This window comes from Eleginops maclovinus, chromosome 6, assembly GCF_036324505.1.
Source record: "Eleginops maclovinus isolate JMC-PN-2008 ecotype Puerto Natales chromosome 6, JC_Emac_rtc_rv5, whole genome shotgun sequence".
NCBI lineage: Eukaryota > Metazoa > Chordata > Actinopteri > Perciformes > Eleginopidae > Eleginops > Eleginops maclovinus.
In genome coordinates this window covers 11,642,534-11,755,496 of record NC_086354.1, presented here as the reverse complement: position 1 = coordinate 11,755,496, position 112,963 = coordinate 11,642,534, and the positions used below count along the sequence as shown (strand labels likewise).

The window sequence follows — 112,963 nt, the reverse complement described above, 5'->3', positions numbered from 1 at the left end:
AATAAGCCCAATTTGCAAATAAATTTAGTAAATTAAAGTTGAACATGTTCAAACAAATCATATTTCCCTCTACTACTGTATAACGTGAGGCTTCTGTTTTAAGGGTGAGCTGCAACACTGTTTGTAACTAAATAACTGAATCCCTACGGAGAGCTGTGATGTTTCTTAGAGATTATTCAAGAATAATTTACCTACATCTGATTGATTTTGCTAACTTCACTTATAAGGCAATATACCTCTCCTCTAGTGAGGGGCCCAGACCTTCCTATGTTTTTTGTATGTGGCCCTCAGGGAAAAAAGTTTGGACCCCCCTGCCATAGAGCTCCAGCATGTAAACCTAGGAGGGAGTGTCAGCAAGCAATGAAGTCACCCTTCATTGCTTGAATGTCTCATTACCTTAACCTGGGCATTTGTGTGTTGTGTTATATGCTCAGTCTATGGTTGTGCTTTAATGAATTTTGATGAAGTCAATTGTTTTTACTTCATTTTATGACACAATTGTCTAATTTTAAGGAACACATAGGTTTTAAAGCTAACCTGCCTCAAAGTCAAAATCCTGGGTTGGCCTCAGTGGCCTCCCACATGTAGTTTCAGCATATCTCAGGCTCTCACACAGTTTGACCAGGAAAAAGCGACCTACATAGGCAACAACTTTCAGTCAGTGTTGATACTGAGAAATAGCCTATATCATTATCTATAAAATAACTTTATGAATATAACAAATTTTGCAAGTATCTGATTACCCTGTGACTTTTATTTCTAGCTGAAATGTAGCAGGCAGAGTTCATTCATTTAAAAGTTCAGGGTTTTGTCATATATAAAACTAGCTTATATTTTGGTAAGCTCACATTGTCATAACAAAGATACTCACCAGGTATTTTTAAAACATATATCAGGATACATTTGACCAATAAGATACAGTATCCAAAACATTTTTGAAATAAAATAACTAAGTTACGAAAGACTGAAAACTTTCACTCTTGGATCTTTTAGCTGGCTAACTAGCATCCATAGTGAACAGTTTTCTTGTACTGATTGTGTTTCTATTTGGTAGTGCCCTCTGTTGGACATTTAGGAGAACAGCAAGCCTTCCAGATGCTATTCCTTGTCAATTGAATAGAGGGAACAACATTTACCAATGTGGAAATATTAAGAGTGGTAAGTCTACAGTGAAGGTCTTCCTTACATCCATTTTAATCATGATAAGGGCTGTTAATGAGGATAGGCTAAGCTAAGAGTTATTTTTCGTTATTTGAATAACACCTGCTTTTTTATTCTGAGGTTTTAATCACTCATCTTGGTTTAGTGATTAATGTTGGCCTATTTATTAGCACGCAAATATTAACATCTTATATTGATAAACTGTTTGTCTCGAAAGACTGAACAGTACAATAGTATAAGCAGTCATGAATACACTAACTTAAAACATGTAGGTTTCAGTGGAAAGGATAAAGAGAGTTTTCTCTTCCTGCATGCACTGTGGTGGCAGAAATGAGTAGTACAAAAAAACACACACACCTCAAAAACCTCACAGTAAGGAGTGACTATACCAATAACCCATGAACTTGGCAGTGACATAAAAGGTTTCCTCTTACCTATATGTCATGTTCTATTGAGCCCAGTATGTTATTATTGGATTATTATTATCATTATTATTACAAAAACTGGCAAAAAAAAATCTACGCAAAGTGAAAAGCTATATCTAAAATGTGTGTGTATAGCTTTGTAGCTATAAATGAACTTCGATCCTTTTAAAATGATAGTGAAGCAGGAAAGTGTGTCAATCACTTCATCATTTTAACTGACTCTAATGAATTATTTACCAATTGAATTTTAAATATTATGTGCATACCCTTTCTAATAGTGTTTAAGTTGTTGGTCTCTATGTTCACTTTTGATGTAACAATGTGGGTATACATCAATGTTGGGTGGATAAAGGTATTCTGAATCTGATCGTAATTTATGACCTGGTATCATAGGTACTAGTGTAACATTTACTTTCCATATAACATTTAGAATTTTGAATACTGTAAAATACATGCAAATATCACACCTTCCTGCAGTGGAACATTTCTTGACACCCTCAGACCACCAGGGATGAGTAGACGGACGAAAAACCACACCAGTTAGCTGTTAGAGGAAATAAGTACTTTTCTTTCCAGCCGTGTGTGTAGCAGTGGGTGCAGCATGCTTTACTTGCAATTGACACATATATGTAGACTGGGTTGATGGGTTTAAAAGGGCTGGCAGCAGAGACACAGACATCATACTATTTTTAGCCAGAGACGCAAGATGAGGAGTCTCTTCTTTGTTTCGCTTCTTCTTGTCACTATCTTGGTGTCTTCAGCCTCAGCTCAGGGTAAGAACATATGTGTTTGTGCATTTTGTCAATTTATATAATATTTTTTGAGAACAATCTAGTGTAATATTTCATGATTATAGAAAATAAGTTGCTGATAATAATCCGATTTTGTGTCTCTATTCAAAGGTGGGATAGCCAGTTGTTGTCGAGAACTTACAAACACTCAAATCCACCGAGAAAAGCTGAGGAGTTACTACAAACAAAATACATCGGCATGCCCTATCAACGCAGTGGTGTAAGTTGAATTTCTGTGCTTATTTTCTCATAACATTTCCTAAGATATATTGATAGCACCAGTTTTGTCAATTAAAATTTGATTCATTGAGATGAAATAGTTTGATTTATTTCGTTTTGATCATCTGCTCATACAACATACGACATTTTACTGAAAGTGCATTTTTCTGTGTTTTGATTTTCAATAGATTTACCACGCTCAGAAACAAGAGGATCTGCTCTGACCCAAAGGAATTGTGGACATTGACCAGCATGGCGTACTTAGACGGAAAGAACTGGAAACTCCAACGTTTAACCTGACACAAACACCGTCACTGACACCAAAGTTGAAATGCTATAACTTCCTATTTCTTCTGTTTGAGTTCCAGAGACCTTTCAACATTTTGATATTTTATTTAAAGTCCTTCCTCATTGTAGTCTACGATATTTGCCATTCTCGTGTTTAACTGTAATGACAATGTTCATTGGATGACTGTATATATGTAAATAATACTTTCATTGTACAATACTAATAAAATATGGTCACAAATGAGCAGCTTAAGTTTGGTGATTGTGAATTGCAGATCAGATTACTAAGTGCGTTGTGGTTCATAGAGCTACAATCGGTATCTCAGCACCTAAGGCCACCTTCTCTCTGAGCTTCTTATCTTAACAAATAAACCTGAAAAGACAAAGATTCACCATAGTAACATACAGTTAGTTGAGTTTGTTGGTAGTGGGACTCTTCGTAGGGTGACAGATGGTAGAGATTCTTCAGTCAGAGAGGGTTCAAGAAGAAGTATTTAGCATAACATATTTAAAAATACTTATATAACTATTCAACTCTTTAAACACTATAAACAATATTTACTTTAAAGTGCTTATTGCAGAACATGTGAGTGTTACACTATCACATCTTACAATAATAGTACACTTATGATGATGTGTTTATGTGTAATTAGCATGTTACTTAGGTGGAGCTAATATTAACTGTTTAATTTTCTGTAGGTAAGTTAATCTATAACATTGCATCACATGTTATAGGTATATCATGTGTGTTTAATTGTGTAAATTAAGAAGTACTTGAGCTTTTCGGAAAATGTTGTTCAGAAAAAAGTATTTTCATTCAAAATAAAGTTAAGTGAAGTATAAACCCGAATACAAATACAAAAGTATTCAAGAACCTTATAATTGTCATTGAGGACAGTATTAAGTGTTATATTCCATTAACAACAGACCAACATTTTTTTAGGGGTCGGGATTTTTACTGATGCTCTTTACATACATTTCAGCATTTACGTTTTTTGGAGTTTAGATGATGGACATGTCTTGGCTCTACATCTCTAAAGTAGTTATCTCTTCATTTTAGAAGTGATGAGATAACTCCATTACAGTCCAAATGTTAATTCAATTTCCCTCTTTGTGATGGACGTCTGGTTGCACCTCTGTGTGACGTGCTGGGTTTTGGATGGACCTTCTGGAAGAGTGAGGGGCTTTCAGTTAACATGTTTCCATCATTTGGTGGTGCTACCACTATGACAATATGTGTAAAACAAACCGTTGCTACTATCTGTGGGCTGCGGAGAAAGTACAGCTCTGTCTCAATGTGCTAAAGCCGGGGGGAGATATGAGGGGTTGAGAGTGGAGAGAGTTTGTGGTAAATGCAAACTTGCTCGAACCACTGTGCAATGGGTTTTCCCCGACCCTCGTCTCATTATTGGCCCACCATTTTTGCCACCATGACTGAGATGTTGAGTGTGTATGCTTAGGTGTAAAAATAAGTGTTGATGTTGTGTGATACAAACCTGTTGGTAAATCTTTATAGGTGTTTTCAAGACTTCTATTTCAGAATTGTTCTATCATTTTGTCATTGAAATATACAGCTCTGTAATAATCATATATTAATCAGGCACAGCTCTGTCTTGAGCTTGGAATGATGTTGAAGCTGTAATTTCTGTTTGAGCAGTGTTTGTAAATGAGTGTCGGTTTTCTACAGCTCTGCTTTGAGCTGTGTATTTGCAGCCTTCAAGCACTTTGCATGGCTGCTGTGTGTGTGTGTGTGTGTGTGTGTGTGTGTGTGTGTGTGTGTGTGTGTGTGTGTGTGTGTGTGTGTGTGTGTGTGTGTGTGTGTGTGTGTGTGTGTGTGTGTGTGTGTGTGTGTGTTGTGTGTCACCAAGAAAAAGCATTTTTAGTTGCACTTTCCTTCTGACCGTAACCACAAAACACCTACCGGATGCAAACATATGTACAGCACACACAAACACACAGTTGCTTGCATTTCATGTCACAAAGTCGACCATCTGTATTAAACGACTGCTTTTGGCCTCAACTCCATAAAGGACTCTGCATAGTAGGATGTATAGGCAGGGGCTTGGCCTGTGGTTAACATATCCAAAAATAAATCCAATACCTTAAGGGCTATTTTGACTGACAATTACCCCCCTATCTATTAATTTTGCAAAACTCTATATTCTACAGCTGGGTAAACCTGTATCCATTGTTTTGTTGAGCAACAAGCTGTAAAATTGTTATAAATGTAACATGCCATTAGGTAAGCAAAGATGTGTTAATAACAACTAATTTTCATAAATGTTAACCCTAACCCTAAACTATTTTTTACCCAAACCACTATCTTTACTGAACCTGACAAAGTATGTTTTTTTGTTTGTGTTCAACATCAGATTTCATTATGTGCTTTATATACGTTTTATTGCTCACATTTTAAATTGATGACATGGAGTAACCTTAGCATTCATTTCAAGTCTGCTTCTGACAATCTGATAAATGTAGGTCCAATATATTCCCTTGTTTAAGTCTCTTGAGAAGAAACCTAGCTTCGTAGTTGTTAAACGCTGCACAGTGTTTATCAGCTGGTTACCATCTTTGTCTGTCTTCTTTCAATGTACAGAGTGGTATTTTTCAACGTTTTATTGCTGAAACTGTGAAGATGAGAGCGTTGAAATTGAACCAGACATTGTAGTTGCTGTAAAACCAAAAGTGTTTCTACCAACTGTGAAAGTGTGGTCATACATGTCCAGTTAAGCAGGACTTTCATATAGAGTTTAATCGTGTTTATTTTTCTTAGAACAGAGGAAACGGTCTCGATATTCAGTTTCTGCTGAATTAGGTTACAGAGAACATGCGCTTACATAGAGACACACTCGCCTGAGTATTCAGGATGTGGTAGTTGTGGTGGCATGGGACCCCACAGTTTCAAATAAAACCAAACACAACCTTTAAAAGGCATTGACATTGAAAGGAAATATTACCACTTTAAGATGCCAGGGACAAATATTGCAGCTTTACTCATTTGCAACTTTAGACAGTTTGTTCTTTTGGTCAAAATAGAGAGAACAAAAGTTGATTAAAGACAAAAGTGATGTGGACATTACTTGTAGGTTAAGACCAGGCTAGGAATTTCATCATTTTAGGGGCAAAGCCATTTGGCCTTTTGTGTCACAATTTTTTTTAGGGCACAAAGGCCACATGCCAGGGCACAAAGGCCATTTAGGGAAAAATTAGGATTTGGAGTTTACAAATAAACAACTTAACTTTCTGATAATAAAAACACATGAACGACATGGAAAACAAATAACTTTTTTACTACACTGCGCATTGAATAGAGTAGTTTTTCATTCAATGTGTGCGGCAAAAAATAAATCACAAGTGGAGCAAAGCGCTCGCTGCCCCACTGAAACATCATCTCATAAGTCAGAGCTGATTGACTGTAAGTGTGTGTGCGAAAAGTGTAGTTATGAAGAGGAGACGAGAGGGCTTAGACTACATCACCAGCGGTAAATAATACAAACAGAAAATGAAAGAAGTTGACCATCGACTGGAGCTTTGGTGAGCGAAAGTATAGTTTATGTATCGATGGATCGATTGCTATTGTAACCATGGTGACGAGTGTCTGTGTTTTCCTACAGTCTGGTGTTTTCATGCTGAGGCATCACGGTTGTTGTTATTGTTAAGTTTTGCTTTGTGATAGAGCTCTTTACTCCATGTATTAAGGTACAAAAAGCCCTTATATATCTAAGTTGTTCGTGCCCCACCAGTTTTGTACATATAAAAACGCCACTGGGTGAGGAGAAGGGAGGTTCCTAGAAAGAGAGAGAGAGAGACGAGGGAATGCTATGGGAGAGCTAACGGTATGTGTGTGCGAGTGATAATTAACATACTTCTTTGTTGTTTTGGCGTGGTTCCGGACGACAGTCACCTGTCTCAGAACTGAATAAACCCACGGACAAAAAGAGACACGAGGCCTCCTTGTATTCTTATAGCGAGACGCTACAATGATGATTGAATGATGCGATGATGACACGTGAGGTGCGCGTAACCAATCCAAGCTACAAGGACTAATGCAGTTCAGAGCCCAGACCACCGCTCTGACACTTTTAAAGCAACTTCGAGATTTTAACAGTAACAGGGCACAACGGCCATGGTGACTATACGACGTACAATTATTTTCGGGGCATCACGGCCAGACCAAGGGGCAATGAAGGCCTTGGCCGTCATGGCCGCCGTGAAATTCCCACCCTGGTTAAGACACTGTTAGAGGATGGGTAGAAAGTAAGTGGTCAAACATATTGCAGTACTTTTTTCATTTCTATTAGCACAGTTTTTTTTTGACTGTCAAATTCAGTTATGTATGGTGTCTTTGGTACCTTGTGTGGGTCACACACAGAACAGGTATTGTTAGTTTAAAAGCAACTATAAGTACCATTTCTTTCACATTATATTCTATCTGTTCACAAAAACACACAATTTGCTCAAGAAAACTTTATTTGCAACTGACAGGAAAAAGGTACGATATAGAGATATTTAAATATACAATGCATATTTTATCATGAATCAAACATATATTAAAATCCGTTTCAGGTTCACTAAGTATGCAGTATAGCAGGGCAACAAGGAAAGAGTAATGATTGCTGACTGTGGTATCTTTGATTTGTCTTGTTATTCCTCAAGTACGTTTTCTCTGCCCCTTCTTCCCTCCCTTGGTCTTCTTCCCCTGGCGCCTTTTTCCATTTCTGCATTTCTTCTGTGGTGCCTTTTTTGATGTAGCGGACACTGCTGGTGTGATGCTGCTTGTTGATCCTTGTTTTTGTTTTTTCTTGTCCACAATCTTAATCATTCTTTTTGCCCAGCCATTGTTAGGGTCAGAACAAATCCTGCTTCCATCTTTTGTCTGAAACCTGTAATGAATTTTCATTTTTTAAAATGGTATCATAATGCTTTTTCAACATGTTTTAAATTTATTTCTGAAAAATATTCTTTTGATGCCAAATTTCATCCAAACTAAATGATCTGCATGGAGACGGTAAGCAATGAAATTAGATTAGCTGTTGTGTTTTTTTGTAATTCTAACACATATAGGAATATATTGTAATTTATGTGTGACTGCATGTGGATATTTGTTTAAATAATGATACATCTATGCAGTGTGAATTTGCAAGGACACTTACGCTATGGCTGTGATTGGACAGATGCCTTCTGACTGAATGGTGTAATCCTGAATGGATTGCCTATGGATTTTCGTATCAGTCACCCTGCGACAACAGCTGGAAACTGGTCCATAGGCTTAAAAAAACAGACAATAAAAAAAAAAAATTAGTACCGATAACTAATGAACAATCAGATCACACATTCCATCAAAAATCCTGAACATCTTTTCAAACACTCACTTGCATGGACCGTGCTCATCCATGTGGTGAAGCAGAGAAGAGCGGTTATCACCAGGCTGAATGTCATCTTCTGGCTTTGTCTATTGTCGAGTGAAGTATCTCTCAACACAAAACCAAACAATTGAATTACTGAAATAACGTAATCTTGCCGCTTGCTTGAGAAGCATTCGAAGAAAATAACTCTAAACAGTCTTGCTCACACAGCTGGTATGTACATTCAAATTACCTAACTTCGTTCTGTCTTTCTGATCATTCAAGTTTTGTTGTGGCATTTATAAAACACAAGCCCCTTCCGCCTGAGCCCCATCCTCACGCCCTTAATCGTCACAAGGGAGCATCATAGCCGCACAGTGGGGAGAGGAAAGAATGAGTTCACTTTTGTCAAGTCAAAGATTAGACACAGTCCATTACCACAGGCCTGCCCACAGAGTAGACGACTGTTGCTTCATCACTTTCCTTTACACTCTCTGAAAGCCACAAGCTGCCTCTTTGAGTCACTAGATGTATACAAGTTTGGTTGGCTGAAAAGAGAATCTTTTTATATTGTTATCTTTTAAATTATTTTTATAAAATAGGTGGTGAGGTCTGGGGAAATTTATGCGAGTAATCAGTCAGGCTACCATGCCCAGCTCTGTCTAGCTTTCTAATCAAATCCTCAGATAAAAAGGATGGTAGTTTTGAATGGCAACAAGAGGAACAACAAAGAGGAATGGGTTCAAAATACATGAAATAAAAAAATCCAAATTAGTATTGAAAAGCACATTGACAGTAGTTGTATTAGTTACAGTAGGGGACACATAGAGGAAAGCAGGGGCATGAATACAGGAGGCATTTGTCTTCATGTTTTACAAACTGACAACAAATAAACTTGATTTAAAGCCATTTAAAAATAAGAATAAAAAGAAAGGATGAATTGACTGATACACTGTAAATAGAGTGAAAGTGAAACAAAGTTTGGGTAATAATGTACAAACAGGCGAGAGATAAACATCACCACAAAAATAATCATTTGAAATCCATTTAAGAAAGAATTCAAGGGAAACAACTAGAGTGAATCACAGTAAAAACAGGGGAAAAAATAGAGGTTAGCCCGAAGCCAACTGTAGAACTCAGCCAGCACATCATTATACCATTTTAACAACAAATGCAACAAGAAGCACCTGATTGGCAGTCCAGTTGCTGTCAGGATGGTAAGCTAAAGATAGCCTCATGCCTTTGAGTTCGTCAGTCAACAACAACAGCAAATACCAAGGCACGCGTACGCCTGTCATCCCAAATGACCTGTCATTAAAATCAATGAAAACTTGGCTGGTGTGATGCTGCCACTGAGCACAAAACACACACACAAACACACACTTGAGATCATAGTACATACACAAGGCCACACTCAAGCATGCACATGCATAATGACCTGCCTGCACGGATGTCCTCCACAAAACATCAACACACACACACACACACACACACACACACACACACACACACACACACACACACACACACACACACACACACACACACACACACACACACACACACACACACACACACACACACACACACACACACACTCACACACACACACACACACACACACACACACACAAACAACTATCTCATCTTCAGCCTTTTTGATCCCCCTGGCAACCTGTTTGTTAAAGGAGAAATGCCTCAAAGGATTATTTGCTCCCCTTTTTATCAGCTGTTCTCCGCCAAAGCTGTTGGTTAGCTGACATTGAAGCTGATAGGTATTAGTTTCCTGATAGAGAGTCAGAGAGTGGAACGTAGCATCGCAGGAAATTACAATCAATACTGACTCTCATATCCTCATCCGATATCGACTGCAAATTGGAATGAGAAGCACATTGTCGACCCCCAATACTCGAACACCGGGCCTGCTTAAGAGCATATTTATATATTCATGCATGTTGACACATACAAACACGCACATATTAAACAGCTACATTCAATCTGGGTATTGTTTTACAGAACCACACAATAAACTATGCATACAGTAGAGGTGTGTGAAAACGGGATAAGGAAACTAAACTCCTCTGCGTTAAACCACAACTCTCTGTTCACTGTGCCTGCTTTGACACGCTCTCGTGTATGATTCACACACTTAACCTGGTCCTGACCCCTGAGTTTTATCCCATGCAAGTTTAGTATCGTAGGTATTTGCAGGACCAGATAAGATATTAAACACAAACACTGGTTGGTGTGCTTCTCAAGCAAATACATTCACCCGCAGACAAAGAAACAATGTGAGTGGCATGTCGCAATAAGATTGTTAATTAAACAAGTGTATCATCTGATGGATTTATTCTGCTCTCTCTTTTTTTTATAAAAGTCAGCTCCCAACAAATCAGGGTTTCATTTGATCCTTTATCCAACACTGAGGAATCTTATTATTTCAATTTTTGGATGATAAAGTTATGTGTTTTTCACTTCTTCTTATTGGAATTATAATAATCAGAAAATCTGATTAACTCCCTGCCTCTCTTACCTTGCCGTGTACACACACTGATAAGTTCATCTCAAATAAGATAAGCAGGCAGAAAACTTCTTGGAAAGGCCAGGTATGCTGTAACAAAGAACTATGTGTCTGGAAGATGCTGGTGCCTCAATGGATGGCTGTCTGGGGAAGGGCTGCTTTAAAGAGCACTGTACTGCAGGTCATCTTTAGAGAAAGAGAAGCCTTGAGAAGAGCAGAGATGCTTTTGATACGTAACAGTGGAGCCATACACGCTGATCAATATGTCAACCTTTCTCAGACTGATTGCATGATGTTCTGCTTTGCCCCCAGCACTAGCACCCACCAGAGGTCTATCAACCATCAAGCATTGTTATTCTCTGTTTCAGCGGGTCAGCTATGGCCAGGTCTCTTTTGATGCCTTGCGTTTTTATTTTACCTCTGGAATTTTATCGTCTTGTGCTCTTTTCATTTTTATAACGGTCTCTGTCTTCTTTTTACAGTCCAAAACACACCCACCCACCCACCCACCCACCCACCCACCCACACACACACACACACACACACACACACACACACACACACACACACACACACACACACACACACACACACACACACACACACACACACACACACACACACACACACACACACACACACACACACACACACACACACGTTGCCTCTCCAAACATATAAAGAAAGATATAAATGTCTAAATGAAACCAATGAGTGGTTGATCCCCAACAAATGACTGTCTGTGAACCGTTCCCCAGGGGCTCTATCGTTGGAGCTTTTATATTTATGCCCAGTACCAGGGGAAGAACAGAAATCCCTACTGGATATGAGAAATGTCATTTACTTTCAAATTAATATTTCAATTAACAAAGTCATTCCCAATTCATTTCCTGAAACCTGAGTCGAAATGAGACTGACCTCCTGCCCCGGTATCAATCTCTTTGCCATTGACCCCTGTTCACAAAGCTTCAATTGAAGATCAACCATCCATTTAGGGAACTCGCCAATAATCGACTAAAACCAGTGGTGGCATTACCATAGACATTAGCATAGTAACAGTGAGTGACCTGCCCCGTGCCTCCGGCTCATGGTCCAGGACGCAGGAGCGCGTAGAGTCTAATCAATAAGAGCTTTAATTATAGGCCTGCAGCTTTTCACGGTTGGGAGAAGCGCAATGCCACAGCTGATCCAGCACCATCATTTCAGATGAAGTGGGTATTCACCGCCTCAGTAACTTGTCTCTTTTGGCCAGTGCTATTATAGACAGCAAATTGTCAACTCCCTCTCCTTAGATTTGCTAAAATGGGTCGATTAGCAGGGAGGTGGTGGTGGTTTTTCTATCGTGTTACTGCTCTGTGCTGTTACTGCAGAATGGGCTGATACTTTCTTTTGTAACAAGTACCACAGTGCTTACTCTGAAAAGATGTTTGCTGCAGTTAATTTGATTCATTTAAGTATTTAAACATGGTGGAATAGAGGAGATTAAAGTGCCAATGGCAGAATAACAGCACTGAACACAAATATTTATGATACTATAACATTTGAAGTATGCAATCCAAACCAGTTAAAGAAATGTGGGCAACAAGGAGATATCATGGGCTTCTTCCACTTCTGCAAGCTTGTGGATTATTCTTTACAGGCAGTCAGAGGGAGAAGCTTCAGGAATTGTTAAGTTGTTTCCCAGTCTGAAGGATCACTTTTCATGACTGGAAAAACGGATTAATTCTTTACAACACTTAGCAGATACATATATATATATATATAACAACACTGACTATAACTCCCCCCCCCCCCCCCCCCCTTGTTGTGTTAATAACTCTGTGGGACGAATAAAGGTATTCTGATTCTGAGATATTCTTGACTGGCAAAATTAATGTTTAAGTATTATATTCACACATGTATTATTCTGTTTGAATTGTGTTTATATAAGACATGCATGTGGGTGGTGCATACAATCACTGGGATTCTAATAAACATTAAGCATGTATTACCTTTGGTTACCAAACATAACTGACATTTATTTTTTTCCTTGGTTCACAACTTAAGAAAAAATAAAATTAAAAAGCACAGAGGGCTTCTTCATCCCCTGGTATTGAGCATTCAGATGTAGACGTTCCAACATCGTCCAGACCTGGTGCAGTCAGTCACAATATCAATATTACCGTGTAAGGTTTTTAAGTCTAATGTTTAAATGCATAATCTTCGAGCCTAAGGTCATCAAAGAGGCAAAAGGGGGAGAGAAATAGCAGCTGTATGTAATCTAGGGCTGTTTTCGACTAAGGATTTTCATAGTCGAATCTGATTCGTCAGATTTTGCCGTAGTCGACTGATAGTCGAACCTTTTTTTTTTCAGATAGCAGCTAGATCTTTATATTTTTCCGTTTCAAACAAAAGAGCTCAAAAAACATGGTAGGTGTGAAACAAATACCTTTATTTATTTAAAGCCAGATGAACGAAACTGGGCATATTAAACATCACAACAGTTCACATAAAATCGGAACAAAATGGCTTCAAAAACAACAACGTGCCAAAACATGCCTTTATCGCTCAGTTAAGAACCTATTTCTTGGCTTTTAATTCACAGTTTACACTCGGGAATCGGGATAAAATAAATAAATAATTAAACTTATCGCAACAGCCTGGAACTAGCGCAAAATGACATAAATGTTTTAAGAAATACAATCCTGCCTGCCTGAAGAAATAAAAACAATTATACAACAACGAAAAAATAAACATAATAAAAGTCAGAATCGAATGGGCTTCAGAAAGTGCACATGCAGCAAAAAGAGAGAGAGAGAGAGAGAGAGAGACGCTCCCCACGCAGCCTCCAGCTCTTGCACCTGTGATTGTCTGATTTTTCTGAGGTTGTGTGCCAGGAAAACCAGCTTGTTCACGTTGGTCGGGAAAAGTGCGCTCCTTGATTTGTTGGCAATGAAACCTGCTTTGGAAAATATCGTCTCTGAGGGCGTGGAGGTGGAGGGGATGCTGTGAAATCTCCTAGCAGCTCTTGACAACTTTGGATATCTATCCTCCTTTTTCTTCCACCATTCCAGGGGGCCTCCAGTGCATTTAGTGAAGTCCTTCAAATAAGCCTTCATCTCGCTTGTCTCATCATGTTCCTCCTCATCTTCATCACTGGCCAGCAGCATAGCCATCACAGTGTCCTGTTTTGCAGTCGGCCCAGGGTCCACCGTGTCACTTTCCTCCTGGCAAGACCTGTCAGTTAGACTCTCAGCTAGTTCTGCCACCACTGAATACGCCTAATCTCTTTGTTCGTCGGAGAGAAAGGAGAGCTTCTTGAAGCGTGGGTCAAGCACCGCCGCACTGATGTAGACACTTCTTTCCAGCCCTGGCCCTTTAAGCTCCCATCGCCTGTCCATCTCCTCGGACAGCGTAGTCTTGATGATCTTTGTGGTTCGACTGTCGTCCGCATGCACCACCAAATATCTTTTTTTTTTATATTCATAAGCAAGGGGACAGTGGCAGACAGGGATGCATTATTTTCTTGGGACAAAAGCTCTGTCAGAGTGATCATTGGTTTAACAACAGCGACAATGTCCTCTGCTGTGCGCCACTGTGATATAGCTCCAGGTCACGATCAGGACCGTTTGCTCACACTGTCATCTGTGAGCACGGCTGAAACTGGCCTCTTCTGTTCGATCAAGCGATCGAGCATCAAATAAACAGAGTTCCAACGGGTGACAACTAGGGCTGACCTCCAATATTCGACTATTCGACGATTCGATTCGGAGAGGTCTGATTGGACTATGAACCTCGTAGTCGAATCTTCGTAAAATTTTGTTATACAACAAAGACCATACCATTCTGACTATATGGGGTGCCCGCGGCTGCCGAGCATTAATTGTTAGCCTACATAGAATCAGTGGCGGCTGGCCAATAGAGGGTGCTAGGGCGCCGCCCCACCACTCACCTCTCACCACATTTCCTTGAATAAGACATTAAAAAAATGAAATCAAAATGAAATAATAAAATAAAAATATTTCGAAATATATGTATATATTTTTTAGATGTGCAAGATAAATATTTCATAGTTAATGATGAGTAAAGTTGTTTCGTTATTTCCGCCCTGGGGCGCAGGAATCTTTGCCCATACACCGATTCGGTGAGCGATTTGTGTATGTCGCCATCTAGCGACGGGGCCATTGCTGCGGTGTGCGTGCTCAATCATTACACTCATTATCCATTCAACAGTCATTGATGCTATCAATAATAGCAAGATAACCATAACCCCAAATGAATAAAGTTACTTGGTTGGACGATGTCAGACAGTGGCCTCCAGTTACTGATGAAGGTATCTGAAATTACTGATATTAATTCATGAATTAATATAATTAAATATTAGTAAACGGAAAGTAGAAGGAGATGTAAACACAGCTAGCTTCCGTTGAATTGACTTACTGACCTTAGCATGCTAACTAGCATTTAATCTTTAAGGACAGCCCACGTGATTAAAAAATAATGTAATTATTAATGTTGGAATTAAATACTTGTTTCAGCAATAAGTATGACATATTAAAATAGGATACAGCAAGAAAATAGACTGTCAACACACATCGCTATGTGTTGACGTTTGTTGTAGCTAACATGCTAACGCAAGCTTACATGACATTTCATTAACATGATATGGCTGCGACGTGATCAAAAACAAAAACACTTTTTTGCTTCGTTTTAGATATTCAGGAGTATTTTATTCTTCGGCTGGCAAGTGATGACCAACAAAACAAAAACTACAGGTCACTGATAGAAGGTCAAAACTACCTGAGCTCTGGATGGGTCGGGCAAATACTACATTGCTTTTTGGACGACCATGTCATACTGAAAGGACCGCACACCGCATCAATGGCGGCCGCTCTACTTCCGGTCACTTCGCCCCGAATCGGTGTATAGACTCTCGTTAAAAGTTGTACATGCGCAGTAGCTCCTCTTCAATACAAGAGATAGGACGATTTTGGGGCGCACCTCTCCTGCGCCCCGAGCTGAATGCAGCTGGATTTGGCGGCGGGGCTGACGTCACAGCCTTCTGTCATAAAGTATGTGTATTGTCCATGTTATATATGATATATATTATTTAAATATATAGATATAGAGATATATCTAGATATAGATAGAGAGATAGATATTTATTATATATGTATATTGGCCATCTGTATAGTAATATAGCACATCTGTATATTTGTTCATACTACATCTGTTTATACCATGCCAATTATTCCCACCTCTTTATACTGCCCTTATCTTTACATAATCACTCTTAACTGCATATACTGTACATACTCTATATATCGTACTTGTTTCTCTTTGCGCTTCTATCTATCTATCTATAATGTTGTTTTTGTTGTTTTCATTTACAGTGGGGCAAAAAAGTATTTAGTCAGCCACCAATTGTGCAAGTTCTCCCATTTAAAAAGATGAGAGAGGCCTGTAATTTTTATCATAGGTACACTTCAACTATGAGAGACAGAATGAGAAAAAAACATCCAGAAAATCACATTGTAGGATTTTTAATGAATTAATTGGTAAATTCCTCGGTAAAATAAGTATTTGGTCACCTACAAACAAGCAAGATTTCTGGCTCTCACAGACCTGTAACTTCTTCTTTAAGAGGCTCCTCTGTCCTCCACTCGTTACCTGTATCAATGGCACCTTTTTGAACTCGTTATCAGTATAAAAGACACCTGTCCGCAACCTCAAACAGTCATACTCCAAACTCCACTATGGCCAAGACCAAAGAGCTGTCAAAGGAGACCAGAGACTAAATTGTAGACTTGCACCAGGCTGGGAAAACTGAATCTGCAATAGGTAAGCAGCTTGGTGTGAAGAAATCAACTGTGGGAGCAATTATTAGAAAATGGAAGACATACAAGACCACTGCTAATCTCCCTCCATCTGGGGCTCCACGCAAGATCTCACCCCGTGGGGTCAAAATGATCACAAGAACGGTGAGCAAAAATCCCAGAACCACACGGGGGGACCTAGTGAATGACCTGCAGAGAGCTGGGACCAAAGTAACAGAGGCTACCATCAGTAACACACTACGCCGCCAGGGACTTAAATCCTGCAGTTCCAGACGTGTCCCCCTGCTTAAGCCAGTACATGTCCAGGCCCGTCTGAAGTTTGCTAGAGGGCATTTGGATGATCCGGAAGAGGATTGGGAGAATGTCATATGGTCAGATGAAACCAAAATAGAACTTTTTGGTAAAAACTCAACTCGTCGTGTTTGGAGGAGAAAGAATGCAGAGTTGCATCCAAAGAACACCATACCTACTGTGAAGCATGGGGGTGGAAACATCATGCTTTGGGGCTGTTTTTCTGCAAAGGGACCAGGACGACTGATCCGTGTAAAGGAAAGAATGAATGGGGCCATGTATCGTGAGATTTTGAGTGAAAACCTCCTTCCATCAGCAAGGGCACTGAAGATGAAGCGTGGCTGGGTCTTTCAGCATGACAATGATCCCAAACACACCGCCAGGGCAACGAAGGAGTGGCTTCGTAAGAAGCATTTCAAGGTCCTGGAGTGGCCTAGCCAGTCTCCAGATCTCAACCCCATAGAAAATCTTTGGAGGGAGTTGAAAGTCCGTGTTGCCCAGCGACAGCCCCAAAACATCACTGCTTTAGAGGAGATCTGCATGGAGGAATGGGCCAAAATACCAGCAACAGTGTGTGAAAACCTTGTGAAGACTTACAGAAAACGTTTGACCTCTGTCATTGCCAACAAAGGGTATATAACAAAGTATTGAGATTAACTTTTGTTATTGACCAAATACTTATTTTCCACAATCATTTGAAAATGAATTCATTAAAAATCCTACAATGTGATTTCCTGGATTTTGTTTTCTCATTCTGTCTCTCATAGTTGAAGTATACCTATGATAAAAATTACAGGCCTCTCTCATCTTTTTAAATGGGAGAATTTGCACAATTGGTGGCTGACTAAATACTTTTTTGCCCCACTGTATGTAAATACACTCGTTTGATACCTTAGTACATGTATGCATGCTTTTAAAAAATATATATATATATTTTGGAGTTATAGCCCCCCCTGGAGAAAACTCCACCAACCGCCACTGCAATAGAATGTCTTTTTTGTTATATAAAAGCCTATTTTAATGCAAAATCTGTCTATTTTATGTTAATAAAGAGTTCCAATGATTTGTTCGTTTAAATGGTAGTCTTAGCTTATTACGGTATTAATAAATCACACCCACTGCAGTTGCGCAATCCAAATGAGCGCAGGTGAGCAGCACACAGGACCGTTAGTGTTTACGGATTTATTGGCTCACAATGGCTACTAAAAAGATATCAAAAGTGTGGAACTATTTTGAAAAGGTTAAAGATGACCCGAAGAAAGTGAAGTGTAAATTGTGTGAGCAGGTTCTTGCATATCACACGACGACAACCAACATGGCATATAATTTGAAGCGGGTAAGGCTTGTTAACTTTACAAACAAACAAACAGTTCTACCACTCTTTTATCAATACAGGCATTAAAATATTATTGTTATATTATTCTATCATTTATAGTTACGCCCGCAGTGTCATGACGACAACTCAGCCGGCACGTCTGCATCAGCGGCGGCCCCGAGATTAACGCAAAAAAAACTTGATTTGAGACCACCACTTTCAAAGAAGAGAAAAAGGGAAATTACTGAAAAGATTGCAGAGTTTGTGGCACTTGATATGAGGCCTGTGCGCATTGTTGAGGGTGGGGGATTTAAAGAACTTTTGCGCACACTTGAGCCAGGCTACACCGTCCCTACAAGAGCTACGGTGATGGATATCGTGCACACAAAAATATCTATCGACACGGTCAGAGATATACAGGGCAATACAGGACTGTGAAGCTGTCAGTTTCACAACTGATATCTGGACTTCCCTTCAGATGGAGGCTTATCTCACAGTCACATCACATTTTATCACTGGAGACTGGCGACTGGAGAGTTTTGTTTTAGAAACAAAAAAAATGGAGGACAGTCACACAGCCGATCACATTGCACGAGAATTGACGGAGATTATTTGCGAGTGGGACATTCCAAGTACCAAGATCGTGTCTGTGGTGCATGACAACGCAGCAAACATGGTTGCGTGCACCAACCAGTTGGTCCAGCAGCCCTCCTGGGGAAATATGAAAGGGGTGCGCTGCGCAGGCCACACATTACAACTCTGCATAAACAGCGCTCTGAAGCAGGACCCCATTTGCCGCACTGTTGCTGCTGCAAGGCGCTTGGTTTCTCATTTCAAAAAAAGCGCAAAGGCCACCACAGCACTTCAACATAAACAGAAACAACAGAATGTTCCTCAGCATAAACTGATGCAGGATGTTGTAATCCATCACATTTATATCAAAAAGTAAAGGCTAAAGAACAGAAACAACTACCAGTATAATGAAATATAATTCAAACAAACAACATCCTCCAAAATGATAATACAAATAAATCCTCACTTCACTTAAAGGAATACTCCGGAGTAGATTCACCCTAGGTTAATTTGAACCTTGACATCCAGCCAAGTAGCGCACCCGAAGTTTTTCCAATCTTGTCCGAACATCAGCCGAGTTACGGAGTTCTCCCGAATAGTTTAGTACACGCGCTAACGGAACCTCGACCTATCTCCAAAATTACCACACTACAATCACCTGTTATGACACCAAACTTCTGCAGTAGTATAAATGTGGTCTGTACTCACAAAACGATGCATTTCGAAGTTTGTACATAGTCCAGGAGTGTATTAGTATCAACACAAACCGAATAGCTTCTAATCTGCTAAAACTGCGTCGACGTCACTGGGCTATTCCCAGATCAAGGAAGTGACGTCGACGCAGTTTTAGCAGATTAGAAGCTATTCGGTTTGTGTTGATACTAATACACTCCTGGACTATGTACAAACTTCGAAATGCATCGTTTTGTGAGTACAGACCACATTTATACTACTGCAGAAGTTTGGTGTCATAACAGGTGATTGTAGTGTGGTAATTTTGGAGATAGGTCGAGGTTCCGTTAGCGCGTGTACTAAACTATTCGGGAGAACTCCGTAACTCGGCTGATGTTCGGACAAGATTGGAAAAACTTCGGGTGCGCTACTTGGCTGGATGTCACGGTTCAAATTAACCTAGGGTGAATCTACTCCGGAGTATTCCTTTTTAAACTGAAAACTATGTTCTTCATGAAGGTAGGATCAATTGCAGGACTGCTGCATGAGTCTGAATAAGTTTTAGATAGGTGTGTCTGATAAATTTACTTAATACATCTCAATCTTGTTTTTCTCTGAACAATTCTTGACAGCGCTTAATCCATTTTAAAATGTTCAACCCTGCCCAATATTAGAAACAAATTTATATATTTTGTATTTTCATTTACAGAAATGTTATAAGCTGCTCTACTGAATTTGTATGAGTTACGATGGTGCTGGGTGGAGTCCACACTAATAACATTGCATATTTTAGCAAAGCATCCCTCCTCACAATGATCGTACTCCTCTGTATTTTCAGTTTCTTTGTGAGCCTTCAAACTGGTGCACTAGATGGCGCTGTTTCCCTGCAGTGAGTGAATGTGGCATGTGAGCCTGACAGCCTCTGAGAGAGTCATCCAAATTTAGCCCGGTAGTGTAGAGTGGCAAAAACACAACCACTGCAACCCCAAGGCTATAGCTGACATTATTCTGCTCTTCATGGCAATACAGTTAGTTGTGAGGCTGTAGAGATACAATGTCCGCTGGCCTTGAATAATTTAGACTTCCCATTCTAGACAGTACAGTGTCTTAATAAAGGATACAAGTTTGCTATTGTACCAACAAAAAAAAAGGTCATAGACCAGATATGTATCTTTTCACAGGCAGATGATAAATCCACCGATCGATTTTTGTGTCTCCTCATTAGTCATTTGTTTCTCTTTGGTGGTGGCATTTCAGTTCAGGCTGCACTTTAAACATATTATAAGAGGAGGATCAAAGTGCATGTGTGCCTTTTAGACCACAAGGCTCATTCATGCCTCAACAGCAGCAAGGTCTCCCTGGCACTTCATCTCTCTCTTGTTATTCGTCTGCTTTGATCATTACAGTCCTTTCAGTTCATATCTCGCCCTCATGCTTCTTGTTACTGTTTTTTAGAGGGCATGCACTAGCTTTCTGTTTGTCAAGCACATGTCCAATGATTGCCCTTTTCATCCACAGCAGCACCATGTTTTTGTCCTTTCGCCCACATAGACCCCCCACCCTTAGAAACTTTTTGCCTAAAGCCCTCTGTTTCCCCAGTGACACCACCAATTGTTACTGTGTTGGGTTAAGCAGGGTCATATCAAAGCCTTAATGCCTAAATGCGTGTTTTTGTGTGTGTGTGTGTGTGAGAGAGAGAGAGAGAGAGAGAGAGAGAGAGAGAGAGAGAGAGAGAGAGAGAGAGAGAGAGAAAGAGAGAGAGAGAGACAGCAATGTCCCTCCTGCTTGAGCCAGATTATTCTAAATTCCTGACCTCTGGGTGGTGAAAGGGGCCCATGTTTGGAAACACAGGCACTTGTCTTTGTTTCCGGAGCCCAGCGGGGCAGCTCGGCCAGGGGCCTCTACTGTGACGACCATGGACGTGCTCGGCCTGTCCTGGGGCTGCCAGTCTGTCCTCTGATCCTCACCACCATCTTAATATTAATATGCCGTGAATAGGCAGACAGCTGGTTGGGCAGGGAAACAATCCCAAAGCTCACACACCCTCACACTGACATTACAACAACAAGATGAGTTTGGCTTGCAAGCAAAAACATTGATCCTGAGTCCCCTCGCTGTGAGTCAATCTGGCCCCAATAGCCAGTCAAGTGTATCTGCTTGATCTGAGGTTTCCCGATAAGAGAGATTCCTCCCAGGCTGTGTGTACGTGTGTGAGGGGGTGTGTTTGTGAGAGATATTGATTGTTGAGTGACATGGCACTATAGATCCCCAGCAGCTGCTAAGAGTTTAAATGAGGCCTGCAGCATATCATTAAATCCCTTTGATAATGTCAAAGGAAACTCTGTTAAGTGTTTTCCCTTTTTTCGTCCTCTAAAGTGTGAGCCTGCGTTGCATTGAAGGTTGCCTTCTCTGCTCAGCTCTCATACTGTATAAACTTCCACACAGAGGTCAGAGGTTGGGAGGCCAGAGGTAAGGAAGCTTTCTAAATGTGAACCATTGCATCAATCACCCTCAGTCTGTTTGGAGTACAGTGGCCTCAACCTCCTAGATGAAAAGGCCTAGCCCACTTTGAACTCCAGCTCAATGTCTCTCCTACATTCAACCAAAGAGTAACACACATACTGTATAGAAGAAAACCAGCTTCAGAATCTTCCGTCGGTGCTCTCAGAGGCTTTGTGTTGATCAGTTAGAGTTTCTCATTGCAAAACATCAATATGGACTTCTACTGATTTACTCTTTGCATCTGAAGTTTCAGCATCAAACATTTTTGAGAGTAGATTCCACAGATTTTAGATGAAGGCTAGACAGAGTGATATTATAAACTGTGACTGGTTGCATTCGGGGAAATGGAGGATCCAGATCTCATATACTATAGCTTGAGCTATACTTTAAAAAACATTTTTGGGAGAACCATATTTTCTAGCATAGAATTGTTGATTTGTTGTTCAGCCCGTCTCACCATAACCAAGTTCTCCCACACTACACAGGTTCTTCCATCCTATGATGGCTACCAGTGGATTAAATCTGATTCAAAGCAATACCCATGCACATCAGAACATGGTCAAACCACATACCCAGCCTGTGTATTAGACTCTGCTACTGCATATCAGCTTTCTACTGTCCCTTACTACTTAGGGTGTCTAGCTATCACTAAACAAAATCCCAACTGTAGCAGATCCAGCACCCCTTGAAATCAGGACAGCAGAAACTCCTCACATCTTAGGTTGCAGATGGACAAATTGTTTAATTCACTTGTGTAATATAATTTAATTAAAACATGTTATGTAATTTGATATTTAGTTATAAAGAAAACTGAAATGTTGATTTGATGTCACTAGATGAAGAGTAAAGGGATCATCAAAGTTACTAAAAACAATTCCAAATGAGAAACCAAGGTTTCAGCAACCAATGATTGTTAACATATTTTGTGATAGAGCAACATTTCTCTCCATGGAGAAGGTATAGGTTAGGTGAGATAGCAACTTAGAACTGTCATTGTAAATATACGGTTTTAGTCCATGGCTTTTATGCCCAATGATTTAGTTTGAACATTTATAGTCTTTATTAGATGAAGAAAAGTGGAGGAAAAAAGTGAAAGGAGACCTGACACCTTGCCTACACTCCTGAATTTAACAGCTTTAACTGTAAAGTTTTTACAAAACAAAATGATTTCTTTCAGGTTTAAAGAGTATTGACAATAATAATAATAATAATAATAATAATAATAATAATTCATACAGTATGAACTCTATGCAACCGTGTTGAACATTGCAATTTGACTGGGTGGCCTGATGATTTCTCTTTATTGGCACATTATGCCAACATTAAAAAGCATCCAACCTCCAACAATTAAAGATGAAACCTTGAAGGCCAACATAGTGCCACTTTCACTTTGTTTTGCTCCTGTGTTCATTTGTTTGACTGTGAAGGGCTCATTTGAAACACATTTGTAGAGAGGAACTTATGCACACACACACACACACACACACACACACACACACACACACACACACGCACACAAACTTCCAGATGGCGTAGATGCTGTGGTTATGAGCAACGTTACCACAGGTAATGTGATCATGGCACAGAAGGAATGATGTGTTTATATCATCAAGGGTGAGACAGGATGGAGGGCGGATGGGGAGCAGCAGAGCGGGAGGGGAGGACAAACATGACGTTAAGAAGGGGATTGAAAGGGGGTGAATGAGAAGGTGTAAGAGGGAACAGCGGAATGTACACAGCGGGAGGGAGACATAATAAAGTATGAAAATGGATGACAAACGATGAGGAAGCGAGGATAAGACAGAGAAGAGGAGGGAGTCTGCTTGTCAATCAGATTATGAACCAATCATTTCACAGAGGATTGCTTTGACCTGAAACCTGCCGGATCACATTCGCTCCTCCACACATACACACATTCGCAGATGCACTCAGTATCGTTTCCACACAGTTGCATGGAGATAAATGCGTCTCACACGCATCCAGTCTGGTGTTAAGTGCACGTATTAGGGCGTATCAGCATTCATGTATGTGCTCTGTGCGTCTGTATGTGTGTGTCTGAGTGTGTAAGTAAGTGAATGAGTAATGAGTGAGTGATGGATGGACGATAATGCACATTTACCCTCTCTCACGAGGGCTCAAAGCGCTTAGATGTCTAGCCTGGCTCACACATACACACTCAAACACACAGAGACGTCTTCCCTTTTATTCATTGTATGCATAAATCTACTTCCTGCTCCTCTTCTTTTTTATGTTTACCTCTCACAACATTTATCTCTCCCTCTATGTCCCTTATCTTAGACCTTTTCTTTCCTCTCTCTCTATATCTGTCTCTCTCACTCTAGCTGTCTGTCTCTTCGTAATGGAGCTAATTTGTTTAGCACACAAAGAGTGTCCGTCCATTAGCGCGAGCCTGGCCGTGCCAAGAGAGATGGTGACAAATCACACAAACACGTGTATCTGCTGTGTGTACATAATTGTGTTTGTGTGTGTGTGTGTGTGTGAAGGGAAGGGGAAAGAAGAAGCTGGGGAAAGTGTTTAATTTACAATTGAGGATACATTTTGGATTTTAACTTTGAATCAAATGTGACAATGTGAAAGGGTCTCTGCAGCTTTCAGCCACTTTGGTTTGCCAGACTCAAACTGTTATTTGCCAAGAGACAGACTTTCTCCACCATACCAGCACTTCACTTTATTAAATTATGTGAGGACAGCAGGGAATTCAGTTGCCTTTGTGCTACCTGCAAATGCAGTTATTTTCTGTGGCCCACTACTCATGCTACTTTCTGTCCTTTATCAAAAAAAGTGACTTTTTTTGCAAACATTTAGTCTAATTCCTTCTCTCAGGCCAAATGTTGTGTCATTGAATGTGTCCAAAATATGTTCCTCTTCCACTAATTCACTACTCCCTATAGACACCATTAGGCCTAGTTAGTAGTAAATTGACGGGTCGTACACTCGTGAACCATAAGTCATAACTCAGGTTAAGAGCACTACATTGGTACTAAATGCAAAGATCGATCAAATGCAAATTGCCTTGAGAGAAAATGGTGTACATGCCGTGGAATCAATTTCACACTGAAAATCTAAACACTCAAACAACATTCAGAGTGTTTACAACAAAATAAATACATGCACAGTGATCCCTTGAGGAAAGTAGACCCCACTTTTTGACCTTTTAAAGCAGCAAAGAATGGATGATGCTAACAACATTAACTGTGGCTCTGTTCAATTCAAATGTCTGAGTAAGTTATTATAGTGTGACAGTGAGCCAGCATTAATAATACTAGGTCCCTGAAACTGATGCAGCTATGGAATCAAGCCACCATTATTTTTTTATTATTAACACCTCTGCTTTTCCCATGAGCTATATCGTAATGTAATCTTTGATGGTTTGTATAATGTTTCTAATAAAAGGAAATAATGATTGAATAATTTAAGGTGAGTTTTCTCACAGCAGCTTTCTCACTTATTCATGTCCTGCATATTTGTACTTTGACATCATAGTACCAAATAGAACAAGTGTTAGTAATGAGTTAGTTAGTTAGTCTGAGTGATCCATATGTGTGACCGAAAGACTAAATCCCTATTCATACTCAACTTGATCCCAGCCAGTCTATGGATAGAAGGCACTAAGCGAGCAGGAAATGATTGAGCTCTGAGTTGGGCATCTGTCTCTCCTCTCTCTGCCAACAGACTGCCACTGTTTGGGCAAACTCCAATTCCTCATGATGACTCCATCCTTCCTTTAATCCATCCATCCCTTTTTCTTTTAACGCCTTTGATATGATGTGACACTGGCTGAAGCAAATTAAATCCATGTACCGATGCTCTGCCATTTGTATTTTTATTATACTCAGAATAATTTTTCCAGGGACATAAAAGTACATATTTTTACTATAAAAAAGAACATTGTTTGGCCAATTACCTTAAATTGTTGCTTACCTCACCTCCCTCTGCTGAATCTGTATGTTTTCTCATAGTGATTCAGCTCTAGCAGGAAAGTGATACAGGAAGGCAACGTCAGTTTTCATTGACTGTTAAACCATTCCTCTGTTAGAGAAGGAGGACACGATTGAGATGGTAAGACACTGACTGCTCTCTCCCAGCAGACTTACAGCAAACATCCTTCTTTGGGCTCAGCTATTCGCCAGACAATGCTCACTTTGCATTGGAGTCAGCGGTTCTTCTCTGTGTGTGTGTGTGTGTGTGTGTGTGTGTGTGTGTGTGTGTGTGTGTGTGTGTGTGTGTGTGTGTGTGTGTGTGTGTGTGTGTGTGTGTGTGTGTGTGTGTGTGCCCAACATATTTGGTCTCGAGTAACTAGAGAAAACCCTGCGCAATGAGCCTAGATGAAAAGACAGTTGGAACAGTTTGAATATCTTCCTCTCTTAGCCTTTTTATCTGTTTGTTTGCTTCTCTGTCTGTGGCTGGTATCTATCTCAAGGAGATCCTCCCACTCATTTTTGCTCTCTTTTTGTGGGTACAGCTGGCAGAGACTGGTAGAATTTTCTCCCTGAATAGAAGTTTTTTTTTTTTTATCTGTCTCCCTCCCTCTATCTCTGGCTGAATGGCTGTTGGGACTGAGCTAAAGGGTTTTCTTGAGCTCCAGAGACCTGATGTTGAGATTTTTTTCGCACTAACTATGAGCTCATGCAGTTTAAGATTGGTGGCCACAGTTAAAATTTCAAGCTTGCTGCTGATGGGATGGGGGGCCTTGAGGACTTGAGGGTGGGGGATGCTGAGGGGGCTCTCGGCCTGCGTATGTATTTGAGACAGGGAGACAGACGGGGGCAGGGAGGGCTTTGTGCATCAGCCCTTTCCCACACTCCCTTTCACCTTTTATTGTATGGCAGCACTAGGGTTCTCTGACATGACGAATCGCTCTGCCTGCTTAACTGAGACGGTTAGGAAAGTAAGAGTAGAGTGAAGTGGAATTATGTGAGTGTGTAGACTCGTCCTTTAATCTTCCTGCCTGAAACTTTCTCTGCTTTCCATCTTCAGAGCTGCCCCTCTGCTCGGTCTGGAGCCAAGATTTCAGTGTTTTTTATCTCTAGATGTTCAGATTCCACAGCGGATGAGCCAGACACAAGCACACACACAATCGCGCTCATGCTCATATACTCACTAATTCCTCTGCCCAAATGCCAGCACCAAGCTGTTGCCCATTGAGCGTTCAGGCTGTCACAATAGAGACATTACCACATGAGTGAGTGGCTTTCAATAGGGCCAAGGGTGTGTGTGTTATAGAGTGTGGTGACTATGGGGGGAGTTACTGGCAAGGCAGACGACCCTGTCATCACCTCTGCCCCTTTTCAAACAAGCAATCACCCTCAATGGCACATGCATGCAGCAGACACTCATGCACACACTCCTACTATGCTGCAGTATCCAATAATCATTTCTACTTTGTTACACTCCTTTTTTCTTTTTAAAGGAGATAAATCATTCATGGGAGAAAAAGAGATGAGTAGGGTGGCTGGTTAACTGACCAAGAAAGATAAAGTGAATGGCTGATCCTTCCAGGGCTGAGCAGGGTGAAGGGTGAGAATCCAGAGGTCGAAAAACGTATGAAAGAAAAGTATTTTTAAATGAATGAAAGAGCTACGAAAAGATCAGTGCTTCCTTGTGGAAATAAACTCTGTAAGCTGAGGTGAAAAGAGTGAGCTGTGCAAGATGCGGATAGAGCTAAGTGTGTGTAAGAGAGTAAGGAAACACATTTTTCAAATGTTTGTTAGAGGCTACTGTCGCTCAGCTCTGACAGTGAATTGTCACTGCTTGTGTTTGTGGGCGAGTGTGCAGCCTTGAAATGTCATTGTGCAAAAGCAGAGCGAGATCATGCTTCCAGGAGGCATGCAGGATGTGCGTGTTTGGGTGCATGCATGTGTCAGTGTGCGGTAGAGGCAGCGACAAGGGTTTAAGGGGCCACGTCAAGTTGTCACTGCTGGAATGCATGACAGCTACGTTTTGTCAGCGTGTGGATGAATGCAGAGTCATGGCAGCAGAAGAAGAAGAAGGAAGAGGAGAAGAAGAAAGAAAAAAGGAGGAAGGAGTAAGTAGATGGGAGAGAAGAAAGGACTTGTATTTTTTTCTTTCTTCTCCCCACACTCAATGAGGAAATTAGGTCATCCAAGTAAAGCCATTGCGGGGAACAAATCATCATCATAATTGGACCCTTAACAAATCTGTGGAGGTGGCTGCTTCACACACACACAGGGAAAAAAAACACAAAAGCCGACACACACTTCCACAGCAACGCATATGGCCAGGAGGGGGTAAAACAGAATTTCAGCATAAATCAGGGTATGTTTGACAGTTTTATAGCTCTTTCAGGAGCCTCATTTGGGACAGGAGCGTGATAGAAGAACGTTACTCGTGGTAAATATAATTGTGGTCATGATCCTTCCATAAATCTCAGTGGGGTTACATCACATTTGCTTGCAAGCTGCAGGGAAAACATTCCACCTATTAGGTAACCTATGGGATCTCTTTACCTCATTCTTTTAGCTGTGCTCAGCATTCACAGCAAAGAGAAATGCAAAATTTGATATGGAAATAGGTTCTAATTTCACCCAATTTAAAGTCAAAACCACACACTGAAATGCACGCAGCCACAAAATAGTCTAGCAAAAAATAATAATTTAACATAGATAAATAAAATACACAACATGTTAAATAGAGAGCTTTAGATGTACTGGTAGGCATGTTTAATTACTTGTGGACTGAGCCATAGCTGTGGGTTTTTAGCAACCCTTTTCCCGATGAACTGTTGCTTCAATGGCTATCAATCATTTTGGGTGGACCTCAACTTACATGTGAAAGAATTGGTTAAAGCAGGTGGAGAAGCTGAAACAGGAGGGGTGAAAAAACAACACCATGTATGGACAAACACATGCACACACTGGAGCGGTTAAGCAGGAGAGGTAACATGTCCCTTTTATAGGCGTCTCCTCGTGTCAGAGACAGGGGTTTCACTACATGATCTCCGCCAGTAGGAAGTATTAAAGAAGATGAAGATTGAAAGCTTGACCTTGCACACTCTCAGCTCTTCCTCGCACATTTCATACGACAGGCAGCACAGTTTATTTATTCATGTTTAAAGACAGTCTGCTTGATACCAACAGCAGGATTCACAGACATTCCTGACGCCTACACTGCAGTCAAACATGTAATGTAGGCAGAATAAATCTCCATAAAGAGTTTGATTGGAAGCTGTTGTGCATGTCAGGGTTGTCTACTGCTGGTAGCATCTGCAGGAACCATATCAACAACTGGGCAAAGACAGAGAGAGGCAAGCCTGAGCTGACACTAATCCAGTAATTGCCATGTGACCATGTCGCTTATCAAAATAATTGACAGTATTTCTAAAATGAGATGGGAGTGTTTATTCTGGTGCTGCCCAGAAAATTATATAGAACCAAAAAACTTGGCAACAGTAATGAGATGTTTATTTTTCTAAATATGTGGTTAAATCCCTTAAACCTCACTTTACAACATGGGCGTTTAAAATGCCTATCTCTACTAAGCCCAGTTTTGGGTATTGGACATGAATAAAAAACAAGTCAACAACATTTTATTGATAAAAGTGATTTTTTTCCCTTTTCTAACATGACTATGTACAGTACAGACCATGACTAAATGTACTTCAAATTCTCAGTGATAATCCCTTTTATTGGTGCTGAAAGGGGGGATGGGATGCACAGCTGTCTTTATTTGATCTACAAGGGTTGAACACAGAATACAGCTGTGCAAAAAAGGATGAAATACTTTACCTTTAAGCATCTCCTTAAAATAATAACAAATACCAGGACAATGATATTTAAAAAAATATTGTACATAATTGTAACGATCTGATCCCTATAAATGCTTTGGTTTTGCTGTGACATTTACAGGGTTTTGTTACTTTTGAAGCACACTGGTACATGATTTTCAGTTTAGGATAGCCTTGAAGAGATACAAAAAATGTTGATTATGTCCTTGAATCTTCATCGTGTTTGGTAAGGAGCTAAATTTAATACATATTAAAACTGAAAAGCAGGCTAAATCATCAGCTCAGATGGATTATTTTATACAGTGTATCCTAGTGCGAGCAGTCTCCAAAGGCCTCCATACAACCCTAGAGCCAGGCAACTGATTGACAGGACTCGGCTGGCTATAGACCCTCCTTCCCAGCGTCTCCTCCTCTCTCTCTCCCCCCTCCTGCCCTCTCCCCTGCTCTCTCTCTCTCTCTCTCTCACTGTCTCCTCAATCGCAAGGCTGCGCTCACCGACTCGACACCGCTAACAGGGATGCAGCGAGGGCGCAGCGCAGCCTGAAAAATGGCACCAGCACGCGTCCTGTGGATCTATCCATCCCTTCCCCTCCTGTCCTCCCTGCTTCTTATTTTTCAGGCGTTGTCGCCGTGCCAAGCCTTAAGGAATTACCCGGAGAATGAAGGTGAGTGATTGTGAAGCTTCTGTGCAGTGAGTGAGGGAGTTGACACGGGTTGTGCGCTGCGTATGTTGGCGGATGGGTAGCCCCTTCCCGCGGTTCCACTTGCGGTGGGAGAGCGGCGGAGACTCCGGTTAAGTGCTCGGCTTGGTTATGAATCATGCATAAAGAAAAGCGAGAGGCAGAGAGATAGAGGTGGAAAACTGTTCGTCACGTTTTTCTTTTCCGAGCATACTGACATTAAATTTGTATGATATATACACACAGGCAACCCTGCCATGCCGAAGATAGAGAGGGCTGATGAAGACATTTCACTTTCTGACATCTGGAAAGCTTCTTCACATTTTTATCAATCTCTGGAACTATGTGTCTTGCAATAAAGTAGACTAACTTATACAAATTACGCCAAAACAACATTGACATCTCTGCCAAAATCCCTCTTAGTTATAGATATCTTCATTATAAAGCACTGATAAATGTTCTTTTTTTCCTCCTGCTGTAGCCCTCAGTCTGCAAATGAGGAGCAGCAATTACATTAAATTTGTCACACGCTCCTGCTGAGCCTCTCTCAGTTATTGTATTAACATCGATGCTTGGCCTGAAATTAGCCAATGCATTTACTCACTAACTACTCTTGACTGCTTGCTGGGCTGAAACATGGTAGCTGGCTTGTTTAATGGGAAGTTGCACTAAATGGAGAACAGAACAGAGAGGGTTTCACAAGTTGTTTTTACAATAATGGGTTTATAAAAGCAGATGGTAGGTTGTTTGGACAAAATCAGAAGTGTGTGTGTGTGTGTGTGTGTGTTGTTTTCGCTGGCTAGCTTTCAGACAGTGTGACTGGGTATGATACAGCTGTGAGATGATTTTCATTCTGTGAATCATTTCATTCAATATTCCCAAAAGCTTCAGTCATTCCTGCTCTTTTGCTCAACAAAGCTCTAGCTTCTCTGTTTTATTCCTACTCACACACACACACACACACACACACACACACACACACACACACACACACACACACACACACACACACACACACACACACACACACACACACACAGGTTAAACACTCAAATGATTTGCCTTGCATTCATGCACACAATGGCAGGCTGAGGTTTGATGGGATCTCCTGTGTGTGTCTGACTTTAACAGTAGGAGCTGCGTGTACATGCTGCTGAATGTATGTCACAGCCCCGTGGAGTTCACACAGAACAAAGGCTCTGGAGGATACAGGGAGAGAGAGTGGAGATGTGTTTTAACAGCATGACACAATGCACATGAAGGAGACTAACTGTTGAAATATTCATTGAAATGAGCATGAATGATGAAACCAATTGGAATTAAGAGGAAACTCCTGTTGATATAGAGAAACAGCTATGTGTGTGCATGTGTGTGTCCTACCTGAGAATTGTTAAAGTTAGTGATCAGTCAGATTGTTCAGATAAACACTTTTCAAATAATCAGCCAGTCCACATCTGTTTGTGATTACCTGCCTCTGGTCCTGCTGTTTCAGACGCTTGTCCTAAAGGGTATAAGCCTATTGCCCGCTTGTGTGCGTATGTAGAGGATGTGTGCATACATGTGACCAGATGGGAACGTAATCTTATAAAGCCATTTTTGTCCGCCTTTCTGTGCCTTTGTTTACCTTTTCGGCCTGCCGGTTATCCTGCAACTGCATGGGGATTGCTCTTCCTTTTTCCTCTGTATGTATAGATGTGTGTGCACACCTTTCGTTTGTCTACGACTGTGCATATTCTCGACCCACGTATCTCGGTATAGTCTTGTTATTCCAGGAAATCTTCAATCTGAGTCTGTCGAGTAGAAGCAAGGCTGTCATAAAAGAAGACACCGACCTCTCAAGGCTCAATTAGGAACACAGTCCCTTAGATAGGGCAAATAGTGTTAAGCTGTCAACAAGCTAAGTTTACTACCAGAGCTACTGATGCTATAAAATTGTTGGCATTTCCCAGAAACCCCATTCTGAGGATGGACCGGCGCTGCCAGAATTGATAGAACTGCTTGAACCTGCTCCAGTTCAGGCTGGGATGTAGTGGACAAGTGTTCATTCAGAAGTTGTTTTGTAGGTCTTTGTTACCACCAGAAAGAGGAGAAAGAGGAGTGGATGAGTTTTTGTGCACCAGCAGAGGGAGCCCAACACACCCTCTGTCTGAACCCTGAGGGCATACTGATGTAACTGCAGGCTGGATGCTCAGCGGCCCCTTGGTTTGTTTAGGTCCTGCTGTCCTCATCCCGTCTCTACTTCCTTTCTGTATCCCTTATAACACAGAGTGTTTTCTCCCCTTTTTTGCACCCTCCTCCTTTTGCAGATTCTTGGAGGAAGGGGAGCAGACTATTTCTATTTTTGTATCGCCCCTCTCTTTCTCTAAATATACCCCCTCGATCCTAGAAAACATCGGAGCATGACTTGGAGCCCTGTGCCTCCTTCCACTGCGTAATAGAGTATGCTAATGTTGGTAGATGAGTGATTTAACTCCAAATACTCCCGGAAAACAGCATGCAAGTGGAGATATTATTGAATTAATAATAAAGAAAGCAGAAAAGGGAAAGGAAAAACAACTGAACATGATCATCTGTGGTTTTATGTTATAGTCTTGGGGTTTGATGTAATCTGTAATTGGTCTCGGAACTACAGTACAATTGAAGCTTTTTATTGGATTAGCTTCAGGGTGCTGGGAGGGTGGGGGAAGCTGTATTGCTTTGTAAGGTTAACATGAGGGTGAGCCGTTAGTGCAGAGGCAAGCATATGTAAAGCATGCCCTCTTCTTACGCACACATCGTATGATTCACACAAGATCCTGACTGTGGTATAATGTTGGGTCAAAGGTCTCCTCTGGTTTAATTGCTTTAATCTATAATGGTTGCTTGTAGTTATCGGCAGAGCCATAATTTCACTCTGTGTGTGTGTGTGTGTGTGTGTGTGTGTGTGTGGGTCTGTGAGATTGCCATGGTCCCATGTAACAACCATGACCTTGGACGGAAGAGGATATAGATCTCTGCTCTCATCGGAGAGCACCAGAAATAGACAGCAAGCACGAGCAGCGAGCACCCTCATGATTTTCCCGTCCACCTCCTCTTCCATCGTTAATCCCCCTCTTTCATATGTTCCCTTCTCTCCGTGGCCTCCATCTCTTCTTCTTTTTCTTATTCTACTTCTTCTTTTCCACTTCCTTCTTTTTGGTCTCAAGTAGAGGTGTAAACGGTTGGAGAGCCACTGTACCTTTGTATTCTGTAATGGGGTGGAGCTCCTTTATCTGCTCAACACAGGCCCATACACCGTGGCTGTATGTATGTGCACATGCACGACCAAATACACGCATCCTATCGTAATGTATGGCTGGGGGGCAGTTTGGTGTTCTTGGTCCAGAGAATAGTGTCATGAATTCCTGGGGCTGGGTGATGGATGGGGTTATAAATACAGCTCAGTGACACAGAAGGATTCTGCTGTGAGGGCTTCACCTCATGGATTCAGTTTTTTTGTGTGTGTTTGTGTGTGTGTGTGTGTGTGTGTGTGTGTTTGAGGGAGAGCTAAAGAGAGTGAGACTGAAATTACACAGACAAATCCACAGGAGAGAATCTGCGTGATAAAACAAAAGTTTTAATAACAATAAGGACAAAAAAAGAAAAAAGGAAAAGGTGTAGTTCTTCAAAAAGCTAAATAACCCACACATGTATCCTATTGATCACTCGCAGAGCCTTTGTGTGTGTGTTTCTGTGTAGCCAGTGGTTTCTGGATACGTTTTTTAGTAAGATTATTCTGTTTTAAAGGATGAACAATTGAACATTTTTATGTTAGTGTTGCGGTTTGACATCAGGTGTAATAACTTTCCTACAGAGTAGATCAACTACTACGTCACGTCTGTAAACATGAAGCTGCAGTCAGCAGCTGGCAGGCTTAGCTTAACGTAAAAGTGTGAAAATAGATTTGCCTACAAGAACCTTAAAATCTTACAAAGGTTGTATCTCTTTAATATGTGTACTGACCGGAGACTAAAACAAGCATTTGCAGTTTTATGGGGGTTTACAGGAAGTCACTGCCCCCTATAAAGCCACAAATAATCACTTTTTACAGCTTGGCTTTTGCTCACATTAAACAAGGAGATGAAATGCAGAATGTGCCTGTTTAAAAATAATAGAAAAAGCCTCTGGACTATTTTTATTGGCATGTATAATAATACATTTATTTTTTCTTCTATGATGTGAACACATATAAACAGAACTTTAGCTAATGAACTTCAGTACAACCATAGAATAAATATGTTTCTGACCTTTTATTGCTTTTTTTTTTTTTTTTTTACTGTTTTGCATGCTTTATTGAGTGAACTCATCACATATAACTCTATGTTGCATCAGTGTGTATATCATTCAATTTAGACAAGTTGATCAAGAGAACAGCAACACATTCTTTCAGTTCTCATCAGTAAGGTCCCGAACATGTGTCTGCCTTTAACAGCTAGTCCTGAAGTTGAACAATTTTTAAGCTTGAATGATTCCAGTCGGATGCACAGTTCATTAATGTCAAGGGAAGCCTTCCCCCAGTGTGTGATGTCTGATGGCTGTAGTCAAGTTTGGGAATAAGTGGGCCCCCGCCACATCTGGTGACCCCCCCCCCCTCTGAACAAGCCCTTAACTGCTGCTCAAATCACTGATCACTGGGCCTTGACCACTTTCTATCTGCCACTTGAAAAAACACACACACACACACACACACACACACACACACACACACACACACACACACACACACACACACACACACACACACACACACACACACACACACACACACACACACACACACACACACACACACACACACACACACACACACACACACTTTCTGTTCTCCTCCCACTCCCACCTCCTATCCCAGCATGTTCTGACCTTTAATTTGTCAAAATTGAATTTGGTTGTTTCCGTACCTCTCCCTCTCTTTCTGTTTTTCGCTTCTTGTTTGCTCTGCAGGCTTGGCTCGTGCCGGGGCTGTGAAAGGCTGCATTAGCCAGTTTTGCAAACAAACAGCCGAGGATTTGGGTCAGCCGTAGCTATAGTGTGTTTGCTGACCAGCGCTTCAACCTTTTCCTCTGCTGATGAACAGCTGTGTTTTATGAGAGAAAAATACCTGAGGACTTTAACTGCCAGAAAATATCTGTGTAGATTGTTCTTGATTTTACCTTACAGATCACATTAATATGAAAAATTAGTATAGATTTTTTATCAGCACATTTTTGAAATTGTTCAATGTATGTACATCCTTCAGTGTTCAAGATTTGAAATAACCTTAGTGGACAAAGGTAGCATTTCTTTAGCTTCTTGCAAGTCACAAATGCTTATCTCTTTGCTTATCTTTTTGTCAACCCTGATTGCTGATTTGTAGAACCTCTGTTGTGGAAATTTGTCTTGAGACACTAAAAGAGCTTAAGCTTTTGATGCATTGATATTGTCAAACAGGGTCAAGCTTAAAACATGTTTCTCTGTTGGTTAGGGATGTTTTTCTGGAATAATTCCCTTCTGAATTTCCCTGCAGCACATCCGCCACTTATCTTCTTTAGCTTCAGTGTTTGGCTAGTTATGCTTGCTCTGTCTTGTTGTTTACTGCTTGATGTCCAAGAAGGGGCAAATTGGCTTAACTTCGAGTTGACGGAGGCAGCAGGGAAAACAGACAAGTTGCCAGACAGACAATTACTGCAGGGGTGTGTGCAGATGGCATATGGGTGTCCAAAAACAGTAGCAACCTGTATAAGCACACATTTATATGGTAACATTTCCTAACTCCACTCTCCACTGCTGTGGCTCACTCGTGTGATTCTGAGCCAATTTACCCGCATGTGACCAATGACTGGGTGACAGGTGTGTGTGTATGTGTGTGTCTGTGTGTGTGTGTGTGTGTGTGTGTGTGTGTGTGTGTGTGTGTGCGTGCATGTGTTCTTGTCATATCAGGAGGGCTGTCATAGGACTAACAGAGCCCCAAAAAGGTCAAGAAAAAGACAAAAAGGGAGAAACACGTGAACATTTAGAGAGAAAGACAGAATTATTGTTATTACTCTGTGTGAAAAGCTTTATGTATTACCGCTCATACATTCTGCACAAGCTGATTTCATTTAGTTTTTTAAATGAATGATGGGATGCGTCACAGTTTGAGCTGTGGAGGCGTATGTGTCCGTGGTTTGTTCTGCAAGCTACGGATTCTTCAAGGTCTTTGGTTTGTGTGTGCCCATGTGTGCGCACACTTATGGGTGTATGTTTGTGTGGATGTTTTGTTGCTCTTTGCCCTTGATGAGGTGTTCGCATATTCGTGGAAGAAGATTATTAAAAAAAACAAGTGTCTGGATCTGACTGGGTGTCACAGTTCAACACTGTAAGCGTTCAACCAGCATGCACAGAGAAACTCACACACACACACACACACACACACACACACACACACACACACACACACACACACACACACACACACACACACACACACACACACACACACACACACACACACACACACACACACACACACACACACACACACTGTAGAGCCTCTTCAAGCGACAAACTAGGGCGGTGCTCCTGTCATAGTCTGTCAGAATGGCATCTTTTCTGTTATGCTAGTGCTGCCAGTGGACGTGAAATAGCAGAGTAGGCTAATGTACTTTCTGCCATAGCGGAAGGGGGAGGGAGATCCAAAAATGCAATCTCAACGAGGTACAGTTCATCCCATACATGAATATTAACAAACATTTTTAGCTTTGCGCGCCATCTGCCTTTTTGGGTTGCCAGGCTTTTTTTTCCATATTCAAGGCTTTGGAGGAGGTTTTCAATAAACCATGTGCATTCCTTTTAGAAATCACTTCAGTAAAGCAGCCGCCTTGAAAAAGAGCTTCTTAACAGCCCGTTTATTCCCATCTGTGTGACTGCAGTGTAGGAGGAATCTCCAGTTGTTATCCTGATTTATCTTACCTGAAGTTGGGTTAGCTGTGTTTGATTTTTGCTGGTTTATAAAATCCAACCTCACAGTTTAAACACACAGAGCTTTTGATAAATAGTTTTGTTTTGCTCATAAAATAAGATTCCTCTTTGTATGAATTTGAAAAGGATAATGTTTTAATAAAAAGGAAGCATGTCATCCCCTCTTCCTGTCTATCTGTGGCTTTACTACACTATCTGATGAAAAAAAGGAAAAACATCGGTCTATATTTACTTCTTTAACACTATAGACACTCATATAGATGTGATATTGGTACGGTTGAATTATTAAGATTTTGATTAAATCAAGCTCATTTAAAAAATAGATTTATGTTGAAGCAAATTATTATCAAGATCAAATAATCAATCCAGTCAAACGCTCATCAGTTTTTCGATGCAATTTAAAGATAAATGATTATTATTGTTACTTTGATTATGCTTTGATTCACTTTTCAATTAACTCATTATTACACAACCATCCACTATTTAGCCGTGCATGTAAAAGCTAATTGAATTTTATTGCTGTTTCCCAGAATCACTTTTTACCTTCAGTGATCTGCTCCTGACTATCACTCATTGGAAAAGCTATAGGCTACTGTGTAATTATCTGTTCAACCCAATTTAATTCTGTGTTTGTCGAAGTGTGGAGGATCAACATTACATTTTTCTGAGCAGAACGGGAAGTCAGAAAGCAAGGGCAATTGAACTGAATCAAAGAAGAATTAGGATTAGAATTTAATTTAAATCCCTTGAATTATTCATAGACACATTCAGTTTGCAGAAAGCTATCATACTCAAATAAGAATAACATTTTCTCTCCTAAACCGTGCTAGATCCCATCATCCTGCCAAAATCACTCATTGAAATAAGGAAATGACATTGGGATGAGCCCACTTTAGGGAAAACACACAAATTAAAGTGTGAATACAATTCATAGCAGATTCGCTTTAAAATCAATCAGTTTTAATGGCAATGTGGTGCATTCTCATAAAAATAACGGCACAGAAAACCCATAAAAAGGAGCTCAAAATAAAGGATTGTTGACCTCAACTAATTGTTAAACTGCATGTAGGCCTAAAATAGCTCATCAGCTAGAAAACACATTTATATGTTGAGTAATTCAATATGGTCAATTATGAGTAAAACATACCTGAGATGATATGTTAAAACACATTTGACAAAGACGATGTAAAATAAACCTATTCAAATGTAAACTGAATTTTGTCAAATCCCATCTTGAATGTCCCCTCATAAAATACTGCCCATTTATAGGCTTAAACATACATGCCAGGTATAAGATAGTTAACCTGACGTCATGCATTGATGTATGTCTTCAATAGTTCAAGGATAGAAATGATATAGAGTAACACACAGCTTCAATGAAATACCATGAAGGATGAGTGCACAGAAGGAGAGAGAAAAACTAAGAGAAAGAGGACTGATTGAGTGCCTCTGGTGGTTTGTGGATGAGTGGAGAGATGACTGATGAAAAGACAGCCAGAGAGAGGAGTGGCAGTCTAGCTGCGATGCCAGTTGGTTCCTAAAGTTCAGAGCTCAACTCTTCCCACTCCTTCATCCTGCTCTCAGGCGGAGAACTGCACTCTCAGTGGAGTGGAAGCAGAGGAAGGTGTGTGTGTGTGGTGGCACCAATACTGAGATATTGGGTGCATCAGTGTGTGTATTTGTGTGGAGTTGTATAACTGTTTTATTTATTGCATCTGGGTGTATTTGAGTACAGTAAGTTATCTCGGTATATAGAGCAAGCTGGAAAGCCTTTATGTACTAGAGAATGTATTTGAGTTTATACGCTACTGTTTATTTTATTTTCCGTTTCATTGACAGTTAAACAATAGATTTTAATTTGAGCAATAATATATTTCCCCTTAAAAATATTTAAGTTGTTTTATTTGTTTAACATTTCGGAAAACTGAGGGTGAGATTAGAAACTGGTGAGATTAAGCGTAAAAACAGCAGGTGAAACAACTAGTCTGGCTCGTTCAAAATCTTCCAATTTGTTTAATTAGCATAAAAGAGGGCAAAGCCAGGCTAGCTGCTTCTTCCTGTTTCCAGTTTGTATGCTATGCAAAGCTAAGCAGCTGTGGCCAATTGTCTAATATTTAGTGAACAGACACGAGTAGTATAGATCAACTCATCCAACTCTAAGGTGTATTTCCAAATTATTAGTATAGTCAGATTTAACATGAATAAGAAGAACCTATAATTACGTAATACCAAAATGTATACATGTATATATCATAACCTTTGCAATACAGTATATATTTCAGAGTTATTTTCTATTTAACAGAAGGGATCAGCATCTCATTTGCTTATTCTCTCACTTTTTCTCTTCTCTTTCTATTACCAGAAGATTTTCTGCCACAGGAGCACCTTGATTGCTTTGAACTGTACATGTCAGCATTTTCTTACTGCAGGAAAACAACTTTTGGGATGTGTGGGGACATTAAACCTGGGTGAAAAGTGCTTTAAGCTGATCAACAGCAAACAATGAGGCTTATACACGTAGCATCAGCATGTGGAATGTCGTGTCAGCAATCCCCCCGTTCCCCCTTCGTTAAATATAACATCTACCAATGTAATATCCTTTTTACTGAGCTGAAAAGATCTTATGAACTCATTATGTAGTCACATATTGTACTCTATATTAAGTCTGCGTGGTGGTCTTATTGAGCAGTCTTTCTCTTTGTGCCACTGGCACCCTCCTAATGTGTGTGACTCAGTGTGTGAGTGAGTGTGTGTGTATAAGCATCCTGGTGTCTTTGTGCTCCAGTCTGGCTGTTGGCAGCTCCGTTGGATTCTTGGCAGGTGGATCACAGCTTCTTGCAGCCCAGCTGAAGAAGTGGAGACAGACCAGAGAGAGAGAGGCAGAGAGACATTAACAAGCAGGGGTGGAGAAAGAAGAGAAGGGGGAGAAAGAGATTGAGAGGGAGAGAGAATCCCAAATGGGAGGAAACATCAGTGAAAGGAGAAATAAAGAGACACTGAAGGAGACAAAGACAGCGCGATAGAGTTTGGGGTTTCTGCACACGATTCCGAGTACTCATTTCTTTACGGCATTTGTAGAGGAATTTACAAACGTCTACCCTACCGACTCATCCTCTTTCACTCCCAGAATGTAAACCTCACAGTTTGGTGCCGAAAATCAATAAGACAGCATGTCTCTGTGCAATCGAACAACTCTTACAGTAATCAGGACACATGTGCATTCGTATGGATCTGTGCATTTATGCCCCGCGATGAAAGCCTAGGAAGAATTAGATATGAATGTGTGTGTGTGTGTGTGTGTGTGTGTGTGTGTGTGTGTGTGTGTGTGTGTGTGTGTGTGTGCGTGCGCTTGAGTGAAAAAAGAAAATCTGAAAAATATCTTTGGTTTTAATTATTTTTATGGCGCACTTAAGGGAATATCAATAAAAACTAATGTTGGTTTATTCATTTTAAGAATGGCTTTAATATGTTTTTGCAAATGAATTCCTCTTAGGTTTTGTGGAGGGTTTTTCTTGCATGGAAAGGCTGAGTAAAGATGTGATAGTAGAAATATTTTTGTTTTCGTGTTGTCACAGAGTGCTCAAATTTAGAAGGTGCTCCACTGTGGGTATGATATGACATGTTTATCAGCTCTTCAGCCGGGAGTGTGTGTGTGTGTGTGTGTGTGTGTGTGTGTGTGTGTGTGTGTGTGTGTGTGTGTGTGTGTGTGTGTGTGTGTGTGTGTGTGTGTGTGTGTGTGTGTTTTTTAGAAAGAGAAAAAGAGATACTGGTCATAAAATCCAACATTAGCCTGGCCTGAATGAGTGACTGATGAGCTTAGTGTTTTTATTCTGAGCCAAAGCAGGCCTGGACCAGGCTTAGATTTCACACACACACAATTTAGCCAGTTCCCCTGAGAAAGGAAAGAGAGAGAGGCAGATGGATGGGGAGTGTTTAGAGATGCATAGACAGATAGATAAGAGGTGTGGCTTTGTTTTTGTTTGGGAGAAGAACACTACACATCTTCATAATTCCTCTGTTTTCCCCTCATCCTCGACACACAAACAAACACAGTTTCACACACGCAAATACATTGACTAAATGTAGTGTATACTGGCCATGTCAGCAGACAGGAAGCTATAGCTAATACATAAATGATGAGTCCATTCATTGATTACTAGTGATAAGTGGTATTGACAGGAGGTGTGAGCAGATGAGAAAAAGTGTTGATGTGTAGGTTTATGTACGTGAGTGTTTTCCCAGTGGGCTGCAAAATGGTTTTAGAATATGTAATGGCTTCTATAACACACTAGCTGACTAGATCTTAAGGAACGTTTCTACATGATGAGTGACTCCAGACACACAAAGTGTCTTGAAGGGTAACATTTGTTTTTCTAGCAGTTACTTTTTGTTTTACTTTCCTAGTGTTAAAGACGTCTCAGAGAGTTCTACCTGGGAAATACTCGTATCTGCTTTCGCACCAAGTTAGGTGAGAAGGTCGATACCACTGTATAAATTGTGGAATTAATGCCTGCAGATTATGCTAGCAAAAAGATAACCTAAACCTAAAGACACCTAAACACATTATTACCTATTGCCAAGACTCAAAGTGATACGTTTGAATGATTCTTAATGGTGAACTCAGTTTTGCATATCTGTCCCTTATATCTGACCTCATGACAAACACACATGAAAGCGAGGATACCCGGTCCGGAGGAAGCCCGGGGTCCCCTTCTGGAGCCAGGCCCAGAAGGAGGACTCGTCTGCGAGCGTCTGGTGGTCGGGCTTGCCACGGAGCCTGGCCGGGCACAGCCTGAAAAAGCAACGTGGGCAACACCTCCGCTTCTCCATCCTGCGGGCCCACCACCTACGGGAAACAGCGATGGGGTCGGGTGCGCTGCCAGAAGGGTGGGAGTGAAAGCAGAGGGTCTCGACGGACCAGACCCGGGCGGCAGAAGTTGGCTTTGGGGAAGTGGAACAACACCTCTCTGGGGGGGAAGGAGCTTGTGCGGGAGGTGGAGCGTTGGATCTGGTGGGGCTCACCTCTACGCACAGTGTCGGCTGTGGAACCTTACTTCTTGATAGGGGTTGGACTCTATTCTTCTCCGGAGTTGCCCAAGGTGTGAGGCGCCGGGCAGTGGAAGGAGCACTTTGAGGAACTCCTGAACTCGACAACTCCGTCCTCTATGTTAGAGGCGGAGCTGGAGTATGAAGGGAGATCAACTCCAATCTCACGGATGGAAGTCACTGAGGTACTTAAACAACTCCACAGTGGCAAAGCCCTGGGGGTGGATGAGATCCACCCAGAAATGCTGAAGGCTCTGGATGGAGGGACTGTCATGGTTGACACGTCTCATCAACATTCGAAGGAGTGGCAGACCGGGGTGGTGGTTTCCCCTTTTTAAAAGGGGGATCAGAGGGTGTGTGCCAATTACAGAGGTATCACACTACTCAGGCTCCCCGGGAAAGTTTACTCTAAGGTGCTGGAAAGGAGGGTCCGGCCGATTGTCGAACCTCAGATTGAGGAGGAACAATGCGGTTTTCGTCCTGGTCGTGGAACGACAGACCAGCTTTTTACTCTCGCAAGGATCCTGGAGGGGGCCTGGGAGTACGCTCATCCGGTCTACAAGTGCTTGGGATTTGGAGAAGGCGTATGACCGGATTCCCAGGGAGATACTGTGGGAGGTGTTGCGGGAGTATGGGGTGAGGGGATCTCTACTCAGGGTCATCCAATCTCTGTACTCCCAAAGCGAGAGCTGTGTCCGTGTTCTCAGTAGCATGTCGGACCGATTTCCGGTGAGGGTTGGCCCCCGCCAGGGCTGCGCGAGGCGTAGTCGTGGGGGAAGGGGTCTGCAGTTTGGTGGGCTAAGGATTGCATCACTGCTTTTTGCAGATGATGTGGTCCTAATGGCTTCATCGGTCTGTGACCTTCAGCACTCACTGGATCGGTTCGCGGCCAAGTGTGAAGCGGCTGGGATGAGGATCAGCACTTCCAAAACTGAGGCCATGGTTCTCTGCAGGAAACTGATGGACTGTCCCTCCAGGTAGAGAATGAGGCCTTACCCCAAGTGAAGGAGTTCTAGTATCTCGGGGTCTTGTTCTCGAGTGAGGGAACAATGGAGCGTGACATGGGCTGGAGAATCGGAGCGGAACTGCAGTCGCTTTACCGCACCGTTGTTACGAAAAGAGAGCTGAGCCATATGGCAAAGTTCTCTGTCTACCGGGCCATTTTCGTTCGTACCCTCACCTATGGTCATGAAGGATGGGTCATGACCGAAAGAACGAGATCGCGGATACAAGCGGCCGAAATGGGATTTCTCCGCAGGGTGGCTGGCATCTCCCTTAGGGATAAGGTGAGAAGTTCAGTCATCTGGGAGGGACTCGGAGTAGAACCGCTGCTCCTTCGCGTTGAAAGGAGCCAGTTGATGTGGTTCGGGCACCTAGTGAGGATGCCACCTGGGCGCCTCCCTAGGGAGGTGTTCCAGGCACGTCCAGCTGGGAGACCTAGGACCAGGTGGAGGGATTATATCTCTTCACTGGCCTGGGAGCGCCTTGGAATGCCCCAGTCAGATCTGGTTAATGTGGCCAGGGAAAGGAAAGTTTGGGGCTCTCTGCTGGAGCTGTTACCTCCGCGACCCTGACGGAGAAGCGGGAGAAGATGGATGGATATCAACTATTCCATGATTTAACACAATCATATTAGTGTTGGCTAACTACGAATCTCTTAAATCAAAAACTATCTTTCAGAACATAAACTGAAGCATTGGAGTTGGAAAAACTGATTAATTCCCATGATTTATTCAACAAAAAATCTGATAAAAAGAGGGAAAGGAAACATACTAGAGGAAAACAACAGAGAAAACTTGAGTTCTTTGTGAAAACTGGTTCCATACGTAGGTAGCTAGCTAACAGCCACTGTCAAGCCAAGTCTGAACAGTAACTTGGCAGATGTGAGAGAATAAAAGCTGTTTCAGAGCAAACACAAAATTGAAAATGTACATCTTTGCTCCATGAGATATTAAACAAACTATTTTTATTTTAATTGGGAGAAACTAGTTCCAAGTTTCCATAACCAGCAAATAGTTGCTGATACTGTATTTAAATGGATTTTTTTCAGTGATTTAAGCAAAGGGAGAAAATATATTTTTGTAACTTAAGTGAACCAACACTTTAACAATGTTCCACTTTCCTCGTTATTTTTGTATGGGAAATGCAGGAGAATGTATTGTAGTAAGTGAGTCAGGGAGAATAATTGGTATGACTGACAGTATGTGTGTAAATTCAACAATCCCTGTTGATAGTAGCTTTCATCTCTGAGTGTGTCTGAGTGAGAATGTGTGTGAGCCTCTCCTTTGGATCCTGAAACCACATATTATTATCCTATTATGTCTAATTCTAGTATGCCACTCAAATGACCATAAACTGAGGAAAGCAGTGCAAACGATCTTTAGTCTCAGTCTGAATACACACATGGGCTGGAGGCTGCCTCTGACCTTTATCTGCTCAGCACCTCCCCTAGTATCTCCCTCACTCCCTCTCATTTAATCTGTCTCACTCTCTCTCTCACCTGCGCTACACTGCGCAGCCTCTCTGTTTCATTATACTGCATGCACAATTATTTCTGTACCTGTTTTCTCACGCAAACACCGGTGTGTGTGTGTGTGGCACGCACGCACGCACGCACGCACGCACGCACGCACGCACGCACGCACGCACGCACGCACGCACACACACACACACACACACACACACACACACACACACACACACACACACACACACACACACACACACACACACACACACACACACACACACACACACACACACACACACTAATAGAGCATGACATGCCTCCCTGCTGTCACGGTGTGCTGAGCTGAAGGGAATGACTGGGATTCAGTGAGGGCTGATAAACAGCATGGGTGCGAGAGGAAGAGAAAGAGGGGAAAAGATAGGAAAAGAGGAGGTTGCACCAATTTTACAGTGCCTTTGTTATACCTACAGGCAGTATGGATACACAGAGGGGCTTCTAAACGGGCACTTTCAAACCTCTTCACTTCAGTGATTAGGCTCTTTTGCATTCAGCAGGGCATACTCTGTTTTCTTTTTACTTTGAAATAGTTTTTTTCCAGGTCAATGCTTTTAAGAATTGGAGGGAATACAGAATTGCGCTGCTTTAAAGTGATGCAGTCAGTTTAAATTGCGTCAGGTCAGCGATTCACCCGTCTGATCTTGGATCTGTGGATTGAAAGCATAGGTTCAAAGATTTCAATGGAGGGAAGTTAACCTGAAAGAGCCACAATGAGAGAGAAGAAAGAGAGAAGCAGCAGTCTCTGCAGATGGAAGCTGATTAAATATTAATGGTCAGCGGTGATGAACGCTTGATTAGGACCTCACTGTGCCAAGCCTTAAAAACTGCACACACACACTAACAAGTGACACACAAACACAGGTGGAGAACCGTGCTCCAGTATCTGAGCAGGTTTTCATTATGCCTCCCGCTGCTCAACCTGCCACCTTCCCCTCTTCACTTTTTCTATCACCCCTCGCATCCTCCCTCCACTTCCTCCTGTCACACAGAGATCACATCCACAGAACAAAATGTGGAAATGTACTACTGAGGAACTTTGTCCTTGATGACACTGATACTCCCACAACATTATGAAAGTTGAACCACTAAATCCTTGTTTGTTACTGCAGTTTCAGCTTCATGGACTGAGTTTTTGAGATAACCATATTCAGAAACAATGTCTGGGTAATCCACAGTTTTTGATAGGGACTTTCTTCGATAGTATGAGCAGCGTTCACAGACAGGTCTGTGGATTTACCAGGAATGAGTTTTCATTCTTTGGCTGCATGGAGTGTGGAGTTAAGAACTATTGCAAACTGAGTCATAGGTTGTGGTCTTATCTGTATTCCATTAGGAGAGTAGAATTTGTTTCCCAGTTTGAACATGTTGTTTTTCAGATGGATAGGTCAAGCACAGTGCATCAATACAAATGTGGTATCAACAGTGGTGTTGTTTAAGAGAAAGAAAGAGGGTAAGTGATTGGTATGAGAATCAGCAGATACTTAACGTACCGATATCACACATTGTTACTAAAACAGAATTCACCTCTATTGTATTTGGGTTGTCAGCATCTCAGCAATGTTTAACATGTGATGAAAGGCAATTTGATGTATAACAGGAATTGTGATGAGGTTGCGGTTTAGGCTTACACACTGGATTTCAATAATTACATTTCTTTTAACAGTGAAATATTTAATGTTTCAATGAAGTCAATCTTCCACACAATCTATTGAGACAACTGGACCGCAGCATGTTCCCTCCATTAAATACACTCACCCTGATATACGGCCATTTCGCAAGCCTACAAGGCGACTGTTTCAATATTCAAAAGAGAGCTTTTTTGTGGCATATCACTAAAATATCCAAAATGTAAATGCAACTTTAAAATATACTCTTGCCTCTTTGTCTAGATGCTGTTACACTGACTGACTTTGTGTCCCCTTGAACCATAACAGCTGCAGTACAACCACAGTAATCTTCAAATTGAAATTATAGGTTTACCACTGCTTGTGATTCCACTGCTGTTGTACTCAAAACAAAAGGAACCCTTGTATAAACCATGAAAAAACTGATGATTTTTTTATATAGAAGGTTTTGATGTTATGTGATGCTTTCAAGACTTCTTTAAATTGTATGCTGATAAAAACATTGTTGGAACAAAGTAGGGATTTAGCAATGAAATGCATCTGCAGTATGAGTGTGTTTATGCTTTGTGTTCTCTCTCTGTTCTTGCAGTTACGTTGCTGGACTCTATGTCAGCCTTGGCCGACCTGGGCTGGGAGGCTTACCCAAATGAGGGAGTGAGTATATGTGCGCACGCCCGCCCGCACACACACACACACACACACACACACACACACACACACACACACACACACACACACACACACACACACACACACACACACACACACACACACACACAGTCATCCTCTGTTCTTGTCACAACAATTTGTCACAAGTATAAATCAGATCACAACTAGCGGGTTGTGTTGGGATGTTTTATTTTTCAGTGAAGGCGCAAGACTCAAAGCTAGCAGCTGCAGCAGTAGCACTGGAGTGTGTGTTTTAGGGAGCATTGGGTTCTTCAGCGCTCTTGCTAAATCGGGAGTCTGCAGGGGGAATTTACAAATTATTTCCGCTGCGCTGAAAACGCTGTGGCACTGAACCCTCCATTTGTTACGGTTTGCAATTTTTTAGGATGGAGTTAAGAGACGGGGTGGAGGGGTAAATATTCTTACGTAAAAGGCGATGTCGTGTCCATGTCGGTGTTATCGGCATGTGTGTATGAGGGCTTACATAACTAGCCTTTTGCAGGTATAGGGACCAAGGGAGTCTGAAGTGCAGCCACCATGCATCAGGAAATGACAGGAGAGAAATCAGAGGAGAGGAAGAACGACGGAAGTTTATTGAATAAAGAAATAAGAGTGAGTTCTGTATGTCACTCTAGTGCAAGAGATGTTGAATAGCGCTGAATTAGTTATATTTCCCCTTGAGCTGCACTTCCTTTCCACTATTCAGCGTCAGTGTGTTAAATTGCAGGGTGCCACACGCAGTTTCATGGTTGTGCGCAGCAGAGAGGCAGCTAAAGCTTTCTCAAGCAATCAAGGGTTTCAAATTCACTTTATTGAACTGCTCTCATTGTGTGGCCATATTGTGGTTGTTTGTGGATGTCACTCTTTTTTTCACGAGGTTCTTATAGCAGGAGTGAATGCATGCCATCTGTGAAAAGAGTACACAAGTTACTTTTATTGAAAATATGGTTCAGTTTGGGGTGGCTTAATCATGGCCCCTGAAAAGCACATGTGTTGTTAGTTTACCCTCAAAGAAATGTGTTGGCTGGAAAGTATAAAATATAAATAATAACCTCCGTCTTGTATATCTTTTTTCATGAGCTGTCAACGTGGTGGGGGATCTGGCATCTTCCCCCTGAATGTTTACAGAAACTAAGAGGAAACAGGCTTTATGGGCATACACACAACTCTGCTGTCAAATAAATATGACAAATAGATCAGAGATAACACTGCATGGACTGAGGCATTGTAAAAACAAGTGTTTCTTTACTTTGGGGTCAGGCACAAGCAATATCAGCTGCCAAAGAAATTTGTAAATTGGTTAAAGCTGGTAACGTCTTTGCTTTCATGGTTGTTTTTATTCTGCCTCGCGGCTCATGAATGCAACGTTATCTTCCTCTCAGATAAACATAATCCTCCTTTTTTTTGGCATGTCATTGTTGGTGAAAAATACAAACTTTAATTAGCACAATGCTTCTGCTTCCCAAAATAGCACCCTAGTTTTTTCTTCATGTAGCTATGTCTTTACCATAAAAAAAGAATGTATTTGCCAGGTAAAGAGCTGTAAGGAAAACAGGAGTAAAGCTAGACAAAGCAAGTACATCTGAAGCTGCAAAAACAAACAAGAAACGATTAAATAAAAAAGAAAACAAATTCTGCCAAACAAGTTTTATTATTATTTCTTGTTGGTGAGGCTATTAAGGCCTAGAATAGGCTTCCAATACTGCTGGCAAAGGTAATGTTGATAAATGTTATTATTGTGTAAAGGACAAGAGAATGGCGAAGGTGATAGGAGGGTGATTTACTGAGAAAAGAAAAAAGTGCCAGGGCTGTGAGTAGTCTTATGTTTCATAACAGGAGGATTATCTAGTTGACCTTTGACCTTTAAACCTGAAGATTGGTCTCGAAGAGAAGCAATTCCCACCAATCTGCGACCACTGTCTACCTGAATTACTGCAAAACCACACTTGACCCCTGTAGGTCACGCTTAATCCAAGCCGTGCAGGGCAGGATGTGCCTGAGACTGCGTGGGGCAACCCACTTCTGTCACCAGGCAGGGGAGTTCCTCGTGAGGGACACAAAACAGATACATCTTAATGATGTTTGAAAATGGAGGGGCCCCACTGCATCTCTACTCCCCCAGACTCTCCTGAGCCCTCATTTCCCCCATCCCCTTCTTATTTATTCATGTTCCATCTATGTTCCTTCATTCATCCCCCTTTCTCACTAAACCAGAGCTAGTTACAGGGTTTTGGGGGCCAATTACACCCAACTAGGTGTACCCATCGAGGATTGCAGAACGAAGGATATTATGTTAAGCTGGTGAATTGTTGAACTTAAACCCTTATCCGACGTCTTTGCTTCACTTCAAAGCAATCAAGCGGGCTCCGTGCTGATTGGCCCAGGTGATTGAGGTTTAGGGGGGAGGGTTTCATTCTGAATGTTAATTTCTGTGTTCAGACTGAACTAACACAGGCAACAGTTTTCACTTCATATGTGTTTATAGGAAGAAAGAAGGAGCTTAAACTCTTCAGCCTATCCAAACACTTTCCCAGTTCAGTTTTTGATTGTTTTTTGCCCTCAAGCGGCTGCTGTATCATTAACAAAAATAGGGGCGAGCAAGTTGTTTTCATGTTCATAAACACACCTGTGCTTTACACCAGGCAAATGTGACAATGAACAGACTTGCCAACTAGGGAAATAAGTGGCTCACCAGGAAGTGGCAGTAATCCAGCCACTCCAAACTCTGCTTACAAAGAAATAAACAAAGACATCATAAAGCCCTCTTTATCCCTCAATGACTATTCCCATAAATGCTTTAATCACCACTCCCTGGGGACTCAGCTTTGTGTGTTTGTGTGTGTGCGGGGGTGTGTGTGACCGTCCTGTGATGTCCGACTGGTCTCAGCTCTGCACAGATGGGTCTATTTAGCTGCCAGGCGCGCCTGTAATTTACCAACATTCATTCCTCTCTTCACTCGCTTTCTTTCTTTTCCTCCCTCGTTTCTGGTTTTGTTCTTTTAATTGAATCGAGTGCTCTCAGCGCATAATGTCGAGCATGACTCTAGTGATACATTCCTTTATATTTTTATCTTCAAACTCTAAACTGACTGTCAGGGAAATCTGTGTCTGCAGGAGCTTAAACAATCTTCTGCCTCTTTTCCCCTCGACTCTTCCTTCTCTCTGTTTCTGCAGATGAAGACTGTTGGGTCGGGATCAAGAGAGACGGTTTTGTTCGAGCTCCAATTCATACACAGTAGAGGTTTTAGCGGAGGCTGTGGGGGATTAAAAGCATCTGAGTGTGTGTGGGTCTATGTGAGAATGTGTGTGTTTTTTATGTGGGTCTGTTTTAGCGCTCAGGACTTGGAGGTGAAATGCGTCAAGCTTTTGCGGGGTTGTTGGGCCGTCACATTAGATTACCCTCAAGAAACCAGTCTTAGCTTGGACTACCTTCTTGAGAGTTTCTCTAAGTCTTTTTTGCAGCTTTTTATTGGCCTGTTTTCTCTCTTTTCTTTATTCATTACTTTCTCTTCACTCAGGTCATATACCGTTCGACTTTCATTTGATTTAGGAACCGCTAAGGAGGACAGGTAGTTAGCCCCGTGGGTCTTGGTGTAGGCAAGTGTGTGTGCACATGTGAGTGTGTGTATCATGCCTGTATGTATGCACCGGTGTCTTTGTTTACATGCCTGGACTACTGTAAGGTGATATGTGCTCATCACTCTGGAGCTTAGAGGTTCAGTCTAAAGATGATGACAGGAGCTCAGAACAAAGATGGTGGTCCTCTCATCCCTTACCACAGGCTCAAGACTCACCCAGTGTGTGTGTGTGTGTGTGTGTGTGTGTGTGTGTGTGTGTGTGTGTGTGTGTGTGTGTGTGTGTGTGTGTGTGTGTGTGTGTGTGTGTGTGTGTGTGTGTGTGTGTGTGTGTGTGCTCAGGGTTGCGGGGGTGTGTGTATAGGAAAATCAAGTTAGTTTCCCCTTGAAAGGATCAGATATCTTGAGACACTGAAACCACTTTGGTTTATTTTCATTTTTCTTTAAGGAATAGAAATGTTCTTTTTCTTTGTGTGCAATGGTATATATGTGTGCGTAGATAGAAATGTTTTTGTGCTTATGCGAGAAGTGTTCTCAATTACTGCCTTAGTCAGAAGTGGAAACAGATGGTGGCGGATGACGGGAGACAAAGTAGCTCTGTCCTACCTACTCCTTCGCTCCCTCTTTCTCTCCATGTGTCTCTCATACACACTCTTACCCCTTAAGCACTAAATCACGCATTCACTCTAGAAAAACATGCTCACTCTATGCACACGTGCGGCATGGACAAAGACAGTACTTCAGTCATCTTGACACACATCATCACTCATATACACCCAGACATGAAAATAGAATGAGCAGGCTTAGCGTCGGTTTGCACTGAAACCACAGTTCATTGAACTTGGGCCCAGTTTCCCAAAAGCAAACTATTGGACTGGGATCCCCTTTGTCCATTGACGAGCGATGGAACAGGACGATCTCACAGGCGAGTGGTGCTGTTGTCGAGCTGGACCTAGGCTGCAGCTGAACGTCACACTAACTCTTGATTTTAAATGTTTTAGTTGAAGAGATTGTCCCTTTGATTGTATCTTCTAGACCCATTTGACTTTTTCTTCTCCCTAAACCTCCTTTTATCTATCCTCAGTGGGAGGAGATCAGTGTGATGGATGAGAGGAACACGCCCATGAGGACGTACCAGGTGTGCAACGTCATGGAGGCCAACCAGAACAACTGGCTGAGGACGCGCCACATCAGCCGTGAGGGAGCGCAGCGCGTCCACATAGAGATCAAGTTCACACTGAGGGACTGTAACAGCCTGCCCGGGGTTCCTGGTACCTGCAAGGAGGTGAGGGTCCATTCACAGACACACATACAAGTGATGATACACATGCAAGCTTTTGAACCCACAAGCAGTATGGTGGCATTTAACAAATATCTTTGCATCTGCTGTTTGTTTAGGCCCTTCTGTTGCACTCACAATGCTTATTTGTTCACTCTTGGTGAGCAAGACACTGAATTTTGACGAGCTCCATGAGTACTGATGTGTAGCTGTGTGCACTTTTTAAATTATTTGGAGGGAAGCAAGTAAAAAAAGAAAAGACATTTGATTTGGAGGTATTGGATATGTTTAAAATCTGGGGTTTGTCTCTACATCTACAAATATATTCTTTGACTAGTAAGTACTCTTAGTCTAACCCTATAACCTTCTCATCTCTAATGTTTAACTAACTCAGTAGATACATATTGTATTTGTGATGAATATTCTTTAATTACAAATTGGACCCTACAGCACACGCAGCAGGCACTTTGTTTACCGTGCTTAGCTAATCAACTAAATCAGCAAATTAACTCCAATAACACTTCTCTGCGTTTTCAATTAAACCTGTCTGATCTTCATATTTTCTCCAATAAAATTATGTATTATGGCTTTTGCTGCTTCCCTTTTACTGCGGAAAATAATCTAGAAACTCGACATAGCAAAAACATAAATAGAATGAGCAGCAGAAAAGCACTCAAAATTAGCTTTTTGTTCTAAGATTAGGTTGTCAGTTAACATAATACATAACACTAAATCAGTCTGAGTCTGTATTGAATGATTTCAGTAACACACATGGTCTTATAGTAAATCCTCACATATATAAGTTCAAGGTATGTGCTTATAATGAAATCAATATGTATTCTGCACCTTGTACTAAATGGTACTGCAGAGCAGCAAAAAGTGCATCTTAAATATTTTCATGATTTTATTTTTCAATATTTTCCATTCCATTCTCACAAACACACAGATGATATTCAGTTTAACGGCCAATGAATAAATACATAAATAGGCGAAAGGCAGGAAAAGAATGGCGAGAGAAAGCTGCTGAATAAAATTGACGACGCTCTAGAGGCTTCATTTGTGGATCCTCGTATATTTTAACTTGTAATATATCTTTTTTTACTGTCCCCCTCTCAGTCATAGGAGCCTGATATCGCTGCTCCTCTGTATTCATTTCTCTTTACTTTGTCTGCCCTCTGCACCCTTTTCACTCTCATTACATCTCCAGAATGAGTAGTGGAGATAATATGAGACAGTGCAGAGCTGCACTTTGATGAAACTGCAGACAGTGTTGCTGACTGGCCTGTGAGACAGATGGACTGAGACTTGAAAAGAAGCAGAAGAATAGCTGGAGAGCTATGGGAGTCTTGTTAAAATGCCACAATGGGTGGACTTTCTGTCTTTTATCCGTCTTGTTTTACTGAGGGTTTTTCTGTTCAGTCTGATAAGTTCAATTTCTAGAGTTTGAAAGGTGATTGTTGTTTGTTTTTCAGACATTCAACATGTACTACTACGAGTCCAATAATGCCAACCTGTGGTTCATCAAGGAAAGCCAGTATGTCAAGATCGATACTATTGCTGCAGATGAGAGTTTTACACAGGTATGTACGCATGCACGCACTCACAAAGACTTACAAATGACCTTGTAACTAGCACTAACATATGTTGATGTTTTGTTTGTGGAACTTCTTCAAAAGCAAAACAGAGTGTCAAAATGGTATTAGTCATTCCCAGTGCGGCTGTATCCTGGCCATCTCTTGTACTGTGCTTTTCATGCTGATTTCAACATTGAGTTCAGCCTGTTTGTATATGGGCATCTGCTCCTCTAATACAACTTCATAATTACATATTCACCATTTGCAACCAATACTTAGAAAGAAATGTGATCTTAATGTAGCTAATATTAAAACATAGTCATCTTATCCTATTTACCAAACTGTCAGCATTTTTTTTTATAATTATTTCCTTGTGTGTGCAGTCAGAGTCAGGCATCAACATCGTACCAAAATAGATGTATGACTTTTTAGAGCCCAAAAAAAAATCCTCTAATAAATTTGGATGATGCTATCAAAATGAACGCATGCAAAATGTCCTCTTCCACAGGTGGACGTTGGCGACCGCGTGATGAAGCTAAACACAGAGGTGCGGGATATAAGCAACCTCAGTAAAAAGGGCTTCTATCTGGCCTTCCAGGATCTGGGCGCATGTATCGCTCTGGTTTCAGTCAGAGTCTTCTACAAGAAGTGCCCTCTCACTGTTCTCAACTTGGCCCAGTTCCCCGACACAATAACTGGCGGAGACACGGCACTTGTGGAGGTCCAAGGTTTGTGTGTGAATGCCTCTGAGGAGTTCGAGGCTCCGAAGATGTACTGCAGTGCAGACGGAGGCTGGCTGGTTCCCATCGGAAGGTGTGTGTGCAAACCGGGCTTCGAGGAGAACAAGGACGTCTGCCAACGTGAGTGAGGGTCTGGGGGCATGTGGAGGATTTAATTGTGTAGAATAGTGGAAGAATGACATATTCAGAGGGTTGGAATATGCATGATGCGGTCATGTATTGGCTGTAATGTCTTTATTTATATCGAAAGTGAATTTATTATTGCACATTTTACACCTGAGTGCCTGATATATGCTCTGTATCTTTGTGAGTATCGTAAAGGTTGGCCTTCTGAATTAATTTGCTAAACAAGTGTGACACTTGATTCTTCAACAGCTTACAAAAGTTCTCTTGCGAATGAAGCACAGCAATCATATCCATTCTGCCAAATACGACCAGAATATTAGTTGCGACTTGATCTTTTTTTTTGCCGAACAAGTGTGACTGTATGAATTCTGCTGAGGATGAAATGTCAATGTGTATTTAGGTTACTGATGTGTGTGTGTCAGTGTTGGTGTCATCACTCGGAGTGACTTTTATACACTGCAAGGACAGTTTTTGCAGAGTAAAAGAGAAGAGTTTGCTTTGAGTTTGCTTTTTTTTACATTTTTTGAGTGTGTTTGTTTGTCAGAGCTGAATATCTCATCTTCCCCGCTGAGCATGGTAGAGGGGTACGAGTTTGTGTGTGAAAAAAGTGCTTATTGATGTGTGCTGTAGGAAAGGAAAAGGTACGCCTTAGGAAAAGAGATTATTGAATCGTAAAACATCACATATGGTGCTTGGAGTGTGTGTGTGCACATACTGTGAGTGCATGCATTTGAGTGTGCACGCTGTATCAGACTAACATTGTCACCTGTCCCCACAGGCTTGCTTCCCCCCCGAAAAGAAAATTGAATCATACTGTAGATATTCATCGCTGCATATTTGGAAATTGGTGCACATAATGCAAATGTACTTGTTTTTGAGAAGCAGCAGCCAAGATGCCCAGAAAACTTGGCAGTTGGGCCTTAGAGACAAGTGAAGGAGAACAGAAGCTGTACTCTTCAGCTCTCTGACTGGTAATGTGCACAGATTGTGGCAGAACTGGCTGCATCTCAATCACGAAACGCAGACTGTTGAGCTGCATGTCTTTCTTGTACAAATTCAAAGCTTCAGTTATGTGACAGGTGATCTCAGGTTTCAATTTATGTAATGACTTGCATGATGTACATCTATGTCGCATTCCCTGTATTGAAACATTATTCAAAATTAGCAAAGCGGTTGACCTCATTGATCTCTATGACCTCATCAGTCTGCTCCCTAAGTCTTATCACCCTGCAGAGAATAAATAGTGCAAGGTAAGCACGATTAACAAGCTGCCGTTAACTCAATAACAGCGAATGTATGTGTGTTGATGTAATGAGTCCTTTTGTCAGTCAGAGGTCAGGGGTCAGGGAATAAATGTGTCCCTCGTAATTTATGGCCATGACGGTGGATGCATATGTGTGTGTGGCGTGGCAAAACAGGTGTCTGCAACACAGGATGGAGAGTCAGGTTTTCCATTTCAAGGCATATTCTGTTGTGTAGAAATTATTCTCAAGCAATCAAATAGTAATTTCCAATAGACTTAAATTCCTTCGCGGTGAATTGAAATCCCTCCACCGCAGGGTTGTCTGTAACACCAACTCAGTATTAGAGAAAATATATTTGTGGGGTCTAGTGAGGGATTTGCATAGCAATGCAATTACCTCATACAGCGGGAGAATTTACTATCCCATGTATGTCTTTCTAACATGTCTCATATTTGTATGCAGCCAGTGAGACAATGCCAAATGAAATACCCTGGAAACAGACTTAATTTTTATTAAAATGATGACCGTGCTGGTGCTATTTCGCCCGCACTGCTATTCTGATATTGTTCGCTTCCCTCGTCACAATTTCACTTAACCACCTAATGTAGCTGCTTCTGTAATCAGCCTGCTTTTAACAAAGACATGGGATGACACAGAGAAGAGCAACATCCCAGTGCGTTGCGCTTTAATGTGTCCCTGAGTGAACAAGGGCCATGCTTTTAAAGAGTCCTCTCAGCGCTCAGCGTCAGCTCCAAACAAAAGGTTCCTGCCGTGACACAGTCTGTAGGTCTTCCATAGGGAAAACACACTCGGCTAATGCATTTAAATCACCCTCTCTCGTCTGCCGTCACACAAAGAGAGGAGAGGGTGAGAGCTGTGGAGAGGACTGGAGGAGCATTCGTAACTACCATTATTGAGCAGGTGAACAAGCCTTTTAATGGATGCCTTGAATTCCCTTTTTCTTGCTCTTTTTGTGTGCTGTTGTTTTTTTTCTTCTTTAGCCATTTAGCTGCTCTGACGCTTATTGTTTTTTTTGTATAAAAGTGAATGTTCTGGCTGTGTTTTGGCCTCTATAGCTCTCTGTTTCTCTTCTACTTTCTCTGTCTCTCTCTATGACACTGTCTCTCTCTCTCTCTGTCCCTGTCTCCCTCTCTCAGTGTGAGGCGCTAATGGAATCATTACTAGCCTCTCTGTGTTAGACAAACACCAGACACCTCCAATTACAGCCTTTTTTTCCTCAATCCCTGGCTGCCTCCTTTCCTCCCTGCTATTTTCTAACCTTGCTGTGGTGTCTGCTTCTATAATGGTGGCTGTTCTTCACCTCTCTCCCTATACAAACCTCCCATTTTGCTCATCACCCATCCTTTATGATACTGTCTTCCTTTTCCACCTCACCATTTTTCTTTCTGTCTCCCTCCTCCTTCTCCTTACAGCCTTCATCTCCTCTGTCTGCACTCGTTAAACATTTATAGATCACGGGTTCATCTTTCTCTTTTTCTATTTTCCTGGCCCATGCTTGCTTCTTATTCCATAAAGTGAGGCACTAAGTGTGTGTAAATGTGTGTGTATGTTTTGATGTTAGACACTGGATTCTATTAAATCTGGTGGATTGTTTGATGACAAAAAGGGATGTTGAGTAATTGGGTACGATAAGATGGGAAATGAGAAAAAATGTATTCATGTTTCTTTGAAATGTCCTTGAACTCATCATCATTATGGCTCTAAAAATGCAAAGCCAGGTTACCTTAATGATTGGACACTTTTTCTTAAGCAAGAATTGGATGATTGAAGCCACAGAGAACACAGATTTTAGGAAAATAATCTGAATTAAGTAATTGTAAATGAACAATTACTTCTCAAGTATCAAATCACCAGCCTTATAGCCAACATACATATTATCAGCATGACTCATTGATGGACAACCAGAGTGCTCTTTAACACATAGTAATACGCTGTATCAGACTGTAGATACGCAGACCGTCATTGTTGGGAAGTTCATTACAATTTTGTTTTTGGTATGGAAAATTGAACACTCTCACCATCCCTGTACTGTAGTGTTACACATTGCGACTTCAATACATATTTGTGTTTTTCGTTTCTGGGAACTGCAGTAAACACACGGCTGCTCCGGTGGCTGTGGCTCTGCTGCTCCATCACATGTAAATCATACTTATCTGCTTTGTCACCACAGGAGTTACATAATCTGTGCCTCCCTTTCTCTCTATCACTCTTTTTCAAACTCTCTCTCCCGTCCCTGCCACATACATTTGCTCCCCCCTCGTCAGCTCTCTATCTCTCCACCCCATGCAGAGGTCTCTGTCAGTGCAGCCCGAGCCCCCCGCCTAGCTGGCTCTCTTGCTTTCTTTTCTCTCTGTTTAGTGTCTATCTCTTCTGCATTCTGTTTATGTTCTCCCTCTCTGTTTCTGTCTGCCACTGTTTCCTCTAACCCCCTACATTTCCAACTCATATTCCTCGCCTTCTCCTTCTGTTTTTCTGTCTCACAGCTGGTGGGGAATGTAGTGTATTCTCCTCTCAAACCTCTCCTCCTGTTTTAAGCCCTAGAGGTACATGCTGAAGGGCATGAGTTTATATATGTGTGTGTAGCTGTGACTAGACTATTTGTGTGTGTGTGTGTGTGTGTGTGTGTGTGTGTGTGTGTGTGTGTGTGTGTGTGTGTGTGTGTGTCCTGTCCTGTCCTTCTGTGTGTGTCTGACAGCACCAATTACTGCCTCAGATGCCTGAGAGATGGAGGAGACGGAGTGGAGAAGGGGAGAAGGACAGACACCTGTCACCTCGATACAAGTTTTCTTGCTCTCATCTCCTCTCTCTTTTTCTCAGCAGGCAAAAATAATATAGGTCGGAGTGACATGTCTGTATGTATGTCTGTCCGTTGGATATATCTGTCTAATGATCTCTTTCTTCTCTTCTCTTCTTCTTCTTCCATCTGTTTGATGCTGCCAGCATAAAGCAAAAACTTAGTTTACAAGTGGAACTTTTCAAAGTCACACCAAACTCTCCATACTGATTCCACTTAGCTCTCCCGCTGTTCTTTTCACTTCTGAAAGTGGAATGAAACCAAAGTGGGAAAAAACACTGAGAAACAAATCCAATGTGTTTACACTTCAGTGTGAACATTTGGCTGTTGATGAAAGGACAATGGGTTTGAAATATTTAAAATGCAATATACATTTAGCTATTTCTGAGGGTTTAAATAGATTGTTAAAAATAGCTTAACCAGTTGACAATTAACATTTAATATGGTAACAATGATACCAACAACTGGTTAGCATAGCCTAGCATAAATGCTATAGAAACAAATAGTCAACAGCCAGCTCCTTCCAAAGGTAGCGACATCTGCCTACTAGAACCTCTAAATCTTATTATTAAAACATAGTATATGTAGTATTGTGATAAAACACATTGAAGTGTTAAGGAGAGTTATGTGAATATTTCTTGGATGGGGGCAGTAACTTTTAAGTCTTGTTACAGCAGGTTTAGGATCACTGTGCCTGTGCAGAGGTCACAACATAAATCTGAGCTCACCATCTGTATCTGGCAACTTGCAGCAAGAGGCACTACACAGAAGTGTTATGCGGATAAATAACAGTTTTTAGCCACAAAATACCTCCAGTGTTGAATATTCCTTTCAGGGAGAACCATATAAACCCTTAAAGCCAGGAAAACATCACACTGGTTTAGCTCCTTAAACACTCTAAACCCCATTGACCACAACTATGAGATCATAACTTTTGGGCGGGATAACTAACTCCTACAAAATGTCCTTTTCAAGGGAAGACAAAAAAAGTTGTAGTTTGATATTTTTGGAAAACATTGCTCAACCTGTGAAGTGGTATTCAGATTTCTGTCTGCCTAGTGACTAGCAGTGATCAAAGGCCTGCTGCTCAGCCGCTCAGTTGATCAGACCTGGCTCAGAGTCGGACAAAAGCGCAGTGGAGGTGGGGGGGGGGGCTTACAGTAAAAGCCTTTGTTTGTTCTCTGCGAGGCATTTTAACTTTCTGTACAGATAAGTGAAAGTTATATGATACATGTGCTGTAAGGGCTCCATCAAGATATCCACTCAGATGTATATAATCACACACACACACACACACACACACACACACACACACACACACACACACACACACACACACACACACACACACACACACACACACACACACACACACACACACACACACACACACACACACACCTACAGTTTATATCTCATAAGAGGATTGCAGCCTCTGTTCATAATGAAAGGTTTAAAAGGAACGGATGTAGGAAAAAAATAGTCTTTGCACCTGTAAAAGAGATTGAGCTTTCTTACAGAGGAAGGGGTGTGTGTGTGTGTTTGTGTGTGCTGTGTGTGTGTGTTAAAATCTTAGTAGGGAACCTGCCTTTCTTTATTGCCTCTCCAACACAGATATTGATCTCTGCTTCTATCCTTATAGCAGAAGTGTGTGTGTGTGATGTGGACAGTCAGAGGCGGTGGGTAAAGTGAGCATTTTTATGTTGATCACATTCAGACTTTTGAAGGTCAAGCGCTCCCTCCTGCATGTTGTATGTTCTCTCTCTCACACACACACACACACAACGCGCACAGTTTTCTCTGTCTTTGCTCTCCTCTTTGTGGCAGCTCAGGGAGCTGGAGGGCAAGAAGGTGTGGGAAAGAAGGGAGTCGGAGGCTAACAGAAGGATTTAGACAAGTCAAGATGTTTTTGTGGGTATACAGTCAACTGCTGCAGGCATTAGGGCATTAAGCTGTTGAAGTGTCAGGCAGCAGGCTGGTATTACTAGCCAGATGTTCTTAAAGGACAAATGGATCTATGGTTTGGTAAAGGCCAGTCATCTGTCCTTGTACCTTTCTGTGGGAGTGTTTCTGCTGCTCAAATAGTCCGTCTGTCGGACTTTATTTTGGATAATGACAGCCACCTTTTAGTTCATTATGCCCTTATCTCCTCTCTCAAATGTCCCTCCATCCCTTTTTCCCACTCCCTCTTCCTCATCTCCTCTCTTTTGTGCCTGAATAAATGACACACAAAATCACAAAGGCTTAGGCGCTTGCTATATCCTCTACACACTATAGTACCCGTCTACATACCCACACAGCACTGACCCAGATAATGTGTATTCACACGATTTCTCCCAGCACAGCTCCTCTTTTGCCATGGCAGATCACTTGCCATGCATAAGCTGAGTTGCCAAAGGCCACCTTAGCACCAAGACACACTTGCGCTGCTGAAGTGTTAACCACAACAAAACCAGAGGACAACAAGGTGGTTTAAGCGAGACAGGCCATCGTACAGTACAGCTGAGTCTGGTGCAGTGGGTTGAGCTGTGTGAGCAAACCCTCAGAGAAAAGAAGGAAAAGCAGGCCAAGGACCGAGAAACTGTTAACGCATGTTTCTACTCTGCACGTCCTTATATAGCACTATTCCCTACAGAGGGAGGCTGCAGAGGAGAGAGAGCATGTCTCCTTTGGGTACGGTTGCCATTAATTGGAAGTGTTCCATAAGCTGTCTAGTTCCAGCTAGGGGTAAACATGTGTGTGCTCATGGGAAAGTTAATAATTTTCACATTTCCATAGTGTTGAATCAGTGTTGAGTTTGCTCCACTTAAGATCTAAAGGTTTAGAGAAAGGTGCATGTGTGTGCGAGAGAAAGCAGAGCAGGCATTCAGGCAACCAGCGGGTCTGCTGAACAGGAAACACAGAAACAGGAAGACAGCCATTGACCCCTTCCCCTTATCCCCTCCCTCCCTCTCTTTCTAGTTCACGGATAGCTTCCAGATGTTCCATCGGCCCGTCACACTGATTGGGCCGCTGTTGCACAGGCGTTATTGCTATGCTCAATACATGACATACAGATGTAGCCGTGGTCGAGGTCCAATTTGATGGACGCAGTACAGCTGTACTATTGTTCTACAGCCAAGAGGAACCATTCAGAAAATTCAAATAGACTTTCAGCCCCAGTGTCAGCCAGAAAAAAGACAGGTTACACAGGACCTGATGAGAGATGTGACAAAATCTTTTCATTTTTAAATATGTCCGTTTAGTCCAGCAGCTGTAGTATTACAGGTGGCTGCCAGCTTAAACTGACACATTTTATAGTTATCTAAATACACCTGTGAACTTTAACTTGCGAGTATAATGATTTCAAACAGGATATGCAAATAGCTAATATGGCATACTTTAAATGGTGACAATTTGTCTACTTATAATGCAGTCATCTCAATTACGTATGATGAGAGACTTTTTGGGATACCAGAATATAATTTTTTAAAAACTATGGATGTGTGCATTATAAGCCATTATATGTGTAGTAGCTTCCTTTTGACAGTTACAACAAAAATATTACAGAAATGTCTTTAAAACCGGGCACTACAAAGATGATCTCTCTTCAACTTTAAACATCCTGTATTATGTTGAAAGAAATGAAAATGAAACGCTTTCCGGTCCTGAACCTAGCAGATTTATATTATGGAGAGCACAAAAGGGACAAGCCGTGACAATTTTCCCAAGAGGGGACTCTTTTGTATGTGACACCCTTGACTTCCTGCTCAACGCTGAATGGGCGCCATGGCGTCAAGAAGGTGTGTAAACACCTCCTTTACCTTCAGTCTTCTCCATTCAATACTTTGACAGAGGATGCCGTCGCCTGAGGTGCATTTATGGAATGCTTTATTCTTTATAGTAAGCGGTGGATGAAAGCTCTAAGGGACACACACACACACACACACACACACACACACACACACACACACACACATTCATTCACAGAGACATATACTCAGCAACATATACAAACTGCAAGTAAGCAATCTAAAGCTTCTTATTTTTATAATTGACTTTGAAGTCTCTTTGATCTTCTCCTGTGAATGGGATTAAAACATATACATGCAGATATTTCTGCTATTGCCAATTTGCTTTGACTGTGGCTAGCAAAGTCCACCAGTGCCCACCCAAAGATTAAAGACAGCTACTGTAGAATATGGTCTCCCACTTGACAGGTACATCTGCATGTGTGTGTGAGACTGACAGAGAAAAAGGCACGGGGCTTTCCTTTCCTCCTTCGCCTGAGAGGATGAATTATTGAGAGTGATGAACTGAAAATAACGTGGGTGAGGAAAGGAGGTGCACAGCTCCTCCTACACACACTCTGCCAATCGGCTTATGTGGGCACGTTTACTGCCATGATGTGCGTCTCTGCGTGAGTGTATTTAGGGAGTTGCGAAGTGTGTTTATAGTGTGTTAAAGCTCTACAGGTTGCATTTTAAGGAAGATGTGTAAGCTATGTGTGCCTGGACTCAGAAGGTGTAGTGAAGGTTTAAAGCTATGTTTGTAGACTTAAGCTCTGTGTGTGATTGTTTGATTTGTTTTTGTGTGTTTACGGGTCTGAAAAAGGAAAAGGTGAATTTTTGTGTTCCTCTGGCCTTTTATCTTGATGGCAAAACAGACAGACAGAAGAATTAGTTATTCAGACTGAGAGCCAAACTCCCAACAGACTCCTTCTATAGACCTGTCATGCTCTCTCTCTTCTTCTTTTCTCCCTCTCTCTCTGTCTGTCTGTCCCTCGCCCATGACCCCATTCACACAGAAACACACAAGCACCTGGTATCTATTTAATCTGTTTTTACACTGCAGGATAATCACCCCGGCTCAAAATTAGTGAGCCATCAGCTCAGGTTACAGATGGAAAGTGTGTGTGTGTAGATGTGGGTTGTTTTAATTGCACTGAAATTGAGCGTATTCTTTTTCCCGCAGACTTTTTTCGGAGGGGTTTGAATGTTGTGTGTTCGTGTGTGTGTGTGTGTGTGTGTGTGTGTGTGTGTGTGTGTGTGTGTGTGTGTGTGTGTGTGTGTGTGTGTGTGTGTGTGTGTTCCTGTCAGCGAGAGAGTAAATATTTGTGCAGGGGCTCTGGAGAAGGTCAGGGTCAACGTATGACAGACAGCCCATTGGGAAATAAGACACACACACACAAAGGCAAACTCACACATACTCAAAGGCAAACTCACTCACACACACACACACACACACACACACACACACACACACACACACACACACACAAATAGAGAGAATAAAGTAGAGATCGCCGGGAAGGGAGAAAGAAAAAAAGACATAAAGGACAGATAAAAAATAGAAATACACAGCAGGTAGGCAAACAGGGAGATAGATGGACGAAGAGAAAAAGAGAGAGAGACATCGACGAAGACGGTGATGGACAGAATAAGGAAGAGGGAGAGCTTCATCCCGTAGTTCCCCTTGGCCGCTCTCAGTAATTGGCTGGTATCCAGAGGACAGAGAGTAGATCAGAAACAAGCCTGAGTGTACTCATGTGCTTCATGTTCTGGACATCACAAACCAGTCTGACCATGAATGGGTGGGTGTGTGTGTGTGTGTGTGTGTGTGTGTGTGTGTGTGTGTGTGTGTGTGTGTGTGTGTGTGTGTGTGTGTGTGTGTGTGTGTGTGTGTGTGTGTGTGTGTGTGTGTGTGTGTGTGTGTGTGTGTGTGTGTGTGTGTGCATGTGCTGGGGAGGGGGAGAAATCATAAGATGCTGTAAACACTAAGGGTTTGTCCTAAGGTGTCAATTGTGGAGGCTTATGTTTTCTGTCTGGAAATGGCTCATATCTCATGTGATCCTGCCTTTCCACAACAAAAGTCTTGCAGGCCAAATGAATTGCCCCATTGCTAAAAATGAATGTAGTTTGATGTGCATTCAAAAGCCTGCTTGTCACTCACTAGCAACAAACTTTTATTCTAGTTTGGTCATGGATAGTAAGAATACAAGTGTTTCTTTGTGTCATGCAGTAAAAAGTTTAAGCATGACCGGTTTGCAATGGAAGAGTTACCAATGAGCAAAAGCTAAGTACAATCACAACAAAGGTGAACATGCCCCTTCTGTTAAAAACAAATCAACATGGTAAGATTAATTATTTTGATTGCTTGTTTATCAGTCCTGACATGACTAAATAATTGTGTTAACTAGACAGCAATTACGGTCACTTATCCGCAACCATGGCCATTTCTTATACCCATATAAAAAGAAAAAAAAAAGCCTGACTTGTCCTTAGAGATCTCATGTTCAGACTGCTGATAATAAGCTTATACAATTTTATATAACATGTTTGTGTTTTTCAGTGATTTACTTGATTGTTTTCAGTGAGGTGGGATGTTTGAATATGACAAATATGACAACCCTGAAAGAAGGGATCTTGCATCTTGATGAGACCTTCCTGGCTAAATAGAAGATGAACTAACAGTTTAAAAACATATAACTGCCCCACAAAAAGGCTAATTATTTGCAGAATAAAACAAGCAGCAGAAACACACAACAATCAAAGAGAGGCAACTTGTGTGGGTGAGCTGTTTTTTTGTTTAGGAATATCAACACAATAACTATCATAAACAAATACAAGAAAAACTTTCAAGGCAATGAAATGCTCTAAAGCTGTAAAGCACCTCATGTTGTCTGTAGTAAAAATAATATGAGGTAATTTGATAAGTTGATATAATGATTTATCTTTGGGTTAGAAAAAAGAAACATCAAGCGAGTGGACGTAGTGCCATCAAGAGGCTTCGGCAGAAATGGTGTGTGTTTCACAGGATTAGTACTTATGGTGAATATTATAGTGGTGAAGGTTGTTATGAACCCCAATTAGGGATTAGGGTTTACAGCAGGGAGCTGGACTCTGATGTTGACATTCTTATTTCAGACAAACCTCCACATTACCACACACTCACACACATTAAAACACACATACTCATGGTCGGCTCCTTACTCTATAAACACACCAAAGCAAAAACACTTGGACATATTACTTCCACTTATCAACAAGGAAAATTGTTGGCTACACAACACATTTTGAGTTAATGAAGTCACATGTGTCATTTCCTCCTGCAGTGTCCCACCAAAGGGATATTGGTCAATTTTCAACCAGTTTTTATCATCGCAGTGTGTGCAAACAAACTCATCTAATTACTTCCTGCAAATAAATCTATATTTTTTTTTCACACAATAGGGTTATACCTTTTTACTTGTGCTACATTTTGTTTAGCTGGAAACATGTCAACTGAACCAAAAGCATGTTTCACGGCAATGTACAGATGAGCATCACACACACAAACACATACAGATGCGACCCCGGTGGCCATAAAGGACGTCAGGTTCAATCTCGTCAGACTTCTGCACTAATGCTTGGTGTATCAATTTTTAAGTAGGTGGCCTCAACAACTGCCTCAGAAGCACACACACACACACACACACACACACACACACACACACACACACACACACACACACACACACACACACACACACACACACACAGCTGTGTGCTCCAGGAGCTGTGGCACTCGAGGGGTACTAGAGGGGTTCTGTCGTGAAAGCTTGTTGCCATAGTGACTATTATGGAGTTCATCTCCTGTGGGCCAGCAGGCTTTACACTGGCCCACGGGAGATGAACCACCAAGTATGAATCCCTCTTGAAAGAACACACTGATGTACACAAATTCTATACCCCCCAGGTTTCTCCTCTGTGCCCTCTATGGTACAGCAGGCAGGGAGCCAATGTTAGACCTGAACCGAGTGCGACAGAAAGCAAGAACGCAGTAATTAACAGTTGCAAGGACATTTTAACAAGTGGAGGAGAAAAGAAGGATCCAAACCAGATTGGTTTTTTTTTCAGAAAAGTGTAGCTGATAGGATTTTGCATACATTCAGATTTGCCTGTTTGAATGTACTTAGGATGTAAGGACCTTAACTATGAGATTCATGTTTCTGTGTACTTAGTGTAAATCCTTGCAGGCACTTCCTACTCTTCCACTGCAGTCAGCTGCTTTTTTCATTTTTACAAGCAACTTATATACCTTATTTTAAAATGATGTAACCAGTCACACTAAATGCTGTACATGTCTTCTGATGCCAAGAAGTGTAATTCACTGGGATGATATAAAAGCATGAATCATCATGTTTAGCTCAGGATGCGGTACCTAGCTTAGCAAAGGAAGAAACATGAACGGGGAAACTTTTAAGCTATGTGGTCAAAGGCATGACAAGGACCTTGATGCTATCAACAACATTTAGTTTGCCATCCAGTCTTAAATGGCTGTCAAACAACCATGTGAAACTCGTCCTAAAAAAACCTACAACTGAAGATCATCAGCCGAACAGTGATAAGAAGTACCTTTAAATGTGCGCTCAAGGACCTAAGGAGATTATACACAAAGCAAATATAGGACCCAAGACAAAACCCTAGCACACCATAGTAAAGAGCAGCAGTGTCCGACAGAAAGGGTATAAAAGCCACAGAAAAACTCCGATGAGATAGGAATCCACGGCCTAAACCTTTCAGTTAGGCTGCCATTATCCGTTGTATCAAAGCCTGCGCTAAGATCCAGCAGCATCAAAACAGAGAATTCACCCACATCAAAAGAGATCATTAAGTCACTCAAGACAATGAGGAGCGCTGTTTCAGACAAATGCTTCTGACTGAAACCGGATTGAAATATTTCAAACTTGTTTGTGCAGGATAGCAGTGAGCTGTTTGCTAACAACTTTATCTAGATGTGTGAGGTTCAGATGTTTCATAACGCCCACCAGTTCATTGAGGTCTTAAAAGAAAACAGGAGAGAAACAGTCCATCTGTCGGCCGAGTTGAAAATGCTGGGAGAGGACTTGAGGGTAGCCTGACAGCCATGACACCTTTAACCTTTAATCTCAAGCACAGTTTTATAAGAATGCTCTTGCATCCTGTTTCAGCTGAATAAAACATCTGGGGAAATTGAACCAAACTGTATTGTTGTGAGCCACATAGACGCCGAAAAAGTCAATAGAGCTGAATTTCACTGCAGTTCGGGGAACATTCTCTGTGGTTTCGTAAATACTCTTTACACGCAGCAGTAACACATTGTTCATTAACATATACATTGATGATGGTAGCTTTCAAGAGACATATCCCTGTGGTTTGGGAAACAGTTATAAGCTAATTTGAATATTTTTTGTAGATGATTAAAGAAAAAAACTATTTGCAGCCCTAAAAAAAGGTTAAGAGTAGATCTTTATCAACACATTCAGTGTTTTCCCAGAGGAAACAGTTGGGCTGTTCTCTTCTCAATCAGTGCGTGGTGACTGAGGGTGTGTCTTGAGTAGCAGTACTATATCATATCTAAGAGCTATCGATTGGCATAAATACACTAAGTCTCTCTGGTGACTGGATGAATATTTAATAAGACACTGGATCTGAGGCCACTCTTTGTCTTTAGGAGAAACACACACACACACACACACACACACACACACACACACACACACACACACACACACACACACACACACACACACACACACACACACACACACACACACACACACACACACACACACACACACACACACACACACACACACACACACACACACACACACACAACAGCATTGTCAACTGCTACTTAAAAGAAGACGCAAATTGCGAGTTAGCTCACGGGTTGTTTTTGTGACTTCACTTTTTTGGCACTTCTGTCTTTTTTGGGTGTGATTGCATGTTTATGTGGGCCATATCTCGCTGCCTCAGCCCCCTTGTCTCCTTTACATATCTATGGAAAATCATTAATCATAAGGGAACCAAGTCAAGTAACACATTTCCCTTGAGAACTTGAGGGAAAAAAAGGAGCAAGAAAAGCAGCAGAGAGTGAGAACAAAGTTGAAAAGCAGAGTAGAAAACACAAGGAGGGAGAAGCCAAGCCGCCATTCTTGCAGAACGTTTTTGATCAGGCAGTTGTTTGCATGCCAGGCCTGGCATGGGGCGCCCTGTCTGTCCTCTAGCGCGAGGGTCCTTTTGTGCCTGTGTGGCTGGCCAGAGCCCGGAGCCAGGACTCTCCGGATGGAACGTCCCCGGAGAAAAGCTGCTTTTCCACCCTACTCCTACAGAACCAGCCAACACACACACACACACACACACACATACACACACATTACCTTGGAAGCTGACAGGAAGAAGGAAAGAGAGCAGAAACCCTTTGAGAATTATCACTCCCTTTCCTTTCCTCTTTCTTTATTTCCTTTATTCTTTCTTTCTCTCCTTTCCACAGCAACACACACATCCCTTTGCTAGTGTTATCTCAGGTCTTTTGGGGATTGTGCTACTGGACTTTGCTCCCCTATGATGAATGATTTGCCTAAAAATAGTGTCTGCATGCGAGGGAGCATATCGTCCAGGTGGAAGAACTTAGCTCCACAGTGAGGAAACACACTTCTTTTAGGCCACTTTTCCATTCCTCTATTGAGCAGGTTAACTACGAGACTAAGAGATTGTGTGTGTGTGTGTGTGTGTGTGTGTGTGTGTGTGTGTGTGTGTGTGTGTGTGTGTGTGTGTGTGTGTGTGTGTGTGTGTGTGTGTGTGTGTGTGTGTGTGTGTGTGTGTGTGTGATAATTTACAGCCTTTCTGGGACGAGGTACGTGTAGCTTGATTAAATCTGTGACCTTCACCACCAGCACAAGCAATCAGCAAGCGAACACACACGATCACACACAAACACACACACACATTCTCAATCGCCGCGTACTTAACACCTTTGCGCTCAGCACACGAACATGCAATCAGCACCTGGTGGATTCCATATATCATTGATCCAACCTATCCATGTACTAACGTACACGAATGCATACACACAGGGCGTCTATTGAATTGCATATGGGACGCCCTGATTTTTCTTTTACGTGGGGTTTTGTGCACTGTAATACTATTTACCGCTGTGGCAGAAAGGGCTTGCGAGGATGAGAATACCAGGCCTTTGAATGTATAAATAAATACATGCGTAATCTATATTCAGATTAACAAAGGGGAAGTCAGGAATTCCATTTCACTGCCTAGAGATGCAAAAGGGAAATCATGCCACGTCCCCAATCTATTTTCAGCAGACGGCTGCTGTTGAGCGGAAGCACGGTTTTCCCTCCCCAGTTTTATGAGTCCACATAATGAGTAATATGCAGCCACTGAAACAGCCATAGCAATAGTCATAATATGATATTGTGAACATGCTGTGACTGGGGCTGTGTTTTTTTGTTCCCCCGGTTGTCAGATGATCTAAATCTGATATAACAGGGATGACAGTTGATCTGCTGCTGCACTGTGTTATTGTACTGTACGGCCCTGTGGTTATACAGGCCCTCAGCCTGATGTAAGAGGATCTCACGTAGACCTAATGTCACAATATATTAAATCAAATGTGTTTTTTTCTTTTTCTTTTGTTAGCCAAGGGTGCTTCATGGCACTTGTTATGACCTATCGTGTCTATGAAACATTTGTTGTAGCCTGTTGTTTTGCCTTTTTCTATACCTTTGAGTGTCTGCATTTCCCTTATACTTTACTCCTGCAGAATTGTGGTTTAATTTCTTTAGTTTAAGCATTAACATTAGCAAGTGTTGTAAGCACGCCAATGATTGTTTAAACCTCCACAATCATGTGACTGCACAGTACAGTATGCGCTGCCTTTTAATCAATGTTGCTGTCATTCTGATACAAGTATAGTGTTATGGTAAATGACAAAAACAATCTTAAAATATTTCCCAAGCTTTAATTGACCTAAATTATCCTATACAACATTTTTTGGAGAAAATTGATTTCTGGCTCAGACTTCGTTGGTGTATGAAAAAGGTTAAAGTCTTAAAGGTTCAACACAGCACAGCCTCTAGCCCTGTGTCTATATGTCTTCTCTTTCCAGCGTGCCGAACTGGTACCTACAAAGCTTCAGCAACTGATGCCTACTGCACCAAATGTCCTCCTCACAGCTCGTCCCCGCAGGAACAAGCCGTCGAGTGCGTCTGCGAGAAAGGTTTCTACCGTGCCGAGACTGACCCACGATCCATGGCCTGCTCACGTGAGTATTGCAATCACTGGGCAAAACACACACATACTGTATGTCACAAGCTACCAATACAGTCAGACAGCTGGAAGCTCATTTCATACCACGTTGTGTATTCCAGGCTTTCAATTAAATCAGATATTTACATTTGGGTGTATACATTGTCATGTTATAGAATTGCATTGTGTCACAATGATTGGATTACACTTCATTTAATTACTCTGTAAGGTATTCCTGTAAGAATTTAAATCGCTTGGCTACCTTCCAGTTCTATACATAATCCCTCCATGTATTTTCTTGCTCCTCGGCTACTATTGGTTTACACACCACTAGAGATACATACACGCATGTTTTTTTAGCTGTATGGTTGACGCCACATATACTTCGGATAAGAACACTGGTACGGGTGATACTGTGATAGAAATCTGATGATGTGTGAACATAGACACACACACCAACACACAAAATCGTAAAGCCAGGGGTATCATCAGACCCCATCCTCAGGAACAGGGACAGAGAAGAAGAGTAAGGATGAGGAGGGAAGATGGAATGAAAGAAAGGGACAGTAAGAGATGGATTGGCTACAAGGAGGGATATGGGGGTGAGAAAGAACTGGGACATGGTGGGGCTAAAGAAATATGGAGGTATACACACATGTGCACACACACATATACGCAAAGCCATTATCAGGTTATGGTAGATTACACTCATTAATCGTTGTAGCAGGTGAGATGTGTGACGATTGTGTTATCGGCTGGAAATGAGTAAGGGCCTGTTCCAATATGTATGGGCACACGCTCCACATGCACACACACATGCTAGCACTGAAGAGGATGGAGAGCGGAAAAATTAGGAAATAAGGAGAAAAGGTGAAAGAATTAGTCATAGAGAGACATGGATAATGACACTCAAGACACAGGCAAAGAATAGAACAGCAGGGGAAATAGTGGACTACCAGAGGCATATAATTTAAATGTCATAAAAGGCCGATCAGTAGAAGAGATGATGGACAGTTCAGTGTGGCCGAGGGAGGTGGGGGGATGGAGAAAAGAAAAAGTCTTAATTAGCAGGATCAGTCAGCACATCTTTTCAGGAAATTTACGACCAACAGCCTCAATTATCCACAGCATGGCCTCCACTCCCACCTTTCCCCTATCTCTCCTGCGCTTCGGAGAGCCTCGCCACTGGCAAGGCTAATCAGGAAAGTCCCAGGCTCTGTCAGCGGGCCCCTGGGGTTCACTGCGTGGCCAGGACCTGATGAGATGTCAGGCTGAGAGCATCTACTAATAAATGTCCTTATGGTTGGGATACCCGCACCGTGCTGTGAACCACCATAATCAATGGGCTTCCATTAGAGTGGTTCTCAAACAACAGGAATAGCACAGTAAAGGCTTACCTTGATGATGATTTGGATGGTTATGGTTCCCTCAATCAGCCGTTTCTGATGTCTTTTTAAAATGATCTGACAATGACAAAGCACAGAAAAAGGCCCAATTGAAGAATTTTGTTAAATATGGTATCTTTGGTGATAAAGCCTACACAGCCATTATTCAAAACAAATGCCCCATTTATCTGTCTCATTTTTCATGCACTGTCGGTCTGAAAGCAGCCCTATGATGAAACACACACACACACACACACACACACACACACACACACACACACACACACACACACACACACACACACACACACACACACACACACACACACACACACACACACACACACACACACACACACACACACACACACACACACACACACACATGCTTTACATGAACATACAAATGTTTTTGTGTCCCTAAACAGGATTTCATTGAAGTTAAACAGGAAGGAAATTAGAATTTTTGTGCCCCTGAGCTACTATTTAGTTTTGTAATTGTCGGTTGGCCTCTGCTCTTTTATACCTCTTAGATACATGTACGCACACACAAATGTTTGTGCAGCATCTTTCATGGAAGTACGACAAAATAACTATAAAATAACACTCAAATCTAAAATTCTTCATCTCTATGGTTTATTACGAGATTAAATGGCCATCACAGCATCTGTGTTAAAACCCCTTTATGCTGCTCCAATGCAAAAAAACATTTGAAAAATTCTCGACATATTTTTTTTAATGTATGTGCCATCATAAACGTACTACGGCTAAATGTGTAATTAATACCATTTGTGTGTATTTGTTTCTTTGATAATGATGACTCGCAGTTTTTTTTTACTATGATACACTAATCATTTCAGCTGAAGTTCAGAGTAATATTAACCACTCTAAATCATAAAACGTACCTGACTCATGAGAAAAATTACTCTGGGCCCTTTCTATAGATCATCGTCCACTCAGTATTAATTGTCTGCAGTGCAGCCTCAAAAGAGTATCAGTTAACTTCCCCATGGTAAAACCCTCCGTGCATTCGAGCGCCGGCGATTCAACATCACGTGAATACTTTTTAAAGATGTATTTCAGTGGAAGTGTAATATATTCTCATACTGTCCCATTCACAACCAGCAAAGCTCTTTTTATCTCTGTCCATTCCACAGCTATTCATTAATCGAGCGGCAAGTGTCCACCCTCCGGTTGGAGGCAGTTAATTATTTTTTAATTTAATCAATGCAAATACTGTTCTTAATAGAAACCATAAAACGTTTGGTAATGAACATGAAGACAATGTATGGAAAGAGAATATAGATTTTTTTAAATCAAAAAACCTTGATTAATCACTTTTATATGAGCTGGGACTGGAATGGTGTTTGAATAGACATTGAATCTTGTGGGTTTTACCTTGCATCTCACTCAGTTCATGCTGGGAAGACAACATCTCTGGTTCTTCTGATTCTAAACTCTCAATCTTAATCAGATCATGTTATAGGGGTGCAATGCCAAATCTTTGAAGTCCTGCTTTACTTGTAAGATGCACACAATTCCTTTGGTGATAAAAAAAAAGGCATATTTGTACGCCTCACATTCCCTTCCAGCCATTTTTCGAGTGGTCAAATAAGACTCTACTCTCTCTGCTTTATTATTGCAGTTTTTTCAACATAAAAGAATACATTTCCCAAGTGGACTGAAATTGTCTTCTCCTTAGGTCCACCATCTGCTCCTGAGAACCCCATCTCCACGGTGAACGAGACCTGCGTCACTTTGGAGTGGTCACCACCCAGGGAAACAGGAGGCAGAGGAGACATCAGCTACAGCCTCCACTGCAGGAAGTGTTCTGGTGACGGCAGGAAGTGCACACCGTGTGGTAGCAGCGTCCACTTTGTTCCAAGACAGTTTGGTCTCTCGTCAGCCAGCGTGCTGGTCACCGACCTGCAGCCGGACTCCAACTACAGCTTCACTGTTGAGAGCCAGAATGGAGTGTCCGACTTTAGCCCCACCCCCAGAGGAACAGTAGTCATCAATGTCACCACATCCCAGACAGGTGAGAACATACAGGCGTAATTTATATGTAAAAAAATCATCTGAACCCACAAATTTATATATAAACATCAAAACACTAGTATTTGTTGACATAGACAGCTATTTCCAAGGCTGATATTCAGATTTAAATTGCAGCACAAACTCAAGGAAGAAAACATTCTGCATGCCTTCACCAATATCCACTTTTAAAGGCTGATTGGAAAATAAAGTCATCCGGGGTAAGAACGTATTCATCAGCCTGAGCTAGGAATTTGTCCTGTGATTCAGCGAGAGTATTTTTCAAAATTGTATCCTGATTGCAGTGTGCTCACAAATATAATCAGGCTTTTACACTGCAACTGTAAAATCACTGCTCTGCTGCATCTCCCTGATACCACAAAATTACACCCCTGAAACCCTTCCTTCACAAATATAATCATGCGTGCATCTTTCGCTGTGTGGGGCTGTGGGAAAGTGCTGCAAGAGAAGTGCGTATGACAGGGTGGTGATGAGTAATAGTCCCCGTACTATAGATGTGTGTGTAATAGCAGCAGGGAGAGGTGAAAGGGATGTAGGAGGTTGTTAACCTCATTAGGATCCCTACATGTCACATGTGCTACTCTCTACTGAAGTATCAAACCGCACACTTTCAACCCACACAAGCATGTGCCCCAATGTGCGAAGGCTGGGTAAGAAGTCACAGTGCTTGGGGTTTACACATTAATAACATGAGCAGATTGCACACTATTCACACGCATGTCACAGACACACACAACGTAGAATGCTGTAATCACAGGTTTTAAACAGCTTGTTAGCTCTCTCTCATTAGCAAAAATACGTGATAACAACTTCCAATAAGAGTATTCTAGTTATATAGCACATTGGGTATCCATTTGAAATCCCTCTAGTCTCCTACAAAGCGTGCCGTCTTTATCTCTGCCTCTTTTCAAGTTTATTCTCTCCTCTCATTGAACTTTACTCTATCTTTGTCGCTCATGTTCTCCCTTCTTTGTTTACTGCAGTGAGCGTGGTGTTGAAGGAGAGGCGGAGCAAGGACAGCGTGACTTTGGCCTGGCAGGGTCCAGAGAGACCAAACGGAGCGATTGTGGAGTATGAGGTCATCTACTATGAGAAGGTGAGAGAGATGCACGCAGACACTGGTTTATTTTAAAGCGGCACACACTGAAGATCAGTTTACTTGTTATTTCAAATTTGTAACAGTAAGCCTGTTACAAACTGGAGCTGTGGAACAACTTATATGGATACGTTTTATTTTGGGAGGTATATGCTTTGTTTTTAGAGTAAAATGAGAAGATTGATATCGCTGTCAGTGCATGTTGAATTTATTGCTAGCAGCTGGTTGGCTTAAATTAACACACTAGCTGCAAACAAGCAAAAAGCACTAGCCTTACTGGGTCCAAGAGTTCAAATATCCACTTACCAGCCGATGTAAACTAAATGCAAATCCACCAGAATTGCATCTGGTTTGTTTGTGTTACAACGATTTGTTGTTTTACGAAGGGTTAATTTACTCTTGAGGGGAACCAACTAGCAGGGAAGTAGCTCGTCCAGGCCACGAATTAGTCGGACACATGACTCTCTGTTAAATTGAACATTGATTTTCCTACACTTTTTGCAGGGAAAACCAACAGGCATATAACATGTTAATATGTGAGTGTAAGAGGCACTTCAATTTAGACAGAAATATGCAAACTGTTTCCCCATTTCCAGGTTTTGCGCTGATCTAAGACGACTGATATTTTGGCTTGAGCTTCATATTGAGCATAAAGATATGAAAGCAGTTGGGGTGTCTCAGCAAAAAAAAAGTAAATTTCCCAAATTGTCGAACTTTTTAGTGTGTACTACTTTCACATTTTTGGGGTAACCCTTTAATGGGTTTAACGCAATTTGTTGGCAATTTCTTCACTTCAGCTTCATCGTCTAGGCTCCCCAAATTTGGGTTTAGCCTCGGGACATGCCCGTAATGACTCGTTCATCAAAACCTCTCTATCTCTCTATTCCTCACATCTCCCCTACTGCTCGCACCAATTAACCACACATCTGTTGAACAAACCTTGTAAAACACGGCCAAGGTGATGAAATTAAGACTGTGTGTGTGTGTGTGTGTGTGTGTGTGTGTGTGTGTGTGTGTGTGTGTGTGTGTGTGTGTGTGTGTGTGTGTGTGTGTGTGTGTGTGTGTTGGCAGGCATTAGCAGTAAAATAGTGTTAATCCTTGTTGTAGAGTGTCTTCCATTAGGTAGAGTATCAGCCTCTCTGCAGGGAATCAGCTTACTGACAGACACACTTATTCCTTATTCATCCTCCTACACACACACACCTAGAAGGTTGTTCAAAAACTAAACAAAGCGGGAATTAAGTAACCACACATTGCCCCCATGTGTAAAAAGGAAAAGATTTGGGACCAGACAGATGCTCATGTATAAATGTGGCCAAATGGTCCAGCGATGAACAAATAAAGACATAGTGAGGTGTATTTGGCCCCTGGGGACTTATACATTAAACAATTTGAGGTTTGTGTTATTTCAGGACTTACCCAGGTTGTTTTTTTGCCGTCTCAATACCACAGTCCATTGCTCTTTATATAACCCTCTAGAGTATATTTAAAAATGTGACCCTTTTTATCCACAGAGACATTACTCTCCAACACCGAATATTATCCACTGAATTTAGTATTAAATTCTCTCCTTTTGCTCTTTCCTCCTCTTCAGAACCAGCGGGAGCAGAACTACACAGTGTTGAAGACTCGCTCCAACATGATGACAGTGGACGGGCTGAAGCCAGGGACCACCTACGTGTTCAGGGTCAGGGCTCGGACCGACGGGGGATATGGGAGCTACGGTGGAGAGATTGAATTGGAAACCAGCCACGAAGGTAAAGACACGATTTATACTATTTACCTCTTCTTTTGGTTCTGTGAAATTGGACCATCATTTCTGCATCTATTTTCCTTGTTTCTAAATGTCCCGTGCCGTTTTACTGCAAAATATTGCACAGAAAATAGTTACATGCCAGTTCTTTGAAATCAATTCAGGTATTAAAAGATTACAACATTAGTGCAGAAAACAACTGTGCTTGCATATTGTATCACAGTACATTACAGTAAGTGTCTGATTTAAACTTCCTGTAACATCATTGCATTCATCCAAAAGGCTTTATTTGTTGTCAGATTAAGAAAACAAACCAGCAAAAAGGTATCCGAGAAGTACGTATACGTTAAAAAGGAGACAATCCTATTTCACTGCAAATGAGAAACAATCATGCTTTCATGGATGGTGAATGTAATTCGGTGTTTTGATTCCCACAACCAGAGAAAAACTAGTGAAAGGGTAGTAGAAGTTTGAACCTGGCAGAAATCATGCTAACAACCATACATTTAAAAACCAGGGTATGGAAACACCAGGCATCCTCATAATTCAATTTGACCTGAACTAGACATCTGACTGGTTTTATTCCTATCCAACTACTACACTAGTGTCAAGATCATAACTGTATGTGCCTAAACGAGGCTGTGTACATAAATTAAAAATGTATTCCATACTTATAGACTTTGGTAAAGAAGAAAAGGAGACACAAAAAAAATCCATGCTGGCTTCGATTCAGGACAGAGGGGCCGGGCCTCACAAACAGCTCTATCGAGATTTTTTCAATCCCTCTGTCACTCGTCCTTTACTCCTTTGTTTGCTGTCATCCCCTTTCATTATCGCTTCATTATGTGCTCTAGGATTTTCTGATTTAGAGTCCCCATAATGTGCTCTTTAAAGTAAACATTGATTCCCAGGCAGGCAGGCAGAGTGGGATGAATCAGTTAATGTATAACAGTGCACTATAGATTTGTTTGTATGGCATACAGTGGGCACACATTAGCCTACTAATCATTCAATAATCAATAAAAGTACTTTGAAGCTGGGTTTTAGTGCTGTCATGCAACACATGTCCAGAATGCAACTGTAGAAAAACTGTGACTGTATGGAGCTCAGTACACAGGTTGGGGATAACTGTTACAAAGCTGTCAATGAGTCTTCATAGTCAAGTTCAGTGCTGTGAGATTGAGGATTCCCCACATTCAGATGACCCAGGAGGAATCATATCGAGGTTGTCCAATCAAATCAATGATATGGATTGGTAGAGAAGGCTGTCAATGTTCGCAGCAGTAAATGTAATAGAACATCAATGATTCACACACACACACACACACACACACACACACACACACACACACACACACACACACACACACACACACACACACACACACACACACACACACACACACACACACACACACACACACACACACACACACACACACACACACACACACGTCAGCTCATGCTTTGCTAAGCCCGATAAATGGGGCATTTGTTTTGAGTAATGGCTCGATTGGTGTGGCGTAAAAATCGATGCATCTCTGCAGAAAGTTCTCGGCAGTAGCCTTGTTATGTGCAATGTTAACATATCCATTTGGACAGTGTGGCCGAATGGGAATGGCTTTCCTGTCCACTCTCATAGCCTCACAGGCGATGCAGAGCGGGAGAGCGCTTTTCATCAAGGACCTTACTTACTATTCCATCCTCCTCCATCGCTCACTTTTACTCTCTCTTTTTTCCCTCTCCTTCAACCTCTGTCTTTTATCTTCTTTTCTAATGCTATCATATTTCATTCTCTCTTCCGCTCCACATTCACCTTGCTCTCTTTTTTTACCCACAGCCTCCCTGCATCTCCCCTCCCAAAGTAAATGTCCTAATCATCTTTACATGTTCCTGTATGCATATTACTATTAATTCGCTATGTTCCCTTTGTCTCCTATATAGATGTTTTTGCTATCGGGGACCCTAACCAGTCCACCATTCTTGCTGTATCCATCGCCGGAGGAATCGTTCTCCTCATCTTCCTTGTGACTTGCTTCGTTGTCAGCGGAAGGTAGGGACACTTAAGTACTCAAAACACATGATCAGTAGGAATTAAGACAATCTAAAAATGACCCTAAACAAGGTTGTTTATGACACCTTAAATACTCAACAATATTCAACATGTTCATCATTATCAATAAATCTGATGAAAAGACAGAACATACAAATTGCTCTCACTACCTTAGTAAAAGATCAATCTTATTCCTCTGCTACATGTCTCCATTTTTGTCCAAAATCTCTTGAAAACACATTAAAGAGCGCCAATTTGGATCCAGCTGTCGAATTGATCTCTTATGAACATCTAATGAATGAACTTCTAATGAGCGTGGGTACTGTAGTTTATTATCAGTCAGTCTCATGGACTCCGTCTTGCTGCCTAACAAATTCACTTAGTTGCAGCATTTAGTTGGAGAAAAACCAAATTGCCAAGCTGCTTTCAGGAAATCATTTAGCATTTCCTAAAACTAAAAGTATATACTTGTTCTTTTTTAAAGATTTATGTAGAAGAACTAGTAAGGGCCTATGGACTTTGTGTCATGGACAGGAAGTGGGAACAACTGACAGACAGAGTAACAAATCGTTGGTTTTGGTGTTACCATTTCGCTGACAGAACACAAAAAAAAGAATATTACCTTACAACTTAATTTGCTGTTATACAGTTTTAACACCATTATGAGTGACTTCGGGTTATGCCACTGACAGCTTTAATCTGATCGTGGCACATTGAAGGTAGCCTGGTCCTTCAGACCTTTTACCTGAAGGCGGGTAATCTGTTGAATTGGATCAGCCCAGTGCCACTCTGGATCTGCCATAACCAATCGCTAACGTTTGGTCGTGACGTATGGTCATTCACCACCAACGGAGCGAGCTGGAAAATCAAACTTCTCCCGACTTCTCCTCAAACATTGTTTTTGCTCCGGCTTTAACTTCTGGATATTCGGCAACGTTCCACAACCGAATGGCTTCGCTCCCATCTCTCTCCACCCTATTGCTGAACTACAACTCAAACTCGCGCACGACCTCAACGTCATCGTTCTCAGCCACTCCCTCTGCTCGCTGATTGGACCAGTAAAGATTGGCCAGAGAAAACCTGCGAATATACCGAAAACCCAGACCTAGTACTGAATGGAAATGAGAATTGAGTGGAAGTACGTAGGAGGGTGGAGCCAGGCTACATTGAAGGGTCAACAACAGAGAAGTTGAAGCCGTCTGAACTTAGTACGGCCATGAGGTTCCGTCTTCACTGTCCTAATATAAAATAATAGCTCATGCCTACCCAAAAAATCTGTCACTAATCCTATGCTATTACTGTTCATATTTATTCATGGGAACACAAAGGCTAAGAACAATTTTCCACTTGGTCTCACGTCATATCGCTTTGCCTCTTTCTAAGAAATTACAACGTGTGAGTGTGCTGAAGCAGGGCCTCCAACTTTGACATTTATACTGCTGCTGAAGCTTAAACTAAAGGCTGTGTTATTCTGTATGTGAAGAGCATGGACTCACTATGATCAGTCTCTGTGAAGGTTAGGCTGCTGTTAGTGCTCAATCTCAAAGAAGGCCAAAGAGGAATGGGAGACGAATGGGAGATGAGAGGGAGAAAGGAAAATAAAAGAATGCCCATTGGTAAAAGGCGAGGGAGATGAAAGCATCGGGCTCTTTGGACGGAGAAAAAAGGTACAATGGCAAGAGAGCAGGCGAGACGAGGAAGAGGGATGACAGCATCTGTGATTTACCGTGCCTGCAACTAAATGTTTATCTTCTATGAGCTCCGCCTAGATTAGCTACATGTTAAGGAATAGAAACACACACACACACACACACACACACAAACATACACACACTAAAAACATTAGTATTGATTCAGGTGATTGCTTATCAGGCTGAGTGCTCTATTCACTATTGACTAGGAGGGATGTAATCAGTGGAGACGCTTGTGTTACACACACACAAACACACACACACACACACATACACACTCACTCACATACATGCATACAAAGCACGTGAATGGCAGCACATCGGTAAGAAATTCATCAGAGGGGAATTATGAGGTTGTGTATGTAAGCATCAAAACAACCTGTTAAACACAGTGTTATATGAACACACATGATGACACACACTCACACTCAACTAATCAGGTTTCACAGGATGGGGAGGTGTTAACTAGGTTTTACAGAAGGGTCGATGCACCACCATCAATTTCAGCCCCCTCCTCTCCCTCTCTCTTCATCTTCCCCTCACTCCGTCTCTATCTTTCTTTCTACCTTTCAGAGGTGGGGACGCTTGGGAGGAAGTACTGTTGATTACTGCTTTCTATTAAACAACATCTGTACATCTGTCAAAATGTGTATGTGTGTTAAAGTGGGGTGTGTTTGTAGCTGGGGAATCCGGCGATGATCAAAGCTACATCACTAGAGACAAGAGCAGGAGAGCTCAAGGGGAAAGATGGACAGAAGTAAGGTAAAGAAGGGAAACAAGTGGAGAATAAAATGAGGGCTTATTAGATTGGCAGTGGGAATGACAGACTGTAGCGAGGAGGGGGGGTGAGGAAAAACATCTGAAGTATGTTTGCGCCACTAGAGAGCTACAATTTGAGATGGTGTAAAAGATAGAGAGAAAGAGGAGGGATGGAAAAAGAAAAAGGCAATTGATGGATGGAGGAGGAGAGCCGGCGGCACAACAGGGAGAGGTGCAAGGAGCGAGAGATGAAAAGATAGATTACAAGTGTGTTTGAGAGACGAGGAGGAAGACTTGGAGAGATGATGGGTGGGCGATTGCACTTTTAGGTGCAATAGGAGTGTCATACTTCAGGTTTTGGAGGAACTGGGAGAAATTTAAAAATAAGGATTGGTCTTCTCTCTTCTCTTGTTGCACATGCCTCCCTCTTTTCATCTACTAAACCTTCAATCTTATCTGTCATTCAGTCCATTTCTCGCCCTTTTCACTCTGCTTCTGCTTTTCTCTTCATTTTCCTTCATCTTTGGCTCTCTGGCTTTCATTTCCTGTCGCGTTCCTGAAATTAACATTTGGATGTAACCCCCTCCACAATGTATAGATAATCTGATGTATTTCCTGAGACCGGTTCAATATGGACGATGATTAAATTTGAATTGAAATTGACACTGAGAGTCAGCCAGGGTTGAAATAATTTCCCACTAGACCTTTGTAAGGGCCCTTTTCTCCCTAAATGTCAGCTGTTTAAATCATTTCCCCAATAATCACTGGACTGGATACAAGGGCTGCAGAGCTTTTTCTTCTTGTTTTACACCTAGTACACCTATCGGACTCACAATCCCCGCCACATTTCTAACAGTCTGATAGAGATAATTTTATCTCTGTACTATAAAACAACAATGAATGCCCGTACAGTGTTTCTCACTCACACACACATAAACTCCCCACAGCCCTTGCTGGCAGGGTACTGCACAGCTACGCCTCATAAACGGGCTGATTTGCAGGCCATTCTGTTCTGTCCTGTTCTCGTTTAATAAAGTGCTGTTATGCTATTGTTACCGCAGGAGGGAAAACATGAAAAAATGTCCAAAGCTCCTTCGACGCAGCACGGCGCTGACAAATCACACCAGTTATTGCTGTGTGCGTGCCATTATTGCTCTGCGAGTGCACAGGCACACAAGTGTGTGTTTGTGGTGTGTGAAGTTTTCTGTCCTCCTGAGGGTGCTTTGGCAGGCTGGCAGGTGCGAGCGATGGGAAGCTAGCAAGCGACTGGCATCGCCACGGACTCAGCAGATGGCCTTTCACTCAAAAAGCATTCTCCCTTTCGGTCCTCACTTTCTCTCACTCCTTGTTAAACATGTTACAACTTCAGGCTCCCAGCATCCGTGTGTTCTTGAGTGTGTGTGCCTTTGTTTTGTCTGCAGTCTAATGATTCTCAAGCCTTCCAACCATCTACTTTTCAGAAAAGCTGCAGGCTTTGGTTGTATGCCAGATTCCTGTGTTTTTTTGTTATCGTGTTTTTAATGTGGGCGTTTTGGTGAGAAGTCAGCATGAATTTGTTCCATCTATGTGATGCCTGTTTTATTAGATTTTTTAAGCCATCTCATCTGCTATGTGTGTCTTAGTCTGCCTTTATGGAGCAATCTGTTGTCAGAGATGGAGACTGGATTGATGCCAATCTGCTAAGAAACTGTCTGAAAATTAGTTATTAATTGGATTTAAAGTGAATGAAAGTTATTTATAAAGCTAGATAGTTTCCTACAGATTTAAGCTGGAACAGAAACCACTTGTTTGCCATCTTGCGGGGGAGTCTGTTTTTATCCATGACAATAAGAGGAACAAACTTTCCACAGGCAGCTTCAACAAGCTTGAAAAATATTTGAAAAACACACAGCGAAAGGCCAAGGAGAAAGCCGCGCAGAAAAGTGAGATGTCATTATAACGTGGGTAATTCTACCAGAATGAACTTCTCAGTTGTGCTTATCCAACACATTAACAGCTCTTCCTTTTCAACACAAAAGCATGTTCAGTTGGTGAGCATGTTTGTGTGCGTAAGCTCTTTTACCTCGGAAGCATCTGTTGTGGCAGCCCAGGGTTATTCTTAAAAACTTAATGACACAAAAGAGGAAAGGAAGAATAAAAAAAAAATGAAGCTTGTGCTGGTAAACATGCTGTTGACAGAGGAGAGAGAAGAAATAGTGAGAAGTGTGTGTGTGCCTGCTCGAAAGGAGAAGCTAAATTAAACCCCCCCAAAACAACAATTTGTGAAGGTTGTTTTGGTGTGGGAGAGGAGTACAAATTAATGAAATGCTGGTTTTGAAACACACAAACAGGGAATGAAAAAAGGAAGAAAACCAAGCTATAATAGTCACATGTTAATGGTACTTTTGGTGGTTTAGTGGAGGTAGAAAGCAGCCAATGCATTCCCTTCCCTGTGGGTGGTGTTGGACTGTTTGCGTGATAATAGCACTAATAATGATTTGGCAGCCAGTCGATTCCCTGTATCTGAAACCAAACAGGCCTGTGTGGGGAGCTGTGAGTGCATATATGCGATGAGGATGCGTGTGTAATGTCATTAGACAGATTTCTATGTGTTGCTTGGATGCCAGTGCTTTCGATTAATATGGCTAAGCTGGAGGGTGTAGCTGAATACAGCTTTGTCTGCAGAATGCTTAGAAAGTAGCTTACAAACTCTGCTATTATAGCAGCTAGTTGCCGCAGGTGCAAAACTATTTCACACAGGCGTTATGCAAATGAGCCGATGTTGCAGTGAGATTGATCAAATGTCCTATAAACATCAGACAAATCCAACATGATTTCTGTTGGGGTTTTTTGAAAAGTTTATAGCGCATACATTTCCTGATCCACACACACACACAGAAGCGCACACATTACGATGGTAACCTAATCAAGTTGTGTTGGTGTAGTAACATCATTAGGGGGATTAGTTTAACACTGATCTACACACTGATCTGTTAGACATTTAAAGATACACTTGGCCAAATGATAAAGACGACATGCTTATCTACTCCCTCTACCACTCTCTCTATCCTCTCTCATTTGACCTTTTCACCAGGTTGTTAAAAATTCTGCTACATTACACCAATTACGGCAGACCTGCTCCGGAGCTCGCCGCTTCTCCGCCACCTCTTCTTTCTCTTTCCATGCCTTCCATTACCACTCTCTTTAATGAGCAGGAGCTAAATGAAATGTTTCCAAACAGGTTGTTAATGAAACATGGACAGATTTATTGCTCATAACTCTTCAGCTAATCATTTCCCCTTCCTAATAATTAGCCAGAGCTGAGTAAATCTTTTTACACTGTGGTCAGAGAGTGTTGAGACGCTGCCAAACGTCCAAGGTGAAGAGAGGGAGAGCAAGAGAGGGCCACAGGAATTGGAGTAATCTTGCTCACTTGTGTTCCTGAGCGTTACCTCAACCAAACTTTTTGTCACTTTGTTTTGTTTTTGTCATGCTGTTTTGACTCTTAATTAATCATCTGCAATCACCTTTCATGAACTTCATTGCTGATTAGCGCCCGAGCAGTGAATGCATTTGTTTTCCGGGTTTGTGAGCGCGGCTTAATTTCGCCCGTGAAATAATGAATGAATTTAATCCATTGATTTCATTCCCAGTAATTATTTTTTATTTAATAGCTTGATATTAAATAGAATCACCATTATCATGAGTAATGATGATAGCGGCGGGGTGTATGCCTCCGTGTGTGTTTCAGTTTGTATATGCGAGTAGGTGGTGGAGAAAGGAGGATAGATGTGTCATTTCATTGTGTCATGCCAGAGGGGTGACTAATGATTTACTGATTTCATTTTTCTAGTCATTCTGATTAGCAGTGGGAAAATAATGTGGAGGGACAGGAAATGAAACAGGAGACGAGAGGAGAAGAGAGGAGAGGAAAGGAAAGGTTTGAATGATACCCTCTGACGCTTCCTTGTCTCGGAGTGTATCAATTTCTTGTCCCGTTTTGCAGCCGGCCTCTAATCCTATAAAAGGTGGCCAGTCATATAAAACAAACTAGGTGATACAACGCAGCTCGGAACTACACGCACTTTATTCGCTCTCTTCACGTCTCAGTTGAACATTAGTCCAAGGTTATTCACTGTTATTAAGACAAACAATCTTATCTCTTGTCTCTCTTGTCTCTCCTGTCAACAACACATCATCGCCCACTTACCGAGTTCACCTTTGGCTTGCCGCTTTTGTCCCTCTTTGTTTCAAGGTTATTCCACCATCTATATTTACACCTTGCCTTCAACCTTTCTCTGCCGCTAGTGCATAATAGAGCTTTTTATCCTGCTCTGCCATAGTTCCCGCCTCGCTCGATCTTCTCTTTGCATCCCTTTTCTTCTCTGTCACTATGTTCTCTCCATTTTCCCCACTCTCCCCACCCTCCTTTTCGCCTTTTCCCATCTGATTCAAACACAAACTCTAGGGGCTTGGCTGACTCTATGGTGAACTGCTGGCAGTCATCGCTTTAAAAACATTAGGTCAGATAATGCAGTAGCGTGTGTGTTTGGAGTGATGATCTCCATCTAAATCAGACATCTGACAGTGGTTGTTACTGACGTGACAGCAGAATCACTGAGTGCTGGTTTTAATTATCAGAGGAAGTACAAATCAGTGCAGCTCAGTGAAGAAGAGATTGTCTCTCACTCTTTAAAGCCTGTTAGTCTGAGGGGGGAAACGGGAGCAGCAGAAGAGCTTAAGGCTAAATAGACCAAAAAGGAAAAAAGAGATGGCCCGCTTTAACACTTTATAATCTTAAAGATTTACTAAATCAGGCGGATGGACCACCTGCATTTCGACTTGCAACTGTATCTATCTTTATTGATCAAGGTTAAAAATGTCTGATATATTAGTGCCATGATCACACACATATTGTGTAAAATATACTAAATATTTGATGTTCTAGAAGGCTAGCGTGCAATAATTTGATTTAAAAAAATAAAGAAAGCTGCCCCTAGGGGAAATCAGTACAGTATGATAAGGGAATGGTAAAAACGACTTTCTGACAAAAGGACGTTTTGAATTCAGCATTTATCATGTGCCTTTCTTTATTCCCTGTGTCAAGTGGACTCCAATTCAAATGTTTATCTCGTGTTAGCCTTGTGACACACTGGTGACCTACCTTAAGTGAAGAATCTGGCTTCTTCTATTGAGTCTAAGTGGGTGAAAACAATGAAAGAATATGGCATGGGTGTACAACTCACTGGGTCAATTCTCTCCAATTTACTGTTCAAGTTTGTCCATTCTTTTGTTTTCTAACTGTCAGGACACATCCTGCAGCCGCTTGACTGACACTCCTGTCGTTGTCATCTGCTCTAAATCAACGCTCATTCCTTTCTCTTACTCAACTTCACGGAGGAGCTTTGTGCGGATAGAGTTGCTCTTTCCTTCTTAATCCTCAATCAATGTAGCCAATATATAGCACCTCAATCCCTCCTTGATTCTAGCATCTCCTCTCCTGCATATTTGCTTCCTGTTTACTAACAACATTTCTTTTTGTTTTCATAATATGTCTCCTTTTCCTCTTTAGCACCTGCATCACACAAAACTGCCCCACCCCTCTTCCTCTGCACTTCCCTTATATTAACCTTTAAGTTTCTATTCCTATATGGCTGCCTCCCTCATCTCCCTGGCTCTTCCCCTCCATCTGATTGTTTGTTAGTTGGTATGCAGGCTTGGACCCCCATTGTGCGTTCTTGCCTGTCAGCACTCTCTTTTTTCCCTCTCCACCTCTCTCCCGCTCTCTTTATTTCCTTGCAGCTCCCAGTGACCACTCTCTCTATCAAAAGAAAAAAAACTGCATGAAGAAACAGAAAGCAGAGGACAGGGTCTGTTGGGGGGAGGATAAATAGGATATTGGAAAAAGGAATGGTTTAACTTAAAAGAAGAATTAAGAAAGAATGTAACACCCTGAGAGATAAAGGGCGGGAGGGGAGAGGAAAAGAGGGAGGGGCAACGGCAACGATAATATATGGATGGAGTTCTATGAAGGTGGGAGCTTGCTAGCAGAATGACAAATGGGTCTCGAGTGACAGAGTATTATATTAAAAAGTAAATTGATATGCAAATGTGGAATGTGTGGCTTTGGAGGACAGGGATAGCCTTTTGTCCTCACTGAAGTGGAACAGAGAGAGGCAGAGAGAAAGGTGAGAGCCGGGGTGTGATAGTGATATTGCAGTCCATTAAAGTGCGTGTTTTTGCGTGACTGGTATAGGGGTGTGTACTTTAAAACTGCAGAATACACAGATGTGTCCAGGATTGTGTGTTTACTGTATGAAACAGCAGAGTATAGTGTAATTAGACGGCAGCTAAGTGGAACAATGATTTCTCCAGCATTGACAGATAGCGCTAACTTCCCTATGCAGCATAAAGAAGCAGCAATTGGTCATGCGAGGAGGACTATCTCATTACAAAATCTGCTATAGCTCAAGAGGCTCATAGTGTAAACTGAAAATGTGTAGCATCCGAATCAAAAGCAGACAAGGCCAACTCAACAAGGCTGGAGAGTGACAAAAAGCAGGAGCCACACATGAACAGTGGAGTGTGAACTTTTGCTGAAAGACATCTGAAAATGTATATCTGAAACTTTGTCTTGAATGCAAGGTTTGGATGAGTGCTGTTTGTGATGTGTTAAAACAAAACGAAGAACCTCAATGCAAACTACAAAAGCGAAAAAATGATATTGTATAAATGCTTTTAATGACAGTAGTGGATATTTGAGGGACAGTAAATAAATGTATACATTTACTTTTTATTAAGGAAACATGGTTGAATTTCAACACATGTTCTGTAATGTATTTTGAATACATTGGAGGGATTATACAAAAAAGCGTCAAATAAATGGTTAAGCTAGAGCGAAACTTGGAAAGCGCAGACCCCCACCAAGGTGTTTGTGAACAAGAAAATAATGTTTGTATCCGCCCTGTGACTCAGATCCACTCCATAATTAAATGGGCCATAGTTTTTCCGCAACTCAGCACCAAACCAAATCTAAAACATTACCTCCATGGCGAAGGTAAATATATTGATCTAGAAGATTGACCTTAAATCAAAAAGAACATTTTGACAGAAAGCTTAACAAAGGGAAAGCTTAACACGTGATTAGCATATGACAGCTGTTTGGTATGCTCCATTGTTTTCGTTTGCCAACTGCTGCCACATATTACCACCTTCAAATTTGAAAACTTAGTGAACAATACTCCTCTGTTAAGTTCCAAACTCTTTAATGGATTAATATTGCATGGACTCTGTTGAAGGTATTAAATAAAATATCTATTACCAACACATAGACACAGCTGTCGGGGGGAACAAAAGCCACAGCCATGTCAGGTTTGTGCCATGTTTAAGACTGCAGTGCTAATGATTCATGACACTTCTAACTGAAGAGGAGAAATGAGTCCCTCTGTAATTACTATGGAAATGTGTTCATTTCCCATCAGACAGACATACACACACACAGACACACACATACACACACTTTCATATGCAGCCATGCACCCATGGAGACACTAGCACGGATACACATCCAGCATTGACGGGGAAGTGTTTTGAACCTAGGTTTTCCTAAACTAGATGTGTGTGTGTGTGTGTGTGTGTGTGTGTGTGTGTGTGTGTGTGTGTGTGTGTGTGTGTGTGTGTGTGTGTGTGTGTGTGTGTGTGTGTCCCCACGGGATTGTCACAGTTGGAGCAGAGGTGTGACCCATGTCCCCGTCCCCCATATGCTCTAAACACATGCCCCTAAGCACTGCCTGTGCATGTGTGTGTGTCAAGGGGGTAATGATAGTCCCTTGGTGTTTGACTGGCTTGAGCCCAGCTGATAACCAGGTGGGGCCCAAAAATCATTATGCCCCCTCCTCTTTATCCCCAAATACCAGCAACCGGTCTCTACCCGTATGTGTGTGTGCCTGTATATTCCCAAAATGGCCTATTGATGTCTGGGTTTTTCCATGCATTCAGCTGTGTAAAATCAACACAGGGATTAAACACCAAATGACAGAGATTTACTGAGCCCAGCGAGACCCCATCTTTCTCCATTTCGGTCCTAATGTCCCTTATTATCACTTTCGGCTCTTTCACACTCAGTATTCTGCTTTGTGATTATCTTTGTATTGTATTTATCCAACTTATTCACTCCTGTTTTTTATTTGTAAAATTGTGCTAGCTGTTTCTGTAAGTCTGCTTTTCTCCTCCACTCTGCTTCCTTAAACTATACAGGGCTGTGGTGCTGATTCCCAGTTACTCTTGGCTCTTAGCCCACATCAATTTATCTTCCTGATGGAAAGACAAACTGACTGGTTGCTGCTTTACTCTTACAACAGTTGAGGAGGATTGCACATGTGTGGAAAAGAGGGGCGCTTAGGAGGCTGTAGTATTTATGTCGTGTTTAGTACCTCGTTATCCGAAACTTTCATTTTATGTTTTTTTGTCCTAAAATGTTTGAGCCAAATTTTAAAGAGCCGTAAATCTCAAAGACACTGTTATAGCTTATCAGGGCTGTTAAACACTGTTAGAGGTGGAAGCTCAACTTAGGGGAAAGGATGTCCACTGGCACAAACATAAAACACACACACACACACACACACACACACACACACACACACACACACACACACACACACACACACACACACACACACACACACACACACACACACACACACACACACACACACACACACACACACGCCTATAAAATAGAGTTAGTTCAACACTTCCTCACAGCTGGACGGCAGGATTGAGTTGATCAATTTGTCAATATTTTCTTTTGATCCTTTGACTGACCTGCACTCCAGGGGGGTGTGCATACAGGGGTGGAAAAAGGGCATAGAGCTTTGTGTGTGTGATGCATCATAATATTGAAGGCAGTTGTTAACAGCCAGAGGGGTGCATAGATGGCTCAAGAGGGGTTCTTTTAAGCATACATTTGCCTCTATAGGGACATCTATGACACACACACACACACACACACACACACACACACACACACACACACACACACACACACACACACACACACACACACACACACACACACACACACACACACACACACACACACAAAGGAGCTTTAGGGGAAGTATGGAATTGACAGGTAGACGCAGAGAAAAACAGTTCGGAGCTCTGTTTCCTCCAGGCTTGTCTGATAAAGAGGAGTGGGTGTGTGGAGACAAAAGGAAATGTCTAGTTGTTCATACAGAGCTACTGGATTCACACATCGTGGCAGAGGATTTTCCTAGAAATATCATAGATTTAATATATCAAGCACCTGTGTTGGATTGCACATACTGACTCAAGGGCATGGGATCTCGTAGACGTGTTATAAAGATTTATTGGTATTTGTGCGGGGGAAATAATCTATACTGTGTACGTAGGTCTATATGCTGGATCATAATCCAGCAATGCATTTTGTTTTTCAGGCACTGTGGGTATATCAAGGCCAAGCAGGACCCTGATGAAGAGAAGATGCAGTTCCAACATGGTCGAGGTAAGACACATACTCATAAATGTTGGCATGTTTTTTGCTGTTAAAATGGGAATGTTTCATTTTGTTATTGATCCCTGTATTCAGTGACATTATGGCATGACGCATTCAAACACATTTAGTTTAATCATTTATAAATGCAATAAAATAAAAATGTCCAGCAGTGGCTCAGTCAGTAGGGGCTTGGACTGGGAATCGTAGGGTTGCCGGTTCAAGTCCCCAAACAGACTTGAAATAAGGAAAGTGGACTGCTACTTGGAGAGGTCCCAGTTCACCTCCTAGGCCCTGCTGTGGTGCCCTTGAGCAAGGCACCGGACACCTCCAATCCCCCCCTCCCCATTGCTCCCCGGGCGCTGCACGATAGCTGCCCACTGCTCCTAGTACTAGGATGGGTTAAATGCAGAGGATTAATTTCACTGTGTGTGCTCTGCTGTGTGCATGTATGTGACTAATAAAGAGGATTTCATCCTCCGATTCTATTCTATCTAAGTGTTGGCTATGCAAGCACCCTACACACTAATAACTTATTTTAACAACTAACATCTTTCAAATCATTTAACATCCCATCACTGCCTGTATTTATGTTTGACATTTTTTCACAGTCCAGGTGCCAAAGTACTCCTACAACTGACAACTAACACTGTTTATTCTCATACAACAGTCACACTTTGTTTGCTTACCTTTTGCTGTATCATGAGAACCGTCCTAGCTACAGAATGACATATAGTGTCTATGTTGTTTCACACTTTCTTGCACAAATGTTTGCTGGCATAGAGAAGCTCCTTATGGGTTCCTGTTAAAATTCTGAGTCATTTTAACACCATTGCCAACAACCTAGTTGTGGGTTCAATTATCACTCAGAGCACCCACAGAGCATCCACACCTAAACTTGCAATTTAACGTGCCTTCACTCTGCAGAAAGGTTAGAGTAGGAATCCTTTCCTCAGAGGGGCAAACCCCTATTGATACTGTTTACTATTCAAACAAATGTTAAATCATACACTGAGCAAAGCTGGCTATATTTCAGGACATTTAGCATTCATCTTTTTTATTAATGTCACCCAATTTTTCCTCTTTTCCTCTCCTGCAGTCAAGCTGCCAGGCAGCAGGATTTACATACATCCTCACACCTACGAAGACCCCAACCAGGCTGTCAGGGACTTTGCCAAAGAGATCGATGCTTCCAATATCCGCATAGAGAGAGTCATTGGAGCTGGTGAGTTGGCAGTGAAATAGTAGTGGATTAATGACGCAAAAGACAGTAAAAATGTAACTTTAATACAAATGACTACTGTCTCTTTATATTTATGTGTGTAGGAGAGTTTGGGGAGGTGTGCAGTGGTCGGCTGCGTGTTCAGGGAAAGAGGGAGATCTACGTGGCCATCAAGAGTCTGAAGGCGGGATACTCTGACAAACAGAGGCGGGACTTCCTGTCGGAGGCCTCCATCATGGGACAGTTTGACCATCCCAACATCATCAGGCTGGAGGGTGTCGTCACAAGATGTGAGTGATGTGTTTGGTTGCGTGACCGTACATTCCCCTATCCTGTCTCCGTGTGTGTGGGTGTGCTGTCGTAAGTGACTGCGTCTGTGTTTCACGTTGCTGTGCGAGAGCCGTTGCTCTTGTAAATAAAAGTTCACCCTGGATCAGACAAAAGCTCTGTTACTATGGCAACACCGTGATGACACATGTGGTGTGCATGCAGACACCAACTGTCCGCCTCTCAAACTGCCACTCATTCTCTTCACATGATTCTGTTAGGCAATTAGAGAGAGTGTGTTCATGTAGGTGAGGTAGACACAGGCCTGGTTCAACAAGATAGCTGATTCGTTATCACTGGGCCTCGCTCTCTCGATCACACTCTTGCTCGCACTCTGTCCGTCTATCCCTCTCTCGTCTCAAACCTCTCAGTCAATGTCCATCTAATCTTCTCATTCAATCCCAGCCCACTTCTCTCTTGTCCCTCTGGTACTCTCTATCTCTGTATCTCTTTGTCTCCTACACTCAAACCCAGAACACGTCAGCGCTAAGCTGGCTAAATTTGAAATCACATCTTTGCCTTTCAGTTTTGATTCTACGACCACACCAAAAGCATAATATGATCTAACATTTAGACTGATGTTGGACAGAATTCATAAGAACCAGTCCCAAAACATTGAGAAGGGGAGCCTAGACCTTGCTGAACCCCCAAGTATGCAAAGTTGTGTTTCTGTGGCGTGGTTTGCATACTTTATGAAACAGTACAACAATAGCAAAGTGCCAACCAATAATGTTAGACTCTACATTATAATCATCAGGTTTTAATGTTAAATAAGTGAGCAACAAAGTTGATGATGAGATAATAACCATATTTACGTTGATTGGAAGCAACTAAATGGCGAGTTGTCGGAATTAAAACACAGTGTATGGACTGCGTTGTTCAGTTTTAGTGCGGAAATCTTTATATAAATGACATGAAAACATGAGCGTGGGCTCACATCTTTTTCTGGTCTGACACCTTGTCATGCAGACGTTTGTTAGAGATCAGACAAGCAAAAGGAAGAGGGAGATAGTCTTCACAAAGAAACAGAATTGTAAACATGCAGGCTGACAAATAAACCTCCACTTTCCCCCTTGTCTCAGTCCCTCTCCTCTGCCTCTGTCACACGCAGAGAAACACACACACACACACACACACACACACACACACACACAAACACACACACACACACACACACACACATCTTGGGTCCATCACACACCGGTGCTCAGTGGCACTTAGGCCAACAATAAAAGAGCAAATGCATATGCATAGGCTTTTATCATGAATATTAATAATTCATAAAGTTAATTGGAAGTGTTTTTTAGCCTCATGAATATTCAGCAGCATGCATATTAGGAATGAGAACCCCACTGCATTTCTTATTCACTTCCTCTTACTCTGTCACTCTTTCTCTCAAACTCTCTCTCTTTCTCATTGTCTAAATAATTCTCGATGTTAACTGTGGCCTTCAGTTAGCAGGATTGAGGCTGTTTGTAGAGGCACTACAGCATCACACTAAATCAAGTTTGTGATTTTAATTCTGGCAGGCAGACATGTAATTACAGCACATTATTTTCAATGCCACAATCCATTCTGATTTAAAATACAAGAAAAAAAAGAATACCGCTAAATCCTTGAAATGTTCTGGCAAAGGACAATAGTGTAGCAGAGTGTTTGGATTGAAAAGAAAGATATAACTCATAAGACGCCGTTAACTTTGCTGTGATCTATGAATATATAAACATGTTTGTGTGTGTGTTGTTTTGCCGCGTTTGCGTGTAACGAGCGTCTGCTTTTACACGCGTTTTCTTTGTGTCTCTCTTCTCACCTGTCTTCACGGCACATTGAGAAGCTGATAGAGCCCCTCAGAAACAAATCTCACCGGCAGAGCAGTAATTTCACAGGTCACAGCCCAGGGTGCGCATGTGAGAGTGAGGGGGTGAGAGTTGAGATGGGTCAATAATTCCTTCAGGCCTTTTTCTCCAGCACCAGCTGGTGCCTTCAAACCGGCCTCAGTCTAATCAGGCAGGCTGACCCTGACTGCTCTGGGCTCAGGTGTGTTGGATTGGTTTGTGGAGGTGTAAATAATTGTAGGATCTACAGTTATACAGTAGGAGTACTATGGGTTGGATAGTACTTTTGCAGTAGTAGCTGTAACAATATAAGTAGCCGTAGTAATGATAATAACAGCAGAAAACATATATATTTATTGTCCTCATCACTGTTGTTTGATATGAAGCTGGAGCTGGAGGAATAATAGCTTGGGTGAATAAGCTAATGTGGCTATGTCCAACACATGTGTGCGGATCAAGCCAAAAAGTGTGACGTGTAAGTGTGAGCAGCCATCATCAAAATGCTGCCCACTGCTGTTAAGAATGTGATAAAACAATCAGAATTGGGCCATAAATTGCAATGTTTAAAACCCTGATGTAAGGAGCTTGAAAGCTGCGGACCGAAGGATTTAACAAACCTGACAGAGCTTTACTAGCTGGTTTTTCTCACTTCCTTTCTCAAGATAAGCTAATCAGCTGCTAGCGGTAGCATCATACTTCTGGGACAAGCATGACCTCATCATCAGGTTACTCACTGCAAGAAAGTGCACTTATAATTGATATTGTTAATGACAGTCTTACAAGTAACACTGTCAGTGTAATAGCAGAAGTACCACTAGTTGCAATAGTTCTGGCAAAAATACAACCTACTAATAGAGGATAGGGATGGTGGCAGTTGTGGTAGCACTAATGGTTATAGTGGCCTTCATTTTAAATTTCAAAGTTGCATTTTGTCTTGTCTTTTATGTTTTTTGCGTGTGTGTGTGTGTGTGTGTGTGTGTGTGTGTGTGTGTGTGTGTGTGTGTGTGTGTGTGTGTGTGTTCTCTCCGCTTAAAACCTCATAAGCCCTGAGCTGTGTGCCTCTCTAATAACCTACTCTGCTGTCTGTCACCTGATTGTTGCTATTGTCATGCTAATTAGAGCACCACATGCGGGAAAAGAGAAAAAATAGATCTTTTTTTTCTCTATCTGTCTCTCTACACATCAGGAAAGTGCAGCAATCTGCCCCCCCCCACATCTACTTATCTTGCCTTCATCTCCCCGGTCCCTCATTTTATCCTTCCATCCTTTATGTGTTTTACAATCGCTGCAACAATCGGCTCATTTGGAAAACCCTCAATTACCAAGCTTCATCTCATCTTTCCACATTGTACACACCCTCACACACACCCCCCCCCACACACACACACACTTGCACACACACGCGCTTCCCTACAAAGGTGCTGTTAAAACCGGCAAAAGCACCCCGTTTTTCCACCCGTCTTCTTTTTGAAGAAACTAGTGATTAGTTTTAACTGTGAGTCTTTGTGCGCTGAACAATAAGTGTTTCAATCTTTCGTGTCAGAGTGTTTGAAAGTATTCATGTTTTGAATAAGTATGCAGATTCGGAGATTGGACTGTAGGGACAATATGAGGAAGAGGAGTAGTGGAAGGGAAAACTTAGAGAAAAGGTGACAACGGGTATGGTACGGATGGAGGTGATGGATGGATGAGATAGGACACAAGAGTTAGGAAATGAGAGGAGATGGGGCTTGAGAACAAATGAGGGCAATGGGGGAAGATGTGCAAAGAGATTTGAGGGGCGGAGAGACAAGAGGAGAGATGGCGAAGAGACAAACGTCAGGAAATGAGAGAAGATGAGAAAGAGAATGGGAGGGAGGAGAGGTGAAGAGAGGAGTGGAGATAAGGTTATTGAGTTCCTGTCGTACTGTTTCTATGTACCCCCCTCATCCTCACATGGTTCTTCCCAGAACTGAGATCTGTCCTGTGTTAAAAGCACGGTATCACTTAGTTCAGAGCCTTAACATTAATCAATACAGCAGTTATTTCATTTTCTCGTTTGAATATTGGGCCATCTCATCCAATAACAGGGTAATGCAGACCACTGGCGCAAATACAGATAGCCAGTCATAATATAATTACCAAGATTTATACAGAATTACACCAACACACAGAAATCGCCTTTCATAATCAACCAGACAGTGTGTGAACGTCAGGTTCAGACCATGACCTGATAGCCACAAAAGTTACTCCGTGGCCACCAAATATCCACTGTAGATGGACCCATTTGGCCAAATGGTTTTCTCATGTTTCTCCTGAATATGTATATATCAATGAAATGAGGGCAACAAAAGCAGTTTTATTGCACTGGTTTCTATTTAAAATCCAATAGGCTGAGTTTTTCTTTTTTTACAACAATAACAAATAGAGATAGAGAGGGGGACTTATTAACTTCTAATAAATTGACTTGCGTATTCCATAAATATATGCTTCTACATTTCCCTATTTTTCTATGGATGTCTTTGTATTTATTGTAGTACGCAGTTAAGTAACACTATGTTAAGTTTCTAACACAGCACACTAGTTTCTTTCTGTACTAGTGTCTATACCTAATCTCTATCACTTTGATACAAACACAGCAATTCACAAGCACACTCAAGGTACGGGGGGAAAGCAGAGACAACACTTTCTTCTCTCAGTTAATAAAGAGCTGTAAAAGAGCAAACTCCTTACTGATCCTTCCCTAACACACTCCACCTGGCAGAACATCAATACCCAATCTGCGCACACTTTCACACACTGGGCGTTTTTTTCAGCTCCACAAACAGCTGCCTTATTTCTAAAGGCGATGAAAGGCTTTAAATTCGAATGAATATGAATGTGATTAGTTAATTATGTGCTTTCAGGAAGAAATTGAGGAGCGTTCATGAGTGTTGGCGGCTCCACAACACGTTGGAGAGGCTGTCATGCCGTTGTGTGTGTGTTTGAAATATGGATGGCATGTGATAAACTCGCAAACAAGAAGTGAAAAGGAGTCATTTTATCATCAAGTATGTGTGTGTTGTTCAGCCGGCACTTGACAAAAACAGACTAAACAAGCTAATATACAGCACGAGGGAGTGTGGTCGGTTTTATTGGTAACCTCTGTTATCTTTCAGAGTTGCAGAGATAATTCTGTATGGCAGGTGTCCAGCTGACGAATAATAATAGCAGAGTGTGTGTGTGTGTGTGTGTGTGTGTGTGTGTGTGTGTGTGTGTGTGTGTGTGTGTGTGTGTGTGTGTGTGTGTGTGTGTGTGTGTGTGTGTGTGTGTGTGTGTGTGTGTGTGCCAGGCTTTATGGTTCTCTAATCCGACACAACAGGATGATTGTGTTTCATTCTTTTGACCGCACCGGGGACCTGAAACTAATAATGTGTGTTAGTACATACTGTACATACTGTACTAACACACCTAGTTGTTTTTTTAAAGGCAAGTCTTTCCTATATGGTTTCAAACACAATTACATAATATACTTTATATAGTGCATTCACAGGGTCTAGAATCTGAGACAAAATTAAGAACACGCTCACAGACACACTCTTCACCACACAAACAAACAAAGGCCTCTATAGGTGGACAGAAGACTGAGAAGAGTCAGATGCTCTTTAATTCAGGATCCCATTAACTGTTTTATCCGTCGCTGTGACAAACACTTACACAAAAGCACACATCTGTTCTCCACCTTAGATCAGATCTGACACCAGGTGGTGGTCATCATGCTGCCACCTCATCCACTTGCCATGCCCTGAAACCAGCCTTGACACACACAAACACTCTCACACACAGCAACACACCACACACAGCCCAGGCCTCGTGTGGCGATAAATGTGACCAGCAGTCCTCACCTCCAGCAGAAGAAAATCCAATTCTCTTTCACTTTTATCCCTGAGACTAATGTTACTGTCAGAGAAGATATCACCACCAGAGACCAGGCGACTCTGTTTGTGTGTGTGTCTGTGTGTGTGTGTGTGTGTGTGTGTGTGTGTGTGTGTGTGTGTGTGTGTGTGTGTGTGTGTGTGTGTGTGTGTGTGTGTGTGTGTGTGTGTGTGTGTGTGTGTGTATTTGCTGCAGTGAGATAGTGAATTCATTTAAGGTGATGTATTGCTGTCTTTACCTACAATCTCACTGTAGGCCTTGCTGGTGTTGTTCCTGCCTTTTCGTGACAAGCTTTTGAGCCCTCCTTTCTTCTTCTTTCCCTCTTCTCCTTTCCTCCCCCTCATATTTCTTTCCTCTTTTCTTCCCTATTCACTTGTTCCTTCCATTTCTTCACTTTCTATCTTAGCTTATTCTTTTTTACTCAAGGTCAAAATTTAAAATGTAAATTCAATAGAGCTTCTTTGGCAACATGTTTTTCAAAGGATTGTTTATGAGCTAATTTCTTGGAAGGACATGGGAGACAGTTTTTCTTAGGAAATAGCACATTTAATTTCCTATTTACTGTGTTCTTTAAGAAGCGTTATAGAGGAAGACGCTCTCTGTCTGCTACTCTTTAGTTTTCCCCTGTAATGATGTCTTTATCTCTCCCCCAGGTTTTTACCCAGCATCTCTAAGCTCTGATGTGGGAAATGTAACCTATTCATCACAACTGACATAGTCCGTGTTAACAAGCCACACACACACACACACATATACACAGCCACACACACACACACACACACACTCTTTTGTACTGCACATGCATGTTTTCTGTGATTGGCAAAGCTCAGCTATAGGGGCGTTGCACCTAGGGAGAACGTTGTAAACAGGGACAACTGCTCTTTTCGGTGTGTGTGTCTATGGGTCTTTGTGTGTGTGTGTGTGTGTGTGTGTGTGTGTGTGTGTGTGTGTGTGTGTGTGTGTGTGTGTGTGTGTGTGTGTGTGTGTGTGTGTGTGTGTGTGTGTGTGCATGTGTGCATGCGTACATGTGATTGTACGTACTTTGTTAATCATTTGTAAGCCCCACCAGATGCAATGCAGGGGACTATATTGCGCGGGGCCTGTCAGTCAACCACCCCTTCTGCCCCTTCTTCGCACAAACACACACTCATGCAGGTGCAGGTGCACATAGCGATCCAACCACAACCCCCTTCCCCTTGAGGCTGATTAGTATTCATGAGATCTCCGGAGGCCCCCCTAATACACACACACACACACACATATTCTGGTGGATTGGTCCATTCTAATTATCTCCTGGCGTTTATGGAGAGGGCTGATTAGAAGCTGTCAGTGTGACTGATGACGACATGCCATGTTATCCCCAAGAGACAGTCAGAGAGGGAGGTTGGTCACAGCTGTGGACTCCACTTTTTCTCTTTCTCTGTCCTGGTCTCTTTATGGTTGCTGTCTTTGTTCCTTGTAATTCTGTAATTCCACTAACAACAGCCTTGTTATCTGCCTCCGTAGGTAAACCAGTGATGATCATAACGGAGTTCATGGAAAACGGATCTCTGGACACTTTTCTCAAGGTGAGTAACCGTTCAGCTGGAGAAAACATGGCACCCACATTTCTTCCAAGGTTAGGGCCACAAATCTTAACAAAGGCCATTCCAAAAATGATGTCCCAGCTGTGTGTGTAATGTTTGAAATTCCATTCTCCCCAGATTGCTTTACTTAAGGGCACAATTTTTGGCTGAAATTGGCTTTCATGTTTTAGCCACAACACACAAAACATTTTACAACAAGGGCTTGAGTTAACAAGGACCCATTCAAAGTAGCTTTCTCAATATCTCAATCTCAATATTAAAAGGCAACAAAACCAGCGTGCGTAGAAAAAAGAATCAGAATCAAGTACCTCGCAATAAACTTGATTTTGATTCTGATTCTAAAGGTAGTGATGATAATCATGATATATTGAGTTTACAGACACTGAACTTTTTTCTTAGTGTGAATAGCGAAAAGGATCGGAACATAAACAGTCAGAGGGATAATTGCCCCCCCCCCCGCACTTTTATCAAATGATGGTTGATACTAAGTTTATGAAATTCACTTAGAGACCATATCCCAGGGCAGAAAACAGCAGCACACTGCTGACAAATAGGCAATAAAGCAAAGAAAAGTGTATTGCTTTGTGAGTAAGATTTTGCTTTGTCAGGGGATACAAAAATGAACAGCTCATACAGTGTGAGTGTAATGTAAACCAACAACAATCATGACAGCAACTGAGATAAATATTGAAAATAACCTCTCAATGCCAAAGAAATTCAACAGAAATATGCATCATTACGACTAAATACAGAAAAATAGCCAGCAAATATTTCTAGAGACATTTATTAAGCTGAAGTCTCGGTACAAGATAACAATCAGTAATAAAATGTAAGTATAAATCCATTTCAGTTTATTACAAATTTGAGTCCAAAAAGGCAGACATTACCCAAGGTTAATGCTGAATCCCTTATCAAGGAACAGCCTTAAAAATCAAAGGAAGTCTGTTATTGAAATCGACATTATGACAAGAGTTAGAGGAGCCTGCCACTCAATACGTCAAAACATGAATTTATTTTTTCTTAAAGTAAAATCTTAAAACCATCCTATACAGGAAGTCTAATCTATTTTTCTCATAATCGACACAAGGTTTGGAAGTATTTAAATTATATCCACTCAAGTACTGATCCCTAAATGATTTCAAAGCAAAAAACAATCATATAATGTTGTACATTTTTTTTTCGTGTGAGATTCACGACTCCTCTACTTAGATATAATGCGGCAGAAGTAGCAAATGTAGGAGCACTGCATTTTGTATACACCCAGATGAATAGCCCCTTGCAGCCCTGGTGTGCATCCCATTGAAAGTCCCCCTGATTCATATTCAGAGTTTTTTGTCAGCCAGTAAAATCACTGCAGTGCTCTTAAGCCATTAAGCCTGTGATGATAGGCCCATCGCTAAATAGACACCAATCCCATCAGCAACACTGAGCAAAACGAAATGAGATCTGACAGATATAAAAAGTCTGAAACATGTGCACACACAAAATCACTCATACAAACACTGTGTGTTGTGTTACAGTATGTATTGTAGTAAGAGTCAAAAAGATTGTCCTCAGTTGTTCAATAAAATGATGAGATTTTATGGGTTTTACAACTCATCCGTGCTCCTGGCATCCATATGTGTCTTTAATTACGCTGACCATTTATTAAGCAGTTGTCCCTCGGAAACAACAAAATCCCTGCTCTATTGGAAAAGCTCATCCTCTCTTAGCTTCCTTGTTTCTACACGCAGTAGCCTTTCTGTCATTTCTCTTTGTAAGTGTCTCCTTTTAGTTTTCTGGTAAAAACTTAAGTAACGTGCAAGAATTTGTCAAAAAGTCTAATTTTCTATCATCACCTTACTCATCTGTCTCCTTTATCTCCTTGTCTAACCTCCCTGCCCTGCATTTGTCTCCTCTCTCTTTCCCTGCCCTGCCCCTTCCTGGCAATGCAATGTGGTGGGCAGATTGATAGAGGAAGTCTGTAGGTTTGTTAGACAGTCCAATCAATCAGCATCTCACAAAACCACTGGCTAATTAACTTACTCCACAGCTGCCGAGGGAGTGAGAGAGAAAGAAGGATCGCGGTAGGGGAGGAGGGGTGCACAGATGCAGAAAGATGAGGGAAGATAGAAAGATAGATGAGAACTGATTCAAAGTAATACAGAGTTCTCTGTCTGAGACAGTGACTGAGGACAGACAGAGATGAATGGAGAGGACGAAGGGACAGAGAGAAGGAGAGATTATATAAAGGAGAGAGGGTGACTGATAACATGGATGGCTTTTTAACGGGGACCATTGGCCCAGGGCAGAAATAATTGGCAGAGGAAGGTGAGCTGGACCGTCATCGATCAACAGGCTCTTCTCTCTGCCAAAGACAGATCAAATCTGAAACCAAGTGAGCTCTGCTTGCACACGCCGTCAGGTAGAGGAAGTTTTGTCTGCTCTGTCAGATACAATCCTCTGCCAGTAGGATTTTTGGTGATCCTCAATTGGCCCAAGGGAGGAGAACTTTATGTTTTGCTGGCCACCCCCCAGAGAGAGGTCAAAGCGCCGGGTTAGTAAGAGATGGAAAGGATTCAAAGCAGATTGGTGCCATTACAGAAGCTTCTATCCTCGTTTGAACGTTTACTTCCTGCTGAGGCTGAAGGAGGAGACCCTAATGCCCCCCCGTCGCAGCTTAATGTCAACATTCACACTCTGGCTGCATATTAATTAATCTCCCTCCTCTTCTCTTCCTACAGAAACATGATGGCCAGTTCACAGTGATCCAGCTGGTCGGCATGCTGCGTGGCATCGCCTCAGGTATGAAGTACCTGTCGGACATGAGCTACGTTCACAGAGACCTGGCAGCTCGTAACATCCTGGTTAACAGCAACCTGGTGTGTAAGGTGTCAGACTTCGGCCTGAGTCGAGTTCTGGAGGATGACCCAGAGGCTGCCTACACCACAAGGGTAAGACACGCTCTCACATGCTGCCACTGTCATGAACTAATGTTTTCTCCAATTACAGTTTACCCACCCATTGACCTCTACGTCATTAGACTTAGTCAATAAAACAATGCAACATGCACACAATAAAGAATTTAATCTGATCAAGGATCAATTTCTCTTGAAACAAGATCAAGCAGATAGCAAACTTGAATACCACAAGGTGAACAAGTTAGGAGACACACAGAGATGTTCAGGACAAAGTTGACTAATTTTAATGTTACCAATATATTCCTCTTATGTCAGAATAACATAGTTAAAATAACTAACATTTTGGCCTATTTGGCTTGTTTGACATGGCCGAAATAAATTGGTAAATTGAGATGGGTTAACTGTGTCCTGAAGATCTATGCATTTGCTACATTTTTACCTCAGGGTTCTTAAGTTGTAACTTTATGAAGTTAGGTTTAGCTCCAGCGAAAATACTGGGAAGGCTTATTCTCTCAAAACCCTTGCCTCTACTTAGGTAACACCCCCAATCATACGTATGAACTCAAACAATAGAGGCACAAGGACTCAGAAAGTGTGAATTATATATTATATAACTTAAACAAGCTCCTTGAAAAAGATGCATGAAAATGTATTGCACAGGAAACTAACTGCTTTGCTTGATAATTATAATAGAATTGTGACAGATAACTTTCTGAACGGAAAATGTAAATTGTAGTATAACTAGAAGCAGACAAGCAAGCGTTATGTTTTTCCCTTTATATGTTCAATTCAATGAAGTCTTTGGTAACACTACCATCCTCTCACAGAGCACAGAGGAAATGAAGAAACTCAAACGTCAGTGAGTTAAACCACTGCGGAGTAACTCATCTAAAATGCCCACAAGGAGATGGCATTATTCATATTCATAGGAAGTGTTGGGGATGTTATTTTTAATATGGCATTAGCATTGCCCTGGGAGGAGTGTATCAGCCGCTGACTGCTCTATAGCAATCACACACACATACACCCACTGATGTCAGGAGACCTAGATGGAGAGCTGCAGGCATGAAGCGGGGGAGAAAGGGAGAGGCCAAAGCGGAGATGGGGAACAGACAGAGAGAGAGGAGTGGATATCAAATAAGACTGAAGGAAGGAGAGAGAGAGAGAGAGAGAGAGAGAGAGAGAGAGAGAGAGAGAGAATAAGAGAGAGAGAGAGAGAGAGAGAGAGAGAGAGTAAGACAAGCCAGGGGAATGATCCATAGAGAGCAGTTAAGAAGAAAAAAAAAGAAAATGGGGTGGGGGTGGAAACAAAAGTACAGTGCCGAGTGACTTGGCAGCTTTGTCTTTTATTTGACTTTGACCAAGCTAAGAGGGGGAATGCTAGGTGGTGCAGAGGCAGCTGCCGCATGTTAAAAAGCTCAACTGAGCCCTATAGAGGTATAGTGTACGTGTCTGTATGTGTGAGTGTTAGGCGAAGCGAGAAAGAGAGGGCGGGGTATCTTACTGCCTATTATATCCATACCGTGGGTTTTATGGGATCCTTTTGATCTGTGCATCAAAAACAAAGGCAGGAGCAGCATGGAGGAGGAAGAAAGATTGAAAAGAAAGTCAAGTGTAAGAATAAACACCGGAGCAGGGGTAACCCTGTGTTGTCAGTAGATTAGAGACAAGTGTGTATCCTTACGTGCTCTTTGGTTGAAGGCAGCGCTGCACCAAGATTCTCTGCAGCCACTGTGTTATAATTTGATCTGACAGCCCTGCTTTGGGTTTATTATAGCTGCTAATAAACGTACTAATAAAGCAACCTCAACATATATACACTGTTACGGTATAAGAGTGTGCTGACTGTGTTGTGAACCACTTGCAGGGAGGGAAGATCCCCATCAGGTGGACGGCTCCAGAGGCCATAGCTTACAGGAAGTTCACCTCAGCCAGCGATGTGTGGAGTTACGGTATCGTCATGTGGGAGGTCATTTCATATGGAGAGAGACCGTACTGGGAGATGTCCAACCAGGATGTGAGTCACAAACGCAAACACGATTTCTCTGATAGAGTAACAAAGGCTTCGTTTTTCTCCATCTTCAGCAAAATTCTTAACTATAAGAGTCCATTTTACTAAATTTCCCTCTCTCGCACTGATCACAGAACTTGATTTTACCCTGTCTCCCTGTAGGTGATCAAAGCAATAGATGAGGGCTACCGTCTTCCAGCTCCAATGGACTGTCCTGTGGTCTTGCATCAACTCATGTTGGACTGCTGGGAGAAGGGTCGCAGCGACAGGCCGAAGTTTGGACAGATTGTCACAATCCTGGACAAGCTCATCAGAAACCCGGCCAGCCTCAGAGAGCTGGCCAACAGCTCAGAATGGTCAGTGGGTAAAAAGCTGTAAATGTATCCCTTTCACTGACACATGCACATGCTCTGGGTTTGATTAAGCATCCAAGGATGTCTTTTGTTGTCACATCCAAAGTAAATTGTAATGAATCAATCAGTTATTTTGTCTTTGATAACATTACAGGAGGATGAGTACATGCATATAAGACATAATTACTGCCCTTATTCAGTTTTTAGTAGCTCATTTGTATCTCTTGTCTCACCAAAGTTACATTTGTGAATGAAGACGTAAGTATACAGGGTTGTGGGTTGACATATCCATACTCCCACATGCAGTTGGATTGCACAGATTCCTCAAATGTCATTATTTTTACACTTCAGGCTATTATGGTTAGAACCAGAAGAGCATACAGAGTGTTTGATTCCCTTTCAAAGATGATAGAAGACAAAATAACAAATCCCACCACAACCGAAAAGACAACTGGGAGTCAAGAGTACTGTGAACAAATGCCTAGACACTGAAGAAACCAAAAACAAAGTGACCAGCAAGAATAGTTTCATAGACTATGGCATGCCTTTAACTGAAACTTATACAGCATAGTATGTAAGGGCATATTGTATCTTAGAGCAGAGGCAATTTGTTCTACAAGGTAGTCAGTTTGAGCATGCAAATGACAAAACACTGAGATAATTTATATCAATTTATGGCAATGGTAAGCAAATAAACAAGTCAAAGGGTCCAACAAGTAAAGTCACGTTTGCACGTACTGGGGGGCAGTGAGGGGATAAATCATTAATCATACTTACCCATTAATGGGTACATAAAATGTATGGTTAATGTTTTCATTTCACAGTGGATTTGAGTCCTTCTTACTGCAGTTGTTGCAGAATTAAAGCAATTCTGCCAAAATGCAGATAGTTCATGATGATTGAGCATTAACTGGCTCATCAGTGTGCTGCTGACACTTTGTTATGAAGCTCAAGAGATAAATAATTGACCTGAGCACCAACCAGAAACTTTTATTTGGCCACTCAACATTTCATTAAGTTGTGAGTGTGCTTTGTATCCCAGCAGGGAGGACTCGACCACCCCAGAGTTCAGTGTGAACACAGTGGATGAGTGGTTGGAGGCCATCAAGATGGGCCAGTATAAGGAGAACTTTTCCACTGCTGGATATGTCAGCATGGACTCAATCCTCTACATCAGTGTCAGGTACAGATGGCTGGTGGTTTATCCCAGTTAAATGAAACACTCAAAAGGTCAACACTGTCAGTTAAAGACATGCCTTATTCCACTCGAGTGTCATTTAAAATTAAGAGGAAGGGGACTAAGACAAGTATCTTAGACAACCTCAGCAGCTGCGTGACATTTGAGAAACAATGTTCCTTTAATGTGTTATTAATGAAAACAATTTTTTGTACGTCTTTCTTGTAGTGAATTGGCTAAAATGGGGGTAAATCTTGCCGGCCACCAGAAGAAGATTTTGTCCAGCGTGCAGAGCCTGCAGACCCAGGGGACGCATGTTCAAGTATAACAGTTTCTACAGAAACACACAGTGAGACAGAGCCAAAATGGATGCTCCTGTGAAGAGTTTCCCCACCTTAATGGAGTTGTAATGGATACTCTGTGCGCAGTCCTACATTGATTTTGAGTTGGAGACAACATGGACGCTTGACTCCTTCTCCTCCTTGCAGATTCACCATTCTTCCCACCCTCGATGGGCACTACTGGCTTTAGCATTCAGAAAACTCAGCCACCATTATGGAGCTACAGAGAGACACACGTCCAACAACAACGCCACATCTAGAGCATCCCAGACCATTTCACTTCATATCAGCAAATAAAAGTCTTAACAAAAGAAATGACAAAACAAAAAAAACAGAATATAATTATCATCACTGTCTGTGAGGTGTACAGTTGTTTTTTTTACTGTCAATTTGTTTCTGTTTTGAGTTTTCACCTTGAAGAGTATAAAAAGGGTCAGAAGATATGTATATGTGTAGATATATGTTTATATGGGCTGTGTGTCCCACAACAGTAGAGATGGACCTAACGTTTGTAATGATGGTGAAGTTTAATGGGAGTTATAACTTAATACTTGTATGGCCCCTTCCATTGCTCTCTTTATACAGAGGGCCAATAAGTGAGCCGAGATTATGAATATCATGAATGTGTGGGGTGAGGCGAACAGGAAAATGGACCTTCAGAGTTAGACAGGGATGTAGATTTTGCCAGCTCATGAAGGACGGAAGTCTGAATCATTTTAATAGAGTTTTGACCAGGACAAGGACTTCCCTAGTGACTGCTCTCAGACACACTTCCACAGCAACTAGACCAAGAGCACCTTTGCTAGTCTGCTTGCACTTTTGATGTTTATCGATTGCAAATAAACAGCAGAAACTGCTTAAGCTGCAGTTCCAGCACAGATACATTTTTACTCTTCCATCACTGACTGTCTATTCCAAACAACATTGTATATCCGGCTGTTGCAGTATGATGTTGCTGGGAATACTTCAGTTTAAAAGTTTGCCTTCCCATATTTCAGGTGTGATACGAAAGTTATAGTGTTTAGTGTTAAGAAAAGGTGGTGCCAAGGTCATTATAGAGTGACACTGTTGAGAAAGTGTTCATCCAGTGTTGTGCCGTGTACAGTTAACATTGAAATTCTCATCTGGGCAACATACCGCCATTACTCAGTCCTATCATCAGTTCATACAGCTGGATGCTAACATAAAGCCAGTCTCAGTAATTACAATGTTTTGTTTAAGTCTTCTTGATGAAAAATAGCATTGGAATGGACCCTTTTTTTCAGCAAGATGAAATATATGTATACGCTGTGTAGATTGTCAGCTGTGCACCCACAGGAGGGTAAAAAGCACTTAAAAAAGATGATTTGTGCGTCTTCTGCCGTCTCACTTTGTTGTTATCAGTCATGCCAACCTATTTCAAGCATCACTAGTTTCAATCCAATACTGATAAGGTAAATTTACAAAACAATGTTTACAGCAAAAACACAAATAAATGGGTTTGTTGGTTTTTCCTTATCAGAAGGAAACTGCTGCTTTTCACATTAAATACAAGGTTAGATATGATGGGACCCTCTTTGTGTGCACTGCATTAATGGCACTGAACCTGCTTAAGCGTATTCCCAGACCCCAGTTTTAATATATGTGGTACTCTATAGGACCAACAGTGTCATATAGTACAGTATATATGATTGTATTATAGTGTAAAATATGTACAGAGTTGATTTCCAATGTTAGAATGTTTGTAATGATAACGATAATGACGACTATGATGTACTTTTAATGTGAAAAAGAGATTTCTGAAGTACTCGTTCAGGGCCATGTCGTACAGGAGAAAAATTGCAGGGAGGTGATTTGTTGGTCTGAACAAAGGAATGTAGCATGGTGCGATGCTTCAGCTTTGATTGACAAGTGAAAATGAGTGCAGTTTCTACCATAGTGTTAGAATGAGTAGATTGGACTTTCCTTATTGATTCACTGGCTTAATTTGGATACGTCCCTTAAACAGTAATTACAAGCACTTTTCAAGCCTGCGTCCACCTACAAATCAACTTGTAAAGGTACTTGTTTGGTGATATAACGATGGGAGAAGGGAGGTTGAGATAAGAGACGTCCTCAGATAAATGTTTTGTCGACAAATTTGCTAAACCCCTCCACAAAGCAGATATTATCCAATCAAATCTTGGCAACTTTAACTAGGCACGGTGGACCGGTCTAGCTTTGCATTTCTCAGCATGCTGAAGTGACTCGCATGTTGTAACAGCTTGTAACTTGGCATTTAAAGAGTTAGCAGGGTGTTTACTTTTTTCAACCCTTCCTTAAAATGCAAAAGCAAAAGAAATGGATTTAACAGTTTGTCTGTTCTATTATAAACTGCATGTTGGAATAACAAGTTCACCATCTGCAATAGTATCATCGAAGGCCAAGATGTTGTACATCTGAAAATAAAACCCTGTTCACAGCAAGTTCACCACTGATTTGAAGCTGGTTGTGGATGCTATTAAGAGTTTAGAGCACCATTGTTCTGAGGATTTGGGGAAATGTACACCAAAGCAACGGCCATCCGAGATTTCCCAATGTAACGTTACATTTTCCCTCACCGTTGGTTAGTCCTCATACTAAGGCAATTTCTCCTTTAATGTTAAGGTAAAGGGAGTTATGGACCCTTTATGACCATCCTTACAGGGCTTTCATTGATTAGTTAGCTACAGCTACTATAGTAAATCATGCCAGTGACAGTTTTCCTATAACTCAGAAAAATTTGTTTTAAAACGACTATGCCATTTCAAATTACAAAAGCTTGACAGGCATTGCAACAGTAACTGTGGGGGCCGTGATTAATGAACAGTCATTTCTACCACTATATAGCTTGTTTCTTGTGCATTTTCTGCCCCACTGTTTCAGAATACAATATATAAATACAATTTGGAGAGTCTGAAACTGTTAGTACATTCTACTCTTGCTAACTCTATGATTTCACTCAAGCGAACTACCCTTGACCGCTGGCCTTTTAGATGCCTTATTTACTGAGCTTTTCTGTTGCCCTATAGAGGCGACATTAAGAGTATAGTGTACAGGTAGTATTTATCTGTGTTCTTAAGATGACCTCACATCAACACCCTGGTTTTGTAAAATCCCAAGACCGGCTCCAACAGCACCTTCACTATGATTCCTCTAAGCAGTACAAAGTCCTTTTTGTCCTTAAAACAGTATAATGAATCTTTAAGCTGCAATAGCTGATTGGGAAACTGTCCTTATTTATATGAGTGAGAAGATATTTGTTTAGATTATGAATGTGGTTAGCCTACAATTTGATAGGCTGCTCTAAGTTGCAAACTACTTTCAGGTGCAGAAATCCTAATGCAATGTCAGAATTAGAATAGTCCTATGTCACTATGTCAGGCAAAAATGACTTCCTTTTTTGCAATCTTTTACAACACTTCCACTTTAGAGAGGTCAAAGTCCACACCTTGATTTCAACTCCAATAAAATGCCAGTTTTGTGTCACTATTCACCATCAAGGTTAACAATGTGGGTGTGTTTGCTTGATCTCAAATATAGTGTTAGTACTCTAAATCCCACCAGGTCTGTATTGTAAGTGTTCATAAGTGATTCTCATTCAAAAAAATTCAGCTCTCTGTCTCTCTCTCTCTCCTTGTCCCTCTCTCTTATGCCACCTTACAATGCTTATTTGTCCCCATGCCAGTCTCCTCTGCGTTGCTTGTTGTAAAGGGTGTAGGCATTCTAATGTCTTTCATGTTGCTGTAATAAATATGCTAATATTTCTAATTTCTCACCTGAAGCCTGCAGTGTCTTTTTCTTTCACACAGCTCTGCCTATTTTCTTTCCATCTCCCTCTTCCACACACACACACACACACACACACACACACACACACACACACACACACACACACACACACACACACACACACACACACACACACACACACACACACACACACACACACACACACACACACACACACACACACACACACACACACACACACACACACACACACCAGAGGTATGTGTATCCTTTCACACAATTCCACAGTACAATTACACAAGGACTACCAGAATATGATGGTATAAAATTCAAAATGCCCCTACATGAAAGTGTTACAAAGCCCTCGCTTAATTATTTTTTGTAACAAAGCCTGAAGGTATTACAATTTGTTTTGGTGAATGTCTGACCATTCTTGCAGAAAATCAGCGAAGGACTGGGATATTCAAGGATAGTCTCATTTGTCCCAAGCTCGGTTTTAATGGCGATAGCGTGGAGAAATTCCCATCATAACATTCTTGAAAGGCAAAATATGGTCATTCTGCTACCACATCTTTATTATCAGTGTATGTGTGGTTGTGTGTGTGTGTTCCTTAGTGAGATATAATTCTGTCTCAGGGGAGGGGGAAGGTCAGCGACTCCTGGCCTTGGTTAACCCCTTAATGCAGTGACCCAGTTGCTGTCACTCTATGTTACCGCCATTACACCTCATTTACCCCATCATATTAGGCTCCATATTCCCATATCGCTCCCCCCCCCGTCTCTCTTTCTTACACACAGCTAGATATACAAGACCCATTTCCTCAGTATCTATCTCCTTTTCTGCCCTCCTCTTAATCTTTCTGCTGGCCTTGTGGATCCCCATTTTTTCTCCCCTATCCTATCCATTCTGTTCAGACACACAGAGAGGATGTAGCTAGATCTCTGACCTCAACTATCCCATTACCTCGTTGCTTTTTCATCTTCTCATATCTTTCTAATTTCTCCTACCTCCATCCATCCAAAGGTTTTCTCCACATGCAGCTTGTATTCCTCTTTCTGTCTCACTGATATCACTACAAGGTTTCCTTTTATCTTAAATGACCAATCCATAACTTTGGGCTTTTGTCTCCAGGTGTCTCAATAAGGAAAATGTCATCTAACATATTTACTCTGGATAACATGGAGGCGACTGGGAGCCAAGGCTTAGGCGATTGATTCATCATGCAGCTGCTATTGGCTTCACGTGAAAGGTCAGGTGTCCCTATGGAGAATACTTTAAAAGGCCATTGGTGACTGATGAGCCTGTCATGTTTGTAGCACATATAATGCACAAGCACTCTGTCGCTCACCGTCTACCCCTGCCTGTTCTCTCTGTTACTGTTCTCTCTTTTTGAGACACACAAACACACTCTCTTTTTTTTTCTCCCATGGGAATGGTAATTGGGCCCCTCTGTCATGCTGTCGGGTGGGTTTGAGTGTCCCCTCATGTGCAACAGCAGACATTAAAATAACACAAGAGACCAAACAGCCATAGATCCACAATGACCTCTGCAGGGTCAGCCATATGTGTACGTGTGTACGTGTGTACGTGTGTGTGTGTGTGTGTGTGTGTGTGTGTGTGTGTGTGTGTGTGTGTGTGTGTGTGTGTGTGTGTGTGTGTGAATGTTACAACTGTGTGTTCATAAAGCTTGTGAGACTTAAAAAGGTGCTCATGCGAGTCGCGAGTATCAAAAAGGGAGACGAAAAGAAAGTAGTGGATCAAATCCGAACGATTGCATCAGTCATTGGTGAAATTTACTGGAGTTCCTGCTTTGTCGCTCTTGATTGCATTGCGTGTGTCCTCTCTAATGAAATATGGCCGAGTTCAGACAGGCTCAGTGTTTCGCGGCCGGCACACACACACATGCAGACATCAGTGCTCTTGTGTCTCATGAGGTTTTAGTTTGCTATCAAAGCGATTTCCTGTCTCAAATTTTCATCAGTAATCAAAGTTCCTGATTGAATTTGAAAAGTGAGCCCAGCTCTATAAATCACATTACATGCCTCACTCCCATCATGCCTGCTCTCATCAGCCACAGGAATGAGACGCCACCCTGGGTGTATGTCTGCGTCATGGTCTCTTCATATGTGTGTGTGTTCTTGTTCATGCAGTTGAACAGAAAATGGATGTTGACAGAACTGTGATTTGATCCATGCAATTTTTGTTAGGACAGATAAAACAAAAAGGAGAGAAGAAAGTTAGAGATAAGACACCTGGGTCTGATTGTATGTGGACATAACTCTTGGCATTCATTCGAAGGTCAGCTGGATAGCAGATAAGTTCAGTTTATAGGCATCAGTACATGTCAAGTCAGTGATGAAGTAAGGGAAAGGGAATTTGCTTAAATATAAATGCTTTTGTTGTTTGCATGCAAAGACTAGTGAACAAGCCCAGTGAGGGGGCCCAGGAGGTCAGAGGGCCTCAACTAAATCCAACCCAATATTTCTTTATCTTTAATTCTTCCTTCATATTACAGCTTCATGCAGCCAAATGCTACAGTAAAGATCTATTAAAATACAATACGATTTTGTAAAGCAATTTAAATGTAGAGTTTGACTGCAGAATAGCTCTGCTTTAAAAAAGAAAGGCGGCCTGCACCTCTGGCTTTCTTTACCGTTTTCCTATGAATCCTTAGATTTTGGGGCAGA

At 41.7% G+C, this 112,963-nt stretch overlaps 2 protein-coding genes across 3 annotated transcripts; one reads left to right on the top strand and one right to left on the bottom strand.

The window, feature by feature from the left end:
- Positions 1-7,339: 7,339 nt before the first annotated feature.
- LOC134865779 (eotaxin-like) lies at positions 7,340-8,455 on the bottom strand. Its single transcript, XM_063885488.1, has 3 exons — positions 8,260-8,455; positions 8,041-8,155; positions 7,340-7,770 (listed from the first exon to the last, which is right to left on the bottom strand). The coding sequence occupies exons 1-3, from the start codon at positions 8,324-8,326 to the stop codon at positions 7,539-7,541; spliced, it is 414 nt and encodes a 137-aa protein (XP_063741558.1). The 5' UTR covers positions 8,327-8,455; the 3' UTR covers positions 7,340-7,538.
- Positions 8,456-30,158: 21,703 nt separating this feature from the next.
- epha4b (eph receptor A4b) lies at positions 30,159-110,306 on the top strand. Of its 2 annotated transcripts, XM_063885485.1 has the most exons (19): positions 30,159-30,352; positions 47,112-47,176; positions 51,851-52,051; positions 53,518-53,625; positions 54,128-54,479; positions 70,455-70,610; positions 73,682-74,017; positions 75,018-75,130; positions 76,725-76,887; positions 78,828-78,936; positions 90,824-90,891; positions 91,979-92,104; positions 92,206-92,391; positions 99,664-99,725; positions 102,467-102,676; positions 104,511-104,660; positions 104,817-105,010; positions 106,050-106,190; positions 106,413-110,306. In XM_063885485.1, exons 1-19 carry the CDS (start codon positions 30,235-30,237, stop codon positions 106,510-106,512), a joined length of 2,958 nt encoding a protein of 985 aa, XP_063741555.1. In that variant the 5' UTR covers positions 30,159-30,234; the 3' UTR covers positions 106,513-110,306. The 2 variants fall into 2 exon arrangements, with proteins under 2 accessions (XP_063741555.1, XP_063741556.1); XM_063885486.1 differs by lacking the exon at positions 106,050-106,190.
- The last annotated feature ends 2,657 nt before the right edge of the window (positions 110,307-112,963 follow it).

Coding starts and splice junctions, on each gene's coding strand:
- LOC134865779 (XM_063885488.1), bottom strand. CDS start 8,326: ATGACATTCAGCCTGGTGATAACCGCTCTTCTCTGCTTCACCACATGG. Junction 8,156..8,259: donor GATGAGCACGGTCCATGCAA/GTGAGTGTTTGA, acceptor TGTTTTTTTAAG/CCTATGGACCAGTTTCCAGC. Junction 7,771..8,040: donor TGTCCAATCACAGCCATAGC/GTAAGTGTCCTT, acceptor AATTCATTACAG/GTTTCAGACAAAAGATGGAA.
- epha4b (XM_063885485.1), top strand. CDS start 30,235: ATGGCACCAGCACGCGTCCTGTGGATCTATCCATCCCTTCCCCTCCTG. Junction 92,105..92,205: donor AGAGAGAGTCATTGGAGCTG/GTGAGTTGGCAG, acceptor TTATGTGTGTAG/GAGAGTTTGGGGAGGTGTGC. Junction 99,726..102,466: donor CTCTGGACACTTTTCTCAAG/GTGAGTAACCGT, acceptor CTCTTCCTACAG/AAACATGATGGCCAGTTCAC.